General features: G+C 37.6%; 5 protein-coding genes and 1 pseudogene across 12 annotated transcripts; all 6 read right to left on the bottom strand.

The window, feature by feature from the left end:
- Window positions 1-6,907: 6,907 nt before the first annotated feature.
- Window positions 6,908-14,626, bottom strand: LOC306848852 (taste receptor type 1 member 1-like; the record flags this gene model as incomplete). Its single annotated transcript, XM_079383600.1, has 6 exons — window positions 6,908-7,842; window positions 8,359-8,479; window positions 12,650-12,859; window positions 13,161-13,913; window positions 14,024-14,321; window positions 14,445-14,626. 6 exons carry the CDS (start codon window positions 14,624-14,626, stop codon window positions 6,908-6,910), a joined length of 2,499 nt encoding a protein of 832 aa, XP_079239726.1.
- Window positions 14,627-23,807: 9,181 nt separating this feature from the next.
- LOC306848851 (taste receptor type 1 member 1-like) lies at window positions 23,808-48,637 on the bottom strand (the record flags this gene model as incomplete). The annotated part of the gene is made up of 9 exons (XM_079383599.1): window positions 23,808-24,742; window positions 25,274-25,394; window positions 28,425-28,637; window positions 28,941-29,693; window positions 29,801-30,098; window positions 30,240-30,387; window positions 42,310-42,555; window positions 47,793-47,914; window positions 48,348-48,637. The coding sequence occupies 9 exons, from the start codon at window positions 48,635-48,637 to the stop codon at window positions 23,808-23,810; spliced, it is 3,126 nt and encodes a 1,041-aa protein (XP_079239725.1).
- Window positions 48,638-52,752: 4,115 nt separating this feature from the next.
- On the bottom strand, window positions 52,753-59,624 carry LOC306849762 (uncharacterized protein). The gene is made up of 10 exons (XM_079385055.1): window positions 59,538-59,624; window positions 57,877-58,047; window positions 57,610-57,789; window positions 55,893-55,947; window positions 55,700-55,802; window positions 55,511-55,616; window positions 55,248-55,428; window positions 54,177-54,311; window positions 53,914-54,096; window positions 52,753-53,740 (listed from the first exon to the last, which is right to left on the bottom strand). The coding sequence occupies exons 2-10, from the start codon at window positions 58,006-58,008 to the stop codon at window positions 53,625-53,627; spliced, it is 1,191 nt and encodes a 396-aa protein (XP_079241181.1). The 5' UTR covers window positions 58,009-58,047; window positions 59,538-59,624; the 3' UTR covers window positions 52,753-53,624.
- Window positions 59,625-61,522: 1,898 nt separating this feature from the next.
- Window positions 61,523-69,620, bottom strand: LOC306848850 (ATP-dependent RNA helicase DDX51-like; annotated as a pseudogene). Its single transcript has 10 exons — window positions 69,575-69,620; window positions 69,140-69,338; window positions 67,640-67,826; window positions 67,187-67,258; window positions 66,975-67,078; window positions 66,757-66,865; window positions 66,047-66,189; window positions 65,665-65,822; window positions 64,164-64,279; window positions 61,523-61,646 (listed from the first exon to the last, which is right to left on the bottom strand). The product of its transcript is annotated as an ATP-dependent RNA helicase DDX51-like (transcript).
- Window positions 69,621-72,378: 2,758 nt separating this feature from the next.
- LOC306849840 (AP2-associated protein kinase 1-like) lies at window positions 72,379-135,270 on the bottom strand. 4 transcript variants are annotated; one of them, XM_079385188.1, is made up of 19 exons: window positions 134,568-135,247; window positions 109,138-109,256; window positions 104,858-104,966; window positions 104,595-104,737; window positions 103,604-103,725; window positions 103,439-103,520; window positions 103,138-103,270; window positions 101,391-101,494; window positions 99,042-99,121; window positions 98,756-98,913; window positions 96,055-96,224; window positions 94,816-95,181; window positions 93,340-93,533; window positions 91,857-92,035; window positions 91,642-91,728; window positions 85,894-85,962; window positions 83,689-83,844; window positions 83,095-83,211; window positions 72,385-73,556 (listed from the first exon to the last, which is right to left on the bottom strand). In XM_079385188.1, exons 1-19 carry the CDS (start codon window positions 134,719-134,721, stop codon window positions 72,787-72,789), a joined length of 3,312 nt encoding a protein of 1,103 aa, XP_079241314.1. In that variant the 5' UTR covers window positions 134,722-135,247; the 3' UTR covers window positions 72,385-72,786. The 4 variants fall into 4 exon arrangements, 3 of the variants coding, with proteins under 3 accessions (XP_079241312.1, XP_079241314.1, XP_079241313.1); XR_013782379.1 differs by lacking the exons at window positions 72,385-73,556; window positions 94,816-95,181 and adding exons at window positions 79,216-81,318; window positions 81,366-81,904 and having other exon boundaries at window positions 134,568-135,270; XM_079385187.1 differs by lacking the exons at window positions 72,385-73,556; window positions 94,816-95,181 and adding an exon at window positions 77,801-81,904 and having other exon boundaries at window positions 134,568-135,270.
- Window positions 135,271-137,039: 1,769 nt separating this feature from the next.
- On the bottom strand, window positions 137,040-142,786 carry LOC306849391 (protein RER1-like). Of its 4 annotated transcripts, XM_079384367.1 has the most exons (8): window positions 142,733-142,786; window positions 140,611-140,696; window positions 140,414-140,518; window positions 140,146-140,245; window positions 139,973-140,051; window positions 138,412-138,547; window positions 138,185-138,313; window positions 137,040-137,155 (listed from the first exon to the last, which is right to left on the bottom strand). In XM_079384367.1, exons 2-7 carry the CDS (start codon window positions 140,689-140,691, stop codon window positions 138,224-138,226), a joined length of 591 nt encoding a protein of 196 aa, XP_079240493.1. In that variant the 5' UTR covers window positions 140,692-140,696; window positions 142,733-142,786; the 3' UTR covers window positions 137,040-137,155; window positions 138,185-138,223. The 4 variants fall into 4 exon arrangements, with proteins under 4 accessions (XP_079240493.1, XP_079240490.1, XP_079240491.1 ...); XM_079384364.1 differs by lacking the exon at window positions 137,040-137,155 and having other exon boundaries at window positions 137,223-138,313; XM_079384365.1 differs by lacking the exons at window positions 137,040-137,155; window positions 142,733-142,786 and adding an exon at window positions 142,196-142,333 and having other exon boundaries at window positions 137,223-138,313.
- Window positions 142,787-144,179: the final 1,393 nt, after the last annotated feature.

Below are 144,179 nucleotides of genomic sequence, written 5' to 3'. Positions count from 1 at the left end.
GCGGCAGCATTTGATGGAGCATGCAGATCTCCCAAAAACCCTATCTGAACTGAATTCAAGAGTAAAAATGGGACGAGGACAAAAGGTGTTTTGCAGAACATTGCAACAAAGTTAAGCAACCATTTTCATCAGAAATTTGACATGGAAAAAGTAGCTAGGAAGTGGTCAATGCTTGAAGATGCCTATAAGAAGACAAAGGATAACAATCCTCAAGGATACCTCAACAGGTAAAGGGACTATGAAATCTAACTTCTTCAAAGAGATGGATGAGCTTATTGGGGGAAACATGACGTTGATTTCCCTGTTGTTGGTTGCATGAACTGCACTCTTGCATGAACTGCATAAATCATTTCCGTGTTCTCAATCTAAGGGGTCTGTTGATCAGTGCAGCTGGGGGAGAGCAACTGCGCTTGACTGCAATGGAGTGTGATGGAGTTGTTTACGGAAAATGCTGTGCATGTGAGTTACCATGCTAGTTTAATGAGTTATTAAAAGTTCCTGAGAAGAATCCATTGCTATGTTTCCTGCCTACATGACGACATGACATACATTGGCGATGAAGAGTTTTTTTCGGGGGTTTTTTGCGCAAAGGTTTATCAAAGATGGAGTCATGAAGTGTTCCATTTCCAAGTCCTTTTTTACCTTGTCCCAGTGAGCCTGCTATACCACTAGTTACATGGCTGAAGATGTTCCAGAACTACATGCTAGTCAATGGAGCGAATTGAGATTCCTGGCCAGAAGCCAGAAAATGGGCCTTGCTTCTTCATTGCCCTTGAACAAAATGCCAGAGACCGTTTTATATATTGCCCAACACCGGTGACACTCTAGCAGACGCTATTAAAGCTCTGGAAAAACATTTAATTCCCAAAAGAAATGTTGTCGAGCCAAGACATGCTTTCAGGAAATGAGTACAAGGGACAGATGAAACAGTAGTACAATATTGCAGCACTGAGAGACTTGGCTACAGCTTGTGAATTTAGATGATACCTTAGATGATATGCTGCATGACCAACTAGTTGAAAACGTTGCCAACCCTCGCATTTGGGAAAGGCTATCAGTGGATTCGAAACTGACAATGGAAACTGATTACAATAGCCACATAGCTAGAGGCCGCTGATGCCCAGACAAAATCGATGGCTTTAAGCACCTCCGCTCCAGTACAAGCCATGCTTTCTCCTCCTGCATCAGGCCAACAGCATCCCAAAGCCAAAGTAAGTACCTCATCAAAAATTCCTGCTTCTGCTCCGTCAGCTCGAACATGTTTCTGTTGTTGCTCTAATGGACATCTAGCGAATGCACAAAATTGCCCTGCTGCATTTGCTAAATGTAGAAATTGCAATAAGACTAGGGATGGGCATTTTTAGCAATTTCTTATTTCGATCATCGATAGGTTTTAAAAACAAGTAATCAAGTACTCAGGGGGCGAGGCATGTCTGACCTTAGCGGAGATGATGAAAATATCTGGAGACTGTTATGAAACTAAATGTTAAAAATAAAAATATAAAAGAAGAGTCTTAGTACGCACATCCAAAAATGTCTTGGCCAGGTGCAAGAACAAAGGGTATCATCAAATAATAGAACAACGATCTGCACACTGTTTTTATTCAAATAAATTTAAAAGGGGCAACGTTTCGGTCAAAGACCTTCATCAGGAAAACACACATACATGCAAAGGCAACAGCTCACTAAGTACTCGGATTCAAATAGAGTTCCAATTGATTACACCTGTTAGCAATCAATGTCAACCATGTGAGCAGCTATAGTATATCACAATTGAAATAGACAACCACACTGAGGCAAAAATCTAAATACAAACACAATATTAGAAAATCCCCAAACGATCATAAGACAACACCCAAATAGTCCCCCATCCTTTTTATAATTTACAGTTACTTAGTCTCGTTTGTACCTAATATAGTTATGCATTGATTAATTCTATCAACAACATTCACCTTTCAATACAAAATATATCAATTAGAAACACGAGTTAAAATCAAGTTCTAAATTCAAAACCTTAGGTGAAAGAGTCCCTAGTGAAAAATAAATATACTTAATTGTATTTAAAATATATTTATTTCATGATAAGTATACTAAAAAACAGACTGACATGTCTATACTAACTGAAAATACAGTCTAAATGTAGTTATTTTATGCTTTCGTCAAGCACAAACTTAGTGCACTACAAATTCATTTGTAAAATACTATACTTTTTACAAATGCATTTGGGGAAGGATGAAATATGTGATCCTGGACCACAAAACCAGTTTTAAGTCGCTGGGGTATATTTGTAGCAAAAGCCAACAATACATTGCATGGGTCAAAATTATCGATTTTTCTTTTATGCCAAAAATCATTAGGATATTAAGTAGAGATGTAACGCCACACCAGCAGAGGGAGCCCTAGTACTGACTGTTACTGCTCCCTCTGCTTCCTCTATGGTTACTTTCTGTTTGGCGGCCATATAAAGAGGGTCATGCCAAACAGGCCTTTGCGAAGTCTTGTTCCTCTGTATTTGGAAACTACTGAGCGTTTTCATTTTCTTGTTTTTGCCTTGCCTGTGTTTTGGACTCTGAACTGTTCTCTTGGTTTTTGATTGTTTGCCGCCTGCCTTGACCATTGCCTGTGTTTCTGTTTGCTCTTTTGCCTTGCCCTGGAGATTATTGTTTGCCTGTGTTCGACCCTGCCTGCCTTGACCACGATCTGTATAATAAAACTTGCGATTGGATCTTATCCCTGTTGTCACGCTCCAGTCCTCGTTACAGAAGGCTTCGCCTACCACAGATCCAGCAGCTTTACTATCAACTATGAATCCTGAGGATTGTCTCATGCGCCTCCGTCAAGGTTGAACTGCCCATTGAAGATTATGTGGCTAAGTTTTGTGAACTTTCCTATCAGACAGACTTTAAGGAAAGCTTCTTGAAAGACATTTTTAGGTTTGGACTGAGTAAGGAAATATCACGCTTAATGCCACGAAATACCCATCACTGGACTTGTTATATTGACTTTGCTTTGTGTTTGAGTGACTCTGCACTTACTGTGGGGAGTGCTGATGAGGAACCCGGCTATCCTCCAGCATCCTCCACACAAGAGTATTTGGACGTCATGTCTGGAATTATTCAAGTTACGTCAGAGTCTACACCGCCTGCTCATGTCCTTCCTGCCAAGCCAAGACGAGCTCACGTGAAGCCTAAGTCTACTCAAGTCACGCTTTCCAAGCCACAGTCTGCTCACGTCAGGCCTGCCAAGTCACACTTTGCTCATGTCATGCCTGCCAAGCCACAGTCTGTTTATGTCACGTCTGCTAAGCCACAGCCTGCAAATGTTGCGTCTGCCAAGCCAGGACTTACTCATGTCACCTCTGTCAAGGCAAATCCTGCTAACATCATGCCTGCTAACCCGAAACCTGCCAAAATCACGCCTGCCACGCCACAGCTTGCTAATGTCATGTCTGCTACACCAGGACCTGCTCACGTCATGCCAGTTAAGTCACAGTTTACTCCTGTCATGTTTAACACATCACCGTCTGATTACATGTCTACCAACCCAGAGTCTGATAACGTCATGTCTGCTACCCCAGGGCCTGCTCACGTTATGCTGGCTACTCAGGAGATTCTCCGTAACATGGCCGCTATTCAAGAGCTCCATCTTAAGATAGCTGCTACGCAAGAGTCTCTTGGGAAAATGGCCGCAGTTTTAGAGTCTGCTCACGTCATGCCTGCCCAGCCAGAGCCTGCTCACGTCACGCCTGTCCAGCCAGAGTCTACAGGGCCTGCTCACGTCACGCCTGTCCAGCCAGAGTCTACAGGGCCTACTCGCGTCACGCCGGAATACCTGGCCAAGATGGCCACCATGCCTGCGCCTCGCCATGTCACGGCTGTCAATCCAAAAACTGTGTACAAAATGGCCACCATACAAGAGTCACATCTCAGAAGATTTTCCACAGTCTCATCAAATCACAGCTGATGTTAAAGAGCCAAGTCAAGTTGTAGCCATTGTTAAAGAATCAAGTCAAGTCATAACTGATGCCAACAAGCCAAGCCAAACCGCAGTTGATCGTCACGAGTCAAGCCAAGCCACAATTGATCGTCAGGAGGCAAGCCAAGCCACAGTTGATCCTCGCGAGTCCAGCCAAGGCACAGCTCTTCAGCCAGAGTCAGGTCACTTCTCAGCTCTTCAGCCAGAGTCACGCCACGTCTCAGCTCTCCAGCCAGAGTCACGCCATGTCTCAACAGAACTGCCAAAGTCTGTCACACCCAGATATTTAAAGTCAATCCTTCGAATCCCTTGCCTGGTGTCTAGCGTGAGGGAGGTACCCTGACCACCCAGCTAGCCATCTTAACCAGAGACCACCAGCGTGACTGGGACCGACACATACACCTGATACTCTGGGCCTACCGAACAGCAGTTCAAGAGTTTACTGGGTGCACACCAGCTTCCCTTATGTTCGGCCGGGAACTACGATCACCTCTGGAATTGGTTTTTGGCCCCCCACCCAAACCAGAGATTCCTGGGGTACCGGTATTGGAGTATTTGCAAAAGCTGCGGAATAGACTCCATGTAGTACATGAGGCAACCCGGGACCGACAGGGAGCTGCATTAGCCAAGCAGAAAAGGGCGTATGATGTCCACAGTAACAACAGAGACTTTGCTGCTGGGGACAGAGTTTGGGTTTACACCCCTAAAAAGAAAAAGGGCTACTCTCTGAAGCTCTACAGTCACTGGCACGGCCCATGTGAGGTGCTAGCCAAGATTTCTGATGTTGTGTACCGGGTCAAGCTGGGAGGACAACGACGGCGAACAGTAGTGCTCCATCGTTATCGACTTGCCCCGTGCCATCACCGGGCCATGGAACGCTCTGACAAGAGCCCAGAGGAGGATGTATCGCAGGCAAGCACAGCACCACACGAACCCTATTCCCCGGTTGGTCCACCTGCTACGGCGGCAGAGGGACGGCCTCAGTGACAGCGGAGACTACCAAGATTCTCACGAGACTACATCTGTGACACTACTCGTATATAAGTGCGGATGAAGGACTAGAGCTTTTGCAGTCAGAGAGTAATGCGCGCTACTGAGTTCTTTTATGGACACTGGGACAGTTGTCTTTTAAGGGAGGGGTAGAGTAGAGACTTTATTATCATGTGGAAACTGCTGTTATTTGTTTTGCACCGGCAATGATAGTGTTAATGCGGGGAGTTCAGGACCCGGAAGGGAGAGACGAGCGAGATAGTTAGGCTGGTGCGTCTGTAAACAGTTGTTCTGCGTTCTAATTAAACGAGGATACATGGAACGTATTTGTCTGTCATTCTTCAGATGTTACAATACATTTAGTACAAAATTAGTTGTTCCAATTTAGCAGACTTTAAGTATACCAATTTATAGTGTGCCACAAATATTTATTTGTACTAAATTACATATGAATAAATTGTGCTTAAGTATACTATTTTCTTTTTATTTTTTTACCCACTAGGGGTATTTAGTGTGTAAATATAGTAAGTTTCTCTTTTTCGTAAAATGTTGACATCACCACCTCTCCTGGGTACTTTGTTCAATTCCAATATACCTAAGTGTGAAAAGGTTATGCCTTTTTGAACTAAAATGTACTGCTACCACTTTTTAAAGGGGTCCTATTATGCTTTTTCACTTTTTGAATTTTAGTCAGTGTATAGTGTGCATGTTTGGACATAAAAAGATCTACAAAGTTTCAAAGTCCACTCCAAAGGGAGATATTTCGTTTTTAAAAAATCCCTTTTCAAGAACTACAATGAACGGCTCAGCACCATTCTAATCGGGCGAGACTTGTGCGTTCAGAAAAAGGTCTATATCCATGTGTGCAAAGGTTCTGCGCGATCTTATATTGTGATATAGCAATATAGACAAACTTGCTGTTTTAGCAAGGGGCAGGGCAGTACTGAAACGCCGTTCGCCAATCACAATGTACCGGGACGGCTAACCAATCACAACACATTTCATTTTTTGGAAGGCAGGCCTTCATCAAACCCGGAACTAATCGAGCCGTTTGTGCCAGTCTGGGGCGAAAGGTATTTGTAATAATCTAAATTATGTGAAAAATAATTCAATTTTCGAACCACCAATTATACTGCTTCGATGTTCTGCAGTCCTAGTTTTTAAAGCACGTTGTGTCTTTCCGCTAACCCACATAGACATTTTATCATATAAATAACATTTTTAGTAGTACAAGTGATGACACCCTTAAAGTAAATGACACAGAGGATAAGAGGAATTCCTATTCTCTGTTTTTATTTGAGCTCCAAAGTATAAGGCCTGTTGCATTGGAACATTCTCTTGCCGTTTACTGTTGCTGTCCGGAACTATTTTTTATTTATTTTTTTAGTGGAAGAAGTGGTAAACAAATATTTTGAGACCAGTTTAAACATTTGTTATGTTATCTATGTTCTATTGTGAATAAAAAATATTGGCTCATGTGATTTGAAGTTATTTTAGTTTTCAGTTTATTAAAATTAAAAAAAAAAACTTCCCAACATTTCTGGAATTTGGGTTGTATTTAATCAAAACAACCCAACCGCAGTTTGATTGATATTACTTGGAATGTGTAGTAAAAACAAAAAAACGTGATTTCTGAAGAAGTTATCGCTTTTTGCAAATTAACTCTAAATTTTAACTTTTAATGCATTTTTAGAATATATTGCCATGCATTATTATGCACTGAATTACTTGGACACAAAGCTATGGAGTTAAGTTTTGAAAATGTTCTTTATTACAAGTTTAAAACAAACAAACTAAAAAAAAAAAACAGAAGCATTACATTCTCTATTCTCTAGTTTACCTATGTGTTTCTTTAAGATTGTGGTAACAATAGTGAAGGGTCTAAACTTGGATTTAACAGAGATTAAGAGTTAACTTTCTACACAAAGACTAATGTCTGATTCTAAGTCCTACTAATGGTTTGGGTGTAATTCTGAATAGATGTTTGAAAGTATGCAGGAGTGTTCTTTTGTGGTTGGAATATTATGATGTAAGATTTTGGTATAAAATAACTGAAGAGAATTCCATTTATACTGGATATCTGGGCCACTGCATTCAAAATGACAATGTATTTGCTTTTGAGAGTGAGGTATGCTGTGAAATATGCAATCCAGGTCAGATAGTACATAATGAGACTGAAAGTTATTGATTTGGCCTCATTGTAACTTTTTGGCAGATCTCTTCCCATGTAAGAAAACAATAGACACAGGAAACCTAGAAGCCAACCTAAGAACACAACTATGGTTATGGTTATAGTGTCCCCCCTTTCACAAATGAGCATAAGTTGATCTTTATAAGTCCATGAGTCTGTGATGAGTTTGACAGGATTGACAGTCATCCATATCACACAAGATATTAAATGAATTAAAGAAGCAAATGCAACAAAGAGCCACTGGCCATTGTGTTTTACCCAAAGGTTGTATACTTTAGGGAACTGAGTAGCCATTTTAAAAACACAAACAATTTGAAAGGAACGGACAGTTAAACAGGAAATACAGACAGTGAAGAAAAATGCATATATGGCATTTCTCAGAAGGCAAAATACAAATGTGGGTTTTCCAAAGAAAAAGAACACACTTATGCTAGACAAAATCAAACTGATCAACATGAGGAAACACATGCTGCCACCAGCAGACTTTACCACTGGTGTATCATAATTATAGGCAAAAAGCCTAAACATGGCAATAAGGAGCATAACTAGGCATGCGGCAGAAACCATGACAATGATGGAGGGGATTTCTGTGAACTGAGGATAGACAACAGAACGTGTCTTACACATTGCACTGCCTTCATCATACCATTCTTTCTCTGCACATGGAAAACAGGTGTAGGGGTCCCCTGAAAAAGAGTTAAATGTTTAGTATAATACTGTATTTTGGCAAAAGCAATACTAATAGTACCTGGATCTGGGAAAATATTTTGTCTTAAAATCACACATAAAAGAGCACAATAATTCTAGTAAAGTATTATGGTGATAGAATGGACTGAAAAAGCTTTAAGGGATATTCCACACCAAAAATGAACCCACCATCATGTAGTTCCAAAAATATTTGACTTTATTTCTTTGGAAGAACATAAAAGAAGATATTCTGAAACAAGCTGACAACAAAACACTCTCTATTGACTTCCACAATATTGACAAAAACATACAATGGAAGTTAATTGGAATGGAAAATTATCTCGTAAACAACATACTTCAAAATTTCTTCTTTAGTGTTATGTAGAAAGAAAAACAGAAATGTATATAGATTTGGAATGACATGCAGGAGAGTAAATGACGACAGAAATGTCATTTTTAGGTAAACTATACTTTTAAATATTAAGTTGTCATTGACTACCAATTTAGTTACTTACGAGAAAAATTCACATAGCTGTTAGGCGGGCATTTTTTACATGTAAAACAGCAACTATGAAAACCTTCAGTTTGCCTTGAATGTCCCACCTTACACTCAACAGAGCAGTTTGAGAAAGGAACCTTTAACAAACAGGAAAATGTGTTATTTTAAGTTTTCTTTAGCAGTTTTACACATTTCTATAAACTACGATCGGTGCAAACAATACAGCCTGAAAATATCTCATATTACGTATGTACAGTAACCATGGTTCCCAGAGAAGGGGAACACGGTGCTGCATCATGGAGTTGATACTATGAAGTGAAGTGAAGAGACATTCTGCCAAGTATGGTGACCTATACTCAGAATTCGTGCTCTGCATTTAACCCATCCAACGTGCACACACACAGCAGTGAACACACACACGGAGCAGTGGGCAGCCATTTATGCTGCGGCGCCCGGGGAGCAGTTGGGGGTTCGGTGCCTTGCTCAAGGGCACCTCAGTTGTGGTATTGAGGGTGGAGAGAGCGCTGGACATTCACTCCCCCCACCTACAATCCCTGCCGGACCGAGACTCGAACCCGCAACCTTTGGATTACGAGTCCGACTCTCTAACCATTAGGCCACGACTTCCCAATGGCAAACTCCATCAGTGTAACCACATTGAAGCATGTGTAATCATTGGTAGACAGTAGTCCACGATTTCACAAGTGTAGCATCTATGAGTATAAAAGGGCACCTGCAACACGTCATCAGCATCCAGACATGCGGAGAAGCCTGCATGGCAATGAGACAAAACGTCTCAACAAGGCTATCAGGGAGCTGGCTACTGATGGGAGCATTTTCATCTACAACTTTCAGTACAACCATCCTGCATGGGAGCTTCTAATAAATTTCCACAACCTAGATTCAACAACCTAGATTAATTAGGGGAGAAAACTCATCAGAATCAGTACAAGCTTTTATTTGCCAAGTGTGCGCAAATACACAAGGAATTTGTGTAACCTGACTTGCGTAAAGGCACTTCTCCTGGACTTATTATAGTTAATGGTAAATTGTAAAATTCGATAATGGCAAAGAGGGACATCATTGGCGATCCAACCCATTTGTAATACTCATTGTCTGGAGAGACCTATGGAAACACCCTACCAAAGGAGAGCATGCATCCCTTCTTCAAAACCTAACTCCAGCTGGGGATGGAGGTAAACAAAACAGAGAAAGAGTCGCCCATCATTGTTCCATTTACCCTGCTCTACCCTAAAGGGGTACTTAAGCAGCCTACTAAAGGGGACATACAAGGTGTTAAAAACCTCAGTAATTCATACTACATCCTTACTGCTGCTCTAAGAAGGGCATACATCCTTACTCAGGAAAGGGAGGTAAATGAGAGGATGTAATGCAGTTTGCACAGTAACTCTCATCACCCAGGCTCTAAACCCTAAAGGGAGTCAAAGGGGAGCTTTGGCGTAAGACTCCAATGCACCTAGGGGAGGGAAGCTCAACCCTGCCTTGAGTAAGGTGACCAGACGGGCCACTTCCCGGGGTCATGTTCTGCACAGGTTTTCTAAATTGCCTAAACCAGGTGTTGGTTGTTTGCACTGCGCCAATTGATCATTGTCTGACATCAGAGTACAGCGAGAGCAAGGGAGCAGAGCAGACAGCTCCATGCTTTCGAATCGCTCTCGTGGTGCTTTGATGTTGTACAAAAATCGATCGGCGCAGCACAAACAAACAACATGTGGTTATTTTAGGCAATCTTCATCACACCGAGATAAATACATCCTGCCGTCAGTGGAACAGATACTTGGAATGTTGGCTGGTGCACAAATTTTAAGTAAGCTAGATGCCAATATGGGATTCTGGCAGATACTGTTGTCAGAGGAGTCTGCACGGTACACAACATTCATAACCCCATTTGGTCTCTATTTCTTCAGACGGCTTCCCTTTGGAATAACTTCTGCACCCGAACACTTCCAGAATAAAATGGCTACAGAAGTCACGGAGGGGCTGCACATAGGGGCATCACTCTCAATTTTGAGAAGTGCAAGTTGTCAAAGCAGAGAGTGCATTTCTTAGGACACATCATTTCTGCTGAAGTAATTAGTCCTGACCCAATGAAGACCACAGCTATCAGAAACATGACTGAGCCCCCCAATTGTGAGCGAATTGAGGAGTTTCCTGGGAATGGTAAATCAGCTAGGGAGGTTCATTCCCCAACTGGCCGACAAAGATAAAGCTCTTCGCGACCTGCTGTCGAAAAAGAACTGTTGGATCTGGGACACAGAACAGGCCAAAGCTTTTCAGACTTTGAAAGTCTGAAAAGTCGTCTCCACAGTGATTTATGACATGAACAGAGATTGTAAAGTGTCGGCGGATGCTTCGTCCTATGGTCTAGGGGCTGTCCTTATGCAGAGGTGTCAGGACAGATGGAAACCGATAGCTTATGCATCAAGATCTCTCATTCCGACTGAGCAAAGTATGCACAAGTGGAAAAAGAGGTGTTGGGTCTCACAAGGGCATGCGAAAGATTCAGAGACTTTCTCATTGGCAAGCACTTCGAAATGGAGACCAATCACAAGCCATTACTGAGTCTCTTAGGAGCACAAGCTCTGGATGCTTGTATCCAGAGGTTTAAAATGCGATTGATGCGGTACTCCTACTCCATCGTTCATGTGCCTGGAAAGAGCTTGTGGATAGCTGACACTCTGTCACGTGCTCCTGTAAAATAGAATGAGACACAAGAAGACAGAGAACTCTTGGAGGACACGAACATATATGTAGACTCACTCATGGAAAATTTACCAGCAAGTACAATTTGTTTGATAGCATCTGCTTCTACCCTGCCTACCTGCATCCACTTGATTGAAGCTGCCATGCGGCTTTAGCAGACATAGGACCTGAACCACAAGGTGCAAAATACCTGACTTTCATTCTTTTTTTAACAAGAAAAAAGGACACAAATGAGAGGAGAGCTCCCTCCTGGCAAGCTTATCACAGTGAGTGCACTCAGCTCCTTCAAGAGTCAAATGAGCTCACTCTATTGGCAAGGTGTAAGGTATAAAAAGGCTCACTAACGTATGTATGAGGCGGCAGTGGAAGTGGATTTTTAAAAACACCTGCCTCAACTATCTCTTTATCTAATTCCTCAGATTGGAAGAGTGGCTTCCTCAACGTGCATGACAGCAACAGAGCTAGTTGGGAAAGCTCAAAAAGGAAAACACTCCAGTCAGACTCCTCCCCCAATGATTATTAGTGTGTTTACATGTGCTTCAGACACCAGTCATAATGATAGTATTCCCTATAGCCAGGGCCGCATTAATGCACATGTAACAACATACAGTGCGAGTTCAGTAATTTGCGTGGATGTAATCTGTGTCAGTTGAAGGTTTTAGATTAAGGTGCTGCTTCAAAGTCTCAATTTTAAATCCGGGGATGGAAAAATAGGAATCATCCTATTGCTTAAATGTGATCATTAAACTTTATATGGCTGTGATTTAATTAATTAAACATGAGCACATCATGTTTTAAAATAAAAACGCAGTTAGCAATCACCAAACAGTCCACATTTATGCCAACACGTTGTGTTGTTTTGTTCTACTGATGATGAATAATGAATATTTTGTGTGATTTATGGTGTTTAAATCATACCTGTAAACTCACATACCTGTGAACAGTTTTGTGAATGTTAACTGGCATATTAACAAGGAAAAAAAAAAGAAATAAATATAATTGTCAAGAAGCTTAAAAAAAAAAAAGGTTTTCTGGGGTAGGGGGGCCTACCGTAATGTTGTAACCAGGGGGCTCTGGTTATCTAAAGGCGCCCCATAGCGTCAACTCCACAATGCAGCGTTGAAGCTAAGCTTCAACAGGAAAATTAACACAATCTAATATTCATAAAATGACTATAGATTACAAAATACAAACTACAATTACCTCCAACACACACACAGTTCTTAGATCTTGCTTTCATAACTGTCAACAGACTAAAATAAGGCCATACAGATCTTATTGAAATGGAATCAAATTGATATCTGCTGCATGGATTAGTAACTTAAGTAGATAAAACTTAAGATGGAAGGAAATTCTTTGTATTTGGTCAACTGTAACAATGGTCAACTATTTCATAGCCCAAAGAAAAACTGTTGAAGTGTGCTGCTGAAGTTTGTAATCTCCTCAACAGTAAACCTCACTCACTCATCATGACAATAAATTGTTTTGCTAAAATAGAAGTTTGTTAATAGACTTTCACTTGGAGAAACATAACATTTATTGAGAAAAACTGTAAAGCTGAAGGCTCAACAAAAAAGACTTACAGAACCATTGTTATGCCAGCGAATGAAAGAGTTGATGGTAAAAGTAATTTCTGTATGTTTATCATATGTGCCAACCATCTCAAACTGTGGAGGATTCACATCAGTGCGCCAGAGCACAACTGCATAACTGATCGTTGGATCATAATTATCATCGTATTTCACCTGACGGCCACTGAGTGGAAAATCCAATTTCTTTATCTCTCCCAGAAGCTGTTGTGAGGTGTGTTCAAATAAAAAAAGACAAACAATTTATGATGCTATCATATTATATTATATTACATTATATCATATTATTAATATTAATATAACATTACTATAACATTAATAAAAGTAATATTACTTTTGTTTTACTCAGTTATAAAAATATATAATAAATAAAATAGTGTAAGTAATAAAACAATATAATGCACAGTATATAGTTTCATAAAAAAACTATTATTTATTAATTAATTAAAACATTGTTACTTCAATAATGTATTAAAAATAATATTTGAAATTCAACTTCACTTACCATATATGGCTTGGTCACTGTGTTTTTGTGGCATTCATTCTTGTTGCACTGCAGAACTTTATGTAATGCATGAGCTATGGTATACACTGCAGCATAGACGGCAAAGGAGAGTGTGGGATTTTCATTTATAATCTCTTCTGCAGTCAACAATGAGCAGTAATCACAAACTTGATTACATGTCTTACTGTTCCCCAGGACTTCCCTCTCAGCTCTATCATTATGGCCAACATCAGTTGTTCCTCTGGCTTTATGGACAAATTCATTAAATCCAGGTACTGACAAGAGTCTTTCTGTAATGCCAATAACTGTACCAATTTTCCCGATTCCTGGCTCTCTTGGAAGCTGCTGATTCATAGACCATGCTTGACTTGCAATCCATACTTTGTCTTGGATATTGTTTGCTATGGCTGCTTTGATAATTTTGCTTGCATATTGTGGCAAAGCAAAAACTACAATGACATTGATGTTGAGCTTATTAATCTTTTTAAGTGTTAGACTGTAGTTTGTGTTTAGATTTAGACCCTCTTGATAGGCCAAACAAATGCCAGTATTGTTTATATACTTGTTAAACAGCTTTAGTCCATCTGAACTGTAATCATCTTGGCTACCAATAAATGCAACCCAGTTCCATCCAAACCACCGTATGATGTGAATAATCATCTCTAATAGGTCTTTGTTGCTAGGAATTGTTCTTACAAAAGAAGGGTAATGAAGTTTATTGCTGAACGCATAGCTAGAAGCTCCATAATTCACCTTTGAAAAAGAACACACACACACACACATATATAGTAACTTTGTGGTGCTGAACAAAATGTACGAAGTAAGTGTGCTTGTTGTAAATCTTACAAAAAGAAACAATTTACCATTGGTATAAGGTCCATTGTGACCAGTGGTGCAATAGTCATAGTTCTTGTGCTTCCATATGGCCCTGTTAAAGCAATCACTTTAGGCTGATAGTTGTTGAGTTTTTCTTTAAGTTTTATCGATCCATTCTTTGAAATAAAACTTAAGACTGAATTGAAATTCTTTGTGTTAGAACAATGGTCAAAAATTTCATAACCCAGAGAAACATTAGGCAGAAGAGTTGTGGAATTATTAATCTCTTCAACAGCAAACCTCATTACTTGCAACATGTGAGGAACCGTGCCTTGAAAAAAATCAGTGAGAATGTTAATAGCATGTAATTGAATATTTAGTGTAGCAATGAGCACTTTGAGGATATGCAGCTTTGATTTAAAATACTATGCATTGATAACCCTAGACTGGTAAAAGGTCCTTGCTTACCTGAAACATTCAGTGGTCTCTGCTGAAAACAGGGCTGTTTCATGTTCAATTTCATGTAAAGGGAAAAGGCCACCCAATAAGTAATCTCCCTCCAGGCTGAAGTCAGAAGTTGACCAAGACATTTTGAAAAAGAAACAATTAGTAAAGCCCACAAGCAAAATATAAATGCTACTGAGAACCATGTTTAAAGACGGGCCGTTGGTCCTGAAACAAGGATGAGTAGTGGCTAGCTGTTTGACGGCAGTCAGGCTCATATTCTAAACTTAATTTTCTTAAAACACATTTCAATTTGCTTAAACCAGCATATTCAATGATACAAATGTCCATTTCCATATGTAACTCGCAAAGCATGTCAATGATTTTTTAAACAGAGCATTACACCACAAACATGTCCTCCTACATTTTTTCAAATTCTTTAATTTACAAATCAAACTTAATGGCCTTCCTGGAGGCTGAACACCAGAGCTGAAATTGGACTTCAGATGGACTAGGGAAACAGCAACACTATCACTGTTTGCATAAACTTTACATTTTTAAGTGTATGTGTGTGTGTGTGTGTGTGTTTAAGAAAACCCATAAATTTGAATATATTTACATATCTGGCATTAATCTAGATTTGTCACCCCACAAGTGTCACATCAAACTACCATGTCTAAGACATTATATCAGTACTGTGCAGCACATATGCTCTATTATTTTGATATAAGTAACTAGAAATTATGGTTTGTGTAAATTAGTTTTTTGTAAATTCTGAATTTGTTTACTAAAATTTATAAATTTATAGTGCATTTATTACACAACCCCATATGTATGGTCAAATGCAGATCGGCGTAACTCCAAACAAATATCTAATTTGATTTGAATGGATACAATAAAACTAATATATATAGAACAATTCCACTCATTCTCTGCAATTGGAAATGAAGAATTGTATAAACTTGTTAAATCATCTAAACCAACAACCTGTATGTTAGACCCTGTTCCATCTAAACTCCTAAAAATGTGCTTCCAGAAGTAATACATCCTCTTCTGGATATTATTATCTCATCATTGTCATTAGGATATGTCCCAAAAACCTCCAAATCTGGCTTAAGCCTCTCATTAAAAAACCACAACTTGACCCCAAAGAATGAATAAACTACAGACCGATATCGAATCTCCCTTTTCTGTCAAAAATATTAGAAATTCTAAGAGAAAAATGCTATATGTGAGGATTTCCAGTCAGGTTTTGGACCATATCATAGTACTTAGACTGCTCTCATTAGAGTTACAAACGAACTGCTCTTATCATCTGATCGTGGTTGTATCTCTCTATTAGTGCTACTGGATCTTAGCACCGTGTTTGACACTATCGACCACAACATTATTTAAAATAGACTTTATGTTGGCATTAGAGGAAGTGCACTGGCAAGGTTCAATTCGTACTTATACAACCGCCATCAATTTATGGCAGTAAATGAAGAGGTATCATACCAATCACAAGTGCAGTATGGAGTACCTCATGGCTCAGTACTAGGCCCCTTACTTTTCACACTTTACATGTTATCCTTGGGAGATATCATTGGGAAACCTGGTGTTAGCTTTCACTGTTATGCTGATGATACTCAGCCCTATATTTCTTCACGACCCGATGAAACACACTAATTTGCAAAACTAACGGAATGTATAGTTGATATCACAAACTGGAAGACTAGCAATTTCTTACTACTAAATTCTGAAAAAACAAAGGTGTTAGTTATTGGGACAACAACTTTTGCAAGTAATAACCTAGATCACTGTCTAATACTTGATGGTTGCTCTGCAAATTCTTCGTCATCAGTTAGGAACCTAGGTGTACTTTTTGATAGCAATATTTCCTTCGAAAAACATGTTTCTAGCATTTTAAAAATATATCTAAATTACGATCTATGCTCTCAAGGTCAAATGCAGAAACATTCATTCATGCGTTCATGACCTCGAGGCTAGATTATTGTAATGCTTTATTGGGTGGTTGCTCTGCACGTTTAATAAACAAACTACAGTTGGTTCAAAATGCAGCAGCTAGAGTTCTTACTAGAACCAGGAAGTTTGACCACATTAGCCCAGTTCTGTCAACACTGCACTGGCTCCCTATTAAACATTGTATACATTTTAAGATCTTGCTAATTACCTATAAGGCCCTGAATGCTTTTGGCACCTCAGTATTTGAGTGAGCTCTTATCACACTATAGTCCTTCACATCCGCTGCGATCTCAAAACTCTGGCCATTTGATAATACCTAGAATATCAAAATCAACTGCGGGCAGGAGATCGTTTTCCTATTTAGCGCCCAAACTCTGGAACAATCTACCTAACACTGTTCGGGAAGCAGACACACACTGTCAGTTTAAATCTAGATTAAACACCCATCTCTTTAACCTGGCTTACACATAATACACTATCGCATTTCTATAATTCAAATTTGTTAAAGGATTGTTAAGATGCATTAATTAGGTCAACCGGAACCGGGAACACTTCCCAAAACACCCAATGTACTTGTTACATCATTAGAAGAATGGCATCTCCGCTACTATTAGTCTGTTTTTTTTTTTATTCCGAGGTCACCGTTGCCAGTATTAGGGGTAACGCATTACAAGTAATGCAAGTTACGTAATCAGATTACTTTTTTCAAGTAACTAGTAAAGTAACGCATTACTTTTTAATTTACAAGAAAATATATGAGTTACTTTTTCACTTTTTTGTTTTCCGATTTATTGACTGACAAATCTCCTGTCCCCATGTTGGGAGGAATCGGAAGAACAGAGGCTTTGTGGGCACTGTGTGAACATGATGATACTGTTGTTCTAGACTAAATGTGAATGTGCATTAATTCATCTCACTCCAAAAAACAGATTTAGTATTCATCAAAATGAATTGTGAAATGAACAGTGAAATGCAAACTCAAACCTGCAATAATTAAATATGTTAAATAGCACAAATCTATCTATTCTCATTTTTATTAACCAATGTCTTTGCTGCTGACCTTAGATGATCCAGTTCAACCATACTAATAAGCAAAAATTACTTTGGATAAACAAACAATTGTGCTTCATTGTTTTTTATTGCTGAAGAGGATTGAACCTTCTTCTCCAGCGTTCTTCTGTACAGAAATGAATTTACTTTTCCTTCAGCCTGAGGTTTATTCATTACACTTTTTGGTGTGAAAGGGCTTTGACATTTGCTATAAATAGAACTTCTTATATTAAAAACAAACACTCAAGCCCTGCTCATATTGAAAAAGTAACGTGAAAGTAACGCGAAAGTAATGTAACGCATTACTTTCCATAAAAAGTAACCAAGTAACTTAATTAGTTACTTTTTTAGGGAGTAACGCAATATTGTAATGCATTACTTTTAAAACTTTCCCCAAAACTGTTCGTTGCCACCCCGATTCAGACTGTATCCAGATCAGATGACCTCTACAGACTTGAATGTCAGCGGAGACCAGGACAACTAGATGAGCCCCAAAGACTGATCCACAGTGACGATCCTGTTTCCTAGACGACCATCGGGACAAGACCACAGGAGCCAGATGAGTCCTTTGCACAATCTGACTCTGCTGAAGCCTAGATTTAAACTGCTGATTTTGTCTGGCCAGAGGAGAATGACACTATTTCGACACACTATTTCCCCATCTAAATACTGTAAAGCTGATGTAAAGCCACCCAGCTTTATGTCAAGCTGATGTAAAGCTACTTTGACACAATTTGCATTGTTAAAAGCGCTATACAAATAATAGTGACTTGACTTATACATACTGTATATACTTATAAGTATATAGATATACAGTATATATACATACTGTATATAGATGTATTGGGTGTGTGTTCCTCCCTGTCAACGCTACGTTACGGATGGGGATACACACAGTTTATGTGTTCTTTGTTTGTGAGTGGATATCGCACAGTCAGCTCTCAAGGGGGCTGATAGTGCTTCTGCCCGTTGCTACAAGGAGTGTGTCCGTGCTTATGATATTTTGGTTCCAGTCCCTCTACTGCTGAAGCACGGTGGCGATTGAGATCGCACATGGATCTAGCGGACAGGTTGGAGACGGGCTCGCCCTTTCTCCGCCTGCACTCCCTAGATCTAGCATTCTCTCTCGGGGTTCGGAAGTCAACGCTGCTGTCTGCTGTCTCTTCCCCTGCTGCAGGTATCTTTCTTTGAGGTGATTAAATTTTTCAGTGCCATTTTCAGCAATACAAAGTCACTTTCACGACCAGATTCAAAGTTCAGGATTGAATCCTGCAGGCGCCCCTGGTAACACCCATTAGAATTCCGCAGATATATACTTTCATGATGTTGTGGTGGTCATCGACAACAAATCAATGTTAATTTAATATCCCTGTCTCCACCCTCTCTCTCTTGGCTTTTTTCATAAAATATAAATGTATAACAAACACATCTGAGTTACCTTGTCTGCTGCTTTTAAAGATTGAGCTCTTTAAAGTCAATTGGATTCTGATTTACTGTCATTGTTTTTATCAATGAAAGCGATTCCAACCATTTCCATTCCATTCCTCTGTGTTGCTACTCTTCTATTCTGGCTATTCTTCTTGCAATTCTTTTGATTATTAAAACAGTATAGTTATTGTCACTGGTGTGAACAGCTTAAACCTGGTGTAAACCCTAAAAGCATGTTTTCATGTTTTTTCTTACAACAAATGATAGACTACAGATGTAAAGTAGCTCATTTCCTATGGAGAGTCTCACGGGGGGCTGTGAGCATTGAGACGCTAACCTGCTATCTCTCTATGGGCGAGACATCTTCCCTGCAAACAAGCCTGTGATGGCCCTTTACGGGCCCACTTAGGGCTAGCCTGAGTGCCCCCAGTGGGCTCCCAGTGCAGGGCCCCTGAGAATTTTCTCATTGGCAAAACGTTGGCCCCTTAGTGCTGGCCCTGCACGGACAGCCCTCACTAGGCCCACACAGTGCCCGCACTATAAATCAACAAGAATACATCTGTTTCACTATCAATACTTTCCAGCTACTATAACTTAGCTTAAGTCTTTGGGAAAAACAGTTATTATACATCTGAAATGGATGCAGACACCACATAACTAATGTCTGTATTGTCAAAAATGTACAGTAGTCAAAGGGATTTCAAATCAATTTATTAGATACAAAATAGAAGACATTCAATCCAGGATAATACAGATACATATAGCCAAAAATGTAAATACACAAAAGAAAAAAAAAAAAAAAAAAAGAAAGCAAACAAAGCAATGTAAGATTGTAGGATTTTGTCATGTGAAAGTTGATATGTGGTAAAGTCTTATCTGTAGTGCATAAATGTCCAAACACTGTCCTTAGCTGAAGTTACTGATAGCAAATGAATAATCCAGCCTCTTGTAATGAAAATGTGCTACAGCTTTCAAACACCAGACTCTTCCTAACCAGGAACAGTCAAAAATAGTCCAGACTATGGTCCAACGTCGAAAAGAACTTTAAATCCATATTCAAACTGGACCATGATGTGGTGACCTCACCAATAAAGAGTCCTTCTAAAATGCATACAAATACACTGTCTTAAACTCTTAGCATCAATCCAAACATAGGCCATACATATATGTAACATCTCTACAAATAACATCAACTCCTTCCTTTTAGACTGGGCTTGAAATTACACATTTCCCAAACAAAACACAGCACAATGTGCTCAGCAGGTGAGCCATACTGGCTACTGCTGCTTGTTATTGCTACTCCCTCTACCCACATGGCTTTACTTAAGGAAACCTAAAACACCCTAGCACCCCTGGTGGTAAGGAAGAAAACTGCCCACAAAATTATTATTAACAGGCTCATGTCTGTTGCACCTCAAATATGACTTGTGAGACCCACTCTACTGCAGAGTTTAGTTCCAACTTTTATCAACTTTTATCATTTTCTAATGATCCTAAAGACATTGATTAGCATGCTCAGGTGTGTTTGATTAAGATTAGGACTAAACTCTGCAGGAAAGTGTATCTTGTGAGCCAGATTTGTGGATCCCTGGCCTATTTGAAACAACAGGTTCTGAAATGGTGTCTTTTGGTTTGAGTCATTCCAGTTCAATTCAAGTTCAAGTTTAAGTTCAAGTTTATTTGTATAGCGCTTTTTACGATACAAATCGTTGCAAAGCAGCTCTACAGGAAATTAAGTTTCCACAATATATTTATATATTGCAGAACCTTAATATATTTAATTTATGGCAAAGTTTGGTAATTATGTATGTTGTCTGGGCGTTGGCATCCTCTGAGGTCCTCTGAGGGGTTGGCATTATCTTTTCTCAGGTGTTCGGTCATCTCAGATCATTTAAGGGTCGGATCCAGACTGAAGCTTATGTAATTCCTAGTTACCATGGGATGTGAATCCCGTGGCAGAAACAGAGAAACAGACGTTAGAGCCACAGGTCTGTAGTCATTAAGTCCAGTAATTTTGTGTTTCTTTGGGATGGGGATGATGGTGGAGCATTTGAAGCATGAGGGGACTTCACACAGCTCCAGTGATCTGTGTGAAGATGGGGGCCAGCTTGTCAGCGCAGGTTTACAGACTGGTGTCACACCGTCTGGACCTGGTGCCTTCCTTCTCTTGTTCTTTCTGAAGACCTGGCGCACGTCATCTTCAGTGATCTGAAGTGAAGGAGGTGGGGGGGGGGGGGTGTTGCAGGAGGTGTGAATGGTGTTTTTTCAAACCTGCAATAGAAATCATTCAGATCATCTGCCAGTTGTTGATTCTCCAGAGTGCTGGGGGATGGTGACTTGCAATTGGGGATGTCTTTCAGACCTTTCCACACTGAAGCAGAATCGGTGGAAGAGAATTTGTTCCTTATCTTTCCAGAATAATTCCTCTTTGCCACTTTGATCACCTTTTCCAGTGTGTATTTGGCCTGTTTATACAAGACTTTATCCCCCTTCCTGTAAGCATCTTCTTTGGCCTGACGGAGCTGTCTGTGTTTTGCAGTGAACCATGGTTTGTCGTTGTTGTAGGTTGAATGAGTCCTGGTAGGAATGCACATATCCTCACAGAGACTGTAACATCATATATCAGTTTCTGTGAGGATATGTGCATTCCTACCAGGAGCTCATCCAGATCGTTTGCAGCAGCTTCAAAAACAGTCCAATCAGTGAGGTCAAAACAAGCTTTTAAATCTTAATTAGTCCATCTTATAACAGTTCTTAGTACAGGTTTAGATGCTTTCAGTTTCTGCCTGTAGGACGGTATAAGATGAACCAAACATTGATCAGAGAGTCCTAAAGCTGCCCATGGGACATAGTGATATGCCTCCTTTATTGTGGTGTAACAGTGATCCAATATATTACTGTCTCTGGTGGGACATGTAACATGCTGTCTGTATTTTGTCAGTTCACGGGAGAGATTTGCTTTATTAAAGTCCCCGAGAATGATTAAAACAGAGTCCGGGTGCTTTTGTTCTGTCTCTGTGATCTGATCAGCGAGTTTCTGTAAAACCAGGCTCGTTTGCACTTGCGGTGGAATGTAGACACTCACGAGAATGAACGAACTAAACTCCCGTGGCGAGTAGAACAGCTTGCAGTCAATGAAGAGCATTTCTAGATCAGAACAGCACATCTTCTTTAACACAGTTACATATTAATAGAACAATAAAATAAAGACCAAAGATTACCTGTTAGATTTACCCAAAACAAATTATATCTTATGTTTAACCACTACAGAGACATCAGAGCCAGCGGCAAATGTCAGAAGGACTAGCCGAGGTTATGCTCCTCTCTTCGGGATACATAAGCACTGAGCACCTGTGTTGCGAAGCTCACGTCTCCGAAATCGGCGAAGCACATTTTCAATTAGGCGCTGTTTTTATAAACAAACCGCAAATTTGAGTTTTAAGCAACTGCATTCTCACCTGAAATACATGCGTCCAGTGTAGGCAGACTTTAGCTGTAGACACGGTGTTACTCACCTATTGGGAAGAAACAAAGCAACCTCGGCATCCGATCGTAGGCCTTCCGCTTCTTGAGTTCTCTCCAGCGCTGGAAAGCTGATCCGATATTTACATGAGTCCTACGTTTTCCTCTTTTGCTCTATCTTTCTGTCGCTTGGCTCGGCTGTTCACTGAGCGCTCTCTCTTCTGCATCGTGAGTAGACATGCCCCTTACTGCTGATTGACTACAAGTTTGTTTTGGTACTCGGCCCCGACTATTACATAAAATTACATACCCCACCTTTAAGACAAACATGAATTTTCATTAATGCATGTTTCTACAGTGTACCTCAATATGTTATGAACTCATATTGAGTTTTATTTTTTATTTTATTTAAATAAATATTATAATATTGAAATATTTTTAGATATATGCATGTTTTCCAAATAAAAGGGTTACTTACAAGTACATAATATGTATAACATTACCCCTATATAGCTGATCAACACTTTATATGGATTACTTGGACACCAAATTATTGAGGCTTTGAAAAAAGTTCTTTATTTTTTTTTGTTCTTTATTACAAGTAAAAAAAAGAAAAAGAAAAAGCATTTGTGTTTACATTCCATTTAGATTTAAATCTCATAAATCACAGAGTCTCATAATGCAGATTGATCCCCAGAATGTATCTCCATTCTCTGCCTTTGTGTTTGCATAACATAATAGTGAAGAATCTAAGCCAGGTTCTAAACACAAAGTTGAGTCAGACTAATGCTGCATCCCAATTCGCCTATTTATACTATGCATTTTTGTGAAGAAAAAGTACATACTTTTGAGCATGTAGCAGAATAGTAGGCAAGCTTTGGGACATACTACATCTTTAACGAATGCTCTGTTGCTTAGTTACGTGCATCCTGTCACCATTTAAACTGCACTGTCAATCATCTTGTCAAAGTTAACATTATCCATATTTTGATAAATTTAATTTCCTACCGTATTGAGAAATTAAGAGGCATGTTGATCTGCCAGTCGCAGGTGTGTCAATCCGAGAACTCTTTTCATATGTTTGCATAATGATACATTTAAAAGTTAATGACCAAACATATCATTATAAAAGTTCACAGTGTAAATATTTTTTCAACAGGTTAGATATTGATTATTAATCACTCAAACCCCTTTCTTTACCTGTCTGTCGGTCTCGCATATCCGCCATGTTTGTAGTTTTTAAACACCTTTTATGTGTTTGTAGTTCTAATCGAATCCTCATCCACCGCGCAATGTGTTGTGGGCAGTATTCGCCGTTAAGAGTATGCACGTCTCTGCGCTTCGAATTTCTAACAATAGTACACCGTCTGGGAATCTTTGGCATACTCTTTTCAGTACTATGATTTGAGACATACTAATTCTATTTTCAAATATATTTAAGACGGATAGTATGCAAATTGGGATGCAGCATAATGTCTGATTCTAAGTCCTGCTAATGGTTTGGGTATAATTCTGAATAGATGTTTGAAAGTATGCAGGAGTATTTTTTCGCGGTTGGAATATTATAATGTAAGATTTTGGTATGAAATAACTGAAGAGAATTCCATTAATACTGGATATCTGGGCAATTGCATTTAAAATGATGATGTATTTGCTTTTGGTAGTGAGGTATGCTGTGAAATATGCAATCCAGGTCAGATAGTACAAAATGAGACTGAATGTTATTGATTTGGCCTCATTGTAATTTTTGGGCAAATCTCTTCCCATATAAGAAAACAGTAGACACAGGAAACCAAGAAACCAACTTGTGAACACGACTATGGTTATGGTTATAGTGTTCCCCATTTCACAGATGAGCAAAAGTTGGTCTTTATAAGTCCATGTGTCTGTGACGAGTTTGACAGGACTGACAGTCATCCATATCACACAAGAAATTAAATGAATGAAAGAAGAAAATGCAATGAAGAGCCACTGGCCATTGTGTTTTACCCAAAGGCTGTGCATTTTAGGGAACTGAGCAGCCATTTTAAAAACACAAACAATTTGAAAGGAACGGACAGTCAAACAGGAAATACAGACAGTGAAGAAAAATTCGAATATAGCATTTCTCAGGAGGCAAAATATAAATGTAGGTTTTCCAAAGAAAAATAATGCACTTATGCTAGACAATATCAAACTGGTCAGCATTAGGAAACACATGCTGCCACCAGCAGACTTTACCACTGGTGTGTCGTAATTGTAGGCAAAAATGCAAAATATGTCAATAAGGAGAATAATCAGGAATACACTATAGATCATGACAATGATGGAGGGGATTTCTGTGAACTGAGGATAGACAACAGAACGTGTCTTACATGTCGTGCTGCCCTCATCAGACCATTCATTCTCTGCACATGGCAAACAGTTATAAGGGTCCCCTGAAAAAAAACAAAAAAAACTGTAAGATAATATGATTGTTTAGTAGTAGTATTTTTTCCTAAAAGCAAAATTAACTGGATGTGGGACAAAATTTTGTCTTTAAATCACACTTCAAAAAGCACTATAACTCTACTAAGGTATTACGGTCATAAAATGGACGGAAGAAGCTCAAAGGGATAGTCCACACCAAAAATTCAAATTCTGTCATCATTTACTCACCTTCATGTCATTCCAAACCTGTATAAATTTCTTTCTTAGGAGGAGCATAAAAGATATTTTGAAGAATGTTGGGAACCAAACATTTTCCACTGAAAATTATTAACAAAAATACAATGGAAGTCAATAGGAATTGAAACTTTTGGAAATGTTTGGTTACCAACATTCTTCAAAATATCTTCTTTTGTGTTCTGCAGAAAAACATAAATGCTTATGGGATTGGAATCACATGAGGGGAAGTACATGATGACAATTTTCATTTTAAGGTAGATCTTAAACTTAAGTTGTCACTGACCTCTGCTTAAAGTACTTACGAGAAAAGTCCACATAGCTGTTAGGTGGGCATTTTTTACAGGAAAAACAGCAACTATGAAAACCTTCAGTATGCCTTGAATATCCCGCCTTACACTCAACAGAGCAGTTTGAGAAAGGAACCTTTAAAGAATAAGAAAATGTGTAATAACAGTTAGTTCCCTTTCGAAGTGGAAATTCACTACGATGAACTTTAACAGTGTTTGGTGTCTGAAGCATGTGAAGCACTTCAGCATCTGCTGAAGTAGTTCAGAGACTTAGATATTGGGGATTGCAGATTGAACTGGCTGAAGATTTTCAAAGAGGGGTAGCCCGTTTTCAGTCCTCAACTGTCAGCTCAAGAGATCTACTGGATCAGGAAGACCAGTCACTGGCATATTCTGATCCAGCAGAGAGCATATTGCGGGCGCCATCTAGCTCTGAGCCCCAGTCTTGCCCTCTGACCTTTTGGCACTTCTATTGAGGCAACTGTCGGGGAGTTTTTGAGAGGGGAGGGTGCAGTCAGGAACATTCAGGTGGTATATCGCTGTGCAAATCTGGTTCTACCCAAGACCACCAGTACATCTGGCTTATCGAAAGATAACTGGAGTCAGGGCCAGAGGGCAAACATGGCCACCCGTTTTCCCTCTCAAAGGAATAGGGGACAGGAGGGGGATGAAAAAAAAGGAGGCACGACCCCAAATGCTCTCATTTGACTCCCTTTCCTGAGTGGATGTATGTTCCCATTTGGATGTATGTTCCCATTCGTAGGAGTGACAACATTGATAATTGTAGTATGAAATTGTTAATTGCTAAGGTTTTCAGTGCCTTGCATGCTCATTTTGGTAAGCAAAGTTACTCTTAGGGTAGAGCAGGATGAACAGAACATTGATGGGTGACCCACGAGACTTCTTCTGCTTTGTTTACCTTCCTCCCCAATTAGTGTTGGGTCTTGAAAAAGGGATGCATGCTCACCTGAACTAAAAATTTTAAAATAAAAAAAATAAAAACTGTATTGGCTCTGGTTTTTAGACATACACTTATCATACAATCCTCAACAGTGGTGACAATAATTATTAATACTGCAGTGGATGATGGGAGTTTTTACTATGGTGTTACCCAGCATGTTTTGCAGCATGAAGCATTTTGTTGATTGTCACCATTGTTGAGATTCATATGCTGGTTCTTGATTTCTGTTAGTGTCTAACTAGTATAGGAGTTAAAATTTTTATATGCATTACATAGATTTCAAATTCATTCACTATAGCAACACTTTGCTTGCATGCTGTAGTTTCATAGGGTTGATTATGCAACACCTAAAAAAAATAAAAAATAAAATATATATATATATATATATAGTCATCATGAGCTGGCCTGATGACATATATATACATATATATATATATATATATATATATATATATTAGTGCTGTCAATCGATTAAAGCATTACAGTATAATTGAGAACTATCAATTTTAACATTTATTAGACTTAACGTCTAATTTAAGTGAACTTAAAACAATCTTCACATGAACCCATTATAATAAATGACATATTTAGCTGTGCCCTTCAGCAGAAATATACAGAAAATTAATACTTACCAAACACTAAATTCTAAATTAAATACAGATGAACCTCTTAAAACTATAAAAGTTATTGATTTCCTGTTTTTTCTTTTGTTCTTGGATTAATAGACATCACAGCAGCTGGTTATTAACTTATTTGCCTGCTATTGCTTTAAAAGTTGCTGCTGCTGAAGGTGATGGGGATCTGACATGCATCTTATTTTCTCACAAATCTCTTTACATTTTCTGACTCACTTCAGGTCTGAAAGTCTCAACTAATGAGCGGATGAGTTGAATTGGGTATTTTAGATGAGGGAGACAGTGCTAGGGCGCCTCAGGACAGTTTTTAAAACCATTTCAGAGACATGTACTTAAATGTGACGCATATATAACATAGGCTATTGCATGCATGCACACAGTTTAAGGCAGCTTTAATCGCCTTTTTGGTAACTTCATGCCTTAACTGACGGCATAACTACGACATTGCATGCACGTAGTTTCTTTCACTGCATGATATGAAATGATATCGGCTACAGCGCGCACCGGCACCTTTGTGCGTGTATTTGAAGAGTGCGCGCTACGAGCACAGCATCTTTTACGCGCTTGTTTGACTCGCGTCTGGCGTGGAGGCGACGTATAGAGCACGTGTCTGAAACTTCTCCCGTTTGATGTGGTCATAAAGACATTCTGCATCTAAATAAACGCAATCCTTTGCAAGAAAAAAAGAGACAGAGGCAGCAGTTGCGAATGGGGTGGCCAACCCTAGCCCCGCCCCTGCGTTAATTGCATTAAATATGAAAGATCTAACACAGAAAAGCAAGGGTCAAGAGCCCAACTGAAGCAAGCACTGATCTCCATGATGGTGACATGTTTTAGCCCCAAAAAATGTACATCTGATCCTCTGTAATTCTCAATAACAGCAGGTTTTCATCACTAATGCACGATCATCATTTAATTAGTCACTTAATTATCTCATTAACTTTAACTCTTTGAGGACTTGGGATTTGACTTGAGACTTGCTTGTGGCTTGAAAGGAATGACTTGGTCCCACCTCTGGTGAAATCAGCTGGCTGAGTTCATCGGTGGAATAAACATATGGCAGGACATTTACTTTCTGATCCCTGGACTTTTCACGTCTGCGTATATAGGACTGTGGCCGGTCCCACAAGGGAGGGAGGAAGGAAGGTGTAATGGTCAGGGCTTGCTGTAGAGAAGCTCAGGGAGCACTATATGACTATATACAGTATGACCAACATGGGACTGCTATATCACATGGGATGCACCCATAGGATTGATGAACTTCTGACTCTGCTGAGTAACCATAGAGTCAGTGCTATGCCTGCTATGATTGTACATATTCACTGTTTAGTAAAGCAGGCATTCTCTCAGCATGTCGTAGTGGGTAATGATTCTCCACAGTGTCAGCTTCATTTAATAGCCCATATAAACTCTGAGCAGAACAGCAAACCTCTTTACTCATTCATAATGTTGATAATTCAATTGTTTTGCTAAAGTAGAAATCTGTTCATTGACCTTCATATGGAGAACTGATTGAGAAAAACTGTAAAGCTAAATGTTTATATAAAGATTTAAGAAAAAAATTACTTACAGAACCATTGTTATGCCATGGCATCAGAGAGTAGTGGATATTAAAAGTAATTTCTGGATGTGTATCATATGTGCCAACCATCTCAAACTGTGGACGATTCACATCAGTACGCCAGAGCACAACTGCATAACTGATCGTTGGATCATAATTTTCATTGTATTTCACCTGACGACCATTGAGTGGAAAATCCAACTTCTTTATCTCTTTTAGAAGCTGTTGTGAGGTGTGTTCAAATAAAAAAGACACATAACTTATAAATAATAATAATCATCATCATCATTTATTATTATTGTTGTTGTATATATTACTGTAACATTAATAACATTTATATTACTTCTGTTTTACTTATTTCATTAATAAAATTACATAAGCAAAAATACAATATGTAGTATATAATTTGTTATTTCATTAAAAAATACAATATTATTCATTATTTAATTAATTAAAACGTTACTTCAATAATGTAATTAAAAAATGATAATTAAACTTGGCATGGATTTAAATGAATTCACTTACCATGTATGGCTTGGCCATTGTGTTTTTGTGGCATTCATTCATGTTGCACTGCAGAACTTTATGTAATGCATGAGCTATGGTATATATGGCGGCATAGATGGCAAAGGAGAATGTGGGATTTTCATTTATGATCTCCTCTGCAGTCAACAATGAGCAGTAATCACAAACTTGATTACATGTCTTACTCTTCCCTAGGATGCCAGTCTCAGCTTTATCATTATGGCCAGTATCAGTTGTTTCTCTGACTTTATAGATGAATTCATTAAATCCGGGCAATGACAACAGTCTCTCTGTAATGCCAATGATTGTGCCAATTTTCCCGATTCCTGGCTCTCTTGGAAGCTGCTGATTCATAGACCATGCTTGACTTGCAATCCATACTTTGTCTTGGATATTGTTTGCTATGGCTGCTTTGATAATTTTAGTTGCATATTGTGGCAAAGCAAAAACTACAATGACATTGATTTTGAGCATATCAATTTTTTTAAGTGTTAGGCTGTAGTTTGCATTTAGACTAAGACCCTCTTGATAGGCCAAACAAATGCCAGTATTGTTTATGTACTTGTTAAACAGCTTTAGTCCATCTGAACTGTAATCATCTTGGCTACCAATAAATGCAACCCAGTTCCATCCAAACCACCGTATGATGTGAATAATCATCTCTATCAGGTCTTTGTTGCAAGGAATTGTTCTTACAAAAGAAGGATAGTGACGTTTATTGCTTAATGCATAGCTAGTAGCTCCATAATTCACCTTTAAAAGAGAAGAACACACTCATATATAGCAACCTGATAGTCCTTAACAAACAGTAAGAAGTGTACATTTCATTATGTAAGCTTTTTAAAAGAAACATAATTTACCATTGGTATAAGGTCCATTGTGATCAGTGGTGCGATAGTAATAGTTTTTGAGCTTCCATATGGTCCTGTTAAAGCAATCACTTTAGGCTGATAGTTGTTGAGTTTTTCTTTAGGTTTTATTGAGCCATTCTTGGAGATTAAATTTAAGACTGAATTTAAATTCTTTATATTAGAACAGTGGTCAAAAATTTCATAGCCCAGGGACACATTGGGCAGAAGAGTTGAGGAGTTATTAATTTCTTCAACAGCAAATTTCATTACTTGCATCATCTGATAGCCAGATTTTGAGGAACCGTGCCTTGAAAACACCAGTGAGAAAGTTAATAGCATGTTAATGAACATTCAGTTTAGATATGTGACTTAATTCACATGAAAATGCAGCTTTGATTCACATTACTATGTACTGACAACCCTAGACTGGAAAAAGGTCCTTGCTTACCTGAAACATTCAGTGGTCTCTGCGGAAAACAGGGTTGTTTCATGTTCAATTTCATGTAAAGCAAAAAGGCCACCCAATAAGTAATCTCCTTCTAAGCTGAAGTCAGAAGTTGACCAAGAAACTTTGAAGAATAAACAATCAGTAAAGCCTACAAGCAAAATGTATATGTTACTGAGAAGCATTGTTTATGATGGTTCGTTGGTCCTGAAACAAGGATGTGCAGGGGATAGCCATTTAAAAGCAGTCAGGCTTATATTCTAAACTTAATTTTCTTAAAACACATTTAAATTTGCTTAAACCACTAAATTCACTGATACATAAGTACATTTCCATATCTAAACTCACAAAGCATGTCAATCAGTTATTAAATAGAGCATTACACCACAAACATCTCCTCATATATACTGTGCCTTGCGGAAGTATTCATACCCCTTAATTTTTTTCACGTTTTGTTATATTACTTTTTTTCCACATCAACCTACACTCCATACACCATAAAGACAAATCAAAAACAGAATTGTCCCTACTCTCGACAGGTTTTGAAGCTCGAACTGGCACCCTTTTGACAGGTTAGTGTCTCCTTTCTTTTCCAGTCCTTGAACATTGCCATGTCATGCTGTAATCTTGCAATTATGTTGCAGCATTTCCGACAGACTCGAAATGAACGAAGAGTTGTGTTTAACAGAACTAATCCTAACTTTGACAGTTGGCTGCAAATATTTATCTTGTTGGTCTCTACTGTCAAATATTAGTTTAGATGCACTAATTGTACCGTGGATGCGTAGATTTACTTCACATAATCTGCAAAAGTTGTTCACATCCATCTTCACTCCGGTATTTCGCTTGATGGTTTTGTTTTCACCGCATACAGCGGAAGTTCGAGGTGCATAACATACGTCATAACCAAACGTTATGTGATTGGTTTAAGGGTACACCAATGATTTTAAACTTCAGACAAGCGCCCCCCCCCCCCCCCCCACGAGAAAGTAAACGCTTCTCAATTTTGCCCTTCCAGACTCTGTCTACGAAGCAAAGAGAAGTAGCAGAGTTTGGTATTACCAGGCTAGTCATCAACAGAAACGCAGCGTGATTTTCAAAAAGTAAATTCTTCGATCGCAACACAGACAGGGTGAATTTATGAATGAACCTGTGAAAGTTCTGTCACAAAGATGCTGTTACGTATCCTCACGCTTTTTAAGTGGGTATACGGAAATCCTTGACCTTTGCTAGTGGGTATATGCCGTATACCTGCGTATCACGTAGACTACACCACTGGTATTATTATTATTATTTAGTCAGTTAGCAGACAATTTTTTCCAAAGCGACTTACAAATGAGGACAACAGAAGCAATCAATTGTAGTATTAAACCAACTAAAAACAGATCCAAAACTAAAAGCTAAAACTTTATAAATACTACCTATACACATTTTTAAAATGAAGAAATTTAATTAAAATGACAAATGCATACAACAAAATTTCAAAACTTAACATTTAAATAAACAAAAAATAAAGCTAAAAACAATTCAGAATATTAAAGAACAAAAGCTATGAGTATAATAATGATTCTAACATAACACTAAACCAAACAACAAAAAATCAACTATATATATGTGCATGTACAACCACACACACACACACACATACATTATATATATATATATATATATATATATATATATATATATATAAAATACACATTTATAAATTCAATATATATATATATTATTACATTTCCATTTAGTTTGTTGACGTATTAAAATAACTCAAACTACATAAAACAAAAACTTAATAAAAGACCTATACAGACACAATAAATTCCAAAATAATTTAACTAAAATTAAAATGAATAACAAATACAAATCAAACGACAGTAGTTTATCAGTAATCCTAAGAAATAACACTGCCAAACACACATGCTAAAAAAAAAAACTTGCTTACACATAGTAAGAAATGGTTATAAAAACTGAAACAGAAGTGAAACAAGTAGTAGGAAAGAAGTGAAATAAAAAGCGATACACTGTAGAGTCGATGGTCTTTACACTCTTCGGACTTCACACAAGGACGCCTTCACGCGACGGCTGCTGCAGTAAACTAAGCTTTCTTATACCCGTCTAACAACATACTAATTTTATTTAGTTGGACACACTTTCCTTATTTTTATTTTTCCACAACAAATGGCCAAGCAAGCGCAGACACTGACAAGATACGCGAGACAGAACGAGACCAAACACAAATTATGGTATGATGCGACAAGCTTTGCACATTTACATTTGGCAATTATCTGCCATTCTTCCCCTCACCTCTTCACCTCTCAAGCTCTGTCAGGTTGGATGGGGCAGAGTTTTCAGGCTTCTCCAGAAATATTTGATTGTGTTCAATCCCAGGCTGTGGCTGAGCCACTCAAGGACATTCACAGAGTTGTCTATAAGCCACTCTTGCTGTGTGTTTATGGTCATTGTATCGTTGGAAGGTTAAACTTCTGCCCAGTCTGAGGTTCTGAATGCTCTGGACTGGGTTTTCATTAAGGCTATCTCAATATTTTGGTGCATTGAGCTTTTCTTCTGCTCTGACAAGTCCCTCAGTCCCTGCCGCTGAAAAACAGCCCCACAGCATGAGGCTGCTACCAGCACACTTTACTTTTAGGATGGTACTTTGCAGGTGATGAGCAGTGCCTGCTTTCCTTCAAACATGATGCTTAGAATTGAGGTTTATCAGACCAGAGAATCTTGTTTTTCAAAGTCTGAGGGTCCTTTAGGTGCTTTTTTGCAAATTCTAAGTGTGTTTTCATGTGTCTCCACTGAGGGGAGGATTGAGTTTGGTCACACCGCCATGAAGCCCAGATTGGTGGAGTGTTGCAGTGATGTTTGTCCTTCTGTAGGTTTCTCCCATCTGCATATATGTGTCATGGCGTAAAGACTGGAGGATTCAAGCTGCGGGAACAATAAGTATTTATTTTGAAACACAGGTCAGGATAACAACAGTCAGAGAAAGCATGTACAGCGTCCATCTGGCTCGGCAATGCAGGGATGCAAGGGCGGCCAAATGTCCGGTGGTGAGGTCCAGGAAACGACTGGAGTCAGGAGACGAAGGATCCAAAACAGGAGCATGTAAAATTCAGTGACCATGCCCGGCATACACATCAAAGGATCTGACAATACAGGACAGCATGAGAGCGTCTTAAGTACTGCTGATAATGACTCGCAGCTGGAGCGAATCAGCCTCAATCAGCCACACTCACACACACACACACAAACACACACACACGAACAGAGCGAGGATGACACCGTGAGCCCGTAACCGTGACAGTACCCCTCCCCCTAAGAGCGCCTCTCGGCGCTCCCAGACGATCTTACCCGTTGATAGTAATCATCAATAAGGGAGTGATCCAATATATCCCTGGTCGGAACCCAACTTCTCTCCTCCGGACCGTAACCTTCCCAGTCAATCAAGTATTGGAAACCTCGTCCCCTCCATCTCGAATCCAGAATACGATTGACCGAATAAGTGGGTTCCCCATCTACGAGTCGTAATGATCCCACTGGAGTTAAGACGTTTAGTGGACTGAATATATTCCAAGTTCTTATGGTCGGTCCAGACAACAAAAGGATCCCCCGAACCTTCTAACCAGGGACGCCATTCCTCCAACGCTAGCTTAACGGCCAGCAACTCTCTGTTACCGATGTCGTAATTGCGTTCGGCAGAGGACAAACGGTGGGTATAAAAAGCGAATGGATGTATCTTGTCGTCCGAGGCGGCCCGCGGGGATAACACTGCACCTACCCCCACCTCTGATGCGTCAACCTCCACCACAAACTGGCGTGTGGGATCAGGGGCCCGGAGAATGGGAACCGAAACGAAGCGGCTTCTGAGTTTAGTATGCCCGGCATAAGCCGGGCTCACACTGTGCGATTTTTAATAGTCTTTTGCGATTGTTGCTTGTCACACTGTACGAACATGATCCCCATGTCAGACTGTAGGATCTCAGTTGTCTTAATGTCAGACTGTACGACAGTCAAGACGCGACAAAAACGGACGTACTCAAGAAGACTTGTCCGGAGTTTTACGTCATCAATGCGTGATCCGCGTTCTCTCGCTATAATGGTAGCTAGCAAACAACAGCAACGTGTAGCGTTAGTTTTATTAATTACATGCCTTGATGTTAAAAAAAAAAACTAAAAAGACGACGTCTGTGGAGCAAGTCATGGCTGGGCAAAAGAGGACTTTATGGACTTCCAGTTCTACAGAGCGAACTTGAGGTAATTTTGTTATTCGAGTTTAAACATCCTGCCCCTTAATAAATAAACTTTAAGTAAACTTTACTTTGTACATTTGTTTTTACAAATAATGAATGGTTTGAAGTTGTCGCGCTAATTGCGTCATCAAGTTCAGTGCTCCTATTGGTTCTTGGTTTGACGGTCGTCGTAGGAGATGTCACACTGCAGGAAAGAGTCTGAAATCTAGCCTAGGATTATAGGAATCTTTTAGGATTTTCAAAATTTGTCTCAGACGACCAAATCGTGGCCAAAATCACACAGTGTGAGCTGGGCTATACACATCCAAGGATCTGACAACACAGGACAGCGTGCTGATAAGGACTCGCAGCTGGAGCGAATCAGCCTCAATCAGCCACACCCACATACACACACACACACACGAACAGAGCGAGGATGACACCGTGAGCCCGTAACCGTGACAATATGATCATGGAGCTCAACTAGAGTGACCTTCAGCTTCTTGGTCATCAGTCTAGACAAAGCCCTTCTCCGTCAATTTCTCAGTTTGGCAAGGCAGGCAGCTCTAGAAAGAGTCCTGGTTGTTTCAAACTTCTTCCATTAAGGGTAATGGAGGCTACATGCGTCTGTGAAACTTCAATGCTGCAGATTTTTTTCTGAACTCTTTCCCAGATGTGTGGCTTGATGCAAACCTCTTTCTGAGCTCTACAGTCAGATCTTTTGACATCCGCGCTTGGTTTTTGCTCTTTTATTAAGACGTGTGTGCCTCTCCAAATCATACCCATTCCATTGAATTTGCCACAGGTTAACTTTACTCGAAGTGTAGTAACATCTACAAGTGATATGAGTGCGCCTGAGCTAAATTTCAACTGTTCCAGAAAAAGGTATCAATAATTATGCAATGGAATCATTTAAGTTCTTTATTTTAAATAAATTTGCAAAGATGTTAAAAAACATTTTTTTTGCTTTGTTGTTATGGTGTATGGAGTGTAGATTGATGTGGAAGTAATTTAAAGCAGTTTAACATAAGGCAGCAACATAGCAAAATGTGGAAAAAAAAATACTTTTGCAAAGCACTTTATATATTAAATAGAAAAATATACATTTTCAAATCAAACTCTTGTGAAACAAACGTAACCTCCTAAACTCTCAGCAGTGTTTATTTTATTTAGTTTTACAAATGGGTTTTTAAATGAAAGTTTTTACAGAAATGGTGAACAAAAATGGAAAGAAAGAAAGAACAAGAAAATGAATCCGCTATGTGTATATATACTACATAAGATTTTACAATAGATACATATTTGGTTAGTAAAAAAACAAACAAACAAACACAAAAAACAGATAATGCTACGGTTGCAGAGAAAGTTCAACATGCTGCAACTGAAGAAAACACATGCAAATAGGAAATCTCCATCTGTATGCTGCAAATACTTACCACACAACCAAATATTGAAATGCACTGCAGATAGAACAGACCACAGCGGAAATGTTTCAATTTGACCCTAACAAGTGACAAACCTGCCTGGATATGCTTATTGTTCAATGTCTAGTCATCAGTAGTGTTGACAATGACCTGAAAAGTGAGTTTTGTTTATTTTAATATCCTGATAGACAGAACTAGACTAGTTCATGTAATCAAGTTCCCTGTTTGTTCTGAGGCTGAATTGGTTTACAAAAAGTTTACTGTGTTTATTAAACCCTGTATGTATACCCCAAATTAGTTTACCAGAGCCGATATTTATTTAATTTATTTATTTAATTCTTTATTTGACAGGGACAATAGACAGTCCGGAAACTGCCCCAGAATTAGCTACAGAGCTAAATTGCATCTGCTGTCCCTGGGCAGGAGAATACAAAACAAATTATGTGACAAAAAAACATCAGTATAATACCATTTACAGTAAAATCCCTCCAAAATTTAACATAAAAAACGATTTCTCACATAGAAACTACAAAACAAATTTCTACAAAATATCCCCTATAAATAATGCAAAGCATCATCCTACAAACAAATCTAAAAATTCAAAAACTCAATTTCATTAAAAACACGGAAATACCGAATGGTCACACCTGACTTGTTTTTAACCATGATTTCAAATGTAACTTAAATTGTGCTAAAGTAGAACACTGTCTTATAGGAATTGGTAAATTATTCCAGTTATTAACAGCCCTTACAGAGAAAGCTGAACGACCAAAATCAGTAGCTCTAAAATTCACTGCACAATCACCTCTGGACGAAGCTCTAGTTTGTCTTATATTTTCAGTACAAGAAAAAACAAATTCTTTAAGGGTGAGGGTGCAAGATTGTTAACAATTTTGTACATTAGAAAACAATTATAAAACGCAATAAAATTGTCAAAAGTAAAAAAAATATACTTATCAATAATCAAACAATGATGATACCTGCAAGGTTTCCTATCGAATACTTTTAGAGCACGTTTATACAAAATATATAAAGGTCTAAGAGCAGATTTTCCTGCTTGCGACCATGAAGTAATACAATAAGAGAAATGAGAAAAGATCAGTCATCCATCATAGTCATCCATCAAAACTTTTTCTAGAAAACTAGTTACTAGGTACTACTTTACTAGTTACTACAAAACTTTATTGTAATCAATGCTGTCAACACTGAATACTGAGTTTGAGAAACATTGCAAGTATATGTCAACTTATTCTACTAACCCTAAACCTACCCTACTGAGAGTTAGTAGACATGGTTGCAAATTAATGAGAATTATTTTACATGTAGTTGACATGTAGCTACAAAGTTACTAGAAAGAGTTAGTAGAATGTCTAAAGTGGACTATCGAAATAAAGTGTCACCTAAATTTGCTTTCCATTTATTACAGCACAGAAAATGAGAATGCGGAGATGGGTATATTGACAATTTTATGTGTATGTATCTCAATTTGGTATTCGCAAGCTGTCTGAAACACGTCTCTGTGCGTGCGCATGCTTTGGGTGTGTGCGGCTGCTGTGCACACAGAAAACAGTGCATGAGTAATGAATTGAGTTCTCTTTGGCTTTTTCTTTTGCTGGAATGGTTTAAAATCCCTTCAATGTGTAAACTGGCAAATTTGCGAATCTTGTGAATATGATTAACACATATATAAGTGCTGAACTTATATTTGCAAAGCTACAGTACTGTTAATACTGTCAAAATTAGATTTTCTTTATCAATTAACTTCTATTAACTAAATTAAATCAACATTTGGTGTGACCATCCTTTACGTTTAAACCAGCTTTTGCCCTAGGTGTACTTCGCATCGTGTGCATCGTTTGTCAGGTAGCTTTGCAGGTAGGTTTCTTGAAGCATTTTGTAGACGTTGCCACAGTTCTTCTGGATTTAGTCTGTCTCAGTTTGTTCTGTTTCTTCATGTCATTCCAGACAGACCGGTTGATGATGAGATCAGATCTCTGTGTGGAGCACTGGCTGCTGTCAGACTCCTTGTGAAAACAAAAATTTCACTGGATTATTACAATTAATGGCAAAATGAATGTTTGGACATAAAAAACATTTTTTGCTGGTGAAAATACTAGTGTTTTGGCCACCACTGTATGTACAGGCATGGCCAAAAATATCGGCACGCTTGGTAAATATGATCAAAGAAGGCTGTAAAAAATTAATCTGCATTGTAAATTGATCTTTTATTTTAAAAAGTCACAAAAATGTAACCTTTCACTGGATAATAAGAATTTAAAATGGGGGGAAATATCATTATGAAATTAACGGCACCCTTTTATTCAATACTTTTTGAAACCTCCATTTGCCAGTTTAACAGCTCAAAATTTTCTCCTATAATGCCTGATGAGGTTAGAGAACACCTGACAAGAGATCAGAGACCATTCCTTCATCCAGAATCACTCCAGATCCTTCAGATTCACAGCTCCATGACGGTGCTTCTCCTCTTCAGTTCACCTCACTCATTTTCTACAGGGTTCAGGTCAGAGACTGGAATGGCCAGCAGAAGCTTGGTTTTGTTCTCAGTCACCCATTTTCGTGTTGTTTTTGAGGTTTGTGTTTGGATTATTGTACGGTTGGAAGATCCAAATATGGCCCATTATAAGATTTCTAACAGAGTCAGTCAATTATTGACTTTTATATCTGTTATTATTTGATAGAATCCATGATGCCATGTGTCTAAACAAGATGTCCAGGACCTCCATCAGAAATATAGGCCCACAACATATAAAATGATATAAAAATACAGCAGTATATTTCATTGTACGCATGGGGTACTTTTTATACCTGTGTTCACCAAACCCATCTTGAGTGTTTGCTGCTAAAAAGCTAATTTTTTTGTTTCATCTTAGAATGAAAGCCAGTCCCATTTTAAGTTCCAGTCGTGTCTGATAACTGAATATGCTGGAGTTTGTTTTTGGATGATCTAGGATCATTTTTTTTAAACCCTCCCAAACAACATGTGTGTCAGAGAGTCACCGCAGTCTCCACCAACGACACTCACCAGATCCCAATCCCCTGATTTCTGATCACCGCCACCTGTCAGCACTGATCAGCAGCACTGTATCCCTGCACTTCTCCCATTCACTCAGTGTCTGGTCTCAAACTTTCCATGCTGACTAACCTGACCCACTTACCTTTTGTCTACTTACCAGTTGCTCCAGTGTTCCTATCCCTGTTCTCCACCGCTCCGGTTTTCCACCGTCTCCACGCTCCACTGTTACCTCCTTATCCACTGGAAAAGGAAAAAGGACATTCACACCCCGATAAGCCCCTAGAGACATTCCCATTCCTCGCCTGCTTACCTGGACATTCTGCTCATCTCATTCCCCTCTGCTACTACTCAATAAACCTGTTGATTGTATTGCACTTACCTCTGTGTCCTGTGTCTATCTGCTGATAATGTGGTGATGTAGGTGCTGTTTGACACTTTTTTTTTTTTTTTAAGGTTTTCTGACCCAGAGACTCAACTATTTTCTGCAATTCTCCAGCTGTGGTCCTTGGAGAGTCTTTAGCCACTCAAATTCTCCTCCTCACCGTGCATTAGGACGATATAGACACACGTCCTCTTTTAGGCAGTTTCATTACATTTTCTGTTGATTGGAAATTCTTAATTATTGCCCTGATGGTGGAAATGGGAATTTTTACTGCTCTAGCTCTTTTCTTAAAGACACTTCACTAATTTGTGAAGCTCATTTATCTTTTGCTTCACATTAGAAATATATTATTTGTTTTTTCTCATTGTGATGGATGATTAAGGGAATTTGGGCTTTGTTTCCCTCCTATTTATATTCCCGTGAAACAGGAAGCCATGGCTGGATAATTTCATGTTCATAATCACTCTGGAGTGCTCAAACTTGTGAATAGGAATGGGAATATACTTCAGAGATATTTTACTCATAAGAATTTCTAGGGTTGCCAATAATTGTGTCCAATGTGTATTTGAGAAAACCATTTATTTCATAATGATATTTCCCCTCGTTTTACATTCTTATTATCCAATGAAAGGTTAGATCTTTGTGACTTTTTTAAATAAAAGATCAAAATGATTAACAAAGATTCATTTTCACAGCCGCCTTTGATCATATTTACCAAGAGTGCTGATATTTTTGGCCATGACTGTATATATTTACTTATTGAACATTTAATTTACCTGACATCATCAAATTGTTAATCCATAGCAATCACATACAGCAAATGAAAATACAGAATAAATAGAACAATTATTAACGCACAATAAATAACAGATTGTTATATCTATACACATTTTTCACAGAACATTCTTGCGAACCTGTAGAAATGCTTCCACAGCCCAATACTGGGTCACGACCCAGGAGTTGGGGACTTCTGATTTAGACCATTGACTGCATTCTGAACCCCTTGGGGCCTTTTCCATTTTAAGGTGTTATTCTTTGGGTTTCATGAGGCTGGGGCAACATTTCAAAGATTTATGGCTAAGGTATTGCATGGTTTAACTTTTGCTGCTGCTTACCTTGATATTGTTATTTACAGTAATACCTCGGAAGAGCATACAGCATCTTTAAGAGGTCTTACAAGGTCTTGAGGGGGCAGACCTAACTGTCAACCCTAAAAAGTGTGCTGTGGACAAACAAGAAACTGAATACCTGGGCTATGTAATTGGCCAAAGAATCTTGCGACCCCATGTGAAAAGGTTTCAAGCCCTGCAGGAGTTTCCAGTGCCTCAGACCCACATAGATCCGTTCTAGGTATGTAATCCTTGCAATCCTTTCTAGGAATGGCTGGGTTTTACCACCACTTTGTACCTAACTTTTCCAGTAGAACTACCTTGTTAACATACATGGTGGGGACATGTTATCTGAACCAACAGCAATTGATGGAGGAGAAATTAAAGGCCTTTCGAGACATTCAGGGAGCCTTGACAATTATGCTGTTCTTTACAATCCTGACTTTAGTCAACCATTTGTTGTACAGACTGATGTATCCGAGAGGGTCATAGAAGCTGTTCTAATGCAGGGATCCTCGGCTAGCTGACGGCCAGTGGACTTCATCAGTTGTGGGCTGTTTCCAAGAGAAGTATGCTACTCAACAGTAGAAAAGGAGTACTTGGCTGTAAGGTGGGCAATAGATTCCCTAGGGTACTATCTATTGAGCCCAGAGTTCATCTTGGAAACAGATCACAAGCATTGCAGTAATTAGAGAAGATGAACGATTTTAATGGGAGGATCACAAGATGGTATTTACTTGATCTACATTTTTTCCTCAATTAATTCTTCTGCTGTGCAAATACATCTTTTCAACTTTACATCTTAACCAAAATTGGAGTTTCTATGCTTTTTGTTTATAGTTAGGATCTCTGTATGTCAGTACTGCCATCTTAAAAGTAGGGGTGTGAATCTTGGTTTCACGATTCAATTCAATTACGATTATCATTATCAACTCAATTTACATTCTCAGTTTTCAATATTACTGCACATGGCTACATTTTCATATAAATTTTAAATCAAATGTATTTTGTGAAAAAATTACTTTTTTTAATTATACAAGCAGGCTACTTTTTAAAACAATTACTTATTTTAAAATAAGTGTTCTTTAAGTATCTGAAAGTTCACAGACAATAGTTAAGGGTTTTTCTTTTTTCCTCAGCATTATTGCCGTTTGATTATTACTGATGAGATCATAGACAGTGGCAGCTTTAACAGGCTGCATTCACACCAATGCACAGATCTATTTTGATATATCAGATGTTTTGTCCTGCTCTAAAAACATAACTGACTGTGTGTACATCAATTTCGTATAAAAGTATTCGAAAATGTGCATCTAACCGCAGCCGCAATCGAGCTTCAGGACAAACAAACACAAAGCGCACGTGAAAGTCTGTCAGTGCGCGAGTTTCGTGCATCTAATAGTACTGCATTCCAAACAGTATAAATCAAAGCATATCTAAAGTAAAACACGGCGGGTGGAAGCACACACTCAAGCAATGTGCACGTGTCTCACAGCGCAAATTCTGTGCAATGAAGCCCGCCGCCTCTAGCGTTCACACGTGCCATTTGCGGGAAAAAACCCAAGCTCAGAATCGATTCTGAAATATTCAGAATCGTTCAAGAGAGAATCGTGATGCATAGTAAATTATATTTACTGTATATTATATATAAAAAAAACATTGTGTCATAATTCAGTTATTATCAAATGGCATCAGTGCAGTCAAGTCAATAATGCTGCTGAATATTAAGTGTCTTCTACTAAGCAACAATGACAAGGAATCCAAACGAGACCAGGCTCTGTCAGGAAACCAGTTCTCCTCTGACCAAATGAACGAACGTGGTGTGATTATTCCAAGCTGCATCACAAGTCAGATTGTGGATTGATATCATTCAGAATATTTCATCCAACTTCTTCTGCTTGAAGAAACATCATGCCAGTAGGTGAAGCTGGTAAAAAGGGTCTGTGCAGAGGTCTTGTCTGGTTCTCGTAGACTTTGCTGAGGATCTGTGCTGGAGCCATCAATGAGGTCTTCACAGGGATCTGTCATCTTGTTTACATGGTCTCCACTGACATTCAGGGATGTGTTGTGGTTGTTCCTGGGTGCAGGTCCATCTTCTGGTCTGGATACTGGCTGGATACGCTGATTACTGTAACCTAGGGATAAGAGTGAGACAGTATATAAGCAACTAATATAAGCATTGATGTCATTCTTCTTACAAATTATCAAGTACATTAGATATTATGGGAACTGTTGGCAAGTATTCCTGCTTACCCTAATTGGTGCAGCATAAAGATCCTTTAAGGGATTTGAATTATAGAAATGTGATGGTGTGTCATGTGTATGGAAGGCTAAAGGGATGGGACATTTAAACTAACAGAGTGTGTCTGCCTCCAGACGTCTGCCCTTTTGATCTGCCACCTCTTCATAGTCCCCTTGACCTCCATTTCAGCAGCATTAGCTTGAAAGTTTTTCCAAATTGCAGCCTTGAAATAAATGTATAAATATATATTGTAAAGTAATCTTAAGCATTACAGTTTTTTTTACAGTCATTAGGACCAGACCCAGAATGTTCACCTCATAATGTTTGATGAATGTTCATGCATAAGTTCAAGCAGCAGCTCAGAATTTCTGTAAAAAAAAAAAAAAAGTCAGATTACATATATAAAGTGTTCAGATTAAACTTTTAAATTTGTTTGCGCATAATAATCCCCACCACAGTAAAATAAATATGATTTTAATCACATCATATGGCATATATAAGCTTCAGAAGTTTTCATTCACTCTAAAAAATTTAACCTGCTCTTGTGCAGCAGACAGATTAGGCCTCCATTCAAGAACAAAAGATTGATGCACTTACATTTTACGGCTTTCTCTTACATATCTATAGTGTTTTTCTGTGTCAGAGCTTCCCACACGGCAGTGTTACCACAAAATAAATATTATTATTAAATTCAGATTGCACATATTGAATTGTCTTAGCAGGTGTAATGCTACAACAGTGTGCTCAGTTTGATTCACAAACAAATGACTCATATGAAAGGTTAAGTGAATCAAATCAGTCGAGAGTCACTCGTATAGATATTTATGGCACCACCATCAGTGTTGCCAATTTGGGGATTTTGTCACCAAATTCAGCTACTTTATCATTGTTGCTGCGACTTTTATTGATTTTTTTTTTTTTTCAAGGAGCTATTTTAGCTTTATTTAAATAAAAATAGTGATTTTTTTTACATTTATTTTTTACTTGGCCACACCCTAGGCCCATGACCTCTCATGTTTGCTCTCAATTATGCCTGCGCAGAATGGTCAGTGTATGACATCAAAGTACCTCGAGAGCCATTCGAAAGCATAGGATCCGTCTGCTCTCTTATCGCTCTCGCGGTACTTTGATGTCATACACTGATCATTCTGTGCGGCGTCGCTTAAAGTCGAACGCGCCTAATGAGTCTGCGCAGTGAACACACATCAGTACGTCTGCCATTCAGATATGATGACACACACCACCATGTCTTTATAAGCATCAAGATAAAAAAACATATGATTACATCAGGGCACCAACTACTCAGTGTATGAACATCTTGTTTTAACCACAGACACAAAAGTTATACCACAATTCATGCACAATCATGTGAACCAGATACTGAGAGACACAGTGTATCATCATGTCATGTGTGCTGGGATGCAATATTTTGCACTTACTTTTTAATAATAGTGTGTTGACTGAAATAAGTTTGTATGAATAAAGGTTTTGTTTTTGTTTTCTTCTGCACTTAAGGTTCCTAAGAGCACAGTGGCATCCATAATCCTTAAATGGATGACGTTTGGGACGACCAGAACCCTTCTTAGAGCTGGCCGTCCGGCCAAACTGAGCTATCGGGGGAGAAGAGAGAGAGGTAAAGAAGAACCCAAAGATCACTGTGGCTGACCTCCAGAGATGCAGTCGGGAGATGGGAGAAAGTTGTAGAAAGCCAACCATCACTGCAGCCCTCCACCAGTCGGGGCTTTATGGCAGAGTGGCCCGACGGAAGCCTCTCCTCAGTGCAAGACACAAAAAAACACCTGAAGGACCACAAGATGGTGAGAAATATGATTCTCTGGTCTGATGAGACCAAGATAGAACTTTTTGGCCTTAATTCTAAGCGGTATGTGTGGAAAAAACCAGGCACTGCTCATCACCTGTCCAATACAGTCCCAACAGTGAAGCATGGTGGTGGCAGCATCATGCTGTGGGGGTGTTATTCAGCAGCAGGGACAGGACGACAGGTTGCAATCGAGGGAAAGGTGAATGCGGCCAAGTACAGGGATATCCTGGACGAAAACCTTCTCCAGAGTGCTCAGGACCTCAGACTGGGCCGAAGGTTTACCTTCCAACAAGACAATGACCCTAAGCACACAGCTAAAATAACGAAGGAGTGGCTTCACAACAACTCCGTGACTGTTCTTGAATGGCCCAGCCAGAGCCCTGACTTAAACCCAATTGAGCATCTCTGGAGAGACCTAAAAATGGCTGTCCACCAACGTTTACCATCCAACCTGACAGAACAGGAGAGGATCTGCCAGGAGGAATGGCAGAGGATCCCCAAATCCAGGTGTGAAAAACTTTCTTTTTTAATAAATCTGCAAAAATGTCGACAATTCTGTGTTTTTCTGTCAATATGGGGTGCTGTGTGTACATTAATAAGGAAAAAAAATTAACTTAAATGATTTTAGCAAATGGGTGCAATATAACAAAGAGTGAAAAATTTAAGGGGGTCTGAATACTTTCCGTACCCACTGTATATATATATACAGTGCCCTCCAAAAGTATTGGAACAGTAAGGCCAATTCCTTTATTCTTGCGGTTTGGGCTTGACATCAAAAGATGAATACGAGATGAGAGATTAATATTTCAGATTTATTTACAGGTATTTTCATCTGGATCTGATACACAACTTAGAAGATAGCACCTTTTGTTTGAACCCACCCATTTTTCATGTTACCAGAAGTATTGGAGCATGTGACTGACAGGTGTGTTTTGTTGCCCTGGTGTGTCCTATTAATTGATTATTCAAACAATAAATAGCACTGAATGTCTGCGCTCAGTTTCAGATCTGTGCAGACTGCATTTATTGTTAGTTAAACGTTTAACCAACATGAAAACCAGAGAGGTGTCTATGGGTGAAAAACGAGCAATTGTGAAGCTGAGAGAAGATGAAAAATCAATCAAACCATTGCACAAACCACTGACAATAGCAAGTACAACCATTTGGAATCTCCTGAGGAAGAAAGAAACCACTGGTGTACTAAGAAACACACCTCAAACGGGTAGATCAAGGAAAACATCTGCAGTTGATGACAAACATTGTGACCGCTGTAAAGAAAGACCCTAAAACAACTGTTAGTGACATCATCAGCAACAACCTCCAGAGGGCAGGAGTGAAGGTATCACAATCTACTGTCCGCAGAAGACTTCATGAACACAAGTACAGAGGCTACACCAGAAGATGCAAACCACTCATTAGCAAGAAGAATAGGAGAAGAGCCTCAAAAATTCTGGGACAAGGTTTTATGGACTGATTTTATGGACCAAAGTGATGAAAAGGCTAGAGTTTGGAGAAAGAAAGGATCTGCTCATGATCCCAAACATGCAAGCTCATCTGAAACACAGTGTACACAGGTGTACATTATAGTACACATTACACAAGTAATGTAATGGCTTGGGCTTTCATTGCCTCTTCTGGGACAGGCTCATTAATCTTCATTAATGATGTAATACATGATGGCAGCAGCCAAATTAACTCAGAAGTCTACAGAAATATTTTGTCTGACAATTTACAGAAAGATGCAACCAAACTGATTGGGAGATCCTTCATCATGCAGCAAGATAATGACCCAAAACATAGTGCCAAAACAACAAAGGAGTTCATCAGGGGCAAGAAGTGGAAGGTTTTAGACTGGCCAAGTCAATCTCCACACTTAAACCCTGTAGAGTATGCATTTTACCTGCTAAAGAAGAGACTGAAGGGAGTAACCCCCCAAAACTGAAAGAGGCTGAGGTGAAAGCCTGGAAAAGCATCACAAAAGAAGAATGCAAAAGTTTGGTGATGTCAGTGGGTCACAGGCTTGATGCAGTTATTGAAAGCAAAGGATTTGCAACTAAATATTAAGTCTTTTTCACTTTAATCTGTTAATTCTATCTGTTCCAATACTTTTGGTAACATGAAAAATGGGTGGGTTCAAACAAAAGGTGCTATCTTCTAAGTTGTGTATCAGATCCAGATGAAAATACCTGTAAATAAAAGCTGAAATGTTAATCTCTCATCTCATATTCATCTTTTGATGTCAAACCCTAATGTTTTCAGTCTACAGCAAAAATAAAGGAATTGGCCTTACTGTTCCAATACTTTTGGAGGGCACTGCATATATATATATATATATATATATATATACCTGTATATATATTTACTTTCCTTTACCTTTACCAAATTTACCTGTATTTACTTTTTTTTCATATTTGGCGACTTTTTGTGAAAAATTGAGACTTTTGAGGGTGGTTCTAGAGATTTTCTGAGGGAGGGGTTTGGCAACACTGGCCACCAGCGCAGTCCGACTCCTATGATTCAATAACAATCACTCGTTGAAAAAGACAAATCGAATTAATTCTAGCAATAAAATGGAATTTAACTCATTAAAATTTAATTAGCTAACATTATCGTGCTCATCAGTTTTTTATATATAAAAGAAATCACATTGTTTTTCTAAAGAGACCGCGCCTAACAGTTAGGCCTCATCAACACTCAATATATCCCGGACCGAATGGTTTTTCTGACGTTATGTTATCATCGCAAACCTCCTGATAGAAACCATCTAAAAACTATAATCTTTGTAGCATTTAACACTAGAAGTCCCAGAGATTTGTAACCCTCCTTTAGCCAAGTGGATGCTAACTGGCTAGTCTTTTGGCTATCATTAGCATCAATTCATGTGTAAATGTGGTCATTACCTGAGCAATCTGCAGGGGGGTTGGGGGTGTGTGTGTGAATGGTTGCTGGTGGCTTGTTTGTATGTGTGGGGAGGGAGGGCTGCTATGCAGAAAATGCAGAGAAGACTCACCACTCGGCAGGCCTTGGAAATGATCCTGAGTGAAGTAAACCCTTGTGACTCAGATGGAGAAGACATAGAACTTCATAGAACATCAAACAACACGAGACTGAACAGTAAATAAATTAAATAACTTACCTCTTTGCAGCTGAATTGTTCTTCTTGAGAACTGTGCCCGCCGAAAGCTCCTCAGGATTAACCGCCAAATCTTTCTCTCAGGCGCTGATCTCCTTCATTCTAGCAGCGGCCCACCAGACACAAAATCAACTCGGGCCAGAGGTAAATACACGCAACTACACAGAGTGCAGACCTGCCACACGTACAACAGCTTTCAGCCGAGATCGGCCCAGATAGAAAAAGCTGGCTGTCAGCCAGAAGTGTTTTGTAGAGTCAGCGCGGCTCTGGCCCATTATCTTCTCAACAATGTCAAGACTGAGCCGACAGAGCAGACATTTCAGCCAGAATCAGAGTGTGCTTGCTATCTGTGACATGACAAGCTAAAAGTGCTATATTAAGTCATTATCCCTATGGATTTTAAATTCTTTGAATCTTTTCCATTTGCAAGTGATATATTCCCACCTGTGCATTTACAGATCCACCTCTAATCATCATATATTTCACAGGTAGCAAACGAAAGGAAGCGGGCTGCAGCTTTGTTGCGTCACTCGTGGTAAATACAGGAACATTCTTCATGAAGATGTGAGAGAAGCTTGCAAGGCAAGATGAGGGGGGAAAAAAATAAGGTACTTTTCTTCATTTTCATAGATTTTGGGAAATGTATCTATATTTGAGTAACAGGACAGTCATGAAGTTCGCGGACAGAGTCCTTGGCTGTTATTGACAAGAATGAGAGTTCATAGGTAGCCTCCTCGCTGGATCGGGACAGGAGAAAAGTTCATAAGCGGCCTCTGTGGCCGATTCTGCAGCAGACGCCGCCACCTCTGGAGGTTCTACAGTGGTAGCATCAGGAAACAGGTAGAGTTCATTAACAAGACCGGTACAGTGCTTATCTATGGTTCCTTTGACCGTGACACGACGGGCTGGACATGCATTGCTAGACGCCACCACCATACAAGGAGCTGAAGCAAGCACCGCCGCCTCGGGAGGCTCTGCAGCATGCGCCGCCACCTCTGGAGAAGTTTCAGCGGGTGCCATCGCCTGGGGCAGTTCCGAAGTGGTGTACGCAGCCCAAACACAACACAACGCGATCCCCATCATGGGAAGCGCTTCGGACAGGGGAATTAGTACAGGAACAGGAGGGTTAAAGTGAGCTGGTTTGGGGATACCAGCTGCACGTGCAGACACCAGTGGTGCATCCCTCACACTGGATACCAGACTAGGATACTGAAGGACTGACCTTGAATATCTGGGTGTGACAGACGGAACGTAATAAGACTCTGGCTGATCAGCTGTGACGTGAAGAGACTCTGGATGGTCAGCGGTGATGTGAGGAGGCTCTGGATGGTTCGCAGAGAAATGAAGAGACTCAAGATGGCCAGAGGTCATGAATGCATGAACTAGCTTTTCTGCTTCAGAAACAGGTAGCATGTTTTCGAAGGTTGGCAATGTTTCTAAGATGGAAGAATGCTGTTTTTGTAACATGGGAAATTTGATTTTCAAAGGACGAGTTGCTGGCTAATATAACACCCAGATTTTTTACTTTAGAGGATGTAACAGTACATCTGTCTAGTTGCAAATTGTAATCCAAGAGATTCTATGTACTGTGTTTTGGTCCAATAAGTAATCTCTCTGTCTTATCTGAATTTAATAGGAGGAAATTATTGGTCATCCAATCTTTTATATTTTTTACACAATCTATTAGCTTAGATAGTTTAGAAGTTTCATCTGGTCTTGCTGCGATATATAGTTGAGTATCATCAGCATAATAATGAAAACTAATCCCGTATTTTCTAATAATATTACCAAGGGGCAACATGTATATTGAAAATAGCAGAGGACCTAGGACAGATCCTTGTGGTACTCCATACTTTACTGGTGATAATTGAGATGACTCCCCATTTAAATGAGCAAAGTGGTAGCGATCGGACAGGTAGGATCTAAACCACCTTAAAGCCTGCCGTTGAATACCAGTATAGTTTTGTAATCAATCTATGAGTATGTCATGGTTTATAGTGTCGAACGCAGCACTAAGATCAAGTAATACTAGCAATGAGATGCAGCCTTGGTCTGACGCAAGAAGCAAGTCATTTGTAATTTTAACAAGTGCAGTTTCTGTGCTATGGTGAGTCCTGAAACCTGACTGAAATTCTTCATAGAGATCATTTTTTGCAAGAAGGAGCATAATTGAGCAGACACAACTTTTTCTAAAAGTTTAGACATAAACGGAAGATTTGAAATGGGTCTGTAATTTGAAAGCTGAAATACTAGACGCAGTAGAATCTACATTTGTTATTGTATTTCTGATTAATCTATTTTATCAGTGAAGAAATTCATAAACATTTATTCACACATTTACACATTTATTCATTTAGCTGACGCTTTTATCCAAAGCGACTTACAATTGCTATATATGTCAGAGGTCGCACGCCTCTGGAGCAACTAGGGGTTAAGTGTCTTGCTCAGGGACACATTGGTGTCTTACAGTGGATTCGAACCCGGGTCTCTCACACCAAAGGCATGTGTCTTATCCACTGCGCCATCACCACCCCATCATAAAGTCATTACTTTTAAACTGTGAGGGAATATTTAGATCGGGTGGCGTCTGTTTATTTGTTAATCTAGCCACTGTGCTAAATAAAAACCTTGGATTGTTTTGGTTATACATGAGTTTGCGGATATGCTCTGCCCTGACAGCTTTTAGAGCCTGTCTATAGCTGGACATACTGTTTTTCCACGCAATTCTAAAAACTTCCAAGTTAGTTTTTCTCCATTTGCGCTCAGGATTATGAGTTTCTTTCTTGAGAGAATGGGTATAACTGTTGTACCATTGCGCAGTACGTTTTTCTCTAAGATTTTTCAATTTGAGGGGGGCAACAGCTTCTAATGTATTAGAGAAGATAGTGCCCATGTTGCTGGTCATTTCGTCTAGTTCATGTGTATTTATGGGTACACAGAGCAGTTGAGATAAATCAGGCAGGTTATTTGTGAATCTGTCTTTGGTGGCTGGAACAATAGTTCTACCCGGACGATAACGCGGAGCCATATAACTAATATCAGTAACACGCAGCATGCACGATACAAGGAAATGATCAGTAACATCATCAATTTGAGGTACGATATCTATATCAGTAAGATCCATGCGATATAATAAAATCTAGCGTATGATTAAACAATGAGTGGGCAAAGTGACCTTTTGCTTGACTCCAAAAGAGTTTATTAGGTCAGTAAACGCAAGTCCTAACGCTTCATTTGTATTATCAACGTGAATGTTAAAACATCTCAACGTAGCTATAATAGATAACATGGAACAACTGGATAGATTAATATAATTTCTCCCAAAACATGACTGAAATTAAATATTTTCTATTACCTGCATCTTTTCCTGAGTGTATGCTTCAAGTAGCCTGTTGATATGTCACTCAGGAGGTGAATTAATCGGACATGTTTCAGTCAGTTAACAAATCGGTCATATAGAATATCTTTTGGCTGCAATTTAGAATATGTTCAAATATTGCATGTGTATGGTTTCAAACAACTTAAAGGATTAGTTCACTTTTAAAAAAACTTTTGCTGATAATTTACTCACCCCCATGTCATCCAAGATGTCCATGTCTTTCTTTCTTCAGTCGAAAAGAAATTAAGGTTTTTGATGAAAACATTTCTTCATATAATGAACTTCAATGGGGCCCAAACGGTTCAAGGTCCAAATGACAGTTTCAGTGCAGCTTCAAAGGGCTTTAAACGATACCAGGCGATGAATAAGGGTCTTATCTAGCGAAACGATCGGTCATTTCAAAAATAAATAAAAAAGTTTGTTTTATAAGCACAAATGCTCGCCTTGCTCTGTTCTGTGACGCGCGTTCATGACGTCACGTAATATGCAATTACGTTGAAAAGGTCACGCTTGACGTAAAATCCAAAATTTTCTTTTAGGCTTTTTAATATTAAAACACCCAGGATACGCACACGAAATGGGCATTTTAAACGATAAACTGACACAAAGACATTTGAATATGTGTATATGTCCTCCTTCCGCACATTTGTAAACACTGACTCGGTACTTCCGCCTACATCAAGCGTGACCTTTTCAACGTAATTGCGTATTATGTGACGTCACGAACGCGCATCACAGAACAGAGCAAGGCGAGCATTTGTGCTTATAAAACTTAAACTTTTTTATTTATTTTTGAAATGACCGATCGTTTCGCTAGATAAGACCCTTATTCATCGTCTGGTATCATTTAAAGCCCTTGGAAGCTGCACTGAAACTGTCATTTGGACCTTGAACAGTTTGGGTCCCATTGAAGTCCATTATATGGAGAAATGTTTTCATCAAAAACCTTAATTTCTTTTCGACTGAAGAAAGAAAGACATGGACATCTTGGATGACATGGGGGTGAGTAAATTATCAGCAAAAGTTTTTTTAAAAGTGAACTAATCCTTTAACTACTGAATAAATAACGCTCCAACTGAATCAAGACTTGGTTCATTTTGCTGAACAAAGTTCAACCTTAAATGGAATTTATGGAGGTAGGCTATTATATTATATTATTGGTGAATCGACTTTTGGAATAATTAAGAATTTACATATTCATATAAGAACTTATGCATTATGAATTGTTTTATGAATTATGTTATGACTTACTCTCTATGATTTATTTCAATATTACTTTTCTTATGATTATGTATCCGACATTATTATACCTTCTATGGTTTGTGGCTTACCCCTCTGCTTATCTGATTTTAAGGTATAAGAAGTGTTTGAACTGCACCCTTCTTTACTTCTCCTTTTTGCTTTCTGCACACTTCACGTTTCTCGCTCTAACTATTGGGTGCACCTAGACTTAGCTAAAGATTTATTATTTTCAGATTGTCTTAGATGTATTCAGTTTGTTTTAGATTGACTTAAATTGATTTTGACCAAATTGATATTACTCCGTCTGTTTGTAATCTGATTGGATTGAATAGGATTATTAAAATATGTTTCAGTTTACAGTTATTCTTTTCTTTATTGATCATTTGCATTTTTGAAACCTTTTGAATAAATGTATAACTTCCTTCAACCCACCCGTCTGAGGTGGATCTGATTTTGCATCAATTATATTATATTATATATTAGCCTATTAACCCATTAAATGCACACTATAGGCAGAAGTGCAACTGAAATATTTATTGAGATCAGAAATTCAGTAAGAAACTCCTTTTTCTTTAAAAAATAAAAATAAACAATACAGTTCCCAACATTAAATGTTAAAAAGAAATTAAAATGCAATTCTTACACAAACATAAAATACACGTTTTACAGCAAATGAAAGATTGGATTGCACTGTTAAATGAGTGATAAGTGTTTTTCAGTCTAAACATCTAATATTGCTATGCATTTTTCAGCAGCTAAAATGTTTAGACATCAAAACAGAACATAAACCGTGAAGATAAGATAAAGTAGCTTTTGTAACAGAACGGCTGTTGCTTTTGTTCAAAAACAAAGCATCTTTAATTTAAGAGGGAAAATTCACCATGATGCATTCATTTATGTCAAGTCAAGTCACCTTTATTTATATAGCGCTTTTAACAATGTAAATTGTGTTAAAGCAACTGCACAATATCAAAAAAGGAAAATAATGTATCAATAATGTAAAATGAAAAGATTTTCAGTTAAAGGCATTTCATTATTGAATTCAGTGATGTCATCATCCAGCTCAGTTCAGTTTAAATAGTGTCTTTTTAATCAGGTCGACGAGAAGGCTCGATGTCAGAAGAGTAATAGTTACATTCAAGTTTAACCTAAAATCAGTACTAGAAAAATAACGTTTTCACCATGCCTGTCCTGGTAAGACGTATGAGATTTGAACTCATATCCTTCATTACACAGTAGTGCAGTATTCACCTGGCACAAATCAGTCTTTACAGCAGGTATCCTTTCCCACCGCTGGGAGGTTCAGAACGGCCACTAATGAAAGTCTGTGACAGTCTTTAGCTTGAGGGATTGTTGCTGTCAGCAGGCACATCATGTGATCAGGAACTACATCTCAGCAAGCTCTGCCTGCTTCTCATCCTCAGACTCCGGTTGGTTGTCATCATCACCGTTATAATTTGCCACATCGTCCTCTAGATCTTGACCAGCACCTTGATTTTCATCTGTAAAATCAGAAAATCCTTTGTAATGACAAAAGCTTTATTACATAGGACAAATGGCTTTCTGTGACATGCTGTCAAGTATCACAAAAAAGAAATAAGAAAGTCAGCCCTCAGTTTGTAAAATAAATAATTTCATTATATCATGAATATTTCTGCATCATACTGAAGAGCACCTTTAATCCTGGAGAGCTGTTTTTCTATCTCGCCCTCATTGTCGTACATAATGGCATCTTCTTTCCCAATTGCTGTGTCTTCCTCTTTCTTGTCCTCGATTTTGGCATCTTCCTCTTTCTCGTCTCCAATCCCCATGTCATCTTCCTTCGGGTCTAAAATTCCTGCTTCATCCATTAGAGTATCTGTATGAAGACAGAGAAACTTAGTAATGTGTGTGTTTGTGTGTGGTGCTTTGATGGCTGAATTTTCTCCATTACTCTACCTGCATCCTGTGAAGCCGGTGCTTTAACGGCCACCTCTGCTTCTGGAACTTCTTCCTTGGCTGGTTTGTTAAGAGTATCATTCTTATTGGTTGGTTTGGAGGTGGGGATGGGCGAGTCTTGTAAAATTACAGCGTCTTAGAGGAGCAAACAATGTTGTTAAAACACATGCTGAATTCCAACAATACTGTTCCTTTGTGTTTTTACTGTAGTAGTTGTGGACTTTGCTATTTGTCTTGCTATTCTCTTGATTATTAAAACTTTATAGTTACTGTCACTGGTGTGAACAGCTTTAACGGGGCACATTTAATAAGAGTGACTGATATTATGGAAACCGAAAACCACATTTTCACAGCTTTGCTTACAATGACAGATTATATACCCAAAGTCACTTATTTCCAATGGAGAGTCGAATGGGAGGCTGTGCGAAGTTCAGACTTTTTTGATGAATTTTTGGATGTGATTTGAGCCTCGAATGTGTTTACATTTTGTGTGACAAAACAACATGCAACTGTCCAAGCAAATGAGCAAATTTCAAATTCATTACGACTGAGGTTTCAAGTCATGATTTAATGAAGGCAGCCACAGATCATTTCTTCCGTACTGTGATTTGCATCCAAGTGTAAGAGATTATCAGAAAACATGGAAAAGTTTAAGCATTAAATGATAAGTGGATTTTGAGGTGTGAAAAAGAAAAAAAAAAGGCAGATGAACGTAAGCTTGCAGGGATGGGGTTTAAGGGAGACAAAATAACAGGAAAAATTGGGTATACGTTATCAAAAGTCTGCCATTTCTCCAGAAGATCTGCATTATGATATTGATTAAACATTAAAAAGTCAAAAAACACTAATACAGAATAACATATGCATGGATAAATTATTCAAGATAAGATCAATAACATGCATTTTGACAACGCGGTACTTGTGCTACAAGCATGAAAAATTATGTTTTTTTTTTTTATTTTAGCTTTGCAATTATTCTTCTGAGTGATCTGACTGGCACTGAATAAGGGACTCAAGCCAATAATCAACCACCTAGAAACCACAAAGAAGATTTAAACAGGCAACGCATACCTTTCTCATCCTTTTCCACCACTAACTCATTGGTTTGGATGTGAACATTCTTTTTAGATTGTGAATCCACTTCTGGTTTGGCTTTTGGAGGTTCTGCTGCATTCTTATCTGGATGATTTGTAGCAGGAACACCCGATTTGGCTTTTGAAACTGAGACTTTCTGCATGGAACCATCAGCATTCTGTGAAGGCCAGAGATTGTGTCAGTGGAAAGGACACCAAAAAGATAAGAAACACCATAAAGGAGCCATTTTATGGCTGTACCTGTGGAGCAACTTTTTCAGATGTTTTTTGCTTTTCCAGTTTGACAGCTGCGATTTTTGCATTGCATTCCTCTTTCATTGCCTCAATTAGTTTGTTACACTGAGTCCTGCACAATCCCATCACACACAGCTATTATCATACTGATGAGGGAACATAATGTCTTTTGCATTGCATTCAAAATAAACCTACATTTCACTGGTGGCTTTCTTACTGATTGTGTCCATGTTAGTTTGACAGGATTTCAGCTCGCTCTGCATTTTATTAACATCCTCCATTAATGACTTCATTCGATCTAGAAACAGAAAATCAACAGTACTGTGAAGGAAAGATGATATGCATCATAGAACACATATAATAGGACAAATATGAGGTAGACACTTACTCTTCATGTCTTGCATTGTTTTAGCACTGGAGGAAATGTTGAGCTTCAGATTGTCCTATGCCAGAGAAAAACTTTTAGAACTAATTATATCCAATATGATATTTTTGGCTATCAAAACCTAGTGACCTGCATACCTAAGGAGCAAATTTGGGTATAATATCAGACCTGGGCCTGTATTCCTAAAGATTCTAAGAATCCTCAGAAAGCTCCTAATTTATCTTAAAAAATTCTAACTAGGAGTCGCTTAAAAGTGATTGAGGACCAATCTGAGAGCAACTCTGAGTGAGGAAAAGACAAAAACTTTTATCTTAGTGAGGAGGCGGGGCTGACCCCATTGCTAGCTTATGACACAGTCTTTTGAAGACTGTGATTGGTTGGTTGTCCAAGAAGGAAATAAAAGAGCGCTTGTAAGAGTAGGGTTTATTATAAGCCTTTACTTTCAAATTACAGGCATAATTTTTCCTGTTTTACCATTCTCTCTCACACACACACACACACACATTATATATGTATATATATTCTTTATTTTTTATTTACCATGCTGTCATACTTAACATATTTTATAGGAAATGAACAGCGACATAAGTGCTGTAACAGACCCAAATCATCACTGCTGCATAGTTGCATTTTTCCAGTTGCCAAATATGTTCATGTAGTGATTATACGTCCATTTCTGGCGCTATGGCATTTCAGCACGGTGTCGGAGATGTTAGCATGTCTTTAATAAGATCGGTCACAAACATGATCCCTGCACGATCTAATGTGTAGCATCTTATTAACTCACTGTCATGCATTGTGTGCAACACATTTCTTCTCCCTCTTCATCGTCCATTTTCTCCGCTGCTAAAGAAACTCTTAAGCCCCTTAAAAGTCCTCGTCCGTACTCCTAACAATTTTGGACCTTAAGACTTCTTTTAAGGGTTAAGATGCTTTCTGAATTACTTTTTTCTTTACTAGGATCTTCTCTTTAATTTTAAGAGGAAACACTCACATTTCTAAGAATTTTCTTAAAATTTTGTTACTAGGAGCAACTCCTTGCACTAAGATTTTTCATGAATACGGGCCCTGATTATATAGACAGCAATACTTATTATCTGCCTATATGGTAGTGTTTCTATGTAGCCTATAGAGAGCATTTTTAGATACTAGAGCATATATGTCAACCTAGGAATTTTATGGCATCCATACCTAGTGATGCTCACATTACATTTCTGTTACATAACCCTATAGCACCATCTAGCGTTCCGATTTGAGCACAATGAAGATTTCACAATAATATTAAGACCAAAGTCTAGATGATTTTGTCTCTAAAATTCTGTCAATGTGAAGTGCTTTAATTCGGTTCATGAAATACAGGGAGTGTCATATTGTTGCGTCAGATGTATGTCCCTTTGCTTACAGTTGATTAGTCCAGTTTTGGTTTGTGACCTTTTACCTAGAATAAAACCAGCTCCAGAACAGGTTAGCCATGTAGCTTAAATTACTATGGTCACGAACACCGCTCAAACTAAACTTACCTGGGTAACCACTGAAACTGGCTTTGTGCAATAGGCCATTCATTTAACATTTCTAGAACTGGACATAACACCATAGGCATTTTTATAAGGAACATATGTTTTTGTAGTTATGCTATATAATATATAAGAACTGCACGATCAGTAGCTCTGAGTTTTCACCTGAACTGCTGTGAGTGAGTGTAAGATGAGTGTTTGCATACTCTTTCTTGTTTCCAGGTGTTGAGAGCGTTTTCCTGCTGTCTCTGGTGTGTTTCCGCCATTAACTCCAGCTGCTCGTTCTGTCTGCGCGTCTCCTCCACGGCCTTCAGCTTGCTCTGCTGCTCTTGGTCTCTGTCTGCAGCCAGCTGCCTCATGCGGCTTTCCATCTCCAATATCCTACTCTGGAGAACAACAAAAAGCAAATTATAGTTAACAGCCACTCCCTTCACCACTTGCCACAGACTACATCTAAACACAGCGTGTCAAACCTGCAGCTCGATGTTTCTTGAGCTCGAGACCCAGTAGTTGAAGCCAAGCAGGAGGACGCAGGCGACGAGAGCCGCCACCAGCAAAGACGGAGCACGACCGCCACGTCGACCGTTCCCGAGAGCACCCATCATGCTCAGTCACAGTCCCACAAACACCTTAAAAATGAGTTCCTGAAAAAGGAAGAGCAAACTTTATACAGCGTATTTTTTTTAAAGCCACAAAATACAGAAAATAACAAAGAAACACATAAATGTAAATAATAAAATAAGTGAGGAGAACAGACAACTGTGTCTCAAAACCAAGTGCATGAGGCATTATAGTTGCCAAACTGCATTTTTGGGGATTATAACATACCTGATTATAAGGATAGCATTTTTGGGCATTAAAATCTAGTGAGCTGCCTATCTAGATTGCATTGTTAGCCATCATAGCCTAGTGTCTAATATAGACAGCACTGTATTAAGCGTATAAAATTCAATGCAGTTTTCATGTCAGGATGTAGCGGTAGTGAAACTGCTCATATCAGAGAATTGTTTCCATGCATATTTCAAGCATAAATTTGTTCCAGATGATTTCTGAATAGATCAAATCACATACTTGGTGACTGACTAATATATTTTCGGAAATTCAATCAAACTGCTGAGATGTCATTTCATGGTAAAAGAGTGCTTCAATTCAACATCAAGTTTTATTTTATTTTTAAGCAAATAATAATTTTCATATGATGCAAATGCAAAGCACTGGTTTATAGCCAATTGGCAAGACTTTTAATATTGCAACAATCTCAGAGTTTGATGCTGTAATTATTATCTTTTTTTTTTTATTAATTTTCTACGGAAGTGGGCAAAGGTGATTTCTCCCAAATAAATATCCCCAGGTGTAAATGACTGACGCAGAAGCAGAAGAATGATGACAATGCATTTTAACCATTAATGAACATCTCAACTGTTTTGTATAGACTGACAACAAAAACACTGCATTTTACATTTCATTTTCAGCTTACTTTTTGTCCATTTAATTATTAGCAACTGCACAAAATGTGCATATTTTGAGCCTCTGAATAAAGTTTCTTTCATCTTTTAATATGAGCTGCATGCTATACAATTTACAAATGAACAAAAAATAAAAAGATGCATCAAATATAACAAAGAAAAACACATACTGCTCTCTCTCTGTGTTTCTCGATATATGCATATATATAATTTCCTCACAAATATTTTTCCTATTGTTGCTGTCTGGGTGTGCCAGTTCAACTTACCAAACCACCTTAATGTACTGTCTGCACTTTTTATTCACATCCCCACTAAACAAATACTGCTTGTGCACTGAATGCAATGCAGGATTTCATGTAAATCATATCAGTGTGATGTTAGTGTTATTAATCATGTTCACTGGAGACTTTAATGTTCACATATGCCTTTCATATGGAAAATACATATACTGTATATAACGTTACTGTACGAACGATCAAAAGGAGTATACGAAAATAATACAATCAAGTCACACATGGTGTAACCCCATTTAAATTAGTATGAAACTGCTTTTATTTTGGTAGCATGCTTGCTAACACAGCTACTGTTACACTGATACTATTAGTATCATTATCACATTTCTCTTCACATCAGATACATGTTATATATTAGTGTCAAATTGTTCTTACCGGCGATATTCGACAGTGTTTCCGGATGAAATCGCATTAACTGCAGTGTTTGCATTGAGCCGCACCGCGCATGCGCACTCCGTTCAGGAAACGCTGGCTGTCAGGAAAGTTGTTTTTGAGGTGCTACAGGTGAATAGACTCAATCTAAATGAAACTAATAAATATTGTGACTTTTTACTTCACATTTTAAATATGCAAGTGGTGACAGACATATCTCATAAATATAACATTTTGTTAAATTGTCAACTTCTATATGGGCTTACTAAAAATATATTTGGTATTTCCATCAGCTATATTTCATTAATTTAACTTGTCCATGTTATGGGTTCTCACAACGTAAAAGTCAAAATATCAAATCACGTTTTAGGCAACAAATACGGTATTATTTAAACTGCATTAATTTGTAAATATTTGAAATATGTTAAAACGGCTCCAAACTGACATTCATGAAGTTCATCCTTTCAGTTAAAATTAATACATATTTGTGTTGAAGACAGAAAACAGGAATTTGTGTACTTTGGACTTTTGACTTTAAACTTAGTGACTCAAGCAGTTAATGAGACACAGCTTCCCTCGGTGAACTTGTGTAATATGAAAGACAGCCTGGCCCTGCAAACCTAGAGTTATTAAAGGATGTGTGAATAAATAAATAAACCATTTTCATCCTTGGGACAGGTGAAAGTGTGTTTGGTGTGGAAACACACCTCTCAATCATGTAGCTGCTCACAATGTTAAGTCTCTAGCCATTCATATGCTTCATTCATTTCTTTTACTAGTTCTGACTATGGTTTCACAGACAGGGCTTAGACTAAGCCAGGATTAGGCCATAGTTCAATTAGATTTAAGTGATTTTTATAAACGTGCTTCGAAAAAACCTTACTGGTGTGCATCTTGAGACAAAATAAAGGCACTGATATGTGTTAAGATCAGTCAGTGCAAGTTTATTTCAGTTAAAACAGCTCAGACTTACATTTTAGTCTAGGACTAGGCTTAAGCCTTGTCTGTGAAACCGGAGGTATATGTTTTTTATACCTGAAATGGCATTACTAAGAGTCTCTTACAGGGGTATATACTGTAACATTTTAATTAGATAGGATTAAAGGATTTTTACATGTGTGACCCTGGACCACAAAACCAGTCTTAAGTCGCCGGGGTATATTTGTAGTAATAACCAACAATACATTGTATGGGTCAAGATTATCGATTTTTCTTTTATGCCAAAAATCATTAGGATATTAAGTAAAGATCATGTTCCATGAAGATATTTTGGAGATTTCCTACCGTAAATATATCAAAACTTGATTTTTGATTAGTAATATGCATTGCTAAGAACTTAATTTGGACAACTTTAAAGGTGATTTTCTCAATATTTAGATTTTTTTGCACCCTCAGATTCCAGATTTTCTAATAGTTGTATCTCAGCCAAATATTGTCCGATCCTAACAAACCATGCATCAATGGAAATATTATTTATTCAGCTTTCAGATGATGTATAAATCTCAATTTCGAAAAATTGACCCTTATGACTGGTTTTGTGGTCCAGGGTCACATTTTATTAAAAAAACATTTGCAGCTTATTTCATTACAGTCCAGACATTGCTTTTTTGAGAAACATTGAAAAGCAAACAGATGTACAGCTCAGGTCAGTTCCACCTCAGAATCGCTTCCTCGCATTTTCCTCCTTAAATACAAAGAAATATCAATATTAGCATTACAGCTTAAAGTACAAAAAATAGTCTTAAAAAACTCTTATATATATCTTAAGTTTACTTATATATATGGTGACAATATTTCTAGTATTAGGGTATGGCATATTGGTGCCTGTATATATTTTTCCACTTATAACCATTAATACATATGGGGCATCTCAACCAATCAGTCACTCAAAATGATTTCACAAATTAGTTTTTGCCCATAATAAATGTTTTACTGAATAAAATGAGATGATGGATACAAATAACATAATACCCACATATATCGGGCTTCTATTGTATTATGCTGACTCGCCGGTGAATGTATGTTCGGATGTATCGAGGAGCATCATAATTAATGACACATTTCACACTGTTGATATCGATGCCTCTGGCAGCAGCATCTGTGCTTATCAACCTGACATGAAAAAAATATCAACAATAATTCACCATTACATACACTATATATAGTCTTGCATGGTGTTATGATGGTAGTACATTAGCATAAATCTTGTTGGGTTTGATTGCTCCTGAACACTCAGAGTGGATACTGAAGGCATACATATAGATGAAAACAGTAATACATGGTTTGTATTTGATTTGATAGATTTTAGGCAAAAGATCAAAGCTAAAACCAGAGTATGTGCACATATTTGTTACTTCCTGTGTAAATTTTCCTTTTGTACATCCACCGCCTTGCTCTGTATGGTAATTTTTCTTATGTGTGGATGACTTCACTTTGCTTGTGAATTATTCATGATTATATTAAAATTCTATATCAAGGGCTCCACACTATAAAAATGACAAAGGAGCCAAAAAAGAATAACACATTTTGGAGCCATATTAAAGTCACCAAATGACAGATTCACAATCAAAAACACTTTCTTTCATGTTCATGTTTACAGGGTTGCCACAAAGTTTTTAAAATCAAATGGAATAAAGCTGAATAAATAAAAGTAATACTCAATATCCATAACGCACCAGATTCACATTTCAAATCTCAAAACATATCTTGTATAACAGATTTGTTTACTAATCATCAAACTTTAGTCTGCAAAAATACATATTTAAAGACATTTCTTGCACTTAAATTAGTTCATGGAAGAATATTTATCTTCTTTAGCGCCAGATCTCAAGGATCATGTGACACTGAATAATGATGCTGAAAATTCAGCTTTATGTCACAGGAATAAATTACATTTTAGAAATACATATAAATAAAACACATTTTAAAATATGGGTGCCCTAAGCAGGATTGTATTGCTGTGCCCCCTCCCTCAAATATTATGGAAGAAAAAACAAACACCTACTATAGGGGTCAAAATAGAACTTATAAATAACTTAAAATATAAAAGTAAATACATTTTAATTAAATTGTATTATTTACAAATTACAGTTGTAGCTATAGACAGTTACCTATGGCTATTATTTTATTAATACAGTTGTCTGATTGATTTAATTGTCTCAGAAATCACGCAAAAGAAAATTCAGCAGTTTTACTACGATAACACCATGGTTCATTTTTGTAAGGGTTGTGATATCCACATGTTTTTTGTTGTTGAAGAAATTATAGAGGCTGTGTCATCTATAGCAAAAAGGTGGCCAAAAATGAATGATTAAGTGGATATTTAAATTAAATGTTTGGTCAATAGCCTATTAAACAAGGATATGATCACCCTGTAAGTGTAACAGCAGCAATTGCCAGGCCTTTGGCTCCCTTTGCAGGCACTTGAAAAAAAAACAGTAGACACCATCACAAAAGTTGTAATGGTTTTACTGGTTATAATGGGACCTGTATTGGTTTAATGGAAACTGTAATGGACCCTGTGGGTTTCTACTGGTAATTGGTCTCCTTCTATTGGTGGCTTGTTAAAAACAGTAAATCCTAATGGAATATATCCCAAAACACACTACAGAAAACTATTTTTAAATGGTTTTAATGGTTAAAAATGAATGATTATGTAATGATTGTAATGGTATTTGTGATTTATTTGTGATGGCATTACAATTTTCTGTGATGGTTCTATAGTTTTTTTTTCAGCAGGCATGCCTCATTGTTTTTATATAATGCATTTTAAGTCATTTTAAAGGCTGTTGTTGGCTTAGGTTTGTTTTTATAACCAAAAAAAATTAAAATAAAAATCTTAATACTTCTTTGTATATTATTATTTGAAGTAACAAAACCATGGTTAATTTGCGGTTACCATGGCTACAGGAACCATTAATTTATTAATTAATTATTGTTTTGTTTTATTCGTGTTAAAACCATGGCTAATTTTCGTAAGGGAACATGGAAACTTGGAGAGAATATTAGATGCGTTGGTGGTGATGAAATTATTACCGACATTAAAACACGTTAGTAACATCAACACCCAAAACAGTTTCACAGGATTATGAATGTAGCCTACCTGAAAGTGACGCACAGGCTTTGTTTTCATCTTTTTTTCTTGGCGCCGGATTTCTGATGTCTTTTCATGGGCATAGCTGTCCATCAATTATGATTAATTACGTTAAAAAAACGTCACATGTTTTTTTTTTTTTTTTTTTTCTGAGCAACTGGGATGGTGCCCCCCCGGGAGTTGGTGCCCTACGCAAACTGCGTACTCTGCATATAGGGAGCGGCGGTACTGAATGTAATGTAATATAACATATGCCATGCAGAGACATCCATGATCACTTTTAACTAATGACAAACAAATTGCAAAATCGATTCAAATGGATGGATTGAAAGAACTGATTGTGAAAATGAATATTATAATAATAAAGAATTCATTTCCAGTTTTATTGATAGTAGTGGTCACTACAGTTTAATTAATTTATGCTGTAGCTTATTTTTTCAATTTGACTAATTTAGTCATGGCCTGGAGCCATGGATGTAAATATTTACAGTAGCTCTTTATCTGCATCATACTGAAGCTTACAAATCCATCATTACTGGTAAGCTGCTTCTCTGGAGTTTGTGAAGCACAAAACAGGACTGAACTTGAGCCGAAGCAGGAAGTGAAGGATGATGAGCGGTTTCTTGCTTAAGGTGCAGGGGACATAATACTCCTGTGTAAGACATTCCCATATGTTAAAGATGTGCAAAGAATATCTGTTACCAGTAGGGATGCATGATATTATCGGACAGATATCGGAATCGGCCGATAATGGCTTTAAATGTAAATATCGGCATCGGCCCGATATGAAACATTATGCAGATATGACTTGCCGATAAGAGGACTATGTTAACTTACATGTGCTCAGGGTGTGCTAGTGATTAGATCACATCAGCAGTGTGGCTCATTCTTGAAGCAAAGTTTTGTCTGAATGATGATTAGACTCATGCTGTTGGATCACTTTTGGATCGCATTTAATCTGTGAAAGCACGTACAGAATGATGCGTTCGGTGTGTGATAAAGTAAACAGCAGCAGCGACAGCCTCCCTCGGGTCCTAATGCCCGCTCAGTAAGGAGTTTTAATCTGTAGGGTTGGCCTACTTCTAATTAAATTAAAGGGGAAAGGGAAAGGGAAGTGGTGTGTGGCCAAGTATGGTGACCCATACTTGGAATTTGTGCTCTGCATTTAACCCATCCAAGTGTACACACAGTAGTGAACATACACCCAGCGCCCGGGGAGCAGTTGGGGGTTCGGTGCCTTGCTCAAGGGTCTCACCTCAGTCGTGGTATTGAGGATGGAGAGAGTGCTGGTTATTCACTCCCCCCACCTACAATCCCTGCCGGACCTGAGACTCGAACCCACAACCTTCAGGTTACAAGTCAACTCTCTATCCATTAGGCCACGACTGCCCTTAAAAGTAAAATAGCCGACACAAATAACATTTAGACAGTATTTCTGATTAAATAAGGAGTAACTGATGTCATAAAATAATGTGTATGTTTGGATTTAAAGGTCAGAAGCTATAACTTACATGAAAAAAAAAATCACAAACATGACACTTGTAAATTAAATATTTACTAATTTATTCATTAATGTGTAATGTTTTATTTTTTAAACAAATCATGAGCGCTAAAAGATTTTCAGAATTTTTACAACTCTTAGCTTTAGACCATCTAAAAATGTTAAATCTTAAAATAAAATATTAGGGTTAATACTGCATCTTTCTGGGGAAAAAAAGGCAACGATTGATATATGGTTTATTTATAGTTATTTTTAAAGCTTCAATGTACTGTCAAAAAACCTTAATTATTATTTAATTCTAACAAATAAGTTCTTGTTAAAAACTAACCAAACTAAAAAAATATTTTGCTTATAATATCTGCAAGGGAGAGACTTGGTGTTGTTTCCAAACAAAAGGAAAAATATCGGTATCGGCCAAAATGAGTTGAAATATATCGGCATATCGGATATCGGCAAAATCCAATATCGTGCATCCCTAGTTACCAGTTTAGATCATATGGTGTTTGATTACAATGCTCAAGAAATGTTAAACTCACAGCGAGATCCTGAGGGACGTTAAAAGTGTCCTGGATTTGCGTGCCGGTCTCTGTACTTCTGTGTGTGGAACAGATCCAGCAGCTGCAGTTTCTCAGGGTTTTGGGTGAGAGTGGCGGAAAACAGCAACTTCTGCAGAGGAATCTGAGGTGGGGACAAACTGACACACAAACAGACAGACATAAACACTGAGCTGCTTATTTTAGACTAGTAATGCAGTCACAGATTCTTGTTTTTGGAGGTGAGCAAGACACTTTATCCAAGGTTACTCTAAAGTTTAAAGGTGGGCATAAATACTGTCGAACTGAGGGTCATTGGGTTGGCTGATATTCTGGGTGAGTTGAAAACCCTTGTGCTAAATAATGGATAAAGATGACATCCTACCTTGCTACTGTGATCGGTCCAGGCAGGATTCTCCTGAAGACAGACGTCTGTGTGTCACCTGGGCTTCTGTACACTGCTTTAGTCACCTGAGTGAGCCACGACTGATGCATGCTGTCAATCATCCTGTCTGCCTCGTCAATAATCTACAACAAACACATGGTAATGTAAAGCTGTCTTCCCACTTTCTATACAGAAAATAGAAAGATGCCACGATAGAGACATGTACATCGGACTTTACTGCCATTTAATTCCTTTGTGTTAAATGTCATTTCAATCCTAAAGGAATAGTTCACTCAAAAATAAATAAATGAATCCATCATTAAGGCGTTTAACTTTAGACCGCTGCTTCTGGGCAAAATATGAGTCCATAATAATGAATGCATAATAATGCTTACTCCAATGAAAAATGTTGCGCTTGTAAATGGTGCTTGATCTTTGCATATTTCTCTCCTGATTCAGACCAGATGACTTTTTTAGCTCGAAGCAATGGTTAGAAGCTAATATCTTAATGATGAATTTGTTTCTTGCAAACACTTTTTGCTTCACAAAGCAAAAAGTCAAGTCTTTGGACTCTCATTCTGATGGCACCCCCTTCACTTCAGAGGATCTATTGGTAAATATAAATATCTAATTTTTGTTCTTTTTTTGGTTCACAGTAGTTCACCGAAGACATTGTTACAGGTGTCCATTTGATTTGTACTGATGCTCACCAGGAATCGTAGATGTTGTAGACTGAAGTTGCTGTTTTTGTTGATGTGATCCACCAATCGGCCTGGTGTGGCCATGACAACATCAGCCAAACTGTGGCTAACACCTCCCCTACACAAAGACACAACGTATAAATGAACAATATTTAAGTTCCTACTATAGTCCATCAAGTTCACATACAATGGTGTCCTATTTGTCCCATGAGGCCATAAATACTCACCTGATTTCAGAGAGCGCTGTTTGCTCTGCAGCAAATGATTGGCCTGTGATCATCACCACCTTAAGACTGGTGTCCTCAGTGTATGTGCTAAACACCTTTGACACCTGTAGGTTTGAAATCAAGGATTAATGTTGAACGCTGATTGATATGTACATAATTGGACATGTAGACAATTAACTGACAAATAATCAGTGATTAATAATAATCATTACCTGTTGTGCCAACTCCTTGGTGGGAAGAACAGCGATCGCACGGACCTCACGCACCACACACTAAGACAACGCCTGTGTTAATAAACATGTCATATACATATATTTTTTCTCTTATACTCAATGAGAAATGTCTCTTGAACAGCAAATCATTATTATTATCAATTATATCTGAAAGATAATATGAAACTAAAGACTGGAGTAAACTCAGTTTTGTATCCCAAGAATAAATGACATTTTAACAGTTATTTTAAATTGTCATATTATTTCACAATATTAATAGCCTTGATGCATAACAGACGTCATTCAAAAACGTTTAAAAAACTAGGAAATGCCATGAGCTGGATTTAAATTTACATAATCCAAGTGAACTCCATAGCTCAATTTGTCAGATCACAAAACCACTAGAAAGTTCCCATGCTAATATGAAAACAAAATCATTGTTTGCACATATACCTGTACAGCAGGTATGACAAACGCCAATGTTTTTCCACTTCCTGTAGATGCAGAAACACAGATGGCTCTGGGTCTGTAGCCACCTGGACCGAGCAGCAGCCCTGAGCTCACGCTCTCTAGGATGGCAGGAATGACCTCAGCTTGAACTGAAAACACAGTTGATGCTTTGCAACCTTCATATGCCTTCCTGCAGCTCAAACAGAAGAGCATGACACTAGCAACGACAAAGCCACGGGTTCTTGATAAAATGTGAATGCAGTCTAACATACTTTGAAAATAAATGTCAAATACATACATGTAAACTGACAGAAAAAAAGAAAAACCAAGTTAAAACTGACTTCTTCTTGTCAGTGCTGATGTACTCCAGACTCTCCAATAATAGGGGTCAAGATTTGGTCCGTTAGGCCCCATTGTAACCCCCAACTCATTCAAAATCAGCATATACCTTTTGTATTCACAAGCCAATTTTGACCCAGTAGAATTTAAGCTCATAAATCATTTATAATTTAAAGTCTTCCAAATAAACCTATATGTGACCCTGGACCACAAAACCAATCATAAGGGTCAATTTTTAAAAAAAACTGAGATTTATACATCATCTGAAAGCTGAATAAATAAGCTTTCCATTAATGCATGGTTTGTTAGGATCGGATAATATTTGGCCGAACTATTAGAAAATCTGGAAGGTGATTCACTTTCAAAAAGGGTTATCTGACCGTGATCTTATTTTGATTTTAAAAAATAAATGTTAAATAAATAAACCCACAATAGGATTGGTTACAGTTCTTTACTTTACTTGCTAACTATTTTTTGTAAATGCTGATTTGTAGATATTATTAAATATATACTTATTTTTTTTTAATAATTATAACTCTGGTAACGGGGTTGAATGTTTGAGCTTTATAAATGCAGCAAAGACAAAAAATTTATGTAAAAACTGAGAAGGTGGAATAATATTATATTTTTCTTATTGTTATACTGCCAAAAAAAGAAAAAGATTTCACTCCTTGATTATTTAAATATATATATTTTTTAAATGTTATATTCCAACTGAGGAAAGTGAATGCCGTAACAGGGCAGCACAAAAATATGAAATATTCTACTTTTGGCATAATGCTATATGCCAAATTTTGAAATGTCATTTTCATAGTTTAACTTTTATGTAAATTTTATGCTAGATAATAGTTTATCTCACTTATCTAATCATTCTCTCTCCAAGGAATATGGGATTTATGCTTTTGCTATTTAAAGAAATGTTATGGGATACAAACTTGTATTTTATTTGTTCTAAAACATGCCAAAATGTTTTAAGCCCACCAAAATCACCATGCTTGTCTAGATTGATTTAAAAACAAACAAACATAGCAGTAAGGCAGCATTACCTGTATTCACGCTCTCATTTTCAGTGGACAATGTCTTCAGTTTTTTCTTCTTTTTAGCCGAACTGGTAACTTCATCAGCTTTTCTCTCATTTTCACTCTTCTTTGCTTTACGCTGCACTTCCTTACGTTCTTCACCTTTTCTTTTCTCAGATCTTCATCAGCTCTGTTTGAGATGCTCTGCTGCTCTCTGGCTTTGACCTGCTCCTGAAGTTTAGCCAGTAAAGCTCTGGAGCGAGACTCTCTGCTGGATTCACTGTCCTCCTCCTCCTCCTCCTCTAAATACCTGATCACAACATGTAACACATCAATACACAGGTCTCAAATGGGACACCTTGTTAAGAAATAACACACGTTTTAACCTGTAGGTTAAATTGAATGTATAAGTGCTTGTTTTTAATTCTTCTCATGACATGTTTGCAGTTAACAGCAATGTGACATTAATTCGAAATATAATAGTGCATCAGGTTTCAAGTCGCATGTATAATAATTACAATAATTAGAAAAAGGTGTTTTAAAGTTCATTTAAGATGACGCGTCCTATGCCAGACTATACAACCAAACAGAAGTATGATGTAGTCTGCAATGAGAATGAGAGGCATTACTTATGATTAAACTGGTCAAATAATTTACTATAAGAACAATGAATTAAATATGCAGCGAGCACTATATATAGACCTTTAATGTAAAGAATACACCTATTTATCATAAACAGTGGCATTAAAGTGACTCTTGGCTCGTGTCAGCGCCACGTAGACCTTTATTTCAATCACTCAGTCATAAATTGTTATAATTTTATGTAGCTATGTACAGTTTTCAGAAATGAAAATATAAACTGTATAGTCGTGACGGACGTATTGTCAAGTATTGTCAAGTACACCCATACTGTGAGCCCGGGGAGCAATTGGGGGTTCGGTGCCTTGCTCAAGGGCACCTCAGTCGTGGTATTGAGGGTGGAGAGAGCGCTGGACATTCACTCCCCCCACCTACAATCCCTGCCGGCCGGGGACTCGAACCCGCAACCTTTGGATTACGAGTCCGACTCTCTAACCATTAGGCCACGACTTCAGTGGCCACATGCAGTGCACAGTTCAGTTGGTCACGTGGGTTCGTGAGTGCTGTTTTGCAGTTTTTTTTTTTTTATTGAATGCTTGAAGAAAAACAACAAAACAATAAAAATTGTCATCGTCAAAACACAACAATCCAACAACCACTAAATACAAAAAACTGTGAAAACAGTCAAATATTGCAGTATTACAATTTAAAATAACCTTTTTCTATTTGAATATAGTTTAAAAATTATTAATTTGATGCAGAGATAAACTTTCACCATTAGTCCAATCTTCAGTGGCACGTGATCTTTCAGAAATCATTCTAATATGCTGTATTAAGCAATACAACACAACGGCACCATTTAAACAGGTTTCATTTATTAATACATACACATTCTACACCAGTGAGTGTTTTGCATAACTCAAGTATTTCAAAGATTCATTCAAAAGCCCACCAAACAATCGTGGCTGTTTCGGCATTACACATAAAAAATATGAACAATCCCCAATCTCAAACTCATATAAACCACCTTTCCACAAACAGCAATATGGATACACAATTAAAATCCACCCCTTGTAATAGAAACTTTATCTCATAACTCTTAGTGTCAGTGAAAACGTGTGTGATGCACCTGCCTAATTCTTACAGGTGTACTGAAAACCTATGCAGTAAAATAAACGTGTTTCATGGGATCAGACTGAATATGAGCATATCTGCATGTACATACATTTTGCAATTAATAACTGATTTAGTGTATATTGTGACAAGCAGAGATAACAGCGTCTTAGTACCAGAGCTGCCTGTGTTTAAACATAATAAAGGGAACGTGTAGTGTGTATTGAGAACTAGAAATCAAATATTACACTGAACATAAATCACATTCTATTACAGTCGTGTGCAATTTAATCCAGCATCAATTGGATTTAATGTCCAGCTGTTTAATATGAGCCCAGCACTAATGTGCTTAATGAAAAACATCATAAGATCGTTTTAAACACTGTATACTAGAGTTGCACTTTCATAAATATACCGTGCACTAGATTCGGTGTTGCTTGTACAATATTTAGAGCTTATATCTGCTTACTTTTCATTGGCTTTCATGCTAAACATGATTATCAGGAAAATACTCAATTGGAGCAAACTCTTGATGAGTCTAAATGAAAAAGGCCATTCAGCACATGGATAATCTAAAAGGTTTTTGAAAAAATAGATTTTAAAACTGTCAGACATAATGTCAAAATTGCAATACCTTCAAGTTTTTGCAGACAATTTCTAGTGACTTTTTTTTTGTGAAGGCAAAGTTTGACAGTTGGATGCGTTCCACATTCAGCTGTGAAAATATCACAAATACGCATAGCTATAATAATGAATCTGACAGGCATAACTTGTCCAGGACACATTTGACCCTAAAATCAAAAGCAAAAAAAAAAAAAAAAATTTATTTTTTTTTTGAATGAAAATTAAGCTTATTTTAGGACCATTAAGATTTTACACACACACATGTACGCATGCACATACACACGCACATTACATTTTATAGGGATGCACGATATTGGATTTTTGCCGATATCCGATATGCCGATATTTTTCAACTCATTTTGGCTGCTACCGATATATTTCCTTTTGTTTGGAAACAACACGAAGTCTCTCCTGTGCAGAAATAAGCAAAATATTTTTTAATTTTGGTTACTTTTTAACAAGAACTTATTCGTTGGAATTAAATACACAATAATGAAGGATTTTTGACAGTACATTGAAGCTTTGAAAATAACTATAAATAAACTATATCTCAATCGCTGCATTTTTCCCCCCAGAAAGATACTGCATGTATTAAAAATCTTAACTTTAACCCAAATATTTTATTTTAAGATTTAACTTTTTTAGATGTCTAAAGCTAAGGAGTTGTAAAAATTCTGAAAATTTAAAGCCATTATCGGCCGATTCCGACATCTGTCCGATAATATCGTGCATCCCTAATATTTTATTTAAAATATAAAGCACTTATGTAAAGTACACATGATAGTTTATTTGAATTTATTTAGATTTTTATATAAAAAAAATATAAATGTAAATAAAATAATTTGGAGGGAAACTTTTAATGAAAAGGATACAATTTGGTGCTTAAAACCGGTTTTCTTTTACATTTGGAGTGAAATGTGACCTGGATATGACGGTAAATATTTAATTTAAAATGTAAAGGTATTTTCACAGCCTAGTGAAATGTTGGCTGACACCTTTGTGTGTGTTTTGAGAAACAAAATCAACATATTTTATCAACAGAACGTTTCCTGTTTTGTTTTTTTTATTAAGATGTACGACTCTGCCAGATCTGAGCTATACAAAACTGTCTGCATACCACGATAGTAGAAGTACCATCGGTAAACAGATGGCGAATAATACAAACATTTCATAATAGTGGAAATAATTTTCATAATAGAAAACAATCCAACCTTTTTGTAAAACAACATGCTAAATCAGATTTCTGTGGACGTGGTACATACGCAGGACAGAAATGAAGCTTGACAGCATGGGAATGATCTGAGGTAGCAAAAGATGTCACACAATCAAACGCTGACCCAGAGATAGACAGCCAGAGGCTATAAATGTGCTTCATTCTTGAATAAATTACACTCAGTATACAGCATTTTATTATGGTAAGCTCAAATCTTTTAGGGGACAAAAGTATTACGGTGCGGCTTCACAGACGCCGTTCTCTCAGCGTTTATCATGGCAGCCCTTAAGGTGGAAGGGCGCTGAGACGAAGGGGTCAGTGGAAGTCCCATCAGACGTCAGACTGTGAAGATGCTCACCGCTCGGACTGTGTTCAGGCTCTGTGTTCACAGGTCCTTCGTAGTGTCTGGAATACTTAGAAAGTGCCTGGGGTCGAAAGGGCAGAGGGGTCACTTGGCCAAGGATGCTCTGGTCAAGGGAAGAACCCGGATGGGAGTGTAAAAATCCCGGCTGGGCCGCCGGATTGGTGTAAACCTTTCCAGAAGCTTCCTTCTTTCTACCAAAGGGCGCCTGGAGGAAAATATCAGCCTGTTGAGGCTGGGCTGGAAAACGAGGAAACGGCGCATTGGCGAACACATCCCCGTCACCGTCTACATCTTGTCCGATTCGAAACGGAGCTTTGGAAAAGACGTCGACGCTTGCATCTGTGCCTGCATGTTGGGCTTGCAGCTGTGGCGAGTGGTTCAGAGAAACCAGCGAGGACTGGTTTTCATCGGGTTCCTCGGATTGGGAAGACATCTGGAGGTTTCTGGAAGACGTGGGACTTTGGTCGTCATCGTCATCCGAGTCTTGAAGTAACGGTCTGGAGCCACTACAGTCCAAACTTGGCGTTTCTTCGCCGCTCACCTGTGACCTCCCCCCTTCTTTTTCTCCATCGTCTTCATCGCTGGAATGAAGGCAGCCCTCCTCCACAGAGTTCTCGAGGTCATCTCCCTCCAAATGCGATTCATATCCATCACTCTTGCTTCTGGCTTCTGGAAAACAGAAAACCGTAAAAAGCTAATTCATTGTTAGTGACATTTTTACCAATACGCTACTGTATGAACAAGTGCTGTCAAACGATTAATTGCATCCAAAATAAAAGTTTGTTTACATAATATATGTGTGTATACTGTGTATATTTATTATGTATACAGTATATAAATACAAACACATGCATGTATATATTTAATATGTTATATGTTGTAATTCAGTGAGGGAGAAAAAAAAAAGTAAAGTACATTACTCAAAATTTCTCATTTTGTGTTCCGCAACGTCAAACAGGTTTGGAACAATGTTATAGTATGACATGATGACAGAATTTTAATTTTTGGGGGCTAAACTATCCCTTAAGATGAAGATCTATATGTTTAAGATTTAAACAGGATAGTCCAACCAAAAAAAAAAAACAAAAGTCCATCATCTACTCACCCTCATGTCGTTTCAAACCTGTATGACTTTCTTTGGTGGAAGACAAAAGATAATTTTAAGATCGTTGCCAACCAAACAGATTTGGTGACCATTGACTTCCACCGAATAGAAAAAGGCATTTTTCTAAATGTTCCATAAATGAAAAAGTCATACAGGTTTGGAACATGGGAGTGAGTAAATGACAGAATTTTATTATTTTTGGGCAAACAAGTGAATAAAATTGAGAAAAGACAAATGATTAAGCATTCATTTACACAAGATGGCTACACAACGAAGCAATAGAGCAATACAGCACAAATAAAGCACATTCTACAACAGTATAAACCACAGAAATACAGTACTACTAATGCCACAAACAGTCAACATCTACGACAGCTACCACTGACAAACACAAACCTTGTTTCCAAAAACAGTCACTATTAGCCCTTCAATAAACCAAACACATTTCTGAGAAATGTCAGAAGTCTAATGGTTCCTTATTTTCAGAAGGCTGTCAATTTCATAGGCAATTGTGATTAATATATTAATAATATGTATATTGACAGCCCTACATTTGTCTTTTGTTATCCCACTTCCATTTAGTTTTGATGTGAATTTCTGAAAGTTGCGCTAGCAATAGACAGCTGACCCTAATAAGCATTGAAAGCCATGGAAGCAAGGTTACAGAAAACACAATGACTGAACTGAGATCAGAGCACAGATGGGAGTCTTACCTTTAGGATGAAGGAAATGGTTGGCATTAAATTCAGGATTAATACAGCAGCGCACTAAGATTTAGTTAAAACAGTGCTGGCATCCTAACACACTGCACAGATCATCGGTGTAAAATGTGCTTTTGTTTGCAAATATATACTCAATAGCACTCATGAGGCAGGATGCAAAGTCTAGCAGAAACTAGACTTACATGATAGCAATATATGAGAAATGCCACTTAACCTAAAGCGTAAACACCTGTGCTACTGAATATGTACTGATTTGAAAAAGACCAACATTTACAATGCAGAACAAAACTCTATGAAGTGGCCTTAAAGAGAAAAATTAAATTTCTCTCATTTATACAACCTCACGAGTCATGTCTGATTTTCTCCTGTAAAACATGAGATGATATTTTAAGAAAAGTCTCTATTTTCGTCCATAAAAAGGAAGTCAACGGTCATTGCAACTGTTTGGTTACAAACATTCTCCATAGGAAAAAAGAAATGACAGGATTTTCATTTGTAGGGAATTATAAATATAGTACTCATATTTTGAATGGATGCTGTTTATCAGAAGTCACATAAAACTATATTTTGATAAAAGGACTGTTTGAAAAGTATTACTAGTGAGCTAAATCTCAATCCCTCATTGAGCAATATGCTACAATTAATAATAAGGACAAAGTGCCTGTTACTATAAAAAATTATTTTAATTACAACATGGGCATCCTTAGTTACAAAATTTAAAAGGTGAAGAACAGAGCAAAGAGTGAAAAAGAGTGGGGTTATTTCAGTAAACGAATTCAGAATTAAGCTTATTAATAAAGTCCTCAAAAGCACTCATTTAAATGAAAGGCAAAGCATCATCTATCTCAGCATGAATACATACTTGTGCAAGATAAATTGAAAATCATTACCATTTTATTGCCCATCAGTCTCCTCCAAACTACCAACACGTTATTCACATTGTAATGTAATTTATTCCTGTGACGTAAAGCTGTATTTTCAGCATCATTACGCTAGTCTTGTGTCACATGATCCTTCAGAAATCATTCTGATATGCTGCTCAAGAAACATTCCTGATTATCATCAATGTTGAAAACATCTGAAACTTTTTTTTTTTTTCAAAAGACTTGTCTTTACGGTTACTTTTGATCAATTTAATGTGTCCCTGCTGAATAAAAGTACTCATTTATTCATTTTTTAATCCTATTGACCCAAAATTTTGAGCTGTAGTGTAATGGAAGTTAAGTGAAAATCTTCTGTAAAGTCAGTGCATTTGAATGTGGCACATACGACACAGATTAGGACACAACTATCTGTTCCCATCTACACTTTTATTTAATATCCTTCTTTTCAGAATTTTCATTAATCGCATAAAAACAAAGAATTTGGCGCTCGATAACATACAGAAAATTGGATAAAACCATGGCATTCCGGTATAGATAAGACTTTTTTGTTGTTGTTGTCATTATTTTCTCCTGACATGGGCTCTAATACACACTACAACACAAGACAGACGTCAGACTATTTAGCCACAGCGCTAAGTGCATATCTAAGAGTAACATGAGCACTACAGTCAGATTGCATAGGTCAGCCACATTAAAACAAGCAAAGGGAGGAAGAGGAAATAGAAAAAAAGATTTGATAACACAGAAAACTTTCAATCTCATGACAATGGAATGGTGGCTAATTCGTATGAATTTGTACAATCTCATTTGTACATTTTCGAACAATTTGCTTACGTCCCACTGAAGGCTAGGTTTAGGGTGGACGCTCACGCTTATGATTTTTTGGAAAAATTGCATGTTTACAACAGGTACAAATTACAGTGCAAATTCATACAAAATCGGCAAAATAGTTATATTTTCTCATGAGATCGGGTAGTAATATTACAGAACAATGTTCTACCGATGCAACATTTGCACAAGCTTCAAACAAAACAATGACTCAAAATAAAACAATGCTCTTAGCATTTAACAAAAAACATTATAGTATACTCTATATAAGCAGTTACATTGCAAAATAAATGATTCGGTTTATTACAGCTTCCACGCATCTAATTATGAAAATCCAAACATCATACAGTACATATAGTACAGAAAGACATATTTCCTTATATTGAGCTCTAATATGGTTTTATATTTGATATGTGATGCTAAATGTGTCTTTGACATGTCGGACACCTGCTGTCTACACAGCAGTGTAACATCAGCTTTAGGACAGTGATAGACTGATATATAAAGGCAATATTTCACCATTTTGAAATTGCTGACATAAGCAGATAACTATACTACCCGCTCAGCTGATTAACAAAAAAGTTAACTTGAAGGATAATAAGCTATTTCTGTTGTCAGCTTGAGCGCATGTGGAGTAAAACAGGTGTTTAATTTCAGGAATTTACAATATTGTATGTTTAATTTTGTAATTAGATTGTATTTTAGGATTATAGGTATTAATATCAGCATTATGAAGCACTGCTTTCTAGAAATTTCATTTTGTCAATTAATTTCTATAGCACTTTTCCATAACATGTCAAGTCATTTGTGATTACTACAACTTGCAGTCAAACGATTAATTGCGATTAATCGCATCCAAATTAAAAGTTTGTTTACATAATATATGCAGGTGTACGGTGTTTATTTATTATGTATATATAAATATACACACATACAGTATATATTTCGAAAATATTTACATCTATATACATTTATATATATAAATTTAATATATAAACAACATTTTTCTTAAAGATATACATGCATGTGTTTGTATTTATATATACACATAAACATACACAGAACACACTCATATGTTATGTAAACAAAAACTTATTTTGGATGCAATTAATCGCGATTAATTGTTTGACAGCACTACTAAAAATTAATTCTTGTTTGATTCAGATAAGAGCAAATTATCTCCAGGGGTGCGTTTCCCACAAAACATCGGAATTTGCGGATTTACTACCACAGTATGATGCATCGTTGGAGAAATGAACTTGCTGAAACGGTTTCCTAAAACAGTAGTAACATGTTCGCACCTCTGTCATTTGAGCCATGCTTGTTCTACAGTATAGGACTGACATTAATGATGTCATGCACACATAATTAATTGATTCAATTAGTGTTGTTTTATTATAGTTCATTTACACAAAACAACAGTAAGCCATTCATTTTTTAATCAGATTTACATGCAGTATTTAATTGGTGCACGCTTTATATTCTAATAATGCAGCAGTTTTCTCCACTTCGATAACACCTCCATAGCGAACGTGGCATCTGAGGACTGTTTGACTATTTTTGTTTCCCGTTTTGCTTTATTTGATTATTCATGCTTCTAATCCTACCTGTTCTCATGGCATATACGTACCTGGGGGCACGTTTTAGCGAGACGCGAAATACGTACCAATAAGTGCATATCACTGCAGTTTCCAAAAGAAATGAACACTAGAGGCAGTAAAACTCTGACGCCTTTTCACACAAATTTACAGAGTTTTGATTAAAGCAGCGTAATTTTCGCACAATTACTTGAAGAATATCATGTTATGACTTCAAAACAATATTAATATACTGGGAGATTTGAAAACTGATGCTTTTGAACGTTAGCATCGCACATATCCAGCTTCATATCTATGTTCATAGACGGTAGGTTTGTTCGGTAGCTTACGGAGACGTACTTGAGAGGCGAGGAGCTCCGGATCGAATCCCGTGTAACTATGGTTCGACAAAACAATTCAAATCTGCATATAAGGAAGCTCAAATAGCACGGTTGCATCAACAAATCAGTTTTGCATTTGTTAACACTATCGGGTAGGTTTAGGGTTGGGTTTGGTGTAGGGCATATGTCCAAACAAAACAGAGCATTCATTTTTAGCGACGATCCCCGGTCATTTGAATTCTGAACCGCTGCAATATATAGACTACCTGAAGCAACGTAATAAAAACACAGCAATACGTACCTATATCAAAGTTATAAAAACATGCCAGGATGTATGCATTGAACCCGTGTTTTAGCTCCACTCAGTGGACATTTCTCTTTGAAACTGTAGCGAAACGTGCAGTAAGGTACGCAAAAACGGTCTCGCTAAAAAGTGGCTCCAAGTACATTTATGCCTTGAGACCACAGGTCAAGAGCTGTAGTTGCAACTACAAAAATTTACAATGCAAAGAATATTCTTTGGAACTACAGTACGGTTTCAGGAAACTGTAAAACTAGCAACCATAGTTGGCTAACGATGATTTTGGGAAACACACTCCAGTTGTGAACCAGTTTGAACACAAAAGAGCTGATTCAACTGAACAAATCGCTTACAAACCAGAATCACATTACTCAAAATAGATGTAGTAGTTAGACAAAACTAGGAGAAATTATATTCATTGCTGCATTATCTCTGACTTTGCAAAACACAACTTTACACTTTCCCAAAAATCTGTATTGTCTGTTGAATAACACAATTTGGTTGACAACTAATTATTTTCCGGAAGTAACTCAAGAACGAATCATTGTTTTATTTGAATCTCTTATTTTTGGTAAATTTCACATAGTAGACGAGACCTCAGGAAGAGCAGTCCATCATAGGCTCAGTCTAAACACAGTTAACATAGAAACCTTACAAACACATATCTATTATAAATTGAAATCTTAAGAGGTTAAGATTCAAAATAGAGGTTCGTATTCGAGGAGGTAATGGCTAAAAATAAATAATGCCTTAAATGCTGCTTACAGGCACAGCTCATGTAACAGCTTATATTCACATTTATCATTTCAAGCTTGATAGAAGAAATGTTATTGAACACTGAATCTTTTCAAAACTGATAGTCGCTATAGTATATTCAAGTTTATCCAAAACAGCCTTCACATGACAGGCTCAGAGCAGAAACACACAGGCAGAACGTGACACAACTTTGTGCTCTAACATACACATACATATTACATTTATCTTGAGAATAATACATTTGTACAGAATGTACAAACTGAGAATCTGTACAATCACAGCCTAATTTACCCTCAATATGATGGATGTTTTCGTTTCATCTACATAGTGCATTTACCCTTTATGTGTCTTTACATAACTGGATTGAAATTATAAATATTAAATGTATACTATGAGGGTTGTACAGGGCACAATAATTGTCAGACATAGCAAAAAGCAAAGAAAAAAGAAGCATGGGGTATAAATGTAAATGTAAGTAAAAGAAGAAATGAATGAAGTAGAAGAGACAGAAAGACTGAAAAAAACCAATGATGGGATGAAAGAACATTACAGAGACGGCAAAGAAAAACACCTCGACAGGTGTTCATTTACAGCAGTTCATATGTTTGACTGGTGATGATGTCTGCAGGATAAACTAAATCTAATAATGTGGGTGGGAAAGTTTTAACTTTACGACACATGCAAGTATGTGAACGCTAACACTTCTAGCTAGGCTCCATTTCTGTTTTATTGGCACAGGCATTTTAAGGTAGCTATCAGCTTTTTGAGTACTGATACCAACAACACACCTTACTAAAGTTTGCAGTATCATTCAAAAGTTTGGGGTTAGTAAGATCATTTTTTTCTTTTTTGAAAGTAATCAATGCTTTTATTCAGCAAGGATGCAATTAATTTATCAAAAGTGACAGTAAAGACAGTAATAATAATTTATAATATTTCAAACAAATTGTTATTTTGAACTTTTGATTCAAAGTAATCCTAAACGAATACAATTTCTCACAAATATGGATACATTTTTGAATCGCTGGGTTTGCTGTAGTTTATGTATAATTTGAAATTCCAAAGAATTTCTCATTTCTTTAAACAGCAAATCTGACATAAATGTGGTAATAACATGGTAATACCATGATAATTTTTTTTACATCTTTGCACATTCACATGCTGCTAAGATGTCATTAATTATATGCGATGTGTGACCCTGGAGCACAAAACCAGTCTTAAGTCGCTGGGGTATATTTGTAGTAATAACCAAAAATACATTGTATGGATCAAAATGATTGATTTTTCTTTTATGCCAAAAATCATTAGGACATTAAGTGCCTTTCCTACTGTAAATATATCAAAGCTTACTTTTGATTAGTAATATACATTGCTAAGAACTTCATTTGGACAACTTTAAAAAGTGATTTTCTCAATATTTAGATTTTTTTGCTCCCTCAGATTCCAGATTTTCTAATAGTTCGGCCAAATATTATCCGATCCTAACAAACCATGCATCAATGGAAAGCTTATTTATTCAGCTTTCAGATGATGTATAAATCTCAATTTCAAAAAAATTGACCCTTATGACTGGTTTTGTGGTCCATATAGGTTTATTCGAAAGACATTCAATGATAAATGATTCATGAGCTTAAATTCTACTGGGTCAAAATTGACTTGTGAATACAAAAGGTATATGCTGATTTTGAATGAGCAAACTACCAGCAGGATCATTTGACCCTGAAGACTGGAGAAATGATGCTGAAAATTCAGCTTTACCACAATAACATTTACTTACTTAACTTTAGTCATTTAGCAGAAGCTTTTGTCCAAAGCGACTTACAAATAAGAAAAAGTAACTAAAACTAAAAGTTACAACTCTATAAATAATTTCACAATATTGCTGATTTTACTTTATTTTTATCAAATGAATGCAGCCTTGGTGAAGATAAGAGACTTCTTTGGAAAACATTAAAATATCTTACCAACCTCAAACTGAAGTGGTTTAAATCAAATCCCTTCCTGCATTACTTCTCATTGAATAGTCAGTTTTATTTTGAAACGCCACATGATTGAAGATGAAGAATTTCATGTTGTCTTTAAAGAGCGGTAATCAATTGAATTTTGACTTTCGGCTTGATATCACTCCTAGCTGAGCCGTATATTTTGGCAGTTGACATAAATAATCAGTGGTTTCCATGTTTTGACATCCTGAAGCATAAACAATGATAGTGATGAGAATGCTTATGGATCAGCAGAAGAGAGACATACAGCAAATGTGAAAAGAATGTCAAAGGGAAATGTGCGCAAGGGTGGACAGGGTTTATGGGACTACTTCAGATTGAGGTTTTTAAGCTCTCGCTATATTTGTAAGAATTGCACGCTGCCCTCTCCCTGTCTCTCTATTCATCTGCCTCTCTCTGTTTCCTCTACAAGTCGATGAGTTGGTCCACCAGCAGAAGGGAGCGTGCCAGCGAGGGCAGACTGGTCTCAGAACTGCCGCTGTTGCTGCGCGAGTGACCACCTAGAACATGCCGGAAAGAGGAAAACAGAAAGAGTGAGGGAGAGAGAGAGAGAGAAAGGAAAGGAGGTGAGAAACGAGAAGTGTGAGAAAGAATGACAATGAAAAGATGTTGACGGAGGGTGAGTGAGGGATGAGGGGTGAGAAAAGAAAAGAGGAAAGAGAAAAAGCAAAAACTAGATGAATAGTAGGAAAGAGAAAACATAAAACGCTAAAAGATAACAGAGCAGCATCAAAGTAAGGATTATGTGTGGGAATAGCGGAATATTTTAAAGAGCATGGCAAGAAAGAAAAACAAAAGCCCCCAAAAGCTTAAAGTCTTAAGGGTGAATCATGTTCACTGTCATGCTACTCATAGTTCATAGGTCATAGTTCGCATTTTAATTTAATATATTAATTTTGTTGTGCATGACTCCCACTTACTTGAACATTTTATGGATAAAAAACCAAGTCGTATTTCAACCCAAAATCAAAAGATACAAGCGATTATATTTTGCATGAAGAAATGTAAGAAATTCAAGCCAATTTTGTTTTTTTTTGACAGTTAGGCACATTTTCCCTCAAACTCATTAAAAACTACTGTCAAAAGTTTGGGGACAGCTAAATTTTTTAATGTTTTTGAAATTCTTATTATTATTTTTAAGTTTTTTCAGGATTTTTGAGGAATAGAAAGCTAAACAGAACAGCTTCACATCTGAAATCAAAACCTTCTGTAACATTATAAATATATTATTTTACTGCCACTTTTGATCAATTGAATGTATCTTTGCTGATTAAAAGTATTAATTTATTAAAAAAAAACAAAAAAAAAAAAACTAATTGACCCCAAACTGTACATACTATAAATATATAAATAAAAATATATTAATTAAATGTTCAAATTATTTTATCAGTATTTTTATTGAGAATAACTACTGACAATAAAGGGTAAACATATTTATTTTGCCTTTTTTTTCTTTTGATTTTGGGGTGAAATATGATCCAGACATGTTTTTTGTAAGACAGAGTGAAGACCGTTTGTGATGCAAAAAAGTGTTTCCTATTCTGTTTCACTACTCCAGTCCAGGTTTAATAATGTCAAAGACGCCAGTGTCTAACAGTAAAAAAACAGTTTCTGTTTGATAAGTTTGCAACCATACTTCTACACTTGTGCTCTCTTCCAGAAACGTTTGCTGTTATCTGAACTCCCTTACCTTGGCTGGAGCTTTTGGAGATAAGCACTGGAATTGGGTCAAACTGGTTATCGGCGCTTTGGTCCCCAGTCTCAGAGGACTGGAAGCCTGAGAGAGCCTGGTGAGCTGGATCAAAGGCTGCAGGAAGAGGTTAGTGCCACAGCAGACCGGCAGAGACAAAACAGGAAGAAAGGAAGAAAGTTTGAGAGAGGGGACAAAGACAGTGACGAGTATAGATAAGCAAGAGCAGGTGGGTAATGTAAGTAATGTCCCTAGATGAGTATCAAGAGACTCTCAGAAACATGGAGTGCTTCATTTGTCGAGGCCTATTCTGAGCACAGAGCACAAACCATCTTCACCGTTTGACTCAGCATGTTGACTAATTTCATTTATTTGCTCAAAATCTAAAACCATTTCTTAATTATAATTGGTTTCTATTTCATCCATCCATCCATCCATCCATGTGTGCATGTATGTGCATGTATATATATATATATATATATATATATATATATATATTATATTATATGAAAAGGGCAAATTTTGCCGAAAGCAACAAGTTTGCACCCCTGCATATACGACATGCAATGAGGTGAGTGTGCATATGTTTCTTACCCTGGTGGAACTGCCCACTACTCAAAGCAGTAGTAGTAAACTTGTCCATAGATGGTGTAGGGAGAGATGAGGGGGATGAGGCCAGTATTAGACCCCCAGTGGAGGGGTGGGAGAGAAGCGGCCCATCCAAAAGAGAATCTTGTCCAACCAAAAATTCTGGAGGACACAGGGCAAAGCGTGAAGAATAGAGAATGACAGAGAACAGAGAGATTAGTTACGAGAGAAATAGATATTGAGAATACAGAGAGTGCTGAACAAAAAGACATCCACAAAGTTCAGATGCGACAGATAAAATAGAGTGCAAAGGAAACACGAAGAGAGAAAGGTTGAGGAGAAAGTGGCAGTGAAAACTAAGAGAGAAGCTCTGCAGTAGAAGTGGAAAAGGTCCACAATACTCTCTGAAAGCATGATTTTACATGATGTGTTCTGAATGAGCCAAAACAAACTAATATCTGCTGTAGTCTTCATTTTCTGTCACAGTGGAGCAACAGTTTAGTAAAAAGAGACTGCACACACACCTAAAATGCTGGCGTGTTTAGAGCAATACATCTAAATTTGTTTTATTTTTTCCCAAATTATGTTTTATTACCCCAAATTCTGAGTTTTCCATTTTCCATTTGGTGGATTCTGTTTTAAAGTTTAAATACATTTTAATAATCAAAAAGGATGTCTAATCAATTGCATTCGTAAACTTAAATTCAATCATTTTAGTGCCCTACGGTTTTTTTTTTTTTTTTCCTAAAAGTTATATGCTATCTGTTGTATTTTTTCTGGATTCTGTGTTTTATGATTTAACACTGTAAATTAAATTTGAACATTTACTTTAATATTTATAACACAAAAGTGTTGCACAATAGAGGTTTACAGTTACATTAAAACATGGACATAAAATTGTGATATTCCTTAACAATATAACTGTATTATACACTGTCCTATAAGTACAATTTGAGATATATATATATATATATATATATATATATATATATATATATATATATATATATATATATATTTTTTTTTTTTTTTTTTGTATAAACTTTTATTTTGACAGGTTGTATTGAAGACCCTTGAGTTTGTATGTGATGATGTTTTATCAAATGTCCTCTTATAGTGTGACCATGAGTACTGCAGACTTTATATCTGAATAGCAGTCATTGTGTGGTTTGATATTCACAGACACTAGTCTATATCACGTGTGTACAGTCTTATTTATTCATCCAACTTTTACCAAATTCCCCATTATTCAGTAAAAAGAAAAATGTAAGACTTCTGTATATTCCACTCAAAAATAATGGCTTTTTGGGGGCCACAACGATATCAGTTAAAATATCTAATTATGCATGCAAATGAAACAAATAACTACTAAGTACAGCCAACTGGCCCACAAATAAGAGACACACTCAAAATAACCAATGAAGTAACGTGATACACACTGGGATGTAGTTGCTGTTTGGTCACCAGGTGGCTCTACTGACAATATAAACAGACAAAATAACAGTCCAACTTGGATTGCGTCCATCAATTTCAGGAAAGGTGACACAGCACTTTGTGGCTTTTAAAGAAATATTCTGTGGGTCATCACCCTAGTATGACTAACAATGTGCCATTGTTCAGTCTTTTTGCTGCCTATATAATTAAGTACTGATCATTCAACCAAACCCCTCCACATGTTCTCATCAACAAGCGATGACAAGTTATATCACTGCTAGGTGAGGTCATGTGCTTATTGTGCAGAACCCATCAGCTTGTTTTCATCAGTGGACACACTTACTGCTCTTATTGATTCTCTTTTTTAAGAACACTATGGTGAAAAGGATTTGCTGTATTTCCCGGCACATAGAAAATGTAGTAAATCTAGAGCAGGAAATGTGCACTCAATGAAATGATAACACGCTATGCCTTATTCAGTGATCACAAACCTGTGATCTATCAAGCACCATGCAACAATGCATTTTGCTTCAGTAGTGGTCTGCACTAAAGCGCAATACTTAGAGTAAAGGGTTTGTTTAACACCATAACCATTTACAGGAAACTTGTTTCATTCTAACAGCCATGCTACCTACTTATTGTGCTGCTATGGAGGTTCATAACTGGCAATAATTATATCATTCAGAACACCTTGCAGATTTCCCCAGCCTAATGTCAGCAGATTCAGTGCTTCAGTGTACGCTAAAGAATAGAAATCACATTTACAGAACTGCTGACCTGGTAGTGCAGCTGACCCAGGGTCAGTCTGTAGAGGATCCAGACCAGAGATCAGAGAATCCATCCCGGCTGCAGAAATATAAAGAGAAAATGAGCAAATATGATGCTTTGTGTAGCAAAGGTACAGGTGAGAGAGATGGCCATGGTGACATCAATTCACACCATGCATGAAGTATAGCACTCTCTAAAGCAGATCTCTTAAATATAAACAGATGAAGACAGAAGTTTACAACAACTATACAGATGGAGAGATGAGACTGCGGTGAGGTTGTAAGCACAGGACAGACAAGGAGTAGTCATTAAAAGGGACGATTAGGGACATCCAGGAGTTCCAGGTGTTACTCTGAGCTGAACTGAGAAAACAATCAACATTAAAAGACCAACGGAGACCAATGAAGGTCAATAACGCCATGTATGGGTTGTGTGGTTATAGCCAAAAAAACAATAAAAAGACAAGCTGCTGGTTACCATGACTACAGTCTGCAGGGCTGAAGGGGTCATTCAAGGGAAGGTCAGGGAGAATCAGGGAGGAAGAGGGCTCTGGAGACTTCAAACCCTCAATCAACTTCTCTACTCCATGAGAGAAGAGGACACAGTGAGGAGAACGAAAGAGGCGAGAAGGAGTGAGGAGGGAAAAAAAGGAGAGGAGTCAGTAAAGAGAGGTGAAGAGGGAAGTAAGGAGGAAACAGTGAGGACAGGATGAGGGAGATGAGACAGTTAGAAGAGGAAAGAAGACAGTAGGGAGAAGAGAATAGACAGTGAGGAGGAACGGAAAGAGTAAGGAAAGGATAAGGGAGAGGAAACAGTGAGGACAGGAGAGAACACAAGGAGGAGAAGAGAACACAAGGAGGAGAAGAGAACAGACAGGAGGAGAGGAGAGGAGAGGAGAGGAGAGGAGAGGAGAGGAGAGGAGAGGAGACAGTACGGAATGATAAGGGAGAGGAAACGTGAGGAGAGGAGAGGAGAGGAGAGACAGCAAGGAATGATAAGGGAGAGGAGCGGAGATAGTAAGGAAAACAGAAGAAAATCAGTAGGGACAAGAGGAGGACACAGTGAGAAACAGAGGAGAGAGAGGAGAGGAGAGGAGAGGAGAGGAGAGGAGAGGAGAGGAGAGGAGAGGAGAGGAGAGGAGAGGAGAGGAGAGGAGAGGAGAGGAGAGGAGAGACAGCAAGGAATGATAAGGGAGAGGAGCGGAGACAGTAAGGAAAACAGAAGAAAATCAGTAGGGACAAGAGGAGGACACAGTGAGAAACAGAGGAGAGTGAGTGAGGAGAGGAGAGGAGAGGAGAGGAGAGAGTAAGGAATGATAAGGGAGAGGAAACAGTGAGGAGAGGAGAGGAGAGGAGAGGAGAGGAGAGGAGAGGAGAGGAGAGGAGAGGAGAGGAGAGACAGTAAGGAATGATAAGGGAGAGGAGCGGAGACAGTAAGGAAAACAGAAGAAAATCAGTAGGGACAAGAGGAGGACACAGTGAGAAACAGAGGAGAGGACAGGAGAGGAGAGGAGAGACAGTAAGGAATGATAAGGGAGAGGAGCGGAGACAGTAAGGAAAACAGAAGAAAATCAGTAGGGACAAGAGGAGGACACAGTGAGAAACAGAGGAGAGGAGAGGAGAGGAGAGGAGAGGAGAGGAGAGGAGAGGAGAGGAGAGGAGCGGAGACAGTAAGGAAAACAGAAGAAAATCAGTAGGGACAAGAGGAGGACACAGTGAGAAACAGAGGAGAGTGAGGAGAGGAGAGGAAGTGAGGAAACAGGAGTTAAGTAAAGTGTTGCTCATAAAGGCCGTTTCACACAGAGCGTGATGCGAAAAAGTGAGGCGAATTGTCGACGAATGTTGCTTTCACACCAAGCGCGAAACAATTGATCGCCTTCTACTTATTCATGCATGCCTGCACACTAGGTGGCGCCGACCAACAATGCATTTTTCCTCAGATATGTGTCTTGTATATGGATTTAACTTCGCCCGCTGCTCAATATACAGCATTAAATTAAGATAAAGTTTGGTTCTATGCCAGAAACACAGACCATCTATAATGCTTACAAGAAAATATCTTAAAATACAAACAGAAGTAGCAACAAGCCACATTTTAAAATTATGTACGTTAATTAATGTTTTTGCTTAAAACCCACTTTAAACCATCATCGAGTGCTTGTTATAACTGATTGTGATCTATAGTTTATTATGATTCTATAATAGGCAGACAAGCCCTCTTTGTATGTTTAATAAAGCCACACTGCTTATTGTCATAAACATCCTTTATTGTTATGAAAATACCATGAGCTGCATACAAAACACATACAGAAAATATATCGTCATAATCATGTCTAATTGCTTTCGTATTTCATGTGTATGCGTATTTCACTCGATTTATTTTTTTAATACGGAAGATCTAGAGAGTGAACATGCTCTGACTCATAACACTCGCACACGTGGAAAAAAAACGGACACTCCAGATCACATAATTCAGTGGAGAATTAATAGAAATTATATTAAGAACGTGAGAATACATCTGTTCTCAGATCCCAAAGATAACAAGAACTCGGCCTCCACTCTTCTCTCTTGGAATCGCTCGGGATACTCTTTTTCGGTGTTTGTTTACACTGGTTTTTGAAACAGCGCCACCACTCTTTGCCTTTTTGTGCAACAGCAGCTGCTCCACGCACGTGATCTAAGCTCAAATCTGATTGGGCGACAGGAAAAATAAATAAAAATCGACACGCGACGGAAAAAAAAATCTTCGCTTTTTCGTGCCACAAATGATTGCGCCTGGTGTGAATAGCCCCATTATAGGGACCTATTGTTTAGATTCAAAAGCGTCATCACTCTGAACATTCGTGCCGAATTTTCACGTTCAATGTGAAAAGCCCTTAAGGAGTTAAGAGAGTTAGTATAAGCATTCACCATTCTGAAGAAATATAAGAGCACAAACTACTTTAACTGAACAACCCAAAATAAATAAACAAATAAATCCTTTAAAACAAACATATTAGAAGGATAAAAGACAAAAGCAAAAGTGGAGGTTTTTCAGAATGGCGTATCACCATACTTCTTGCACTCTTCAGAATGCAGCATGTACTGTATATATTGCATAGTATGAGCATTTTGGAATTGCCAAATGATCTACCACATTTGCTAGAGCATGCAGTAACAACAGAATGCACTTGAATTCTGAGGACCACAGGTGTAGCACACTACAGTTTGAAAGAAACCTATTATTTGTGTTAGACAGACAATCTTTATTTCACAGGCTCAGGGTTATAACTTAAGCTGGAGGAGGAGAAAGTACTCGTCTACCAGACAGGCTATTAGTTCAACTGGCAAACGGTCAGAATGGTGCAACTGTCACGGTTTCATTAAATCAGATGCATGCGGATCAGTTGAGAATCGGACTTGTTACGGTGCTGGAGTTTTACTCACAGTCTTTGTGATAGAAAGGAGGACTTTGGGGATGAGGGTATGGGGAGAAGAAGGGGTACTCAGGTCACAGAACAGCAGAACGCTCGCTTTCCCCCTTTCACTAGGGCAGAGAGTCAACCATCAACCTTTAAACATGAACGAAGTCAAGAAAGTTCTTCAAGTTTTAAAGTTCAACTGCTTCTGAATAAACAGACACAACTAAATTGTTGTGAAAGATTGCCAGGGCATACCCACGCAGTTTCTTGTGTATTCTGAATAGTTTTTATCATATCGTTATGCAGCTTCTGGGGTGTCCTGGATGGTTGCTAAAGTATTCTTGTCTCAATTGGTCCCTAGATATGGCAAATAATTATGTCAGGAAAAGTGTGCGTGTCATACATCACCATGGAGCTAGAGTACACATGCATCCCACGGCTCTCAAAAGGTTTACCGGAGCCTTAAATTTACCCTGCATGATCTGGTGTGTCATCAGATTCAGAGAGGATTACCAGACTGTGCTTACGTAAGACCTCCAAGCGCTAATCCACTCTCTCTGTTTTCTGCAGAGAATCACCATGCATGCATCTCTTTTAGGCAAGGCATACAATTTTCATACACTTTTGGGTCAAATTCTGACTCTTGCAACTCTTTTTGGAGTTGAAGACTGAATTTCAGCTTTGCTGTGTGTGTTTTGATGTGCAGTGTACGGCAATCGGATGGTCGGATGAATTTCTGGCAAATTCTGATCACCCCCCGTGAGGGTATCGCACAGTTGAGGTGGCGCTACAAACTTACTGCCCTAAATTCAGTGTTTTTTCCCTCAATGCGCCTGCATGAAAACAGAAACAAAACCATGGCGGGTTCCGGGTTCCACATGTTTATTTCGCACATTTAGTGTGAGCAGCCAAGACGCAGCTTGACGATTGGACCATATAGTGGGAGAACATAGATCCTGAGCTTTGGCTTGATGTTACATGTGATTTACTCGCACAGTGATAGATGGTACTTAACAAAAATGTTGCTGAAATTGCACGGTATGTGCCTGGCTTTACACACAAATTCTAAAACTAAACATCTAAAAGAGAGAAAAGTAATCCTAAGTATTTTTTGTCATTTAAAATGAGTTATATTCTCGATTTCGTCTGTGAAAAAAAGTGTTTTAAGATTGAAATTATGTCAACGAAATTAACACTGGTTTCAAAGATTAACAAAAGTGTGTTTGGAATGGCACGAGGGTAAGAATGATGACAGAATTTTCATCTTTGGGTGAACTATCCCTCAGAGGTTGCTAGACAGTTGCTTACTGACCCGTGTCAAAAGAACCCAGCCCCAAATCTCTATGACAGGGGTGTCCAATCCTGTTCCTGCAAGGCCACCATGCAGCAGAGTTTAGCTCCAGCCCTACTTAAACACACTTCAACCAGTTCATCAAGGTCTTCAGGATCACTAGAAACTTCCATACAGGTGTGTTGGAGCTAACTTCTGCAGAAAGGGGGCTCTCCAGGAGCAGGACACTCGTGCATTATGATGTTCTGGTCTCTGAATATGGCTCAGGCTCCTCCTTCCATATAAGTCTAAGAGGTTTTGATTTTGAAATAGTACAGATCTTCTCAACCTTTCATGTGAGTTACTCACCAAAGTTTGTCTAAATCCCTAACCTTAATTTTGCGCAATACTGAAAAAGCCTCATCGAAAGAAGAATTTACAAAATACTGTGAAGAGAAACTATAAAAGGTCTCAATCCCCCAATAAAAGCCTTGATCAAAGTTTACCCTTTAACTGCATCTGATTACTGACACCAGTGTTTATCCACTATGTTTCCAAGAAAGCAGGTGGAAGTAGAGTGCCCTATCTGTCTTTATCTCTATAAATAGGGAGAGGGAAGGCTTATTGTAAGGCTGCCAGCAGGTGAGATGCACAAGTCACTTTATTTCTGGAAGGCTCGAGGAGGTCAAGTACATTAACTGCTTTTTAAAGTCACTGAAAAAGCCAGAGTGTTTGAAAGTCACAAATCAACATTCACAACCCATTTTACTTCTGGTATGTTTCTGGGTGAAACAGGATATTCAAGGGTGGGACATGTCCATTGGGATTACATGGATTGTGGAAAAACTGGCATTCCATTCCAGAGTTTGCAGTAAAATGTGAAGGACTATCCCCCTTTCTGAAAATCCACCGGCACCCGTTGGTTGAAACTCTTCCAGGTTCTGTACAAGTTCACAACATTCATTGCTTTGAAAGTGGAAAAAAAAACTAGTTTTGCATTGCGGTTGTGTCTTAAGCATTACCAGACTCCCAGCAAGCATTGGGAGAGACATAGAAAGAGACAGATAGAGAGATAAATAGACTGTACCTCCTGCCTGGAGAAAGCCTTTATTTGAAGACACAGACTGCAACCCAGAAATCAGATTTTCAGGGCAGGATCTCTCGGCTGTCTTAGCTGCAAAGATACACACACATACACAGTATATCTGTAGTCTCTCTGTAGAGGGTTGTTTGGACAACAAAGAAATACTGTGCTAAATATAACTTGGAAAACTTGATTTCATATATATACATTGGTTTTACCATCCAGTTTGGCAAAATCCTTGTTGAGAAGCTCTTCCGCTGTGAGTTTAGAGAAATTGTCATCACCAAAGGGGTTCCAGGATGTTGGGGCTCCAGCTGAGGGTCCCGAAGCCTCCCCTGACTGATAAACACTCTGCTGTGATGAACATGGAGAACCAGAGGGAGTGGTGCTAGCTGACCTACAGCAGAGAGAGGAAAATAGCAATGCTTCAAAAAGTTCCACTTAAGTGTTCTCACATGACCTCAGCATGTTGCATGCTAGTGGTGTAGAGTTATCATCTTTGAAATATAAACTATTTGCATTTTCAATATGATTTTTGCATAAAACTCCAAGGCTGTGACACACTAAGCTGACAGTCGGCTGTTGGTCAAAGTTGGGCCATCGTTAGTGTCTTTCAGACCCATTTTCGCAGTGTGTTCCAAAACATTGGCACTAGTTGGACCACGATCTGAGGCTTTTTGGCCGATTGAGCATGTTGAATGGCCAATGGGTGGTCAGTAAGAGAGATCACTCTGACTGGCTGTTCAGATTAGTGAACCAGTGCATAAGAAGAAAAAACGAAAGTGATGGAAGCAAACAATTTACAGTGCAAACATAGAAGGTTCTTCTTATTGTACACCTTCAATTTATCTCACCATTCCAATGCGTAAATATTTTCATGAAGACATGGCTGTTTGGGATGTAGAAAGTGAAGACCAACTGATCCAAGATTCATAATCAAAATGGTAAGCAAGCACCCACCCAGTCCGAGTTTCTGTTGCCCATTTTGAGGGCAGAATATAAAATACTGCCACCTGCTGGTCTGGAGAGTTACAGTATTTTCTCTCATGCAGGTGCAAAACGTACATGCTTTTTAGCTGTTGGCTAGTCTTTGTGTTCAAATGTGCAAATGTTTGACACAAGCGACAACACAGCTGGTGTTTGTCGACTAAGTTATTTGATGTCGGCTTGATGCGTCAAGCCTTAAACCTTTAGCAAACCAAAAATAATGAAGAAACCCTGCTGAAAGAATGAACAAATAAAGAGTTTAAAACAGCCTTAGATGGTTTTCTAGTTTTAGTTGACTGCCAGTTTGGCAAGTTTGGGATGTTGGCTGGCCTTAGAAGGGTTTTTGGGCACTTTTCAGGAAAACCAACTGAGTGCCAGGCTGGCATGCCAGCTAGACCACCTGAGACTTATTCAGCATAGAAGACCCAGATGTTAAAAACCGTGGCTTGAATTAATTCCAGTTGATTGGAAATGAAGGTTTAAATCGAGCACATTGCATTTAGCAGAATGTTATTCTGAACATATCCAATTTCTACATATAGCAAGACCAAGAAAAAAATAGCTTTGCATGATGTGACACTTTAAGTAGTCCTAATATTGCCACTTTGCTACTCCGTTAGCTACATGTAGTACCAATCTAATGGTACTAATTTACTCAATGCTGGACAATGGTTAAAACTAAACTATAAATGATTATGTATTTCCTTGATTTACTTGGACTTGTTGAGGCTGGCCTCTGCAGCAGCAGCTTGAAGCAGTTGAGTGGACTTGCTCACAGGAACTCCAAATATGGTGCTGTGTGTGACATCACTCAGAATTCGTCTGTGGCCTCCTTTTGGGGCGGTCTTGGGAGAAGAGGGTGGAGTCAAGGAGCCGACTTTATGAACCCCACGACTTCCGCTGACAGACTTTTACAGAAAGAAAGGTATAGAGACAACATTAAAGACTGTTAGAGAATTTAATTTCTAAGATACAAAAAGAGACATTCTGTAGAAAAGATGGCGGTCTTTTAAAGGTGAAGAAAGAGAGCTTCAGATGTACAAAAAAAGACAAATCTGCCATCTCAATAACTGAAAAAAGCTGATCTGTGAAATGAGAAAATATCTAAAAAGGTTTGAAAGGTGAAATGTCTGTTGTCAGATGAATCAAGTCATTTCTATTCATTTTAATAGAAAACTCTTATCTGTTAGAAACTTTAATTTATTCGCCCTCATGTCACTCCAAATCCGTAAAATCTTCTTTCATATATTTTGCTGGGTTCTCGTCTCCATACAATGGAAGTGATTACAGACCTCCTGCTGAGCTACAAAAATGACAAAAACACCATAAAGCCATAGGATTTCGGTGAAGAACAGACCGAAATGCAAGTCATTATTCATTGAAAATCACATCCTCTGTCGCTGCCCTCAAATCCACTTTGCACATTGGAACAAACAGCATTGTGCTGAAAGGATGTGAAAAACCATACACTAATATCATATATTTAAATACAAGGACATAACATTAAACTTGGGCAGAGAATGTCATTTAAAAAATTAGCATGTTAATCACACAAAGCTATCATAAGACTTCTGAAAATGAAATATACTTTTACTTTTTTGGCAGTGTGAACATTCAGCTCAACTTATCCTTAAGTATTTTATGGAAGCTCAACACAGATGATATGGCTTTGGAACAACATGAGGTTGTTAAAGATGTGTCATGACCAGGGTAGCAGCATATTTAATTTTTGACAGGAATGAAAATGAGGAATGAACACTGTTGTTTAACAACATGCCAATTGTTCAGATGACAAAACATCTTCCAAAAACACTTTCAGTAGACAAAACCTCCATTAAAAAGTTTTCAAGTTGTGCATTCTGAAAATTACTGATCCTTTATGTATATATATATCCACAGCCTCATTTTCATCCAATTAAAATTAAATATGGCTATTAGATAGAACACCTCCACTTGTGTTGTACATGGCACCTTGCCCAGCAGGCGTAATATACAATAACTGCCAACACCTACTGATTTCATTAGTGTTAATTCTTAGAAATGGAATAGTCATTATTTACTCAGTTTACTCACAGATGAAAATTAAATATCACTTTAACATGCAAGACAAGCCACCAAGGGGAGGATCAAGGCTTTAGGAAGCAAGGAAAATCACTCTAACAGAGCAGACACAGATGTTGGGAGGGTTACCCTCTGCTCTGGGTCCACTTCAGAGTCAGCGGATGGTGCTGAGGTGGTTTTAAGTGGAGGAAGGGTTGAGGCGTGTGATGTGGGGGGTGGAGGTGCCATAGCTTTAGTTTTAGGTTGGGCAAACACGGTCGCAGTGATATCACCTTCTATACTATTACTGTGTGAAGACTCTGTAGGCAGGGATGGGGCTGTTGCTTTGGTTTTTGTCTGTGTGGTTGCTGATAATGTTGTGAGGCGGTTGGTTTGAGGGTGGTGTATGGGTGGAGGGGGTGCCCTGTTCTTAGGTTTGGACTGTGTAGAAACGGGGGTGGAGGATGATGCTACCGTTTGAGCAGGTATGACGGAGGTCTGCGTTGAGTGCTGCTGCTAAAATAGGAGGTAGGTGCAACAATTGACATCACAATAATGAAACCCATAATTTCCATTTATAAATCCACATGAAAAACCAATCACAACCCATTTTACTTCCATAATCTGACATATTCAAGTAAAATATTAGTAGTAGTAGTATTCATCTATCTGGATTTGATTGGATCATGAAAAGTGAGTGTTCAATGTCAGAATCAGACTTGAAATTAAGGAAGACTATCGTTCACAGTAAAACATGTATTAAAGTGCCCCTATTATAGATTATGAAAGGTTCATATTTTTCAGAGTCCCCAAAAGGAGGTTGACATGCATGAAAGGTCAAAAAACACTTTCATTTTCTTATAATATGCATTTATTTTTACCTTATTTGCTCAACGATTCATTTTTCCAAATCCCTTCTTTGCTTGACGCTAATCTGCGGAGATTGATCTGATTGGTCGATTTCATTTAAAGCAGTGTTTGTGAGCTTTTGTGTACAGCGTTACCGGGGAAACAGCTATTTTTATCGCTCCAAAAGCAGCACCTAGTGGCAAATAATGAATTTGTATTTTCCATTCAGACCAACGCGAAAATCAAGTTTTCGCCGGTCTGCACGCGCAACAAGTGGGCGGGCAATATGCTAATGTTTCATGTTTACGTCAACATGAAACGGTTTGGGATTCGTTTTAAAAACGACTCGTTTCAATGATTCAGAGTCGACTCTCTTTTGAGAGACAATAACTTTATACACGGTGCACTTTCCGATTTAAAACTTTGCAGGATGTTTTCATTCACTTTTTCAAAAATCCATAATAGGGGCACTTTAAGAAAGTAAATATGGTCAAATCTTTTTTTTTTAAGTATTTCCAGAATGGTTCATGTAGCAGTTACCTGTTGTTGAGCAGTAAAGAAGGCTGTGTTTTGCTGCTGCACAAAAAGTTGTGCATGTTGGGGTGTGGTCTGGGGCGGAGAGGGAGTGGCCTGCATTGGAGTGGGCGTGGCTTGTTGCTGAGCGACAGGAACCTGTGATTGGGAAACAGGCTGGGAAGCAATGTTAACACCTGTGATCCAATAGAAAAACAGAATAAAAACATAACATTAAAAAACAGGCCGCTAAAATCCCCACTTGCATACTTGCAAACCACGAAACAAGGAAGAGTCGTGGAACTAGTCCAATGACTACAGAGCCCCGCACATGACATGCGGAAAAAAAACCTGAAATCATGGCCACAGTAAAAAAATTTGTTCAATTTATTAATTTGTAATTTATTTCCTTGTTTGTATTAAGTTAAATCATGGTCACGATTTAACTTGAATGAGGGATGTAATTAACAATGTGTGTCATATGCAGGGCTCCATAAATGATAAACGAGTCAAATTTTGTGAAATATTTATAATGTCCCTTAATGTTTTGTTTTAAAGCAAAATCTATTCAGTATACGTCAAACATTCCTAGTCCACAGCTATTATAATATGCCTATATTACATAGTTTATTCAGAATAAGCTGATTTACTAAGATGCATGTTATTTTCCAACTAGCTATTAGCTATTATTCTGCACTTTCAGTAATTCTACCCAGTAATTTAATAAATGAGTTACTGTAAGACCAACAATGTTTAATATACATGAATATACACCATAGCCACATTTATTTAATCAAAAATACAGCAAAAACTAAGACTGTGAAATATTATTACAACTTAAAACTACTTTTTTAATTTGAATATATTTTAAAATGTAATTTATTCACGTGATGGCAAATCTTTTCTTCTTATTAAAAACATTTCTTATTATTAATGTTGAAAACTGTTGTGCTGCTTAATATTTTTGTAGAAACTGATCCATTTTTTCAGGATCTTTTGAACAGAAAAACAACAGTATTTGTTTAAATTATAAATAGCTTAATTGTCTTTTTTGATCAAGTGAAATCCTTGATAATTAAAAGTATTTATTTCTTTTAAAAATCATTAATTACTGACCTCGAACTTTTGAAATTGTGGTTCGGGTTTACATGTTAACATTCATAACCGTGCTGGAAAGCCCCACCCACAAAAATCAAACCGGTCCAAAATCCAGCTTCACATTGCTATACATTAAAAATATAGTATTTACATTTTCAGAGGTAAATTACGTGATGAAAATTAAACATTTAGTCATTTAGCAGACACTTCAAAACTTGTCATCCTAAATTAAGACAGTGTTACTATCCTGACCCAGATAATCCGGTGCTAAAAGGATAACAATACACATGGATATTGTGACGAGCGTCCCGATTGCTCATCAGCGTTGCCCTGGAGACGAAGAGGAAACACCTGCACCTCCTCATCACGGCGGATCGGCCACACCCGGGGCTCGTTTGCCCGCGGCCAGATAAGCCGTGCGAGGCTGCACAACAGGGAGAGACATCTCCGAAGAGGCTGAAACTAATGCACGCTACTCTTCTTGATTTCAGAGCCCAGCGAGTGACCGATCCTGCCCTGCCCCGAGCACCGCACCAACGCACCGCACTAGGGAGGAAATCACACCACGAAGAGCACCGCCGCACCTCAGCCACCCCTTTGCAACCGACACCCTCACCTTATTAAATAAATCCACCCTCCGGGGTATTTATTTTGAGCTCTCCTTGTTGCGTGATTCTTCCCACCTGCCACAGTGGTGGAGAATGCGGGCAGGCGGAGCCTAGACAGCGCAGTTGGGCAACATCTGATGACGTCATCCCCTCTCGCTCGCATGAAGCCGTAGAGCCCATACGGGGACGGAGGAAGGACAGGGACAGCCTCCCAGCCACCAGTGGGGTAAGTGACGTTCTGTCTTTGTCATCATTACCCCGTGGTTGGTTGAGGCTGTCAACTAAAACCCGCTTTCTCTGTCCCGGTTCCGGCGCGGTGCGAGAGGGAACGTTGCCCGGAGAGGAATCCCTGCCCCGCTGGAGCCTGGTTGAGGAAGGTAGCACTCCTGCGTGGGCGGCGACCCTAGGACGGGGATGTCGCTTGGGGGGGGGGATGTGACGAGTCGGCTGCCTCCCCCCTGTCCATCATCACCACCCCGTCCCTTATTCCCTGGCGGCCGCCGGACTCCGCCCCTTACCTGGACCCTTCCCTCCTGAACACTGCCCTCCTTCACAAGCCCCGCAGCACAACGAGGACACCAGATCCCTGTTTATTTGGACACTTTTTCCCCTTTGGACACGTTATTTTTACCCCTTATTGTTTAATAAAAACCTCTCTGAGGCTTGACGCCACGCCCACTGTGTCTGTCGTTGGCTCCTCCCGCCACAATATTCATTATCAATAAGACATGTAGGGCTTTAATTGGCATTGACTTCAGAAACAGGACGTGACAGCTCGGTAGGATTGAGTGTGTCAGGGGCTCATTAGTGAGGTTTTGAAAACACACTGATTGAACCAGTGGGAATACTAGAGCTGTGTGTGTCAGCCAAAGACACATGCCGGTCAATGCAATGTGTGAAGGGTTGTCAGGGGAAGAGAATAAAAGGGAAAAGAGAGAGTGAGCATGAAAGACTGAAGCCACACATATGAGGACGCCTACATCGTGTTTGATTTTGGATGAAGGTGAATAATGAACACTCACCGATTGGCTGGCCGGGTGCTGCAGGTGCATTGGCTCTTTTACGAGGGGTGAGGGCCGGTTGGATGGGCAGGATGCCTGCGATTGGTTGAGCTTGGCCAGCCTTGGGACGCTGGCGTGGTGCTATGGATGTCTCAGTCATAGGGATTGGATCAGCGAGCCTGAATGACAAATAAAGTTCAAGTCGAATCAGAACTACCACTATATAAAACACCATATGCATCCTAAAACTAAAGAAAAAGTATATAATAAAACGTAACGTGACTTCAAACATCCGAGACCATCTCACCTGGCTTTGATTTGACTCTTCTTGGCCACGGCTTCGCTGGCTCTGATTGGCTCTGGGAGTTTTGCTGGAATAGGTGAATTCTGATGGAAGAAGCGGAATATTATTACTATTTATTGTTATACTTGTGTTCTGTTTTAATAATGTTTTCATTGTGTTTGGGTTTTGCCTCTAGAGCTACTTTCTCTGTCTGTTTAATTACTCAATTTGTTTGCCTCTTGTTTAGTTGATTATGTTGATTTAGTTCCTTGTCCGGTATCGTTTGTGCTTTGCTCACTGTTTCGTAGTCTTTCCTTGTTATTTGGATTACCTTCTTTTGTTTTCACTAATAAACTGATGTGTGTCTGAACTCTTTTCATCTCACTTGGACTTAATGTTACAATTATATTGTTACATTCAGTGTTGGGTAAGTTACTCTAAAAAGTAATTAATTACTAGTTACTAATTACATCTTCAACAGTGTAATTAGATTACTGGACAAATGACTCTTTCCAAAAAGTATTTAATTCATTACTTTCTAAATCCTATATCAACCTCGACAAGTTAATGAATGATACAATGAACAATGGCATTGTTCATGTTAGTTAATACATTAACTAATGTTAACAAATTACACTGTAAAGTGTTACCATTATTCTGGTCACACTTTAGATTAGGGTCCAATTCTCACTATTAACTATACTTTTGCCTCAATATACTCCTATACTGCTTATTAATACTTAGTAAAGTAGTTGTTGACAATTAAGTTCAAGAATTGGGTAGCATTTAAGGATTTTCTTCAGAATAAGACATTAATATGTGCTTTTAAGTAATAATAAACAGCCAATATCCCAGTAATATTCATCCAACTAGTTAATAGTGAGAATTAGACACTAAAGTGTTACTAATATTCTAATTAACTCAAAGTATTTAAAGTGAGAAGGTTACATAAAAAGCATGCATTTTAAGGTTAGACTTTAAATTTTGATGTTAAATGCACTATTGTATTGCATATACATTTACTACAGTATATACACAGTATTAAGTTAAATTACACAAGTAACTGATTAAATTACAGAAAAAACAAGAGAAATCCCTTATTTTATTTTTTTCAAGGAAAAAGTAAGTGAATTACAGTAACTAGTTACTTAGTAACTAGTTACACCCAACACTGGTTACATTTTGTATTTGGTTGTCTTTAGTCAACATGAAACATCTGCAACTCATTCCAGTGAAACAGGAAATTTAACACACACACACACACACACACAAATCATTAGTTAATTAAAATAAAACTGGACTACAATTAATTATAAACATTAGAAAAAAAACAAAAAAAACTCACTTAAATTCAAATACAAATAATATCATCTTGGCTACTAACTGAAATAATATGTTTACTGAATTACTGAAATTATTTTAGTTAATTAAAATTACGGTGAAATTAAAAACTGATTAAATACATAAAATGACCAGGAAATAAAATGTTTAAAATTAAATAAAGTAAAAAGACTATTAAAAAGCACCTAATAAAACTTGAACTAAAAAGAAAACGGAAAATATAACAATGAAAGTGAATCCATAACATTAATAAAAACTGTATCAGTATATAAATAATACTAAAATAACACACACCAATTAATTGACTAGTAATATGAAGAAAGTAGATTTGTCATTTTTTATTTCAGGTGGACTTCAAAGTTTGTTTTTATAAGTTAATTAAATAAGTTATTTAATAGAGTTGAGCATAGAGATGGTTTCATACCAAATTTTTACTGGTGTCACATCTTATGAAATCATAAATGTGTAATTTAATTTCCATGAATGTGTAAAAATAAGTGAAGATGACAATCAACAACAAAAGGTCTGCATGTTCTTGGCACAAACACAAATGTGCAAGCACGTGATTAGCTATGATATTTATTTGTAGACGCAGTCTGAGCCAAACATCCCTACGTCAGGAAGAACGGTCAAAGAAATATTGAAAGTTTTTACACAGGTCATTCCTGTATTAACTCTAAACGACATTTACGGGTGTCAATGTTAATATGTCTTTGATCATGACTCAATGCCTCCATTATACTATCAATACTCTCAGAGTGGGAGGGGCTACTGGATGTGTGCCAGCTGGCAGCCATGAGCGACAATCCACTTCCTGTGCTGTTACGTGCAAGCGCTTACGATATCTGCTGAAAGGGATAGGGATGAATTAAACAGATTAAGCAGCATGTGCTGGAATAAAGAACAAAAACCCTGTAGAGTGTGACAGGAAAACAGGAGAGTAGATCAGGGCGAATGCAGATGGGAGCTTGTGTAGTTATAGCACAGGAAATAGCGAGAGAGATCTTTACAGTATGAATGAGCAGGTCTTACGTGGATATTCTGTACTGGGCATTCTTTCCGTGCCAGATTAAAGGCAAAATACGACACCTGGTAGATATCTGGCCTAATGTCAGGGTCTGGCTCCAGCATGTAACCTGAGATGGGAAAAATTAAACCAATCAAAACATAAGTGTACAAGTGAAAAACTGTTTTGCTAAATCTTGAAAAAATTATTTTTATTGTCCCAGAGAATGAAAATTTATTTTATTCAAATAAAAAAAAAAAAAATATATATATATATATATATATATATATATATATATATATATATATATATATATATATATATATATATATATATATATATATATATATATATATATATATATATATATATTTTTTTTTTTTTTTTTTTTTTTTTTTGTTATATGATGGTACGTTTTTAAAAATACATATATTACCAGGATGTGCATTATTTTCAAAAATAATGCCCCTTGTCAATTATTCCTTGCTCATAATACATAGGTTTAATATTTGGAGTTCAACATTTTTGAAAGAAGTCTCTTGCCCGCCAAGGCTCCATTTATTTGATATAAACAGTGCAATAAATAGTGTAAATAGCAATATTGTGAAATATTATTACAATTTAAAATAGCCTTCTCTATTTTAATATATTATAAATAATTCATTTACAATCATTTTTAGCAGTCTACTCGAGTCTTCAGTGTCACATGATCCTTCACAAATCATTTTACTACGCTGATTTGGTGCTAAATAATAATTTAAAAAATCATTATCCATGTTGAAAAGAGTTACGTGCCTATTACTAGTTACTTTAATTTTTTTTTGTGGAAACTGCAGCATTTTTTTTTTCAGGATAAATGCAGCTCAAAACAACAGCACTTATTTGAAATATAAATCTTTTGTAAAATTATTAATGTCTTTACTGTCACTTTTGATTAATTTAATGCTTTAGCTTTAATCCTCTAGGAACAATAAAAAAAAAAAAATAATAATTTTACTGATCCCAAACCTTTGGTACACATGTGAACAGAATATTTTTTGGAAAATATTTACAATCGAGCTGTATTTTGAAAATACGGTAACACTTTTGATTAGGGAACACTATTAACTGTTTTTAAGGTGAATCCCAACATAACATCGACTGTGACGTTACAGTCAGGATCACTAATGTTTACGCCCCCAATATTTGCATAACGTATACCCGCCCGTGTTCTAGGCCAGCCAGACCTGCACAGCCGAATCAGATGCATTGTTGCCAGATATTGCTATTAAAACAAACAAAAAACGCTAAATAAATAAAAACAAACCAAACTTTTAAATCTTTTGCAATTAAGATAAGATATCGCTGACCCTAAACTGCAACATCCTACTTTATTAACTTCCTGAGCTACTGAAATGAGACGCGCTGTGAAACAGCCAATCAGAGCAGAGCTCAACATTGAGTCACACTGTGAAACAGCCAATCAGAGCAGAGCTCAACATTGAGTCACACTGTGAAACAGCCAATCAGAGCAGAGCTCAACATTGAGTCACACTGTGAAACAGCCAATCAGAGCAGAGCTCAACATTGAGTCACACTGTGAAACAGCCAATCAGAGCAGAGCTCAATTAGCTTATTATATGTAAGCTTATTATATAATTAACTATTAACACTATTAACTACTTGCTTATTAGCATGCATATTACTAGCATATTGGCTGTTTATTAGTACTTGTAAAGCACATATGAATGCCGCCTTCTGCATGACAGAAAAGCCATCATCAGCTGAACTTACGGATGAGACAGTGCATGTCGTGCGAGTAGCGGGAGCTGTCAGGGATGGTGAAGCTGCCGTCACAGATGGCCACCTGACTCTCTCCAAACGGCAATGTGAAAAAACACAACTTATACAACAAGCAGCCCAAAGCCTGAGGACACAAATGAGCAAGAGTCATCAAACCTCCTTTGTGATGTTTCAAAATATGCATATTCACTAACAATCAACTACAGAGACAAAAGCTTTGGCTACTACTGAGATACACTGTCATTGTCTCTAACTGAATTATTCTCTACCACTCTTCACCTCTCTGACTCACCCATATATCTGCTTTAGTAGTGATAACTTTGCCCCCATATAGATTCACCATTTCTGGGGCCCGGTATGAAAGAGTAGTGTACCTTAAAACACACACAGAGTATTAGATTCAACTGATATGAAAATGTAACACTGTGGTGTATAATATATAAAAAACAATGCTCACTTCTTGATTTCTTCTTCTACAGCCGCCACACCTTCTGTTTGTGGATTCTGGGAGCGGTTAATGGCACTGCCAAAATCACATAGCACATAATGTCCTCTGTCATGCAGCAAGATGTTCTCCACCTACAAGAGACACAAAGAGAGGACACACATCTGTAATACAGTAGGTTATGCCCTAGTTTTTGTAAAACTGAACTGGAATAGCTTTCTAAACATCACAAATGAGCTCCAAGATGGGTAAAATTGTAAAAAGGTACAAACATAATAAGCAAAAAGTCATTTGTTAAAGGAATAGTTCACTCAATAATTTCAAAATAGTCATTTTGAGCATTAAGACATGTTTCTCGCAACTGAGAGTTTTTAAATCGCACAACTCTTGACTTTATAACTCGCAATTCTGACTTCTTCGCACTTGCAAATTTATCTCCCAATTCTGACTTCTCTTCTCAGAATTGTGAGATATAAACTAACAATTGCGAGTTATAAGGTCCAATTCTGAAGAAAAGAAGACTATTATCTTACAATTACGAGTTTACATCTCACAATTCAGACTTTATAAGTCACTACTGCATGTTATAAAGTCAGAATTGCAAGATATAAACAAAAAATTTGCAGAAAAAAAAGTCACAATTGCAAGAAATAAAGTCAGAATTGCAACTTTCTCAGAATTCAGAGGAAAAATCTAGCAATTCTGACTTTTTTCTTGCAACTGCAAGTTTATATCTGGCAATTCTGACTTAACTCGCAATTGCAAGTTTATAAAAAGTCAATTGTGAGATAAAAAGTTGCAATTTTTTCAGTGGCGTCAACAACCTTCCATAGGTTTCTGTATGCTTTAATTGAATGGAAGAAAAAAAATGACTTAAATTCTTCTCCTTTTGTGTGTTTCAAAAATGAAAGTTATATAGGTTTGGAACAACATAGAAGTGACTTTTTTTTTTTTTTTAGGGTTAACCATTTCTTAAAATAATAAAGTTCTGCAGGGTTCATACTTTAAGGTCCCGGTGGATGATGGGAGTTTTGCACTGATGTAGTCGAGCGACAGCTTCACATGTGTCACAGAAGATCTGCAGCACCTCCGGCTCACTGAATCCAGTCTGCAAACGCTGGTTCATCAGGTTCACAACCTGCCCACCTGGGTTATTACACACAAACACGGCATAACAATACTGCATAGTAGGTCAAGACCACCAAATCTAGTGGAAAAGGGCTCTGAATCTCAAATCGCATACCATCTTGAGAGAGGGACACATACCTCGACAGAAGTCCATCAATATGAGAACTTCCCAAACATCTCCTGAACCTACTGCTGTGACGCTGGAGTCCATAAAACCAACAATGTTTTTGTTACCCACAAGGTCCCTCTGTTTAAGAAAACCAACACATTTAGATAGAACAATCTGTAAAAACTGAAAATATTTAGCAGCATAACTGTTTTCAACGTTTACAGAAGAAGAAATGTTTCTCGAGCAGCAAATCAGCACATTAGATTGATTTCTGAAAGATCATGTGACACTGAAAACTGGAGTAATGATTCAAATAAATTACATCAATTAAAAGTTATTTTAAATTGTAATAATGTTCATAAGTGGCTGTCTGGAATTGTTAATACTAAGTAACTATTGCATTCTCATTTATTAACTAAAGTCTCCCAACTCACTCTAATTAGTTTTAATGTTTAATCGATTTTTTTGTATATCAGCTTTCTGTAGTGTTCAAATAAGTACTTTGTATTCATTTTAAATGCCTGAAATGTGAAAGCTCCCTTAGTTTTCTGAACATTGGCTAAAAGCTCAAGACAATGGGTCTTTGAGTCGACTAAGTCAATTCCAGTGTGTAAATTAAATAGCTTAGCTGTTCAATGTCCTTTCAAATCGACTCATTCATTAACAAATTTGAAATGCTCCCTGTTAGTCGTCTATTTAGGAGTGCACTGTGAGCAGCTGCTCGTTTTGAAACAGCAAGACAATTTGTGATGCTGAAACAGTGCTGACATTTTCCTCTTGACCATTTAGTAGGGCTCACAGCGAAGTATGCTGGATTTCCATTCTGAAATCAGTCCCAGAGGACACGAGTGACCTTTACCGGCACTGTACTGTTCTCAGCACTGTATTTACAGCAACACATGCAAACTGAGGAACGGGAGACCTCAAATCCTTTCAAGACTGCATGGCTCAGTTTTGCTATTAAGAGGAGCTTAATCAAATAAAGGACAAATGATGCTGGGGGAAAGAAAAAAAAAAAAAAAACCTACAGAGAGCATCCATTTGGATGCTTAAAAGAATAGTAGCCTACATCCAAAACGCCACTGTAGTAACCATATCTGAAGCCATGCAATATCTTTGTGTCAGCAACACACTGAAATTTAAGCCATTTTGTATGGGATGATAATGTAAAGCCAGTTGGTTTTTTCTTCCAGTTTCATTTTCAATACAATCGTTAATAGAGATGCAAGGTGGCACCAGTTCATTTGTATGAAACAAAAAAGGTGATCTTCCTCATTGTTGCTCAGAAATCAAACATCAATGATAACAAACATGTGCATTGCCCTTTAAACTGCAAGATTAACTGTTGAAAACTGGGTAATTGTACGAGTGTATTGGTGACATCATGTATGAAGGATCAGCCAAAACAAGCGTGAAACATGACCAGAACCCAAACTCTTGGTCAAAAAGATGTTCAGCAGACGAGACTGACAGTATTTTGGTATTTATAATAAGTAAATGCTTGTTTGTTTGTTTTTTGTATTTGGAAAACCATTGAAAAAAGGTTTGTGTATGTACAGTATATGTACACTCACCGGCCACTTTATTAGGTTCACCTGTTCAATTGCTTGGTAACACAAATTGCTAATCAGCCAAATCACATGATGTGGTGAGGACGACTTCCTGAAGTTCAAACCGAGCATCAGAATGGGGAAGAAAGGGGATTTAAGTGACTTTGAATGTTGAATGGTTGGCCAGACGGGCTGGTCTGAGTATTTCAAAAACTGCTGATCTACTGGGATTTTCACGCACAACCATCTCTAGGGTTTACAGAGAATGGTCAGAAAAAGAGAAAATATCCAGTGAGTGGTAGTTGTGTGGACAAAAATGCCTTGTTGATGTCAGAGGTCAGAGGAGAATGGGCAGATTGGTTAGAGATGATAGAAAGGCAACAGTAACTCAAATAACCACTCGTTACAACCAAGGTATGCAGAATACCATCTCTGAACGCACAACACGTCAAACCCTGAAGCAGATGGGCTACAGCAGCAGAAGACCACACCGGGTGCCGCTCCTGTCAGCTAAGAACAGGAAACTGAGACTACAATTCACACAGGCTCACCAAAATTGGACAACAGAAGATTGGAAAAACATTGCCTGGTCTGATGAGTCTCGATTTCGGCTGCGACATTCAGATGGTAGGGTCACATTTTTTTGGCGTAAAGACATGAAAGCATGGATCCATCCTGCCTTCTCTCAACTGTTCAGGCTGGTGGTGATGGTGTAATGGTGTGGGGGATATTTTCTTAGCACACTTTGGGCCCCTTAGTACCAACTGAGCATCGTTTAAACGCCACAGCCTACCTGAGTATTGTTGCTGACCATGTCCATCCCTTTATGACTACAGTGTACCCATCTTCTGATGGCTACTTCCAGCAGGATAATGCACCATGTCACAAAGCTCAAATCATCTCAGACTGTTTTCTTGAACATGACAATGAGTTCACTTTACTCAAATGGCCTCCACAGTCACCAGATCTCAATCCAATAAAGCACCTTTGGGATGTGGTGGAACGGGAGATTCACATCATGGATGTGCAGCCGACAAATCTGCAGCAACTGCGTGATGCTATCATGTCAATATGGATCAAAATCTCTGAGCAATGTATCTAACGCCTTGTTGAATCTATGCCACGAAGAATTAAGGCAGTTCTGAAGGCAAAAGGGGGTCCAACCCGGTACTAGCAAGGCATACCTAATAAAGTGGCCGGTGAGTGTGTATAACTGTAGAAAGAATAGAAAATAGAATAGAAATATAGAATTTAGAATATAAATTGTTTGTAACAGTATACACAGTCAAATGTTTGTGGTCAATGCATTTTTATTAATTTATTTTTATTATTATTATTATTATTTTTAAGAAATTACTTTTATTAAGCAAGGATATGTTAAACTGATAAAAAAAAAAAGTTATTAAAAGACATTGTTACAAAATATTTCTTCTTTTTAACTTTTTATTCATTAAAGAATCATGAAAAGAAGTATAATAGGTTCCAAAACAATATTAAGCAGGACAACTGTTTCCAATATTAATAATAAATCAGCATATTACAATGATTTATGAAGGATCATGTGACACTGAAGACTGGAGTACACTGTAAAAAATGACCGTGATTTTAACGGTAAAAAAACTGTGAAAATGCTACAGTAAAAACCAGTTAATGGTAAGTTCCTGTAAAATTTACAGGGAAAAACCGTAAACTGACATTCTCAGAATTCCCTGCGTTGCATTTCAAATGTTTTTGAATTTGATGTTTTTTCTTTGAAATAACTGTTTCTTCTTAGTTTTTTTCTCAGTTATGTTTATTAGGGTTGTATGTTACATCTAATGTTGTTAAATTAATGTTTCTTGCATATTTCAGTTTATTGAGTCTCACATGATGGTGTTTAATGCTTGTGTGAATGATACTGTGCACCTTCTATACATGTTATTATTTAAAAGCTGCTTGTGATGGGTTTGGTTCATCACGTGACTTTCTCATCACCACCTGCATTTGGTGGTTATCAGTGTATTTCAAAGGTACAAAACAGATTTCAGTACTTTAATAGGTTGGAATATTAACGTTATATCAGTTAATGAAATTACGGTATTTAACTGTAAATTTACGTTAAAACCGTAAAACCTAAAAGGTTGTTACCATATTTTTTACGGTAGAATTCAAGCAACCACAGCTGACGGTTTTTTACCGTAAATTTTACGGAATGTTTTTTACAGTGTAGCTTTGATCACAGGAATAAACTACATTTTAAAGTATAGGAAAATAGAAAAACATTAATTTAAATTGTAATAATATCACAGTATTACTGTTTTTGATCAAATAAATGCAAAATGGCAAATCTTGCATAGTCCCTCTTGAAAAAAAAAAGTTCAAAGCTAGTTTGTAAATTTGTTCAGCAGACAAAGCTAATTTAATTTTAATTTTGTTTATGGCCCATACTTGCTTGGTCTATATACCTCCTGAACACAAAGTCGTGCCTGCATGAAATTTGGTAGCCATCAATTTGAGGACGCTCTAATTTGTGTCAAATTCCACCAAAAGGAAGCAGTATAACTAAATAAACCCTGATAACTGCTGCTTGTGGCGATATCTAATAATTAACATTCATTCATTTGGCAGACATTTTTAGCCAAAGCCACTTATAGTGCACTCAGAGTTTATTGTATCAGTACGTGTATTCCCTGTAAATCTAAAACGCTATTTTTAGTGTCATACTTTACCAGTTGACAAAAACAAATAAAGAACTGTCTGTGTTTAAGGGAATGTCTCACCATAATTTGAATTTCCCCCTTGCATACTTGAAGGTCATGTTCATTGTTGACATACATTCTCTTCAGCGCACAACGGACGCCCTGATGAGTCCTCACCAGAAATACGATAGCAAAACCACCTGTGGATAGAAAACCAACAGCCTGAAAATCTTTAAACAAAGGACAGTCGAGCTACTGAGAGCTCACATGCAGAGAAAGGCAAATCGATCTCATTTGAGATTCAACAAATGTAACACAGTATCACAAGGAACACAGACAAGCTTTGTCCAGGGAAATAAGGAGGTACTGGACACTGGTTCCCTTGTGCTATCAGACCAACCGGCAGTGGACACACAGTATATAATCATATTATTGATAGGTTAACCTCATTTTAATATTGTTACGTCTAACAGTAAGAGTGAGCACAAGAACTCACAAAAACCCTTTGACTGTGGAAATGCAACTCTCTCTCCAAATGAAAATTAATTTGTGCCTGATGATGCATTACAATAACTAATGCTCATCCTTGGGGTTAGTGGTTTAAACAAATGTCTAACTCTCTCTAATATATAGTAAAGGTATAGGATCGGTATCGGTATCGGATCGGGATCGGTTCTGAAAAAGTGGTATTGAGCCACCCCTAGTCATCCCTGTTGCTTGTGCACCTTTTCCTACCTGATTTTTTCCTTCCAGTCAACTTTGCATTTAAGTGAAAGAGAACTCACTCGTGCACTCTCTTATAGACCGCAGGGCTCGCAAAATCGCTAGCCCGACGTCCCGGGGCTATTGTGTTTTCCAGTCGGGCTACCAAAATGTATCACTGCCCTGCCCGACGGGCTACCTAAAATACAGGGCAGGGAGTTTAAGGCCTTAAAAAGTTTTAAATACATTAAATGGTATAAGAAAAGTCTTAATTTTAATTTCAAGAGATCTTACAGTTGGGGGCGGAAAGGCAAGAATCGCGATATGGCTGGAAACTTAAAAAGGCTATTATGTCATTGAATAAATATGAGCGCTGCACGTTTTAAAGTCAAAACAAGGCACGGATGTCTTTGTGAATATATCTCTGAAGGGAACCGACTGTCCTCAGAAACGTATCGCTGACATTTTCATTTAATCTTGCCTATAAAATGCCTGATGGAGCAGCGTTTATGAGCGCGGTGCTGCTTTGTTTACAGCCGTCACCGGGGGAACGGATCGCTTTATTTCAGCGGCCGCTCTTAAAGCGCCACCTCATGTCAGAGAATGAATTTGCATTTCCAAAAAGCCTATCTTTTTTTTTTTTTAATTGAATGCATGAAAAAAAAACAATAAGAATAGTCATCGTCAAACAGCAAACAACAGTCCAGGGTCAAAAAGCCTATCTTATGTTTAGATCGACCCATGTTTTTACGTAGCAAACACATAAGAGTTGTAAATGTGAAAGAAGCTAATGTCCCACATGAAAAAAATACTATAGTAATTTATAGTAAATAAATACTATAGTGTTTTTGAACCATACTATAGTAAAGTACTTTAATTTGTTGTGGTAATTCTATATATGCTGTGGTAATATAACTCTGGCCGATGCCGATATTTAGAAATCAGGGCAGCCGATGGCCGATATATGATGCCGATTTTTTGGCCGATTTTCTTTCTCTCTTTTTTTCCCCTTCATCTCAGGGATGTTAATTTTTTTCAGTAATTTATCAAAATATTTAAAAAGGTTTGCTGCATGGTTAAAGTATAAAACAATTAGTTTTATTAGAGAGAGAGAGAAAAGTAACGTATAAGTCGCATTTTATTCAGAAATAGGCCTAATGCCGACGTGAAATGTTTACAAACATTATAATAAACACTGTAAACATAGCTAGGCTATTTTAGTTCCCCTCACTCCACAACAAATGCTTTCAATTAACAGTATTTAGAAAATAACAAGAATTAAAAATATAAGAAGCTAGCTATAAACGACAAGCCAAAACGAATTAATTTAGGCTAAAACGAAACTGAAACCAACGTTGGGTCTCTCATTCGACACAAAATCAAATGTTTCCATATTTGCGATTTATCTGAATGCCAAAATATTATTTATTATGTACAAGTGCATCTCAATAAATTAGAAAGTGGTGAAAAAGTAATTTTTTTTCTTGTAAATCATATATTTTAGATGCATTGCCTGACCTGAACCCCATAGAGAATGTATGGGGTATTGTCAAGAGGAATATGAGAGACACCAGACCCAACAATGCAGATGACCTGAAGCCGCTATCAAAGCAACCTGGGCTTCCATACCACCTGAGCAGTGCAACAAACTGATCACCTCCATGCCACGCCGAATTGAGGCAGTAATTAAAGCAAAAGGAGCCCCTACCAAGTATCGAGTACATATACAGTAAATGAACATACTTTCCAGAAGGGATTCACAAAATTTTTTTTTTTAATTGGTCTTATGAAGTACTCTAATTTGTTGAGAATCATCACAATTAAAATAACCAAAGACTTAAACTACTTCAGTCTGTGTGCATTGCATTTATTTAATACACGAGTTTCACAATTTGAGTTGAATTACTGAAATAAATGAACTTTTCCACGACATTCTAATTTATTGAGACGCACCTGAACTTCACAGAATTACTGAATTTCACAGGAAAGATTTGTTTATTTTTTATAAATAAAAGAACTGTATTTCTTTAGTCAATTATTAAAGTATTACATGTTACACGGGCTGGTTTATTGATTTTTAAGTATTTTGGGGATTTTAAGAACGAGTGGAAAATGTGCTGAATGTTTAATTTCATCCAAGTGAAATTAACAAGCAGTTAGACTTAATTTACATTCGTTTTAAATGCGGAGCCAGGCGCGAGTGGACACAGGTTGCGTGCGTGCTTCAGGCCTCGTCCATGTTGCCAGATGCGCTCGTGAGAGACTTGCAGAGCAGAACCGGACGCGAGACCATGAGTATAAAAGTGTGTGCGGCTATATATTTTCTATGGATTCTGTCGACACAAATCTGCAGACTGGCTCTGATTTCGGTGAGCTTAATAGGTACGTTTACCCTAATTTATTTGTTCTTATTTTATTATTTACTATGTGCCAGGGATGCATCGGTATGAACATTTCTCATCACAATTATAGTGACCAAAATTATCACGGTTATCAGTATTATCACGGTATTGTTAAAATGTGCTGGAGATGTTCAAAAAGTACCTATACATAAATCACTTCAAGTTTTATATTTAAAAATCAACAAACAATAAATAAAATGACGTTTTGTTTGCATAATCACTAAAACAATAACATTACCAATGACGTATGACAACTTGACTGACCCCAGCTTAATAGCATGTTCAAATATCTAATGTAAATGTTCAAATAAAGCTTTGAAAAAGTTTCAGAAAAATGTAAACCTCACATTTTAGCCTTTAAATAAAGAAAAAGATTAAGTCAAAATGATAATTGATTAATAAATGATTATATGTATTTTATCTGCTCCATAAATAATTCTAGATAACTTATCTGAATTGTTTAAATGTGTAGAATCCACATACGCTTGTTTACAGCAGGGCATGCAAATTCGGTCTGTTTTTGTCCAGACAGAAACTGCACACAGGCTGAATGTAAATATAACTAAGTCTCTGTAAATCCACTCTCTTGACACTAGGTGGTGCTTATAGAAAAGCTGAATGCAGCGGTTTCCAGTAACCTCCGCGAACAAAGCAGTATTGCGATTAAGAACACTTCTTTTAGGTTTTACATGGAGCGAACATGAAAACAAAATGCCATCGAATCGTTTCTGAAGACAGACAGAACCTTCAGAGGTACATTCACCTAAATAATTCATTCATAAATTAATTTGCATAATTCCCTCAGCACTCTTTTAAAACCTCCCAGTTTTTCCGCCCTATTTCCACTCAAAACGAAACTAGTCTGCCGTGCGCACATGAGACTGGTACTTAAAACTGTGCTTCATGCTGGACAGTATTTATTTATCATGAGATGTTCAGATCGTGGTAATCCAATACGGTTTTAATGATAATTAAAAAATGAAAACGGTAATACTAACCGTGGGGAATTTTATCATGATTTATCGTCAAAACGGTAATCGTTACATCCGTACTGTGCGCTTGTATTTTTTATTTATAATCAATTTAATTCTGAGCGCATGATTCTTGGGTGGGGAGGGGGCGTGGTCCATGCCACCACAGCTGGAAAAACATTTGCCTAGCGACAAATCTTTAGGGATCGCCCAAATCTTATTTAGTTACGGAGACTCGCTGATACTCCGAGATCTTACTCGCACAAAAATAAATAAATAAAAATGAACAAGTTCTTTGAAAAACACCTATGACCTTTGAAGCATGTCTAGTCTTCATGCTCTATGTTGACTATGGTTTCAATAATAATAAAAACATATTTGCATAAAGCTTCCATATTTGTCCATGCCCATGTTGATGAAAGTATTAAAAACTAATTTAAGATACATTTAGAACAAATAAAAATGTGCGATTAAGTTGATTAATCGCGAGTTAACTCATGACAATCATGCGATTAATCGCGATTAAAATCGCCCTAATATTTATGTATAATCTGTGTTCATCCATCTGTCTTCAAAAACTATTTACTGTGTGTTGAATGTATCCTCTCACATCAGCCTCATACAATTAATTTGTGCTTGTATTGACTAGCATGAGAACTAGGGATGGGTATCGTTAAGGTTTTAACGGTATTACTACTCTTATCGATACTGCTTATCGATCCGGTACTTTAACGGTATTCTTATCGGTACTTTTTGTTTTACTTTGTTTCTTTGTTCATATTCTTACAGTATCTTATCTTATGTATATAAAACACTAAAAATGCCTGCGCTTCATCAATTTGTAAATGCACCAGTGTGCAGGTATTTTTAGTGTTTTATATACATAAGATAAGATACAGTAACAACATGAACAAAGAAACAAACTGACAAATACAATAAAACAAACACACAAACGAAATGAAATAAAGAGTGCTTTCATTTTTCCATGAAGGTCTACTAATATTAATGTTCAGGTAAGTAATAGTTACAAAAGTAATCAAATGTAAATGAGCACTGCATAGTTTTCACTGTATGTACTGATAGATTTATGCTTATTAAAGCTATAACGTTGCTCAGATTAAGAGCTGTGGGTGATTTTCTCTTTGCATTTTGTTCTTTGATTAACATTGATGGCTCAAGCTCCAGTCTGACACTTTAAGACAATATACTGACACGCATCGGATTTTCTCCCAACTGTTCTCGTCCTCTTAAAACATAAAAGTGAAGACTCTCATAACCGGCCATTTTGACACATTGTGTGTGTATTTTTTGGCATATTTTTGTGTGTTATTTCGACGTGCCCGAAGCTCAAAGTGTGCTTGTCCGTTTTGGAGCACGCCGCCGCGCAGGCACACGTGCGCACACACATTTCAGCCTGGGGAACAGCATCACTTGTGCAGATTGTACTTTCAACGTTTTACTATCAAATATGTCCTGCAATGTAGCAACAGTAAAGACGGCATTTTATAACAATCACTGATTGAGCTGATTCAGATGTTAAGTTTTGATTCGGAGGAACGAATCCGCGCCGCTATGAAGGGAAGGGAGTTGTGCTAGAAGAAATGCGGCTATAATCCTTGGAAGCCAAAATCGAAAAAAAATAAATAAATACTTAGCTTAATATAACAGCCACAGGCCTAAAGTGTGAGCAGATGTTTGAATAGTTGGTTCTCTCTTCTATCGTAATTAAACAGGACATTCATGTTGCATGTGCTGAAGCTCCTCCGCGTGAGCGCGATCTGGCTTCTGAATTGCGCATAGCAAAAATGCATCATAGACAAATGTTTGAATATTATTGCACATAAAAACAGCTGGCGACATTATATATATATATATATATATAGAGAGAGAGAGAGAGAGAGAGAGAGAGAGAAAAAGAGAGAAACAATAAATGTATGCGTGTTTTCTTAATTTCTCCAATACCGACAGAAGTACCGATAACGTCAGAGCTTATCGATACTCCGGTCTTTCATAATTTAGCCCCGAGACCGATTTAATACCGAGTTTCGGTACCCATCCCTAATGAGAACTAGGATTTCCTACCTTGTAGAGAAATGGGCCGATTAAACATATTAAACAATTCAACAAAAACTGCATCTAAAACCTGAGATCTTGTTTTAACTCATGGCAAAACGTTTTCCCAAATACATTTTGCATGTATTTTTAGCTGTGCATGGACACTGAATTTGAATTTTATGAATATTTTGGAAACAATGTCCTTGTGAGGTTTCACCTTCATCTTCATAAGAATGTATAGACTATCTGTAAACTAAGGTTGAACTGGTTTGTCTACTGCTTGTCTGACCACAGGCTAATCAATCAAGTAAAATTAAACCTAGATTAGCAACACAACAACAGACCATAACATTGCCACAACAACACTTTTAACATCTGACACCAAAGTTATATTGTGGCAGCAAATCCAGGAATCTCACTTTCCAGACTGTCACAAAGTTACGCTGACACAGCAAATGTTAGGTCATCGGATTACACAGCAGTTAGATGGAACGAAACATTATGATGTTAAACAAAAAGAGTACACATAAGAACAAATAAGAAAATCAAAACAAATGAGAGTAGAACCACATTGATTACCTACACATTATTCAATTAGGATTTCAATGTCAAATAATTATAATAATAAAATGACTATTTACTATTATGTTAAGGTAAATGAGAGGTGATGGAGGGAGGGACATCAAAATGCACAAATAAATTCTGCTTTTAATTCAAATGGATGTTTTATATCATTATAAAGGCTATATAGGAAGAGTTAATTTGCAAAAACATAACTCAGTTTTTAAAAATTTTCAAAAATCATGTTTTCCATTTCCAATTAATCTCAATCAAACTGCAGTTGGGTTATTTTGATCAAGTAAAAATAACTAACAAACACAGCTAACTAACACAATTAAACACAATAAAAACATAACATAAAAACATGATTTAAAAAAAAAAAAAGTTATCTGTTTTTGCAAATAAACTCTTCATATATTTAAAAAATATATATATATTGTAAAAGTGCATAAATGAAAAATAAATATTTTAAAATATATCATTAGTTTATAATTGATAAATGAAAATATTTGTGCGTGCCACTATTATCTTTTACAGCCAGTTTTAAGAGAGCTCACACAGCTTCATATAAACCTACTGCCAAAAGCTGATTAAATCAAATGCCACATGAAATAGTTTATGCACAAATACAGCACCGCACACACTCTGACCATGAGTCAGACTAAGATAAACACATGCAAACACATGGAAAATGGCAATTACTTCAAAACCAACAAACCACGCCTGTGCCCTTGCAGCGACACACACACACACACACACACACACACACACACACAGTGCCCTCAGATGAGGTGTGGTGTAGCTGTAAGTAAACGGAGAATGGGATTATGTAAGGGTCTATAAATATCACCCCACTATCTTGTTTACAATGGCACTTAGGAAGAATCTGTAAGAGGCAGTACTGAGAAGCTTACTGTACTCAAAACTACAGCATGAATACTTCACAGTAGATGCTTAAACATCACACGTGTTGGCATGAGACAGCAAAGTAATATCCAATCTTTCAACTTCTGTCATGCTGAGCTAAATTCGGCCTAAAATACCTGGTTTTAAACATTTTCATAAAGTCAGGTATTATTTTGCTCTTATAAATATATGTAAACACCTGTTATGCGAAATAGCTTATTCAGGACAGTACTAAGTAAGAATTAAGTTACTTAAGATCATTTTGCATGTTCGGCATGGGGTATGTAAACTTATGAGTAGAACTGTAATTAATACTAAAAACAAAATTACAAAAAAAGAAAACTATTCTATTCTCAATTTATTTCTTTGTTACTTTTAAGGAGTACTTGGAAAAGCAATTTTTACTTCATTGAGAAACACTTGAATGCAACAGTCTATTGTTTCAATTGTTAACAATTTTACCATGTTAAATAAAGGAGTGTGTTCATATTAGTTTGTGTCAACATTGTATTATGCATTATATGTATTCAATTCAAAAATACAATGGCTTCAACAAACCCTGTGATTGGCATGTTACATTTCCGGATTAAAAATTCATATGGATATTTTGGGGGGCATAAAATGGATGTCCTGAAAATTGTCTAGAAGAATGAAATACAAAAATGCATATTTTGACACATTAGGAGTTGTGATTCCCAAGAGTGTTGATATTTGAATTAATAACTCATATTTTTGTTTTTTAAAATGATGTGTACACTCATTTATTCAGCATGTGAGGAAAATGTTATTCTAAAAGTGATATTACAGTAAAAAGTTATCGTTAAAATGTTTCTTGAAAGTGGTATAAAAGATTTTCAAAACCTTATGAAATCAACATGAATACATAGTACATCCACAGGTATTAACAACACGTAAAAATACATTAATCCACCTATAAATGTAGTCCCGCCTCTAAAAGATGACAATTTTACATCTTAAGTATGTTTTTGTGCCACCTCTGAAACAACTTTACTCTTGGCTGAACCTCAACAAGCTCATCCTGTGTCATGCGGAAACCACTTTATTGTCCCAGTCGATTGCTATTGGATAAAATCTAAATGAACCAATGCTGTCCTCAATCTTGAAACAGAGGCCATCAAAACGTGGAGAAACCAGCCCATTTCCTTGGCTGTACATTGATGTTTCTGTGCCACCTCCATTGTGATGTGAACCCTGTGTCCCAGCATGCACTACTCAGGCTTCTTCACTGAGTGTCTCACATGTCATTTCTCTATTGTACTGAGATACAAAGACAAAATTACAGCTATGTTTCCAATACTCAAGGACAAATGATGACATTGTTGAACAATGCTTGGAGACATTTCTCTCTGCTGATCTGAGACCAGTAATATGGATATGATTTTAAGGGCTACATCATCCTCATTTACTCACCCTCAAACCTTTATGACTTTCTTTCTTCAGTGGAACACAAAGATAGTGTAAATGTTGAAGGATTTAACAAAATTATATTGGAGGAGACACACATCATAAACCTGAAAGTGGCCAATACAATGTATGACGCTTTATTTCAAGTCTTCCAAAACCATATAATAGCTTTTGTGAGAAACAGAACAAAATATAAGTCATTATTAATTGAAAACTTACTTTGTGCATTCACGAGAGAAATATAGTTTCTAATTAGTCCATCCATTTCTACTAGTCTGACACATTCAGTCCATTTTGCAAACTAGTTGTGAACAAGACAAATAGCCATTATCACACTGAAAGGGTCTCTCATGAAAGGTAATCTCATGTTACATAATGAATGAGCTCAGTGAAAACACAATGAGCTAAAAATGGGTAAAAACTCAAATATTTGCAGAGAGAGATGCAGTGAAATCCCCCTATATTTGGAAAAAAAGACAGTACGGGACTTTATAAATGAAGATATCAAAAGTAAATGTTTGTTAAGATCCAGAATGTCATATAATATTGAGATGTCTTTAGTAATCCTTGAGTTACAAACTTTGGAAAAAGAATATTTTGGCACTCAATGTTCTATCATTTTTATTGATTTATGTTTTGGATAGGGAAACAAGATATATTTTCCCTCTACAAAAGAAAAAAAGTACCAGCTAAATGACCCACATTTGGTTTTTGATCATGTAATATGTACAATTTAACACTTTACTCAAGGAGCCACATTGAGATCCCAATTTCTCTAGAGCTGAAACTTACAGGGCCTTAAAAATATAGAGTCCAAAAAAAATATATTCAGATTTTTTATTTTTCTTGAATTAAAGGCATGCTTTGAAAATTGAAGACGAAAACACGAAAAGTGTTTTTCCCCCATTTCTGAACTGTCAACCATTGGCATATACTGCAACAATTATTTAAGTCAGCATATTTCACTAAAATCTTAAAAAAAAATTAAATAAATAAAACAATGCTGCCATCTTTTTCAAGCTATTTTCCCCCTCCTGTAATTTGGCTCCAAGTCTCCGGTGGAAATTGTGGATTAAAAATTAAGTAATATGAATATAAAACTTTGTCCACAGCATTTAATATTTGGCGTGTCTATTTACTCTAAGTGCAAATAGCTCATCCATGTGCACTGACTAGTCCAATCACACGTTGGTGGGCGGAGTTAGTGTTTCTCCCTTTTCAAATCTCATATCGCATCGGAAAGGCCTTTATTTTCAATAAAAATGAAGGAAATAATCAAAAAGTTGAAAAAAGTATCAGGTAGGGTTAGGGTAGGTGTAGGGAGGGCTTTATTGTCCCAATAACGTGGCATCCATTTAATAATTATATTTAAAACTATAATTTACACTCAATACGTTATTATTGCGTACTGTTTTATAATGTACTACAATACTGAGGTGCAGATAATTGCCACTATTTACAATAAGTAGTATAAATAGCAGAAAATGTTATTTTAACAGTGTAAATAGAATCTATAGCTATTTGCATTTAGTGTAAATAGCATATCGTAAAAAATACAGCTATTTTCACTCAGTGTAACATAGAATACATTGCTATTTACACAGTTAAAATAGCCGCTGCCTTTAATATTTTGGCTTTCATCACAAATATCCAGCATCAGCGTTAGTTCTGGCAGGTCACGTTAGTCGAGCTTGCATCAGCTGACTCTCAGCTGATCCACGTCTACCTATAGGGATGCAACACCCATCACGGCACTCAGATATAAAGTCCTTTAGTATTATCACCAGCTTCGCTTGCTCAATAGATAATTACCCACCTCCCTCCCCGACTCCTCCTCTTGTCAGTCAGGATTCAGCCTTCTGATTATCCTTGAATCAGACTAATTTCTAAAATGTTACATTAAATTATTAAACTAAAATAATATCTGCAATGCATTTATGTTGGTTCTGTTCTGTTTACCCTGGGGGGTTATTGCTGCTCTCGCTGCTCTTATGCATGCTGGGCTGCATGGATGCACAGGGAGTTCTTGCCCAGAACAGGACCATACCGCCAAGCCAAACTGTGTGCTAATTGTTAGTCATCTGGTCCTGACAGAATGAATATATTTTGGCTTTAATCTCTGCAGAATGACCAATTTTGCAATGTTTTTTTCTTGCAAAGTTAATTCTTTTCACATCAAATGTTTTGAGGAGGTATTGCCTCCCTTGCCTCCTCAGAGAGAAAACACCCCCAACTTTAATTAATGGACGTAAACCAAACTGCAACAGAAGCAATACAAACAGACACGCACACACAAACATAAAAACACACACAGACAGTGACTCAGGACTGTGTTAAATTTGAACATCTTTGTTGGAGAGGAGGTATCATTTCCGTTCACCCTTCGTCTCTCATTTCCTGTCTGGTGTGTGTTAGAAATCTCCTCACAGGAGGCTGAAGCAGGCAGAGCTGGAAGCATATAACTATGACTCATCCATTCAGCATCGACTCACACACACCCACCAAAACACTGTAGACCTGCATGTGAGGAATCAACCAGCCATTATAAAAGCACTGAGATTCCACTTCCATTATATCCGTCTAATATGCACCGCATTCTCAGGTTGCTACTAGGGGTGCTGTATTTGTCTTTATCGTTAACTGTCTTCGTATATGGAGCGGGTAGAAAATTAATTAAAAAAAATTATAAATAAAATAATATTAAAAATAATAATAAAAGAACACCTTTTCATTTATCTTTTGTCTTAAATCTCTTTTTTTTTTTTTTTTAATCGTGAGAAAATTGTATTGTGAAATTAGTATCGTGAATTGTATCACATCATGTGTTGTGTGAATTATTACATCCCCAATTGTAATATTTCTCTGTCAAAATAAAAAGCATTTTAAGAAGAATAATTCAATAATTTTTATATTTTACAACTGTAAAATTACAATACTAATATTTATGGCTGTCTTCATTTTCAAATGTTAAACTCATCATTGGCACATATACTGTGGCATGCAAAGGTTTGGGAACCCCTTGCAGAATCTGTGAAAATGTGAATAATTTTAATAAAATAAGAGATCATTCAAAATTAATGTTTTTTTTTTTTTTTAAAGTACTGTCCTGAGCAAGATATTTTACATGAAAGATGTTTACATATAGTCCACAAGACAAAAAAATTGCTGAAATTATTCAAATAACCCCCTTCAAAAGTTTGTGAACCCTTGGTTCTTAATACTGTGTGTGGTTACCTGGATGATCTACGACTGTTTTTTTTTGTGATGGTTGTTCATGAATTTGAAGATCAAGGTAAATTGTACTTAATTTGTCTTCCGGGAAACATGCAAGCATCTTCTGTTGCTTCCGAAGGGCAGTACTAAATGGAAAAAAATATTTCAACAAAAATAAGAAAAATTTGGACATCATCCTGTTCAAAAGCTCTTAATGCATCGTGTTTCCTTCTAGAGCATCAGTGAACGTTTGAACCTTTTTTAATTGTTGTGTTTGAGTCCCTCAATTGTCCTCGGTGTGAAAAGATGGATCTCAAAATCATACAGTCACTGCTGGAAATGGTTCAAATATGCAAAAGATGCTGGAAAACTGAAGATTCTGCAGGACCTGGAGGATTTTTTTCTGAAGAACAGTGCTCAGTTTAACTGTTCAGAACAAACAAGGGACTCATGAACAACCATCACAAAACAAAACAAAAAACGTGGATCATCCAGGTAACCACACACAGTATTAAGAACCAAGGGTTCACAAACTTTTGAAGGTTTTTTTTTTTTAATCATTTCATCTATTTTTTTTGTCTTGTAGACTATATGTAAACATCTTTTATGTAAAATATCTTACTCAGGACAGTACCAAATAAAAAAATAACATGCATTTTGTATGATCTCTCTTATTTTGTTAAAATTATTCACATTTTCACAGATTCTGCCAGGGGTTACCAAACTTTCACATGCCACTGTACACTCTTTATCAGTAAAGTACTGTTAATTACCTGTCAATCTGTTAATTTCATGATAATTTAAATGTGTGAAAGGGGCTATTGATTCATTGAACTATTTCTTTAAGACTAAACATGGCTAAACCTAAACTAAACTAAACTTAAAGCCAACCGAAACCACAGACACAACACAGCACACACTGAGGATGACAGCTGAAGGCTGACAGATGGCAGCCATTAGAAACATTAATGAATAAATCAGTTGCTGAGCATCTATTATTCACACACACATACGCACACACACACGGTCCCATTCAACTTTCAGAATGAGGCAAAGATGCTCTCTTAGGGCAGTCTGATGTCTACTCAATGACAAAAACATGAACGATCACCCCTGAACCTCAAGACACTGAAGCATTCGAATCACTTTGTTCAGAGCACAATGGCGATGTACCTTTTCTGCATCAAACTCTACTTCAACAAAATCATGAATAGAAGGAATGTGCATCAAGTTTGCTTCCGATTTTTTTATGATTTTATTGAATTTTTAAAAAGCTGCAGTAAATTGAATTATATATTCAACGGTAAGCGTGCAATACAATGGCATTTTGCAAGAAATGTATGTTTTAAAGGGGCCAAATAAAGTTTGAAAACCACAGTACTAATGTTAATTCTGAACGCTATTTAGGACGGATAGTATGCAAGTTGGGATGCAGCAAATTTAAACGGCTACAAATTCTATAAACAAATAGAATTGACTGACCTCATGATGTTTAATTAAGCAGTGTCTAGTCAGTTTTTTTTAAATAAATATGTATATTTGGCCTGTGTGTTATCATTTTAATTGTAATTTAACTTCTAATGTAATGTAAAGTAACTTGAGTTGGGTGACCATACATGCCATTTTTTCCAGACAAGTCCTGACCAGGATTTCTATATTGCTTTGATTTAAAGTACCTGGAGAGCATTTCGAAAACATAAGGAACCGATGTCATCGGTCTGCACACACAAACAAAGCCAAATCCTAGATATGTTAGGCAATATAGAAATCCTGGCCAGGATGCGTCCGGGAAAAATGGCACGTATAGTCACTAAACTTGAGGCAGTCTGATCAAATAATGAAAAGAAAACCGATATGGCCTCTGGTTTGTCCTTCTCAGTTCTTCATCTCAAACGGAAGATCAGATGCAATGCACTCAGTGTTGTGTAATTTTGCATATTGGGCATAGTAAACATACTGAATACTAAGTTATTTATAGTAGGTTGTATACCAATGGGAACATTTCCTGCACATGTGAATGTCCTCTTTATTGGTGTGGCATGCGTGTATCAAATAACCTCCTTACATTTAGGCCATAAACATTCCTAAGGCCACAAAAATACAAATCCATGTAGCAAATGTCTCGGATCGAGCCCAGAGGTTATGGGTGACACTCACAGCTGTTGACAGTCAGTTGTCCTGTTTAAATTAAGATCTGCCTGCAGTAAAGATCATGTAACACATGAGGCATGCGCTGGAGATAAGCGCAACCTCTCAGTTTTATGTAATTAATTAAGCCAGGCCTTCATTTCAGTGTGTTAATTCAATTTACTTCAATCCACTTGTATAGTTCATAGACACTTAACCGCTGAGCTTCCCATAATGAAGCTATTGAAGTCAAGCATCATTGCATTGTGTACTGCAGCTTTGTGAGTAATGAGCCTACAGTCGAATCTCTTGACTGGACCATTAACTCAGAAATCTTTATATTTAGCCAATTCGTATTTTTAGTTTTTAGTTCATTCACAGTAGTCAGTTTTGACTGTGAGGGTGTGTGTATGATGCAAAGTTACAGTTTTTTGGGTCGACCATCCATTTTAAGATGAAAGTAAGATTTGACAGCGCCACAGAGTCAATGTTTATACTCAACCTTGTAATTGATTATTCAACATACTCTCATGGAAATTCATAAATATTTTATGTTTCAGTGAATTGGTGGCTAAATAGTATGCATATATTGTACATACTATGCCAATCATACGTATTCGTATGATCCGCTTACGCCCCACTTTCATGGGTGTTTAAGGGATGCATTGATGTATCGGCCAATAATCAGTATCGGCCGATAAAAGCAATTATTCATACTATCGGCCATGGCCAATTACTATATCCAGTCAATCAAAAGACCAATTACTCTGAAATATGTAAAACATGTTGATATGGGAAAAAAAGTGTAATTATCATTCATTTGAAATGAAAAAAGTAGAACCAAAATATCAGTATCTGTATCGACAGATGTCACTCAAATGATCGGATATCGGTAAAACAACCGAAATGTGTATCAGCGCTAGTTGTGTTAAAGATATCGATTTTTTTAATACATATCAACATTGAAACATTTTAAATAGTGTCTCAATACTTTTTCTGAAGTATTGATATTCCGATACCAGTCGCGCTTTTTTGCTCTCTTCTCTTCAACAACGGATTCATGCCAAGAAATTGCCACATATGCAGAATGTTTTTCTCTAGTGTTTCACCTTTAATGTATAAAAATGTACGTCATTTTCATGTTCTGGCGTAGTTATATTTATCTTTCAATAAAAATCGAAAATGTTATGCCTTTAATATTGTGGCAGTTTTTCCTCGTGGTATCAAAAATGGTATAGAATATCACTAGTTTTCGAAGTTAGAAACTAGAAAGAAAGAACCTGGGAATACCTTGAGAATCTTGCTGAGGAACTTAACAGTTAGTTTGACTGTTGACCTGTTCATAAATAGTTACCTGAATAAGATTTAAGAAGTTTAATAAGAAGTTTGAGTTTGGCAAAACATGTGTGTCTGCATTTGCCTGGAATGTTTCTGGCCTATGTTTCCGTGCGCATGCATGTGTGGGTGTGTGAGTGTTCGTTGGAACCTCAAAAATTTTCCTTTCAGTCTTTTAGCGAGTGAAAGGTGACTGAGTCAGTGATGGCATGGTTTAACAGCGTTGAGATAAAGCTCGAAGGCCTCATAAACTCATCTGAATGACTAGGCTGAAGTCAAACATTCAGTGAACTGTGCTTCAAGGTCAAAGCCTCTAGACCTTGACAGTTTTTCCTTGACAAAATCTGGCTTAGACAGCATAACCGGCCACTGTACTAAGGTGGCCCACTGCCATGAGCACAGGGTTGGATGCTGTTCTTCAGAAGAGCCAGCTGAAATCATTCACAGTTCAGCTGTTGTGTTCGGTTTCCTAAACTCCTCTGGAACAAATGTGAGGGACTTAAATACAGTCCATTTTCTGCCTTTCATCTATTAAATGTTATTAAATGTCCAAGAAAACTCTGCAGTTTTTCTTATGTTTCTTATGTTTTATTTGTTATTTTGTTGTTTCACGTGTTAGATGTTGTCAGTATAACTGTCTACGATAGACACACGCTTTTAAACATCGGTTCCTTCGTCGCGCAACGCAAACCGGACTTTGAGTTCCTGAACGCCGGCGCCTTGTTTACAGACACCGCATCAGAGCCCTTTGTCTGGGCCGCACGATCGCAACCGAGGAAATGCCACCGGAAAAGGGGGAAGAGAGCCGGCGTCCTTGTCAGTAGGGATGGGCGATATGGCCTAAAAAATTTATCACGATAATTTCAGGTATTTATTGCGATAACGATACAAATGACGATAATATATATATATATATATAAATAAAAATAGATTAAGTTTTAAAGATTAAGTTTATTTCATATAGTATTATTAATGCAATTAACTTAAAACTTTCTGTACACAGCCAACTTATGGCCATGCTAATTATGATCAACAGCTCATCTCCATTAATTGCTCTTATCAACCATAATAATACGTTACGGACGTGACCGTTACGGACGCTTCATATTAAATCATATGCATAGGCTACTGGCACACGTTTACCACGTTGCTGATGACTGAAAGCCTGTGTATGGCAATACTGCTGTGATCTGTTTCAGGCTTTCCATATCATAACATTTTAGAAATTAATTCTTTGTAATATCTCAGAAATGGCATATTTAACGAGAACATCGCGGAGATTTAGACTGCTTTGCTGTTTGGGTCAGAAATGCACAGGCGGACTGAAGGAAAAATCGCCAAAACTATTTTAAATGTCATATAATGCTCATTGTTAATATTATCTTATCTAAACTTTTTATGTGTTTCAAACAAACTTATGTCGCCATCTGCGTTGCATTCATGCAGAGAGCAAGATTTTGCGTGTTCACGCGCATGCTGTGTGAGACGCTCAAGAGATGTGGGCTACATTCTTATTTGTCTACATTTTTTTTTTCCTCATTACAAATCTTGTTTGGTTTTATTTTGTATCATTGCATGTTAAAAATAATTCACTATGTTATGCAGATGCAAAACGCTAGACTGCGAATAAGATTAGCTACAGTTTCACATTTTATAAATATTTGAACAATATATTCAGCATATTTAACAACCTGTTTTGTATCTTTATTTAATGCATAAGCGATAAAACAAGTTTATGAGGCTATGCTCTAGAGTCTAGACTATTATTCATATGCAAGTGTTTGTGCGGAAAAGAATGCGCATGCATGACAGTGAGGTGCTCGCGCGGATCACTTGCATTTTTTCCTGATAATGAAACAACTTAAAATAATAATAATTAAAAAAAGAAAACTTAAAATTGGGGCTTGTCACATACATGAGAAATATTTCTCAGGGCTCTACGCTTACTTTTCTTTTTAGGAGCGCTTGTGCTTCTAATTTAAAATATTTAGGAGCACGGTCAAAAATTTAGCAGCACCTTCAAATCAATAATCAACCATTCTGATCAAAAATGAACCTTCCCATTACGAGGTGATATTTGACTCAAAGTGATTTACAGGGAATTTTCTTTTTACCTTTGTAATGGCATTTTTCTAACTTTATTAAAAGTATGGCATCTTTTATGTCAAATTCAAATTGGACGTGTTTCCACTCTTTGTAACCACCATTTTTCTGTACACTTTGCATATTACGGTAGTTTGCTCCTCATCTGATTTTCTGTAACCAAACCAGTTGCAAATTGTGGAGGTAGCACACCAGACGCGAATGAAGCGTTAAGCGCGAGTGATTTACATGTTAAGTCAATGCAAAGACGCGAATAGACATCCTGCCGCGCAATTCGCGCGAATGACGCAGCGCGAATTGAGCGTTTAGAGCGAAATTCTATGACAGTCATACATGTGCGCCTGGCAGAAGCCCCGCCCATGACGCGAATTCGCGTCTGTTGTGCAGTGAATTTCACGCGCGAATGAAGCGAGTAAACCCAAAATGTTCACGCGTCCAACTACGCGCGAATAGCGCGATTTTAACGCCATAGCGTCCGGTGTGAACGCACTGTCAGCCTCACGTCCGCCTTCCGCCATGCTTGTTTTCACTCCGCACGTGAACAGTGAATCGGGCGCGCACAAAACTACGTCATCAACTAGACTTATCGTTATTATCGTGAGGAGACAAATTTTTATCGTGAGGAGAATTTTCAACGGTATATCGCAAACGATAAGATATCGCCCATCCCTACTTGTCAGACTCAGACGCCGTCCCCTCCGACCTCCTCTCCCAACTATTTTGCTGGCTAACGTTCAGTCACTGGACAACAAACTCTGTGAACTGCGGGCACGCATCTCATACCAACGGGAAACAAGGGACTGCTGCATTATTTGCCTCACAGAAACCTGGATGTCTGCAGTGGTTCCAGACTCGGCCATCGAGCTTACGGGGTTCTCTGTGCACCGCTCGGACAGAACGAAAGAGCTCACAGGGAAAAGCAGAGGTGGGGGCGTCTGTTTCTTTATCAACAACTCGTGGTGTGATGAAAGGAACCTACACTCTATTAAATCCTCCTGCTCCCCTGATCTGGAATTTCATATGCTTCTGTGTCAACCATTCTACCGAGGGAATTTACAGCGATCATAATCACAGCTGTTTACATTCCCCCTCAAGCCAACACAGACCAGGCACTCAAGGAACTGTACGGGAATATAAGTGAGCAGGAAACCGCGTACCCAGATGCAGCGTTTATTGTTACGGGGGACTTCAACAAAGCCAACTTCAGAACAATAGCTCCAAAATACTTTCAACACATCACCATCAACACGCGTGGTGATCGTGTACTTGACCACTGCTACTCTCCATTCCGGGACGCCTACAAATCGCTCCCCCGCCCACCTTTCGGCAAATCGGACCACACTTCCGTTCTGCTCCTGCCTGCTTATAGGCAGAAACTGAAACGAGAAGCACCCGCCCTCAGGACAATTCAATGCTGGTCGGACCAATCAGACGCTATACTACAGGACTGTTTTGATCACGTGGACTGGGACATGTTCCGGGCAGCGTCTGATGACGACATAGAGGCGTACTCAGATACTGTAACGTGTTTCATCAGGAAGTGTGTAGAGGATGTAGTACCGACAAAAACAATCCGCATCTACCCCAACCAAAAACCGTGGATTAACAGCGATGTTCGAGCAGCCTTGTCAGCGCGGACATCTGCATTCAAATCCGGAAACTCTGACGATCACAAACAAGCCAGTTACGATCTCAGGAAATCAATCAAAGCTGCCAAACGGCAATATAAAAACAAAGTTGAAGAACAATTCAAAACCAACAACGCAAGAAGCATGTGGCAGGGTATCAACAACATCACAGATTTCAGAGGGAATAAACCAGCTACTGTGAACATTGCCGCCTCTGTACCGGACGAACTTAATCACTTTTATGCTCGTTTCGAGGCTCACAACACCGCCCACACAGAGCGTGCTCCCGCGGCTGTAGCAGAAGAGGCGAGCGCACTTTCCTTTTCTGTCGCAGATGTAACCCGATCCTTCCGACGGGTGAACATCCGCAAGGCTGTGGGTCCCGACGGCATCCCAGGCCGTGTGCTCCGAGCATGCGCATTCCAACTGGCCGGGGTTTTCACAGACATTTTTAACCTTTCCCTCTCTCTGTCTGTGGTTCCCGCATGCTTCAAAAAATCCACCATTGTGCCCATACCAAAGAAAAATAAAAATCACATGCTTGAATGACTGGAGGCCCATTGCTCTGACACCCATCTTCAGCAAGTGCTTTGAGAAACTCATCAGAGACTACATCTGCTCTGTGCTGCCTGACTCACTGGATCCCCTACAATTTGCATATCGCAGAAACCGTTCCACAGACGATGCTATTGCCTTCACCCTGCACACTGATCTCTCCCACCTGGAAAATAAGAACACCTATGTGAGAATGCTGTTTGTGGACTACAGCTCAGCATTTAATACCATAGTGCCTGCCACACTGGTTGAGAAGCTCCAGACTCTGGGACTAAACGGATCTCTGTGCAGCTGGATCCTGGACTTCCTGACAGGCAGATGTCAGGTGGTCAGAATGGGCAACAACACTTCATCCCCGCTGACCCTCAACACTGGTGCTCCTCAGGGCTGCGTCCTCAGCCCACTCCTGTACTCCCTGTACACACATGACTGTACAGCAACACACAGCTCCAACGTCATCGTCAAATTTGCTGACGACACAACGGTGATAGGCCTGATCACTGACAACGATGAGACGGCCTACAGAGAGGAGGTGAGAACCCTGACTAAATGGTGTCAAGAGAACCACCTCTCACTCAACATCGACAAGACCAAGGAGCTGGTGGTGGATTTCAGGAGACAGAGCAGAGAACACACACCCATCACCATCGACATGACACCTGTGGAGCGAGTAAACAGCTTCAAATTCCTCGGTGTTCACATCACTGAGGATCTCACATGGTCCGCTCACACAGATGCAGTGCTGAAGAAGACACACCAACGCCTCTTCTTCCTGAGACGGCTGAGGAAGTTTGGAATGAGCCCCAGCATCCTCAGATCATTCTACACCTGCACTGTGGAGAGCATCCTGACAGGCTGCATCACCGCCTGGTTTGGAAACAGCACTGCTGGCAACCGCAAAGCTCTGCAAAGGGTCGTGCGAACTGCCCATCACATTGTTGGAGGTGAGCTTCCCTCCCTCCAGGACATCTACACCAGGCGGTGTATAAGGAAAGCCCGGAGGATCATCAGTGATTCCAGCCACCCGTCCCACAGACTGCTCTCTCTGCTGCCCTCAGGAAGACGTCTCCGCAGCATCCGATCCCGCACCAGCCGACTAAGGGATAGCTTTTTTCCTCAGGCTATCAGGCTAATGAACAGTCAAAACTAATACACCCTACAGCACACTCCCACTTTACAATATACCACGCACTGCACTTTAATCCCATACAGTTCAAACTGGACTACCAGTACACTACTGCACAAATACAACAATCCTTTTGCCAGCACTGGATACCATCCAATGCACATCCATGACATTTGCACATCCGGTTTATATATAATCTGCTGCATCTTCGCATATTACTGTGTGTATATAACGTAGAATGTGTACTGCATACTGTGTATCGGTAACTGTATGTCTGTCTAATAGTACACTGTGTGTACTGAGTATATGTATGTGTATATTACACATTGTCATCTGTATAAGTCTGTACGTATGTATGGTAATGTCTATATGTAAATTGTTTCTGCAGTGTCTGGAGCACGCTCTCAAGAATTTCACTCACGAAGGCACATGTGCTGTGGTGATGTGACAATAAAAGTGATTTGATTTGATTTATTAGAAACTAAATTTGTCCACAGAAAAACAAACAAAAAAAAGAATCCATGCCATCCAGTTAAAAGTAATAAAATATTGTTCTTACATCTTGGATACATGCAAGTTATCTTAATTATTATTAAATATTTTTAAGTATTGAGTTATGTATTTAAATATATATTTTCAAGGTAAAAGGTGCTACTTTTTTAAACATATAGTGAAGTCATATCTGATAATCTTATTATTTTTGCCTGTAAAAACACTCAACCAACATTCTCACACTATACGAAAATACATTGTAAAATAACCCATACTAGTTAAGTGGTTTAATTAAAGTCTTCTGAAGAAATATTATTGCTTTATATGATGAACAGCTTTAAGGCTTTTATTCATTTATAAACATCAATCAACACAAAAACAAATATGGTAAACAGAAACTCAACCGCGCTTGCTTGAGAACAAACCTCACTGGTCAAAAATGAGAGAATATTAAAAAAATATCTTCATTTGTGTTATGAATATAAATAAAACTCTTACGGGTTTGAACAACTTTAGGGTGAGTAAATGACAGAAATCTCATTGGGTGAATTATCCCTTTAAAATATGTCTCTAAATGTCCATGAAAAGCTTGAAATGTACTCAAATGTAATGGCAGTGGAATAAAAGACTAAATCAAAAGCAGATTTTAAAAAGCCCTGTGTTTTTGAGACGTACAAAAGTACCAGTTCAAATTTCATGAGAAGTAGATCAAGTCAACATGGTCATAAAGTGCAAGTATCTAAGGAATCACAATGCATTTCTCTCCACAGTCAACAGCTATGTTTCCAACAGAAACATATTCTATGGCAAAATATAAAAAATTCATGTCATACTTACATATCAGACTTTCCCTATAACATTTAAAAAAAGGCAAGATGCTTCGGGTCTCCCGTGAGACACAGTGACTCCAAATGTGCTAACAGGCAATAAAGACTTGTGTAATGCATTCAGAGCTCTCTCTGCATGGAGGTCATCACATGCACATATGACAGCAGCTTTACTCTCTAAATAATAGATCTAATGTAATAGATCCTCTTCTGAATATTATTAGCTCATCATTGTAATTAGGATATGTCCCAAAAACCTTCAAACTGGCTGTTATTAAGCCTCTCATTAAAAAACAAAACACAACTTGACCACAAATAATTAATTAATTACAGACCGATCTCGAATCTCCCTTTTCTGTCAAAGATGTTAGAAAAGGTAGTATCATCACAACTATATTCCTTCTTAGAGAAAAATTATATATGTGAGGATTTCCAGTCAGGTTTTAGACCATATCATAGTACTGAGACTGCTCTCATTAGAGTTACATACAACCTGCTTTTATCATCTGATCGTGGTTGTATCTCTCTATTAGTGCTACTGGATATTAGCGCCGCGTTTGACGCTATCAACCACAACATTCTTTTAAATAGACTAGAAAATTATGTTGGCATTAGAGGCATTAGCATGGTTCAAATCATACTTATCTGACCGCCATCAATTTGTGGCAGTAAATGAAGAGGTATCATGCCAATCACAAGTGCAGTATGGAGTACCTCAAGGCTCAGTACTTGGCCTCTTATTTTTCACGCTTTACATGTTACCCTTGGGAGATATCATAAGGAAACATGGTGTTCGCTTTCACTGTTATGCTGATGATACTCAGCTTTATATTTCTTCGTGAACTGATGAAACACACTCATTTGCAAAACTAACTGAATGTATAGTTGATATCAAAAACTGTATGACTAGCAATTTCTTACTAATAAATTCTGAAAAAACAGAGGTGTTAATTATTGGGACAACAACTTTTGCAAGTAATAACCTAGATCACGGTCTAATACTTGATGGTTGCTCTGCAAATTCTTCGTCATCAGTTAGGAACCTAGGCGTACTTTTTGATAGCAATCTTTCCTTCGAAAAACATGTTTCTAGCATTTGCAAAACTGCATTTTTCCATCTTAAAAATATATCTAAATTACGACCTATGCTCTCAATGTGAAATGCAGAAACATTAATTCATGCGTTCATGACCTCGAGGCTAGATTATTGTAATGCTTTATTGGGTGGTTGCTCTGCACGTTTAATAAACAAACTCCAGATGGTCCAAAATGCAGCAGCTAGAGTTCTTACTAGAACCAGGAAGTTTGACCACATTAGCCCGGTTCTGTCAACACTGCACTGGCTCCCTATTAAACATTGTATACATTTTAAGATCTTGCTAATTACCTATAAAGCCCTGAATGGTTTGGCACCTCAGTATTTGAGTGAGCTCTTATCACACTATAGTCCTTCACGTCTGCTGCGATCTCAAAACTCAGACCATTTGATAATACATAGAATATCAAAATCAACTGCGGGCGGGAGATCGTTTTCCTATTTAGCACCCAAACTCTGGAACAATCTACCTAACACTGTTCGGGAAGCAGACACACACACTGTCAGTTTAAATCTAGATTAAAGACCCATCTCTTTAACCTGGTTTACACATAATACACTATTACATTTCTATAATTCAAATCCGTTAAAGGATTGTTAGGCTGCATTAATTAGGTTAACCGGAACCGGGAACACTTCCCAAAACACCTGATGTACTTGTTACATTGTTAGAAGAACGGCATCTACGCTAATATTAGTCTGTTTCTTTCTTATTCCGAGGTCACCGTAGACACCCAGATCCAGACTGTATCCAGATCAGATGGTGGTTCAGCACCTAGAGATGACCTCTACAGCCAGGACACCTAGATGAGCCCCAGAGACTGATCCCCAGTGAAGACCCTGTCTCCAAGACGGCCATCGGGACAAGACCCCAGGAACCAGATGAGTCCTTTGCTCAATCTGACTCTGCTTTAGTCTAGATTTAAACTGCTGATTTTGTCTGGCCAGAGCAGAATGACACTATTTCGACAAATTATTTCCCCGTCTAAATACTGTAAAGCTGATATAACATCCCATGGTAACTAGGAATGACAGAAGCTTCATTCTGGATCCAACCCTTAAATGATCTGAGATGACCGAAAACCTGAGGAAAGATGATGCCAACCCCTCAGAGGACCTCAGAGGATGCCAACGCTCAGACAACAAACAGAATTACCTAATTTTGCCATAAATTAAACATATTAAGGTTCTGCAATATATACATATATTGTGGAAACTTAAATTCCTGTAGAGCTGCTTTGCAACGATTTGTATCGTAAAAAGCGCTATACAAATAAACTTGAATTGAATTGAATATAAAGCCACCCAGCTTTATATCAAGCCGATGTAAAGCTGCTTTGACACAATTTGCATTGTTAAAAGCCCTATACAAATAATATTGACTTGACTCTCAGCTTTGATAACATCATACACTTTACATTGTGGGCCGTAACGCTAAGATGTAGCTTAAAATTGCTCTCATGCCATAACCAGTTTTGAGTTCCTGATACCCTGATTAAGACCCTATTAGGACTCCTCTGTTGACATCTCAGTGCATCGGCGGGGAATGACTCCAAATCTGCTAAAGAGACTTAAAGCTGATGACTCATGTAATGCATTCAGGACTTTCCACATACTCAGCTCCAGAACCACAATGGGCTGCACGTAAGTTACAGAAACCCATTTTTGGAGGAATTACTGTCGTCATATGCTCACATTTATGTCATTCTACCTGTATGACTTACTTTATTCTGTAGAATATGAAATTAGGTCTCATGTAGATTAGAATATTTCCATACTGCAAAAGCAAATTATCTAAAATGGCTGAATAATAATAATTATGTATTTTTGTGTGTACTTTGTATATTTATGTATATATAAATACACACATACAGTATATATTTTGAACATGAGTAACGCATCATTATTTATTTTATTAGTCATAGACCATAAAAGCATCCCAAGCACAAATATTTAATTTGCTGTTTGAACGCATAAAGTGGCTTACCCTCCGCCACCGTCTCCTCCACGGTCACCTGGTATCGTCCGATGGAGAAAACGCGTCCGATAAACGCGCCGGACCCCGCGCCGCCCCCCGCAGCGGCTCCAGACGCGGGTCCAGAGCTCACCATCTCCCGACGGGCATCGAAGAACTTCTTCATTGTCCAACCGGCAACACTTTAATACTCATTAAAACATAAAAACAAACGCCCGGCTCTCGCGTGCGCGTCGCTCCCCAGCCGGTGCGATGCGCAAAATACAGAAAAGCGCGACAATCTCTCAAAATAATACAGTTCGAGCTCAGCGGACCTTCATCACAATATCAACCAAGTGTTATATAAATCAAAACAACTCATAAGAAGGAAGCGTATTATATCAGAGCGGCAGGATGAGGCACCATTGACATTTCTTCATAATTATAACAGCAGCTTTATCCGGGAATCCTCCTGCCACGCTGTCTTTAATCACCGCGAGCACGGTCTTCAGGAGTCGCTCGCTCATGCAATCTTCACGCTTCCTCGAACCCCGGAAGTGCAACGGGTACGCAGGGCAACGACGGGGTTTTCCTGGAGAAAAGTGAGTGATAGCGTTCGCTCGTTGCCGGCTGACGGGAGAGCAACCATGCACCGGTCGAGAAGAGGAGTAACGTTAAAGCGCGCGTGAGCAAGGACTCGCTCGTGACGCTCCGGTAGTCGGTACGCGGTGACGTCAGCGGGGACGTTTCCGATAACAGCCACTAAGCTTAATAATACACCGCAAAAGTATTATCATAACAAACATCAAAGCAAACCCTGGAGTACAAAAGCAGTCATAAGTAGCAATAGCCGACTATACATTGTATGGGGGTTTTATGCCAAAAATCATTAGGATATGTTCCATGAAGATATTTTGTAAATATATCAAAACTTAATTTTTGATTAGTAACATGCATTTTTTTGCACCCTCAGATTCCATATTTTCAGCCAAATATTGTCAGATTCCAACCCTTATGACTGCTTTTGTGGTCCAGGGTCACGTATATCAAATTAGAAATATGACTTAATTTTCGTAACATTAATGAGAAATGCATATAATACTGGAATAAAAGTATTATTGCATTTGCCAGAACGACACGCTTGCTGTGACATTGCTGCTCCCTGCAGGAGAATATCTCTCTCTACAATACCACAAAACAGTCTGAAGTGCACCAAAACAACGGTGTAGAAACAGTTTTCATCCAGAAACACATCACAAACAATTACAAAGAAGCAAGAATTTACCAACTGAATTAAACATGACATTTGGAAGTAGAAAAATATACATTTTATTGTTAAAAAGTACTCTGATCTTTATTTCCTACTAAGAAAAATACTTTAATTACAAGTTTCATTACAAGTACAAGTGAGGACGTGTTCTATATTATTATTATTTTTCAATTTTTATATAAAGATTAATTGTTTTTCTGGTTGACTGTTACATCCACGTATTTATTCCTATATTTTTAGATACTTATATTTGCTGTCATGCCCAACACATCAAACATTTGACAAATGTTTTTAGCTTTATCACTTGCTACTCAGTCAGCTGTGGGCTTGTATGATGGACTGTTAATATATCATTGCATGACAACTACAGCCGACACACTGTTCAGAATAAAGATAACACTAGTTCTGAGAAAAGCTCAAGCATCATATGTTTGCAGATGCCTGCTGGTTTGATGTTTTGCTATCTAATGCAATGACATTCTTAAGTGGGAGTGTCTTTTTGGAGCTTCTGTAGCATATCTGCAAATGTAAAATGTTGTAAGATGGTGTTTATCTCAGCACTAAAAAAAAAAGCTTATAGTTCTCGGTGCATTACAAAATAATATTTGTATGCACCATTACATTTTACCTTCATTTCTGACTAACCCAAGCATAGCTTTCTGTAGAATTATGGTTACATTTTATTTTTAAGGTCTCCTTGTTACAGTATAATTATACAATTAATTATGAGTAATATTATGCATTTATTATAGGGTTAGGTTTAGGGCTAGCTACATGTAATTATGCATTATTTACTGTTTAACAAGGACATTGTTAAAAAGATTCATTAATTACAATTAAACAAAAAAAAAGTAATGAGCAGTGAAGGGACACAGCCTTTTAATAGCATTTGGAGTGAAAAATTTACACTTAGTTATTAAAATCATCTTGTTTTCTCTTAACCAGCAGCACAAGAAAACCTAAAACATGCAATGTCTTTAATCAGAAATTAACAAATCTATTATTTTGTTTTGATGAAGACTAATTTTATACAGTAAAAATGCCATTGTCCAAAAAAAAAAAAAAAAAGTGCCAACCATTAAAAAAAAAAAACTATCCATTTTAATATATATATATATATATATATATATTTATTATTTCCCCCTCAAAAAAAAAAAAAAAAAAGCACTTTAATAGGAAAATGTATCTCATCTCCAATGATTATTGAGGTTATTGAAGTTCTTTCCATTTGCCTTAAAAAAAAAATCTATACTAGTAGTTATGGCCCAGCACAAAAAGAAAAAAAAATTGAAAAACCTTCAACCCTCTCCATCCATTTGTAATAGTTAAAGCACTCAACTTTATGTTTCCTCTGTAAAAGAAAAAAGAGAGAAAGTTTTTACTGGGAATGCTTAAACGATAAAAACACAGCCAATATTTGTGTATCATACTATTTTAATGGAATGCACGCTTGCTTTAAAAAACCTGATGTACAAGGTGAGGGGGTTTTAAACTACTGAAGAATAACTTACAAACAGCACTAATGGATGTGATTAAGGTGGGCAACTATGTACAAAAATTAAATACAATGCTACAGCACATTAAGAGAATCACAAATGTTCATAAAGGCAAATATTAACATGTGGCAAGATGGAACTCCACTAACTCTCTCCTCTCCTGGAAGCGTCTTACGTTCATCTGAATACTCAACATAATGATATTAACTATGGAGGACACCAAATGTACCACGGTATGATGATTAAACGCTCTCTTTCATCGTGGGGGTCATAAAATGATGAAATGTGGCTTTTTCCCCATCAATATTAATTATACAACTCTTCCCACTATTTTAGATTATATTCCCATGTTCGTAAATAATCATGTAGTCCACTTCTCGCCCTCATTTAACTCCAAACCAATAAGAATTTCCACTAGTGAAACACAAAATGAGATTATATTCATGCTGCTGTTTTCCATAACATTAAAGCTATGGAAAAGAGCAGCACGTGCATTCCGCTAAATATCATCTACTGTTTTCCACTGAAAAGAGCCATATTGATTGAAAATGACACAAAGGTGGGTAAATGATTGAAAAATTAGCATTTCCAAGTGAACTACCATTTTAAAACCTATGCTAGAGAAGACGGTCTAGGTTTGAAGAAGAATGGGGACCACTGAGAAAACAAGGAGTCAAATCTCATACGTAGTTGTCCAAATATATTCAAATTTGCCCGTGTAAAAGCTCTCAACGGCATTTCACAAAGGCCCAAACGCTTAAAGGCAGCATTACAGTATCAACGTCGCTCAAAAGTTTCAACAGGCTTGGCTTTTCTTACTCAGAAAAAGGAAGAAAGCAAAAGAGAAAAAAACAAACAAACAAACATCAACCCCCTTTACGCACCATTCTTCATCAATAAGTTTAATTTCAGGAAGGGGAATTTTAACTAGCAAAGGTTTTCCCTGTGTCTTCCTTGCCTCTGTAAGTCCTCTTCCCATGTGTGAAGGGCAGGTATCTATACTTGATCATGTGCTGCAGAGGAAACACAAACAATGTCAAAGAAACTATTTTTAGATAACTCGGCTTTGTGAACTAAAATAGCTGGTAAAGAAAAGCTTCCACTGCCGAACCTTGATCTGCCGTTTCATGGTGATGCAGAACAGCATGAGGAAATACATTACGAGGATGGGCCAGAACACTGGCACGTTGAAGGCTTCGAAGAATGTGCAAATCATAGCGATGACGATGCCTTTCGTCGCTGAATGCCTGAAACATCAACCAAAAAACAACAGGCACAGAAATCAACGCACTCGTATATGCAATGTGAACATCAAAGAAACAGAAAATACCTGAAGAAATCCAGGAGTCTTTGAAAACACAATCTAATAGAGATATTTACAATAGCATTACCATTGAATTTGCTGAGAAGTCCTGAACTGAGGCTAGGGATGCATTATAATGGGTAAACGCTTAAATCACGATTTTTTTTCCATTATTAATTATTGCACTCGCACAAATCAAGAGAATATTTACTTGAACGTTTTGCAATCGCAACCATGAAAGCATAGAGGCTTGTTACCAATGCAAAACAACGCAATTGCCAAATGAAAATCAAACATTCTTTATTTTGAAACTTATTTCAGTAACGATTGGGTCAAATAAATATTAAATTTACTGTACGTGTTAATATCTTTTAAAAAAAGTTTAGTTGACAGATCAACTATATATCGCCACCCTGCTCTGACTCATATGGCTCAGTTTTATTTCTTCCTATATAATGTGTTTTCCATTGAATTTTTTTTCTGGAATCAGTTTTAATGGCTGACTTCAATTTTTATAATAAGAAACATGTCTAATCAATTGAATTAAAACAACTTAACTTCATAATTTAATTTCATAATTAAAATTTGAACAATAATAGTGCCCCGTCTTATTTTTCATAAATTCGGTGTTTTACGATGTGTTTTATGAATACAAATTATAATACAACAATTCATCTTTTAAAATATAGGAATACTTAAATTAAATTTGAACAATTCTTTTTATTTTTGGCAAAAAATTCTGCTTGAATGAAAAATTGTGATATTCCTTTAAAAAGAATGTTTTAATGAACTGTATTTTTATTCTCGTTATTGTTACTTTAGAGTACATTCTACTGTACAATAGTAATAGATTTCAGTCAGTTTATTGTAAAACTGTGCCACGCGTTCACACAAAAACATGGAGAACATACAGACATCAGCCCTACTTTTAATGTATTCATCAAAATTTTGCATTATATGGTCAATTCCATTTGTATAACTGTATTCTGTGGCTCCGTCCATGTTTTTCAGAGTAAAAATCACAGCATTTACCATTTCTGCTCGTCACTGAATCAAACTGACCACTCATTATTCTCTACTCATCAAGTACAAACATTTCACCATCATTTACTTACCCTCATGTTTTTCCCCACCTATATCAATTTCTTTCTTCTGTTAAACACCAAGATGTTTTGAATAACATTGGTTACCAAACTGGTGCTGGTAGCCATTGAAAAAAAAAAAGAAAAAAATACTAAGGAAGTCAATGGCTACCATCAACAGCAGAAAGAAACTACAGGTTTGGAACAACTCGAGGGTGAGTAAATGATGACAGAACTTTCATTTTTGGGTGAACTATTCATTTAACCTCCATAATGTGACAACTCACCAGAATTTGAATTCTGGCAACCTCCTGATGAACGGCCGAAACTCTTCATTCTGTTTTGTGGGTAGTGCTGGACCCTCATCTAGAGAAGAGACATTGATTAGAGGGGGAGGAATTCCCTCCACAATGCAAATATCAGTGATGACAGTAAGATCCCAGTTAAATCCCGGTCCTACCTGGATCATCAAGCAATGAGGGATCCACTTTTGGTGAGAGGAAAGCAATGAAGAGGTTTAGGTGGTAGATCCCAAGAGCATATGTGACTATGTACCACCCCTAACAAAAGACACAAGCATTTCATTACATTTGCTTCGCATTTTGTAATAAAAATCCACAAATTACAAAACAAGAACATTCTTATGAGTCTACAACAGCATGATAACTGTAACCATAATGTCAAAGCAGATGCATTTCGTGAATGTTCCCAAAGCATGGTGGTTTTACCTGTAGTATATATACTCTGATCATATATATGGCTGTTAGAGTAAGAGTGGTTGCCCATCGGACTGATGAGAACGGTGTTGACTTGTCCAACCATGACTGATAAATCTGCATTTCAAAGAGAAATATTAGTTCTGATTATCCAAAACACTGACTTGCCAGCTTAAAAGCACTCAAATAGTCATTTCCAAGAGCCAGACCTGCCCGAGCCGTTTAAAAAAGCTTCCGATCGCTGATGGTTTCCCATGGATGGATTCACCGGCACTGTCTCCTTCTGGCATTCTGTCTGTGAATTTAGAGCAACGTACTGAGTGTACAGTGAAAATGGAAATATATTTACAGTTGAAGTCAAAACTTTACAAACACCTTTCAGAATCTGCAAAATGTTAATTATTTTACCAAAATAAGAGGGATCATACAAAATGCATGTTATTGTTTATTTAGTACTGACCTGAATATGATATTTCACATAAAAGATGTTTACATATAGTCCACAAGAGAAAATAATAGTTGGATTTATAAAAAAAGTTTACATCCCCTTGATTCTTAATACTGTGTTGTTACCAGAACGATCCAAAGCTGTGTTTTTGTTTAGTGATAGTTGTTCATGAGTCCCTTGTTTGTCCTGAAGAGTTAAACTGCCTGCTGTTCTTCAGAAAAATCCTTCAGGTCCCACAAATTCTCTGCATTGTGTATTTGAACCCTTTCCAACAATGACTATGATTTTGAGATTCATCTTTCCACACTGAGGACAACTGAGGGACTCATATGCAACTATTACAGAAGGTTCAAACGCTCACTGATGCTCCAGAAGGAAAAACCACACATTAAGAGCCAGGGCGTGAAAACTTTTGAACAGAATGAAGAGGAGTACATTTTTCTTGTTTAGCCTAAATATCATATTTTTTTTCATGTAGTACTGCCCTTCAGAAGCTACTTACATGTTTTCCAGAAGACAAATTAAGTTAAAATTACCTTGATCTGAAAATTTAAAAAGTTTTCACGCCCCGGCTCTTAATGCATGGTTTGTCCTTCTGGAGCATCCGTGAGCGTTTGAACCTTCTGTAAGTCCCTCGGTTGTCCTCAGTGTGGAAAGATGGATCTCAAAATCATACAATCATTGTTGGAAAGGGTTCAAATACATGCATTTTGTATGATCCCTCTCATTTTAGTCAAATAATTAACATTTTGCAGATTCTGAAAGGTGTATGTAAAGTTTTGACTTCAACTGTACATGCTGTTTTTATATTTACAGTTAAAACACAATGCAAAACACTGCTACCAGATATAACACAATATAAATCTGATCATTGAGCTCACTATCTGCAATAATAAGATCTTACTGGAAAATTCAGGATATTTTATTATTTTCTTTGGATGGTGTATGTTTACTATGATAAATACGATAGAGTTTAAAACAGGGGAAGCCTACACATGTAATCCGAGGCAAAGTCCAAAAAACAACCAGGTCAATGAACAAATAATCATCCTAAATTAAGATTATTTTCAATAAAACTGAACCGGTTCGGTGTCTCTGTAAAAGACTGAAGCCTCGAAGCAGCTTATTCCCTCGGCTTTCACTCACTTCTATGTAATCTAACGCATCAATTTGGGTGAAAGTCAACATATAGTATTTATATGTCAAAAACTATAGTGAGAACCTGCGATTCAGATACGTGTCTATTTCCTGACATTTACCTCAAACAGTGCATGCAGATGAACAGCAGCTTTAGTTCAGGTACACAGCTATTCTCAGTCTGTTCAAATGGCGCAACAAACACTTACCTCAACGTTTATTTCATTAACTCACTAATAACGTAACTAGAAGGATAATAGTCAGTCCTCGTAAGCTAATTTGCTATTTAGCATCGGTGGTTAGCCGCAGCTGAGTGATTTCTTTAAGCGCAAAGCATGCTGGTTACTGGAGTTTTTAAATCAGGTATTCTCCGTTGATATAATACACGGACGATTACGTGTAAACTACACTTCCCATCCTCTCACGCGAAACAATTTGCCTCAAACGGAAACACACGGGTTGTAGTTTTTGTATGTGAATGTGTAATCGAAACTGAACCTGGGAGACATCGAGAAGAAACTACAAAGACCGGCAGACACGCAGAAAAGAGGACAACTCACTTCCGTTTGAGGGGTAAACTCTGCTAGCACAAGCTTTTACTGCATCTTATAACAAATATAACTTTATAATCGTTACACCACTGGTGGACGATAAAATTAGACGGACAGTTAACACACTCGAGGAGTCGTGGTGTCTGTGAGAGGTTCAGAATAGGAGGAGGATTAGATGAATTGTGTCTCTCTTACCCGGTTGTGCCGCTGTGTCGCTCTCGCGCTGCTGCTCTGTGAACACGTCAGTGCTTCTGTGGACCAGACCAGACTAGACCAACCCAGATCAGACCAGCCGCGCGCGGAGCACATCGCTCCCTGTGCAGGAAATTCACTCAAGATGTAGATAAGTTTGTTTATTAATGGGAAAGTGCCATCTCCAAGAGGCACAAAATCACTTCCACGGACTTTGCATTAACTGTTCCCTCTGTAACTCTATTCTATTTCTATTCTATCTACTTGCTTCCTTTTTCTCTATTCTTTTTCATATATGTGTGTATATTATATATGGGTCATTCCTGTTATACAGTCACTTTTCTGTCTCTATGATTTACTTACTCATATTTTCTCAAAAATAGTCACATATTTATAAGAAATTGCTTAAATTATACATAATAAGTCAAGTCAGCTTTATTTATATAGCGCTTTTAGCAATACAGATTGTGTTAAAGCACTTAACAGTATCAAATCGGAGGATAGAGAGTCACTAATGTATAGAAATAAGATTAAACACTCAATTTTCAGTTAAGGTATTTCATTATTGAGTTCAGAGATGTTATTGTCTAGATCAGTTTAGTTTAAATAGTATCTGCGAATTGACGATAATCACTAGAAATGAAGTGTCCTCAACTGAGGCGACAGCGGCAAGGATAATAGGATAATTATCACTTAATAATATTATTTACATACCTTTTTATTGATACATGCGTTCAGTTTTATCATGTCCTCAGTGCAAAGTAATCAACTTACACTAGAAACATAAACCATGAAATGATAAAAACCTCAAAATATTTTTAAACTATGTTATGGACTAGGCTAAACGTCATCTAATCATACATATAAATCATGTGAAACTATATTTATTCATTTACCGTGTCCCTAAAGTCATCTTCCACCCTGTTAGTATGTACCAAAGTAGATTACGGTTCCACTGGGATCAGTTTCAGGAAGTGATACTGGTTTATTGTTTCCGCTGGAATTCAGCTGTATAAATGGAGGTAAGTGTCAACTCTCACTCCTACCTTTTTTTTTAGTTTTTGAAAAGTTCTCCTGCTTGTCACGCTCTTAAAGGTCCACCCTGTTAGGCTATATTATGGAGAATGTTTGTCCGATCAAAGAAAAATAAAACACATATCTGACATTGTTATAAAAGTTATGTTCATCTACAGAAGGTTAGAGAGCTAAATGTTGAGCACTCAAAAAACTACAGCTAATTTAGCTCAAAATTGTCCACCCTGTTAGCTCTATAAACCATAACAGGGTGGGATGTGAAGCTACCTCCATGAAACCTTTGAGTGGTAATGTACAGTTGTACAGAAGTCTCTTCTGCTCACCAAGGCTTCATTTATTTGATACAGCATAAACAGTAATATTGTGAAACATTTTTACAATTTAAAATAACTGTTTTATATTTTAATAAATGTTT

This window comes from Barbus barbus (genome assembly GCF_936440315.1).
Source record: "Barbus barbus genome assembly, chromosome: 29".
Classification (NCBI taxonomy): domain Eukaryota; kingdom Metazoa; phylum Chordata; class Actinopteri; order Cypriniformes; family Cyprinidae; genus Barbus; species Barbus barbus.
This window is presented reverse-complemented; position numbering and strand designations above follow the sequence as displayed.

What these genes read in the sequence shown, in the direction of transcription:
- LOC306849762 (XM_079385055.1), bottom strand. Translation starts at nt 58,008, where the DNA reads ATGATGGGTGCTCTCGGGAACGGTCGACGTGGCGGTCGTGCTCCGTCT. An exon ending in ACACCTGGAAACAAGAAAGA is followed by an intron (nt 55,948 to 57,609) that starts GTATGCAAACAC and finishes TCTCTGGCATAG; the next exon opens with GACAATCTGAAGCTCAACAT. An exon ending in ACCGGCTTCACAGGATGCAG is followed by an intron (nt 54,097 to 54,176) that starts GTAGAGTAATGG and finishes GTCTTCATACAG; the next exon opens with ATACTCTAATGGATGAAGCA.
- LOC306849840 (XM_079385188.1), bottom strand. Translation starts at nt 134,721, where the DNA reads ATGAAGAAGTTCTTCGATGCCCGTCGGGAGATGGTGAGCTCTGGACCC. An exon ending in CTACTAAAGCAGATATATGG is followed by an intron (nt 103,271 to 103,438) that starts GTGAGTCAGAGA and finishes TTGTGTCCTCAG; the next exon opens with GCTTTGGGCTGCTTGTTGTA. An exon ending in GGATTTTGCCAAACTGGATG is followed by an intron (nt 91,729 to 91,856) that starts GTAAAACCAATG and finishes GTATCTTTGCAG; the next exon opens with CTAAGACAGCCGAGAGATCC.
- LOC306849391 (XM_079384367.1), bottom strand. Translation starts at nt 140,691, where the DNA reads ATGCCAGAAGGAGACAGTGCCGGTGAATCCATCCATGGGAAACCATCA. An exon ending in CTCATTGCTTGATGATCCAG is followed by an intron (nt 140,052 to 140,145) that starts GTAGGACCGGGA and finishes TCTCTTCTCTAG; the next exon opens with ATGAGGGTCCAGCACTACCC. An exon ending in CCATGAAACGGCAGATCAAG is followed by an intron (nt 138,314 to 138,411) that starts GTTCGGCAGTGG and finishes TTTCCTCTGCAG; the next exon opens with CACATGATCAAGTATAGATA.